The sequence below is a fragment of the Vanellus vanellus genome (genome assembly GCF_965231255.1).
Source record: "Vanellus vanellus genome assembly, chromosome: 1".
Taxonomy (NCBI): Eukaryota; Metazoa; Chordata; class Aves; order Charadriiformes; family Charadriidae; genus Vanellus; species Vanellus vanellus.
Window position 1 is genome coordinate 95,512,079 of NC_138905.1, and position 144,179 is coordinate 95,656,257.

Below are 144,179 nucleotides of genomic sequence, written 5' to 3' on the forward strand. Positions count from 1 at the left end.
TTCAGCAGAATTGGTAGTATTCATTAATTTAATAAGGGAACAGAAACATAGAGGATATTTTTGCTGAATTGTAGATTTTTACGGGGTTTGTGTTGTGCTGTTCACCTACGAGGTTTAAGATAATTTACTTGTGCAAAGAGCCTTCATCTTTCCTAGCTCTTATTCCTAAAGCTCAAATACAGCATATTAACATATTATATTGTTCCTATATGACTTTTGATTTTACTTGAAATGCTTTATTGCACCTTTTGCCCAAAAGAAACTTTTATATAAGAGCATGTGTACATGCACATGTGTACACTTGCATAAATAAAAGATTCAGTTTGACAAATCAAAGATGAAAATATCAGCTACTTAATTGTTCCCAGTGTGAAAGGTACTACATAAAAGATTCACTTTAACTACAGTCACTCCGCTAACTGAAGTACCTGCAGCTGCTTTGAATCAGTATCACAGGAGATGTAAAGCAGACCAGGTAAGCAATGTGAATGTCTCTTATGGTTAAGTAGCAAGACTGTAAGTTCTTTAAGGCAGAATTCACATAGCTCTATCCTTGGGCTCAGTGAGTATTGCTAAGCAGTCTTCAGCATGTCATTACTTCACAAACAGTAATCAGTTTATCATCCTAACTCCTATGTTAAGGAGTGTATCATCAGCGTGCTTTCACAAACAGGAATCGAGGCACACAAATAAAACTTGTACTCAGACTTACACAAGAGGTGGGTGGCCTGACTCCTGCTCAGTGGGAGTACTCAGTGGAAGATATGTGCCTGAATAATGTGGGTGCAAACCCTGCATCCATGTCCTGCGTTGAAATGTAGACCTTCTTGGGACACACAGTAACTTGTCCCCAGAAATGTCTTGTTTTATAAATTATTCAGTAAGTAAGATAGCTCAGTCTAAAAGTGAAATACCATCATTAACTTTCATTTAGAAGAAACAGTATTAAGAAATTACATCCATCTAAGTATCTACCTGTAAAGAAGGGTTCTTTCAGATCCAAGATATTACAATGACTTGTTTATGATAGACTTTTTCAAGGTTGCAATTAATGTCGAGAGCCAGTTACTTTCCCTAAACTCATAGAATTCCTAATCCCTTTGTGAATCTATTACGGAGAACCTGAGAAAGTCATCACAATGAGAAATAAACCTTTTAAAATGTCCATGACAGAATTCATGATGCTGTTAAGTAGTTTGAGAAAACAAGCATTCAGCTAGCTCCTGCTACAGCAAAACTAGTACGACACACTCAAAACAGCATTCAGCAATACACAATATGTTCTTAATCAAGACAAGTTTACTGTAAGCCAGGGGTTAATCAAAAAAAGGAGTAGGAAGCTTGCAGCTCTCTGATCTTGGGAAAACCTGCCCATCAATATCTGCATTCAACAGTTTTGTATATTGTAGCAACGCTCAAATGAAAAATCAGTCAAATTTTAATTTAGCCTGTAAACTTCTGTCCCATATGCCCTAAATTTTCATGATTCAATTATTTTGTATATTTTATACATTTTAAAATAACATTGTTTTAAATGGATGTAGCTGGGAAAAATAGGGTTTCTAGGACAAGGACTAAACTACTGAATAGTTGATAAAAACATGAAAGAAGTGCTAATTCATGTTTTAGACTCAGTATTAGTAAAGTCACACCTGAGAGCTGAATAGAGGAAATAAAATTGAGTTGGTTTCAACTTGGTTTAACATTTGTCTAAATCACAGAACTTTTTCTAAGAAATCTGGCTCAATTTTGTGCTTGAATATTTGAATAGTTCTTTCAGTTGGGAGGATTCTTCTTTTCAACTGGAAATATTTTCAGGTTTTTTTAAATTCCTACTACTTTTGTGTAGCAAAAATTTAACTATCCTAAGTACTTCAATAAGAAAAACACATCTCCATTTGACCTCTACGTAGAAAATTCTAAAAATCTATGCCTAGCCACCATAAAAATAAAGTGTTATTGGTTGAAGGGTGGTTTGTTGTTGTGTGTTTTTTTTTTTTTTTTTTTAAGTGATTATTAGTTTGAGTAACACATCTCTAAATGTGATGGAGGAGGGAGTGTTTCTTTTTTTAAAAATAAAAAAAAATGTCTTTAAGGCTAGCCTTACTCAGCTTGAAACAGCCTGGAGACTTCCACTTTGTGATATGCTTGAATCTCCAAGCATTTTGACAGTCTTTATGTGTTTTTTCCCTTCCCATGCAAAACCACAAATTTCCTATTGAGGATATGATTTCAAGTTCACTGAGCTGATAGACTTCATTTGAGTATAGATTCAAGCCCTTCAAAAAAGAATGGGTAGAGCCTTCCTCAAAATGTGCCTATGATTACTAAACCAAGGGGCCTGTTATGTATGCATATGAAATATTCAATAGAAATGAACTATTTCTCCAGCTCTGAAAAAAGACTGCAGAGGGAAACTTCGCCAGATGACACCAGGTCGTTAACTGCTTTGTGAGAAATGTCTTGGCCTATTCTAGTTACTGATGAAACTTGCTTTCCACTTCAGTGAGGCCAAAATTTCACAGTTGGATGATGCCCTAGAGATTATTAAGAACAGTAAGAAAAATTTCCCATCACCTCTGATTAATTACCCAGAGTAACAAGTGTTCCCCAGGGCAGCTTTATGTCTCAGCTATAGATAAGCACTGCTATGTGAATTTGAACGAAGTGCAAACTCTGCAACAGTAGGATAAATTCACCATTGCAACCATCTCACTTTATAGTCACTGCTACACAATAAAGCAGTTTAACAAAATCAGTTGAGACTCCAATTCACAATGAAGTTAACACAATGTTATCTAAAAAGTTAGTATTGGTTTGGGTTGTGTTGAATAAACATACAACTTAATGTTCACTGGTGGATTTGAGACGTAGTCCAATAGTACAGTCACAAGAAAAGGATAGGCATTAAAACTGATCACTTTTCATTATGGAAGAGCAGGTATATGTGTTAGTATATGCAAATCTATATAGTGTGGTCACAGCCTAGGTTTTCTCAGGTACTAATAACCAGTCCATGCCTACAGTGACCCCATAAGCTCAGGAAAAAATGGATATGTTTTCCCACAGTCAATGTGAAAAGCGTTCTCAGAGAAAGTTAGCTCATTACGTTGTAAAGAATTTAAACTTTTAGCACTATGTGTTCCTGTTGGCAGCCTGGTAACAAAGCTAGAACAATAGTCATTGCTCTTTAATACAGTAGTGCCAAACACTTGTAAGTTACTAATTCAAGGGGGTTTTTTGGGGTGGAGAGGATAAAAGGAGAGAAGAAACACCCTAAAAGGGCTTAAGTAGAAATTAAGTTCATGTATCAGAGTTATTTGTAGAGGAAGTCAGGGAACTATATTGGCAAGAGTGTGGAATTATCACTAAAAATTTTGCAATCCTTTCCATAGTACAAATACTGATTATTTTTTTTTAATGCTCCTATTTACATCTTCCTACCAGTTAATGCATTTAAAGTATTTACTGCTGTCAATGAGGATATATAGGCAATTATCAGGAACAGAGGTGTGTTTTTATTAAAAAAAAAAGTAGTACTCCTTTGTTATAATCATTATGTTACAACATGGAATTAACTCATGAATATCATGATCATATCATGTTAGTACATTGGAAATTATTCATAAAAGTTAGATCTATTGGTAGTTTGGGATACAAGTTGTTCTTCACTTGGTTAAACAAAACCATCGCCTTTACAACATACCTTGCCTCGCTTATCTTCTCACAACAGAAGAAAAAAATAAAAAGAATAGTATTTGTTTAAGTATGCACATGAAAACTCCTTTGGGACATATTTTTGTTTTGCTGATTCATGTTTTTCAGTGTCTTTCTTCTTCCCTCCTTTTCAGTTCTAAGCTGAAGAACTGCTTTTTTAAAATTGATGTGGAGGCTGTATATGTTTTGAACCTTTTGCTTTGTGTTATTTGTACAGAATGTGAGTTTGAGAGAGCTGGAATAATGGAGAGACAAGTGTCTTCCAAAAATCTGCATAATTTTAAAATTTTGTGTATAGTCTTGTCTATAATCCTCCAAGAAGTCCTCTGTCAGTAGAGAAGCATTTTTTGTCTCATTTTATAGACAGGTAAACATAGAAGTGGAAAAGCTACATAACTGTAAAAACAGACAGATTCTAATCTTTGACGTGAAAAAGGAGAAAAGGGGTGGGGAAATTTAAATTAAAAAAAAAAAAAAATTACCAGAAAACCTACCAGGATTACTACTGAGTTTATGCAGGGAAAAGTTTGGATGATTCACAAGTGGCTCTTGAGCTGCCAGTCTTTTCACTTTGCTTGCTGTGCATGTAGTGCTGCCCATCACCTGTTGTTAATTATAACATCCTATAAATCTAATGTTAGAAGACTAACAGTGAAACAAGGTGCCTGCACTGGCTTAATGGCCACTCTAGGAAAAAAATAATTTTTCAAGAGTTTATTCCTGGATGAGCTTCTATGGACCTGGCATTGTCATGAACTGATATTTCTATTAAGAAAAAACACTAGTGGATGCCTTCAAACAAATAAGGTCCTGGCTTTATACAACCATTGTGGTTTCAAGCACCATAGCAAAAAAACACTATGATGGGAAGCTATCATTTAATAAATCAAAATAGCTTGCTTGGTAATAAATATTTTTCTTAGAAACCACAATATTCTCTTTCCTACAGATCATATGACTTTCCAGTTCTTGCATTTTTTGACGTTACTGGAGTAACAAAGGAACGTGGGAAATAACTCAGCATGGTGAAATCATGCAGTTTAGCTCTACCTACACTGTGGTTAGAACAACTTAAAAATGTGTGATTTCAGGAACAGGCGATCAAATTCTTCTCTTTTTTAGGTAGCCACAATTTGGCTGAACTGCCCAGTGCTACCTTTCTGAGATAAGGAAAGTGTTTAGTTTTGACTAAATCACTTCAATTTCATTCCTCAGCTTTATATTCTACAAAGGGGTGTGCAATATTTCCATCTCACAGTATGGGAAGTAGTTTCTTGCCTATGTGGGTTCTGAGCATTAAAAAAAACCACAATAAACTGTAAAAAAAAAAGTTACATGAATCATTGCTCTTGACTCTGTGTTCTGTTGGCTGCTGTTCAGATAACTTCCACTCTTATTGATAAATTGGCCTTTGTAGTTATCAGTGAAAAGAAAGCCAGTATTTAAAAAAAAAAAGGCGATAAAATAGTTCAAAGAGAGGAAACGTACAAAGATTTATATTCTGCTGTCAGTCACAGCAGTCTAAATCCAGATTGGGTCTAGGTACGAGTCCTGTAAGGAAGCATGGACATAAATAATATCTATAAGAAATATACTATTGCATTTATACAGATGTATTCTGACATGCAGAATAACTTGCTGACATATGAAATTGACTGGGACCTATCTATTGGCATTACCAAAGGCTGGAAGTTGGTTCAAAATATTTACCAACAGACTTTGCTAAAAAAATATGTGCACTTGAATGTATTAGTATATGAAATCATAGATAAGTTTCATTTAAAGAATACGAGCAATAAATATTTCTCCTGTAAATAATACTGCTCTTTACAAAGTCCTTCAAGTTTTCTAACAATGTCCTTCATGTTTTCTAATGTCTGCTAAGGAAGTCATAAAAAGCTTACAAAAAGTCTGAAGATTCAGCTTGTTTTACTGGGATCCCTTTTCCGCTGCACTTCTCATGTTAAGATCAGTGTATTTGTCCATTTACTTGTTCCACAATTATTCAGTATTCCATAGCAAGAAGTTTTGTGTTCCTGGGTGCAAGATTCTTTTTATAATGAAGTGCAATGTGGATATGAATATATTTATATAGCTTCAGTGACTTACAGGCTCTGCTTGCTAGTAAAAATATGGTTTTGATTATCCTTCAGAATCCTGATTCAACCTACTTTGGGAAAGTTGAGCTATATTGTTTTTTACTGCTCACATGACATACTGTGCATTCTAGCTGAGATCCAAGGTACCCTACAGTGGACTTGCATCAAAAGAGAAACTGTTGCAGCAAACCTTGATTGGAAGCTGAAATGTAACTTAAGAATATTAATAACAGAAAGCTATTGAAAACAGAGTTCTGGTTTGAGGCAAAAAATTTCTCTGTGGTTCAAAATGATAGTTTAGGAGACAGATAGGACAAAAATTGCTGAAAGTATACAGGAAATATTATGAATCCTTGGAATAAAACTTCAAAAAATCAAGTAATGTTTGTTTAACAGGCAGGCTTTAAATGACCTCAAAGAATTATGTGCCACATTGGTTATTCTCTTGTGACAGAATTCCTTTACTTTGAAAGCAAATTTAGTGCCTGAGGCAGCTTTGTTAGATACACTAAGAATATATCTATCCTCTAGTTGATCTTCCTGTGCAGCTATTTGTGTATTGTTTTCTTTTCTTCTCGTCTGCAATGGTGATTATATGATAACCCACTTAAATCTTATCTAAAGCAATTAATTCTTTACACTGTGTTTTTCTGATTCAGCTGTATTGGTCTGTATTTCTAGAAGCTTTTGTTTTAATTGGATCAAAAAGGAAGCTATAAAGTAAAACTGCAGCTTCTTTAAGCTTCACGTTAATATACTGTGAAAGGTGTGCAATTCTATTAGGGCAGTGGACAGAAAACTGACAGTATCTTGATTATTGATATACCTGGAAAGAAGGGGTTACATTAAAGCCGTGTGAGGGTAGAAAATGTTTTTCTACGAACCTTAGTTCTGAAGTTAACTACTGCATCTCTGTAACCTTATGAGCCAGTGGCCAGCCTCAGAGCACCTGCTTTTTTTTTTTTTTTTTTTTGAACACAGTTCTGCAACTGACTGCCTTCCCGTCTGCATCCTCAGTTGCACGTTCCTCTTATAACATACTGTGACTACATCAAGCCTACACTGTGTGCAGCTCTTGAGGGAAAACATGGTGCTATTAACCAGTGACTGGTAGGCTTTCATAAATGCAGTTTTTCATGCTGAGTGAATAATATTTATGAAATAACACACTGTATGGATGCCCATCCCACTAAGTAGAAACTTATCTCAATGTGTGTCTGAAAAGTAGTTGATGTCCTCGGCAAAGCCTCCCTCTCTCAGAATAATACCCTGACATCTTCTGCTTTGTGAATGGAAAAGTTCTCTCCTCATCTTTGGCTTGGGGCTGGTATTTTCATGTAGTTTCTAGCTTTTGTCTGTTAAGATTTTTGACAAGACAGATCCTTTTCAGTGGCAATAATTTACCCCAGGAAACGAAACTTTGAAAGACTTGTTAATTGCATTGTTTCAGCATTAGACTTTTTCATTAATCATGCTCTCTGTCCTCAATGACTTTAGATCTTAATGGCAATGCAGCAAAGAATGCAGTCTCTGACATATCCGTGATGGCTGTATGGTAGTCTTTTAACAGGCCGTGAATCCAGGATGATGTATCTATCATGTAACTATTCCCTCAATGAAGGGAAAGGAGCTGACACTTGCAATTGCTTTCCAAACCCAAGTCAGTGTGGTCATCTTAAATAATGCATTGTTGCTAAATTTATATTAATAAATGGGGCATGAATCTCCCTGCCTGTTAGCAAAAGCATCGGTTCTCATGGCTTGCACATCAACTGATGCTATACTGTGCAGCATAATGTTCTTCCCAGCAATGTTTTTATTGGCAGGGAGGGAATAAGTGGATGGGAGGGCATCTTTTGTAATGCTTTAAACCATTAAATTGTTAGGAAGAAAATTACCTCAGCTTAATAGGAGAGTACTTCACTTTACCGGTTCTGATATCCAGACTCAACATCCAGTAATGAAGAGATCATGAGAGTGCTGAGTATCAAATTTGAAGGTTTCTGACAATCTGCGTTTTCTTCTCTTTCTAGAAAGAGAAGGGAAGAAAGCATGTATGTTAATACTCTTCAAGATATGCAGGATAGCAGAGAAATATTTTTTACTTGAATAAATAAGCTACAAAATGTTTATTTTATTTTCCTATTTTAATATTTTTTTGACGTAATCAAATGTTAATACATTAAATAAACATGAAACAGCACGGGAAAATTTTGTTTAAAACTGTTGCTCAGGTTACAAAGACACCATGAAGGGCTGACATTTTGGTTTGTTTTATTTTTATGAGTAATATTGTCTGCATTCCCACTTTATGCTTGTGTGTAGCTCTATAATTCACAGTAAACTGTGAGCTATTTTCTCTTTGGACTACTATGTATATTACAAAGGATCGTTATTTCTACTTGTACAAAACTCATTTTTCTCTCCTCAATGGGAGTCAGCTTCAAGCTTGTTCAGAGTTCTAAACAAGGAAAAGCTGGAAAAATGAGAGAGAAAATGGAAATGTTTCACTGTACAGTGTAAACTCTTTGGTTTATCACAAAATATCAGACAACAACAAATTGCATCAACCAAAGCCTAAAACCTAAGCAATGTCATCCCGTTCCCCCCCCTGCCTCCAAGCAAGTAACAGTCGACAGCTCTGGAATGTGCACTCCTCTCCCATGAAAACATTTTTCCGTTCTGCCTTTTCCAAAAAATCAAAAGTTCAAAGCTAAACTACTACATGTTATAAAAGAACAAATTTACCATGACACTTAAACAAAGACATGAGTCAGTGTATTCAGCTTTCTTGAGGGAGGAAGGAGTTATGTTTCTTGTTAAGGCAAGGTTTGCAGTAAAGAAATTATTTTTATAGTTTTATGTATCAACCTTATAATTATTTATCCACAAAGATGTTCTGTTTTACTGTACAGTTGAAACTGTAACTCATGCCCTTTTTGCCACTGATATATTAATTAAGATTTATAACATTCCTTCTCAGAAAGCAAAATATTAACATCCTCATTATACAAATGGGCAAATACAAACACAGACATTAAAAGACTTAGTTCAGTATTATTTAGGATACCCATGGCAGTCTGGGAACCTCAGCTGCCGCTCTTTACTCTGAAGAGTGCTACTTTGTTCTTGGGAATAGCACAAGCAAGGTGAGTAGCACATATATGGAGTACAGAGACAAAATGAGACGGCTTTGGACTGCTGTGGGTAAAACAACTTAGATCTGGAATAAAAAGCATGTGATTTTGTGTCCTCTTAAATGTGAGGTGTAGAATACAATATATTCAACAGCTGAATTGCTCTATGTAGTTTTTAAAGCTGTCTAGGAATCTTGGAACGCCATTTCCATTTATTTGGAACAAGTGGCTGACTCATTTGTCTGCCTTGAAAAACCTCTACTTCTGTTCCTGACTGAAATAAGATGGATATCCTGAAAGTCATTTCTCTTGTAAAACAGGAGAGAAGTGCAGAAAATCATGGAGCTCCTACTAATACTGAGCCTGGCCATCCCTGAATGTATCCTTGAGAAGTGCAGAAAATCATGGAGCTCCTACTAATACTGAGCCTGGCCATCCCTGAATGTATCCTTGATTTGGGATATGTTAAAGGATGCACACTGCTACTAGGTCCTGTAGTAGCTTTAATGTGTCCATTCTTTCAAGCAGATTGGTACTGCAATGTCTTGGTTTTTTGTGGATACAAATTTGGGGTAGCTAGATCAAAGGTCTGCTCTAGATTCAGACCTTTGACACTGAATGTTATATTCAGCAGGATGGAACCAAAATCAGATAATCCTTGAGCGTGGAGAAAGCTGACATCTGAAACTATACCCAACAGCCTAAGCACACCATCAGGATTCAGTTTCCCCATATCAATATGTAAAGATTTATTAGGTCATTCCATAAGAGCAGTGTTCAGCAACTGTAGAGACAATATGCTCAAACTGAGGGACAATTAATTTTTTTTTCCTTCAAACTAATTTTTTTAACAATATAGCTTAGACATGAGGTGTCATAATTTCTATAGCTGCCCCTCTCCTTCTGTTGTTTCTGTAAGGTGACATGTGAAAGGACCTTACTGGTAGTTATCTCTAGTCATAAGTTCTTTTTATGCTTTTTAAAATCCTGTTATATTTCACAGGGGAACACAAAGAGGGTGTAATGTTAATTAATACAAAGGGTTTTTTAAACTTAAATCCAAACCTTTCCATTTGAAAAGTTTTGATTTGCCTCTTTTAGAAGCCCTTAATTGATTGTTTTGTTGAATTTAATGCTGGTTATGAATGAGATTAGAGAAAATAAAGGGACACGGTCTGTGGGAAATACATTTCTAGTAAGGGTGAGCACCGCAATCAGTTTTGTTGGATGCAGGTGTATCACACTAGTGGCAATGGCTAGAAGGACCAGGTAACTAAAGAGGGGAACCTGCATTATGTGACCTGCTGGGTAGATGAATCATGTTTTGACAACCTCTGGAATAAGGACAAAAGTGAATTCTGCTTGATAGAGAAAAAAATCATTTAATTTTCAGTCATCATGCGTTAAACTATAAAAGTTACTAAGAAAGCCACACGAGGATATATATGTCATTGAGTAGCAGGGAGCAATTTGGTGGCAGTGCCTTGATAGAAAGCAAGCAGCTGATCAATAACAGCCAGCAAGTGTACCTACTCCTAGCCTATGTGTGAATAAGGGTGAGAAGGGGTTTGCTTCCCCCCTTCTCTGGAGGCAAGTATAGTCCTCGCCTATGTGCTGCTTTGTTTGGCTACACAGGCTATATAGGCTGTAATACTATATATGTTCTGAAACAGAACCACAGTTCAGCCAAATTAGGTACCAGCCACTGTAATAAGTATCACACAGGGCAAATATGTATTCCCCTGGCCTGTGCTTCCACCTCCTACATTATACAAGTCAGCAGGAAAAAGGCTCACCAGAGGTTAGGAAAACTGTGTGATTTATAACATTGGTGGTAGGTGGAACAGGGGAGACTGTGGGACCAAGAGAGCCAAGTATTTTAAGCATCTGTTATAGGCCTGTGCCAGATGCAGGATACCAGACAAGATGTGCCATTTGTCTGTTCTTGAATGGAATTTCCTATGTCCTTAATACCAAGCAAACTCTGTTTATTTATAATATAACTACTTCTGGTTTTGTAGAGATGATATACAGCACATTTCATCTTTTCACTCTCACAATGACATTTAAACACTTAAAGTGATTTATTTAGCTGTGTAAATTCAGTCAGCTTGGCAGGTGTTTTGCTTTGTCATGGGTGAATCTGTAAAGGCTGGAAAACTTCTCTGTTTAGGGACAATGAATTGTGTAGCTTCCAGAAGTAAAGTTTTCTCTAATGCTTATCTGGGTTAAGAATGAGACCCAAGTTCTTATAAGACAGTAGGCGGTGATTTCAAGTGACCGTTTTCACGGGCATAAAGAGAAGAATGATTTGGGAAACGCTGACTGTCCTCTCCTGAAAGTGGATTTTTTTTTTTTTTTTTTTTTACTTTTAAGTGATTACACTTAGTAAGTGATTCCAATTATTTCCGAAGAAATAAGCAGGAATTTCTCATCAAAACTTTTTTTCAGAAAAAGTCAATTCAAAATTACAGCTCTTTAGTGGAAACACATGCATTAGTTGTAAAAAGAAACATATCTCATTTCCTGGAGTGCATTTCTAGGCAAAATTAGAGAGAAACATAACCTTCCCATAGTAACAGTGTCTCATAATGAGACTGATTACCTGGGAGTTGAGTATCCCACCTTTAAGTTTCTGTGCTACCTTGCTAATACAAAAGACAAGCCCCAAACTGCGCTTAAGATCAGGTGGGAAAGATACTTCCAGGGTGTCTAGGCCTAGAAGGAAAATGCAACAGCCTCACAGTAGAAGACCTTGGTTCCGGAGTAAGCCAAATGCGCAGAAGGGTCGATCTTCTGCACATCAACCTTTATTAATGTCAGCACCCTTTCCTGCCAGTGCTGGAATGCCTGTTTGCTCTGTTTCAATGTCACTTCAGGTTGGACTGTCAAGCCTCCCAGCCTTTTTCACCGGCCCTTTCTGATACCTCTGCTCCAGCATCACATTTTCCGGTCCTTTACCAGCAGGCTGTGTCCTGATCACCTTGCTACTGTCCAAACTGTAACCTTTTTTGAACCGTTGCTAGTTTTTGAGTTCAGAGGAGATGACATGTAAGACAGACTTCTTGACCTGGGCCCCCAGTGGACACCAACTTTTCCACAGAAATGCCTTGGCTTCTTCCAAGGCATTAAAAATAACACAAATATGCAAGATGGATAAAGTGAAAAGTTGTAGTTGCAAATTTGCTAACAAAACCATGAAGGCACACAAAACTACTAATCATAATCTAAGTTTCTCCAGTGATATTCCCCATAACCTTTTAGGTCACAAGGTACTTTAAAACACATGCAATTAACTGTATGCATAAACAAGCTGCATGAGCTCGTCCCCTTTTGCCTCAGCTTTTCTGTTTGTAAAGCTGAGGCTGTAATATTGACTGGGGTATTGCTCTGATTGGAGTTATTACACTAATTACTGCAGCAGATGTCAGAATCGAGTGAATAGCATTCAACAATTAAAGCACAAACCACAGCCATCACTTTCCTTGTGTTATTGCAGGTATAGACCCAACAGAGCAGAAAGCAAATATTCACACTTGCTTCTAGGTGTATTCCTCTGTTAGGAGAGTTGTCTCTTCCCCAACTCCAATCAAAGGTTTTTCCAGTACACTTATCTGCTTCTAGCTGTAGCCAGAAATGATACAGCTGCATTTTTTGGCTTATTTAACTTGAGCTCAACTGTCAGCAACAGCTTAGTCTGAGCTCTTTTACAAAACTATTTTTCTGTAAACATTTTCATTCAATAGTTATCATGTCTTATCTATGCTCCCTTAAAACACACTAGTGGTGGGGTGCCTTATCTTCCTTCTACAGACAGGTCAGATACTGACTTGGGAGGTGGTCTGAAAGCTGGGGACAGAGGTGAGACAGAGAACACTTAAAGCTGGACTCTGAGACGGAGTCCTGTGATAGACAGTCTAACAAGATGATGCTGAGTGACACAGATGCTGAGTGACACAGAGAGCAGCATCTTGAGTGGCAGTTGAGCGGATATGGTGGGCTTGAAGAGGAATTTCTAAGCTTGCCTTGAGCTCATGGCTTTGGAAACTGTTGTTTGGACCTCACACAAACAGCATAAAATACAGGATCCAGGCTGGGCTTTGGGGCTTTTACATGAATTCACACTTTGGGGTACTCAGAATCTGGAGGCAGGTCCTTGCTTGGGGTTCCGGACAATCTCTAATGTAGCTAAATCATGCAGTCTACAGAGGCTGCTGCAAGGAGGCTGCTGCTTCCCACAGAGGTAAAGTCCGGCCAAGAATAGCATGTGTTTCCTCCTCTGCATCTAGCACAACTGCAGCTAAGTGGTTGCTTATGTTCAGAAATGAATGAAACATTCAATGAAAACAAGAATCTTCACTGACACGACCACTGCTTCTTAATCATTACACAAAATAGTGTTGTCTTGCCCAAGCGTGCCTGGCTCTCTAAGGATAATGGAGACAGTGCAGTGTTTGGATAGCTGCTGCCTTTTTTCTGAAGAGTGGGGAGGGTGTGCCTGTGTGAGGGCATGTTCACAAGAGTCTTAGCCCAGAAAGAAATAGGTACATCTGGAAAGAGCATAATTCAGGTTGCCAGACTCTGGCACTGCTACTAGAAATAATCCGTTCTCAGGAAAGTACCAAAGTGTGGCTGTCTGGTTTGCCCACAAGTATCCGGGCATTTTTCTTGGCAGGCGTGGGTACTGTCAGTTATTTGGCATTTTGATTCCTGCCTCAACTAGTGTCTATTCTCTCTTTGCTGAAGATGGAAGGATACGCCTGTGGTTAAATCACTGGCCTAGGGAGTTCTGCTCAGATTTTAGTCTGCATCCTTGGCCAGGTCACTTAAGCAAGAATTTTGAAAAGCGCTCAGCACCCACAAACAGGATCAGATTTTTTAAAAGCTCTCAGCTTCCACTGAGGCAGTGGCCAGATGATCAAAGGAACTTTTCAGAAAATTTGGCTGCAAGTGTCATTGTGAGAGCTACTGGGTGCTGAGCGCTCATGAAAATCTGGTTCTCGTTGAGGTGCCCGGATGGGAACCAAGCTCTCCAACTGGCCCCCATCGTGATGGGAAGACGCTTGAGAATCTGGCCAGCAGCAACCTCTTGAAATGCTACACCAGTGACTTTCTCCATGCCTCAATTTCCTCTAAAATGAGAGTGATGTTGCCAGGGTGCTTGTAAGGATAAATTCATTAATCTACTGTATGTGATGTTCTTGGATGCTTCTGCAGCCACGAGATGGAGGTGAAGCGTTTGTAGTATAATATCTTTCCAGACATACCAATGATCTGTGTAAGCAAGAGTGTGTTAAAGGGACTGGAGCAGGAGACCAGGAGTTGGCTTCGCTTTATGTACAGTTTGTAAGCCTTCAGGTTCAGGAGCTGCTGCTCTTTGTTTGTCTTAAATCCTTGATCATGAGTCAGGCCTCCGCCATGCTAGGGGATGTAACAAATAGATCAAAAAGACTCACCCTAAAAAACCTTTGTGCTAAACAAAGCGGTGTGGGGAGAATACATTGGAAAGAAATGATAAAGCTGTTCCGTTCAGCTGTTTGCCTTCTGAACTCCCAGCCTGTTGAGAACAGTAGCTTTATAATTTTCTTTTCCTCCTATAATATTTCTTTCCTCACATCCCATGAAAGCATTTGGTATTATTTGAGAGTTTGGGGGTTTTAGAATTTCAACTTTACAAGACTGGTTACTCTCCTTATACTAGATACCCATATAAAGTAGTATTTTCTACAGGTGGGTCTTTTGGTTTTAAGACCAAAGAACCTTAACTGCAAAATGGACGTTTTTTTTCTTTCCTTTTTTTTTTTTTTTTTTTTTTTTTAACTTACAGTGGCTTCAATTTTCCCTCCAGATGGGGAAATCTGAAAGGTCCTGAGCTTCCTGTGGTGCGTGCTGGAGCAGCCTTCCTTCTCTTTCCGAGCAGCCTCCCCTCACAGGATGCGACATTTTCTTTCCAGCTGAGAGTGGACCCCCCCCCCCCCTCTCATTTTTGGCCTTCCAGCACTGTCCGCATCTGTGCGAGCTAATGCTACCCAGATCCTTCTCAAAGGGGCACTGAGGGCTGGCATGCAGAAGTGAAGCCCCCAGGCTGTATCTCCGAAACCCAAGAAACCTCAAATGCATTGTGTTTCCATAAAAGCTCCTCAGCTGATGGGGCTGCGGGGAGTTTCTGCTCTCCTCAACCCTTGCCTCTCCTTTAGGAATGGGAGGCACAGGCTTTAAATCAATTTTCTGACTGCCTATGTGCAGAAATGGCGTTAACATTAGAGCAGGCCGGAACCGCAGAGCCACAACATGAGGCGGGAGGTGGTAAACCAACCTGAGGGGCCCGGCCTGACTGATGAGGGGCCCCTAAACTGCGGCTGCCCTGTGGCCTGGGCTGGCTCCAGCCCTGCCCGCAGCCTGGCAAGGGCGAGCTGTCACCACCCTGCCGGGAAATGGCGCCTTCTTTCAGGGCTGTGATGGCTCCTTCCTTCAGTGCTGTGGCGGGGACAGCATAGCCTGAGGGCCCCCTGAGGGGTTGCGGTGCGGCCTCTTCAGCAATTTAACTCAGTGCAGGCTTTGCTGGACACAGGTGTGTAACGGCCACTTCTGCTACCAGTTTTTTTAACAAAACTGCGGGTTTTGTCTTTTTGGGTTTTGTGTGGGTTTTTTTTGTTGTTGTTGTTTGGTTTGTTGTTTTGTTTTGTTTGGTTTGGTTTTGTTTTGTTTTAAGTCGAATACAACAAGGACAGGTTGGACAGGGCTTTAGGCAACCTGGTCTAGTGGGAGGTGTCCCTGCCCATGGCAGAGGGGTTGGAACGAGATGATCTTTAAGGTCCCTTCCAACCTAAACCATTCTGTGATTCTATGATTGTTACAATTAAATTGTCACTAAATTGATTCCGCTGAAACAAACCCCTGCTATCTTGACAGCTTTTGGGTGTCAGGTACAACATTTCATGTTTTCCCGAAGTCTGAAAGGCTTATAGGCAGTTGAGCAAGCAAAAATATTTCTCCTTGTCATCTTTGGTGATGGTGGGGGAGAAGCCGGGAAGGAAGGGCTGCTGCACCCTGGGCTGAGGTCTGCGGTGCCGACTGGCCCCAGGAAGGGACAAGCTCCTTCTTCAGTTGGCTTCAGCCTTGGTGGGAGTTGAGGGAGCAGCTCCCAGTCTCACAGATGTGGCCGTTATTTTGAAGGGTAAGGCTGTAAGCTGTGAGTGTCCATCAAGCTAAAATGCTGGCTCTCAAAATACACTTGATGAAAGGAGCATTGAAAATATAATAGGTTTCCCTTTGCTTACTTTTGTAATGCTTGTTTTCATGAGATGAACAGTTAGTGGAGAGTTGAAAGCACGTGTAGCAGAGACTATGCCTCTGAGCAGTCACAAATTGAATTTGTTTTGCTTGTGTTTCATAGACCTTTTGTATTGAGTTCTTGAGAGCATTCAGCATAGGAGAGACAGATGTGATGTTGAAAATAGGGTGTTCCAAAAGAATAATATAAAATATTCATTGCAAGTGAATTCTGAACTCAGTGAACGGCAGTTTTTGTGATTGAAATTTGAATCTAAGAACTATCTTGCCCTGACTGTGGAACAGAGATACACCACAAGAATCACTTGCCAAAACTAATTGGTAGGTTGGATTTTAGATACTATTTGCAACTAGTTGCTTAAGAGCAATCTAAAACCGAAATGCAATGAAGGTGACATTACAAAAGACAGCCGAGCTGAGTAGATTTCCTTGAAACTAAAACTTAAAAGCCATTTGATAATTTTATAGCAGTAAAAAAATAATAAAAAAATAAAATACTGCTGCCAGTGAATCTTTAATCAAGTATCAGGCTTGGATGTTAAACATAAAGTTTTCTTTATTTCCAGGACAGCATGAACAATGTTTTTAGCTCAGTCTAGTAATGCAAGCTTAGGAAACAATCCTAAAATGTTTTCCATGTTTCCTGACGTAATATGTTATGCCCAGATCTCCAAAAGATAATAATAGTCTGTAGGAGTTCCTGAGCATAAGAACTAAGAAAACACCCTTGCAGTGGCAACTTGGACTGTATTGCATAGACCTCCTAAACTGAGCTATGCTGGCTGGAACTGGAGAATAGAGGCAATTCCTGTAACAGGCACAAAACATCCAACTACTGCACCGCTTTCTTCTGTGGAAGACAGAAACTGCTGCTGCACCTGCACCTATATGCACATACAGCAAAACAGTTTGGAGATCTCACTGCCCAGACTTGCACGCGACTTATATGCAGAGTAGGAACTTGGTTCATCATGAGTGCCTTCACCAGAGCATATTTTTGGAGCTATTCATCCAGAAGGCTGGGATAGGATGGTACAGAATCCTCCCAGTTGTTGCCTTATTAATTCATGTAAGGAATTAGTACTTAATAAATAGGCAGGGTAGCTCTTGTGAACTGACATTCAGCCTGTGAATTCTGCATTATACAACTACTGAGTCTTATCCAGTAATCTACAGCAGCACATTACAAATTGTACCCACAACAAGTATTCCAGTCTCAGAATACATTCAAGAGGAGCCTAATAATGATTACAGCCGTTTTTGAAAGCACAGCTGGATTTTGCTAAGCTCTGCCCACCCTCAGCAAAAATCTTTCCATTCATTGGAGGGCTTGTGCTCAGTTTGAGAACTCTTTTTTTACCCTCTGAGTTAACCAGAACTTGGCTTTGGCCCTTTCAATACTCCTCCCTATCAGCTCAGCAACCACAGAGGCAGTTTATTACTGAAAAGAAATCTAAGAATCAGTTTTGGCCAGCATTGTCTTGGAAAGTTCATTTTATTAACATGGTTTTGGTTTTATTTCAAAAACACTTTGACAAGCACTGACATTTTTGGAACCAGTAAAGCACAAGAGACTTACTCCTAAAGGCCTAAGCTTTGCATTTTTCTGCAGCGAACAATGTGATATGCTACTATGGTAAATTCAATTCAAGCCACTGACTGAAAGGAAATAAGTACTGAGTGTTGTCTTTTTTCCTTCATTTTCTAAAATACATTTTGTGTGAATGCTAGTGCTTGTTGGATGTACTTGCTTAACTACTCTTCACTTACTTGCTTTTTTATCTATAGTACAGGTGACAGATATATCAATGCTGGCAACATAAACTTTCCTCACAAGCCTGCTTTTATTGGTCAACTTTGACCTAAAGTAACTACCTATTGACTTTTTGCTGCAATTTGCCAATGAGTCCCAGTTGTGTGTTTTATACTAATGTCCATCAACTGAGAGTTGGACCAAATCACATAATTCATTTACACAGAAATAATGGGAAATAGCTGAACACTTTATTTTCCTTTTCTTTTTTTTTTTTTTTTTTTTTAAGGCAAGGTGAAAGAGAAATTCTAATCTCTGAGCCACATGCAAGACCCTTGTTCTGATACTCTGCATTCACTGGAACTCCACACAGTGGGAAGAATGGAAGGGCAGAACAGAGGTAAGTTGTGTCCTGGCATAAGCAGACTTGATTGCTAGATTTCATCAATGGTAAATTGATTGTATTTGTTTTGAGTGTCCCTGGGGCTGTGCCATCTTCCATTCTGTCCCCTTGAAAATTATGTCGAGTAAATGAGAGGCAATGTAAGCATCTCCCTTTCAGCGACTGTAGTGTATTATATATATGTGTTGTTGCTTCACATTATAACATTGGGTTTTTTTAGAAACTTGTTTTGCTTTCTGGAATTTTCAATTGCAAAAATGGTCAAATGCTTTGCTTTAAGTTCCCTGTGCAAGACTACAGTGTGCTACTGTCCACTCCTTACTTTCCTTTCAGAGAGAAGAATGCAGCAGTATGTTGGTCTGGAAAGAGTGGTTGCTTTTTTAGTTAGCAGAAAACATATGCTGCACATGTTTCAAAAATCTAGCTTTTAGTATACCTTTGTTATCTAGTATGTCAAGCTGTTAGTTTTGACTCATTCTCCCTTTAATAGGATAGGTTATACATATCCTGTATGTTGCTGTGATAGATTCCTAGGAGTTGAAGTGAACTGGCATACCTGACCCAGGAGTTTGTGATTTTTAGTGCTATGGATATTTATTTAAAATAGAAACTCTGTCTTAAGTTTGCGGTATATTTTTTTCACCTCAACTTTATTTCAGAGTGTCTGCATAAATTGTATGACCTGTTTCTCCAGTTACATAACCAGATTATATAGGCCTTTCCCTACAAGAATGGAAAAGAACTAGTTAGGTTCTTTTTCTGTTTTGTTTTGATTTGGTTTGTGGGGGTTTTTTTTAGGTTGGAGTATTCTTGTTGGTACCATTCATTGCTTTTGTGCAAACGTGGAGTTCTCAGAAGCTGACATTCTGAAGTGTTACAATTTGGGATTGCCAAGAATACTTGTGATAACTGGCCAGATGTCTCTGAACTGAGTGTAATGAACACATGCACTTTTTTTGAAGAGGTGGAAAAAGCAAGGTGTGCATGTGATGCGCAACAGAAGGATGCTCAGCTGCATAGTATTATGAATGTCATAGCTGCTAGCATGCTTCTCAAATCCTAAGTGGAAAGTTTCTTACCTCCCAGGAACTCCATATTATTTTTGAGTGCCCTCATGTTGAACTCAGTGTAGTTGTTGATGAGACCCTATAAAGAATGATGTCCACATACGTGCACAGACACCACAGTCATCAGTTTACCACATGAACACAGCACTGGGAATAGAACTTAAGACCTTCGCCTCCGCAAACACAGCTGCTCATCTGGCTGTGGGCTTTGTAGCCAGCAGAGGGAACTGATAAACACTCTCATAGGGATGCTTTTTTTTTTTTTTCCTAACCAAGAAAGGGCACTGATTCTCACTCCCTTTTGAAAAGGGTCCATTACATATCACCCCTCAACAGTTTCACCTGCCATTCAAGAAGCAATAGACTTACATTCATCTTGCCTTTGCTATGAAATATGGACTTTTATAGAAGAAGTTTTAATCATCAAAAGATGTCCCTAGACTGCATAGTGATATTAATCCCCTGCAGTGCAATTATGAGACATTAAATTCGTTACACATCAAGACAATTACAGAAACACATCCAACATTTCAGGAGTACAGGGAGACCAAGCACAATTGTTTACTGATGTGTACAGAGAATAGGCACAGTTGTTGCACAAGACCCACAAAAGGCTTCAGAACCAGGACTCATCACTATCTTTTTAAACATACAGAGCTCCAGAATGTTTGCTGAAGGAGAATTCTGTTAGCACAAAGAATAGATCTCACTTTCTGGAGTGAAAGCCACAAAAAGGCATCATCCCTCACATAAAACTCTAGAAAGTGTAAGTGGAAAAAGTAAGAAACTTTTGTACAGTTAAATACAGATATTTGTTGTTAACGAGACAGAACAAGCCACCTCTAATGTTTTTGTCTTTTCTTGTTTCTCACTACAATAACTCCATTGAACCATTGCTCTTTTAGAAATACGACACTAAGTGAAAATTAAAAATTATCTCCCTCTAGAAGGAAAGAACCCACAGCTTGGAATAACTGGAAGGCCAAAAAAGTAAGGGGAAATATAGGGATAAAACTTAATCTTTCCTCCCCTGAGATATACAGGAAGACTAAGTGGGCAGAAAATTCTGCCTTGTAGATGTACTCATGGATATATGAAAATTGTCCTGCCTTCTATGGCAGGTAGTGACATGACCACTAATGGTTCTTTTTCTAGTCCTTATCACTCCTGCTAGTCCTCCAGTTACCTCTCACACTTTCACTATTTTATCTGTGAGCAATGCATACTTAGTGGTGATTTTCAACTTAATAAGAGACAAGGCCTCCATTGCTAGGGCAGTTATTCTAGAAATCAAGCATTGAAATGTGTTAATTTTTTGTTTTTTTACATGCAGTATTTGCAAGGCCACAGGAGCAATGAGGAGTCTGTACCCTCATAAATTAGCTCTAGGGTTAAAAACAAACGGGATAGGGCAAAGCTGGTGAGTTTTGGGGGTTGGTTGGTTTGGTTTTTTTAATGGGTATGAAATCATATTCTATACGTTTACAGAGGTAGCACATGATAGTGAATGTAGAAAAGAAAGGAAAAATGCATTCTATGTGCCGTGCAAGATCCACGTGAATAATTTTGCTTAAGCACCATGTGCTTCTCTTTGAGCTCTTTACTGCTACTGAGTTACCAAGGCTGAATTCTTACAGTCAGATGTTGCCCATGGCAAGTCTGGTCCATGGCAGTGGATCTCTGCTTGCTCATACTGCCAAGAGTGGGTCTCCTTGAACCACAGAGGGTAAGAAAGAGGTGATCATTTTGTTATTTATTTACCCCCTTCAAGAATGATTTGCAAATCTTGTTAAGGGGTTTGTAAATGGTTTCACAGGAAGTTCAGAAGTGTTAGGAGTAAATTACCTCTCTCAAGTTTTGTCACTGGAATTCTCCTTGCTGTTCAGCCTGAAGGAGTCATGCAAAGACAGATCAGCTGCAAAGGGGTGGACTTTATAAGGCTGAATAGAAAATGAAGCAAGGGATTAAAGTGCTGGACTGGAACCCAGAAGAGCTAAATCTGACTCTTTACCATGAATTTTCACTGTGACAATAAGCAAAACAGTCCATATATTTACCAGAGGAAAGCATATCTCTGCCTCACAGAGTGGCAGGTGAAAATAAATTCATGATCAGAATGTCTCACAAGCAGTGGTAGTGGCAGGCCTATGCATAGCTAAGCAGACAGTGATACGTTTATGCTGTGTTTCTAGGTTCTCCCACTGATTCACTTTTTTTTTTACTGCGGTTATAGCACTGTTTGAAAATGACAGTATTTTTGCCTTAATATCAGTATGCTTTGATCTTATAAAAAGGAGTTTCAGATCAGCACAGAAGTCAAATGCATTCCTAGACATCTAAGTTCTCTTGGAGACCTGCTGGGTGCAGTTTCCCTTCATCCCCTGCTGCAAAGTGATGCTAAACTGAATTATCTACTCGGCCTGCAAGAGAAATTGCTCAGAGGAGATTCTGATCTAAATTAGACGCATTCCTTTCAATAGAGTTTTCTTAATAAGTCCTGCAATCCATTTTTCAAATGCCAAAACATTACATTTCACAGGAGGCTTTAATAAAAGGTATTTTGCTATATACACATTTCCTGTGGCAAATGCTTTTTTTTTTTAATTTTTTTTTTTTCTTTAAAATTGCTCTGTTAGAAATTTTGATTAATCTGATAAGAGTAAAATTCTGTGTGAACAATGAGGCTTTACTGCCAGGTTGTAGACCTAAATTCTGTATGCATTGCACTTAAAATCACATATCTGTGTTTTACGAGAGGGGCGTTTTTGGAGAGGGGAGGGAGGTTTGCTATAAAAGTCAGATGTTAAGTAGGGAATAAAATTTTGTAGCTCAGAGCTAGAATGCCAGTTATGAGGAAAACCATTGGGTTCTATTCCCGTCTTCTAAGGGAAATTTATATGGATTACCTGGATGCAAAACTAATTTTACTGTAAGTCTGCTATAGAAAGCATTGTACTTTGTTTTTGAATAGTTCCATTTGTTTGGTTTTGGGTTTTTTTGTTTGTTTTTTTTTTTTTTTTTTTTTAAGATACTTATGTAATCTTCCAGGCAAATAGCTGAAGGCAGTGTTTTCTTTTCCCCATTAGTTACAATAGATAACATGCACAATACAGAAAAAATCTTAGATACAATATGCAGAAAACGGCCCTTTGAGCAGAGCGCTGCTGCTGTTATACAGTGCTATAGCTTAAAATGTTGCAGCTAATGTGAGTAGACTTATATGTGGACACAATTCTTTTTTAGAAAAGACTTGTTATTTGGGGAAAGAACAAAAAAGTCAATTTAGAAAGAGAATTGTTTGCCTATTAAGAAGAAAATATCACTCTTTAACTGCAGAATGTATTACATAGAGTACAAAAACAATTTCCAGACACCATTCACTGCTTGCTTTTGGTAGTTCATGCTTTCCCTCCTCTCTGAGCACTGGAGAGAGGCATTCTAGGATTAGGATTTCTATGATGGAATTTCATTAAACAGGTGACTGTGTGTTAAAAGTGCACTGACTCATACAACATGAGAAACTGGTACTAGTCACTAATAGATTAGTGTCTGACGATGGGTACATTAATATAGGGGAGTGCAAATATAGTTTTGAACCACTTTTTAATCTTTCAACTGTTCAGTAGCTGTCTCTGAGGCACTTAACCATTCCTTCCTCTATCATTAGAGATAACTACGTAGGCAAACTGTAGATAAAATATAATTTTCAAGCTGATCTAGAAATTTCATACAGGCACAAGGTCTGCTATTCCAAGAAACAGAACTTTGCTTGTGAAATGGGTACTTTAAGCATATTTGGTACCAGATAGTGAATTCCATCAGCCTTATTACTGTGCTTCTGTGAGGGCTTAAGTTCCATCACACATTTTTTAAAAGCAGTGAAGCCTGTGAAGATGCACTTCAGTTCCAAGATTGGCTTGATTTGGCTAGTAAGTAATAATAGTAATAATAGTAATAAAAAAACAGTTCCATCCTTAACTTAGCTCTAAGCATTTATTTTTTTTTTCCTCAAACAGAATTTAAGGAAGCTTTAGAGTGTAGGGTTGGGGTTTTTTTTTTTTGATAACTTTGGCTGGACTGAGAGGAAGACTACTAAGAGGGATAATAAATTGTTAGAATTGGTCTGGGTACGTCAATCTTTTCAAAATCAATCAGAAAGGGAGAGAAGACCTTTTCCCAGCCACACAGTGTTTCCCAGCAAGATCTGTTTTTATTTCATTGCAAAAACAACAGACTGTTACTAACTTAAATGTCAGATGACACTACATCTGAAAAAAAAAAGGGGGGGGGAGGGGGGGAGCCAGCACCACCCAGCAAGGCAGTGCTAGAGTTCACATTAAGACTTCCTCACAATAGCTGGTTAGAACAGAAACCTGAAGTAGCAGTAATCTTACCTTGAGTATACAAGATCCAAGGAGAGAAGATCACTGGCTCAAAACAGTGGAGGACTGAGAAAGTGCTCTGATCTGCTGCTGGTAGCATGCACTTGGCTTTTATGTGCAGGTGGGAGGAGCTGCTCCCTACGGTAGGTGGGCAGTGAGGATAGCAGGCAGACAGCCTTCAGAAGGCATTGTAGGGTAGATTTTTGCTCTTTGGGGACAGAGAGAGGGAGAAAAAGCAAGCTGGATGGCATTAACAGGAAAAACACTGTTGGATTTAGTTGTTTTTTCTTTAAATATTTACTTAAGTAACGATTTTCTACTGTATTTGTTTTTCTGAATCTGAATATCTGAATTATTCCAGTTACAGTTATAATGCTACTAGATCTCACGTTGTCTTTTGGAAGGATTTTAACAGCAGTGAGATGATAATGCAAAGTAGTTACCAGAAAGGCTGGTGTTCCCCTTTCTAAGAAGGGATAGCTATGAAGAAGCAGCCCCCTGATCCTTGAAGTTGTCTGTTTACTCAGGGATTGAACTTCCTTTATATTCCAAATGTCTACTAGATCTCGGCTCCGGAATCCTCCAAAGTTTCTGTTGTGCTGGGATACCCAGCTTTTCCTTGATGCAGCTGTAACATGTTCTGTCTACACACTGACATTATAGCAGTTTAGTTTAGAGCAGTTTTATTGTTCCCCATGTCTGAATTCTAAACAATTTTCCCAACTGGTATTCTCAAAAGGCAAATGTAGCCAAAAAGACAAACCAGTAGGAATACGCATTCCTGGTGGTTTCTGTGTAAAATTATTCATTGTTCATTTTAACTCATTCATTGCTTTCAGAGCACAGATGAGTGGATGGTGCAGAGTCCAGACACTGGCTCCTGCAGGTGAAACAGACAGTTGTACCCATCTGGAATACACTGATTCTGTATTTGCACGTGTCCCTGCATGAGGCACCTGGGCCTGTATTATTTACCATAATATACGAGTAAAACCTGTGTCACATTGGAACATTAGCGAGTGGAGAAAGCCAGAAAGATAGAACAGGAAGGGGAGGACAGTGGTGTGAAATCAAGGCAGTGGCTAGATGCACAGCCTGATTTAGAATCTGGGGATGACCAGACAGAAAAATTAATAAGAACCTGAGTTTACAGGGTCGAGATAAGCAAATTTGTAGTGAAGGTGATGGAGATGAGATATGATATATACTGCTTCTTAGACTAAAGGGCCAAACTGACCACTGGATAAGGAGGTGTAAGAGGCTTATGGTATCTGGGAACTTCTGTTGGTATCCTGAATTTGCTCTCAGTGTTAGACTCTTGTGTCTGTATTTTGAGATCTGAATATATATGCTATGATCAGTGTAAATAGGTCTCAGGTCCTAAGATACTTATGTTGGGAGTCCTTATTAAGTCTTAAGTTGGACTCAGAGTAACATTCCCTTCATTATCTTCTCCTTTTTTCTTTTCTATAATAAACCTTTTTTTTTTTTTAAGTAGTACTGAGTTGATCAGAATATATTTAGTTGCATGAAACTTTATTTGGTTTTGTCTTTTTAGAAAGAGGGTTACAAATCAATCACCCATCCACTTGGATGTCAGTGTTATGTGGCAGAAGTAGCTGTGTAACCTTGGTGGTGTAGTCTCTGAGATTTAGGACTGTCAAGCTGAGAAGGACTGGTTAAACTGCTAATATTTCTTACAGGTATCAGATTGCTGCTGAATAGGGCAATTTCTACATTATTGCTACTAATTGGGAAAAAAAAGTAAGGTTATCTTGTCATTTCTGCAGCACTCTATTTTTACAGTTCTCATTAAGAAATTAGTTTCTGCTCTGAAGGGTTTACAGTGTGCTTTTAGGAAGGCTACACGAAGTAATGATAACAAGGGAATAGGGAAAGCAAGGGTACAAGTTACTGCAATAAGTTTATGTAACTAGTTCAGTTATGGCACCTTGTAATGGTTCATTTGATTAAATGATGTACATAAACTTGAATTCTACTCAGCTAACATCTAAACAATTAGATGGCTTTGTACTTAGAGAAATCTAGGTCAAGGTTTTCAGAAATTTGAGAGTAAATAGGTACCCATGTCCTTATCTGATGATTAAACTGTTCTTATTGTCTAAAAATTGATGAACTTTCTGTAGGTCCCTTTTAAAATCAGTGGGTACTTCTATAAATTCAGTATCTTCTAAAGATCAAGCTCTTTTTTTCTTGGGAACAAAAGTTTAAATGTAAAGGACGAGCTGTATGTTGATTATTTATTTATTTATTTATTTTAGCTCTTGACCCTAAACTTCAGATGCTACGTGCCACTTCACTTCTTGGAAGTGAGTGAATACTCAAGCCAGCTCAGTGTAACTCCTTCATATTCCATTGGTTTTGTGCACTCTGTCCTAGTGGAGTGCAGACTGAAGGGTAGCCTTACCTTTGTATACTTCTAGAAAAGAAGAATTAAAGAAGTCTTTCTTTAGTATTTTCCTTCAGAGAATCTTAAAGCACTTTACAAGTGTTAAATAAACCCACCAACACATAAAAATAGAAAAAAAGTATTAGACCTATATTAATGATTATTAAAGCAGCACTATGATGCAATTATATGGAAAGTTACCTGATGAGACTAGAACATTAGGCACAGACCTGTGATTTTCTAGTTACTGCGTTATCTTCCTTAATGAGATGTTTAGTAGATCAAAAATTTACCAAAATATCCATGGGAAATTTGATTTAGGTCATCACATGATTGACTGGATATCGGGGTACACTGCCAGGCTGCACAGTAAATTCGATGTGGACACACAGCAGGAAGGCTTGTCATGTTCCTATAACTAGAAGTGATGTCCAACCTTTCAGTTTCCACCTGCCTTTTAAAAATGAAGTTATTTTTTCAAGAGACACTTCAGCACTCTATCCCTCTTCTCCATTTTTGCCCCAAAATGTCCAGATTGGTTTGCCACAAGCTTCCAAGAATTGTTTGAGGCAGCCTGTGCTTTCAGTCTGTGCTTTACTTGGTGGTAGTGCAGAATAGAACTGTTAGTAAGGGAATCAATTTCATGAAAGTACCTTAGGCTTGGATAGATCATTTTACCACACTTTTGGGAACCATGCACTTTTGCTCTTCAGTGAGTCTTCTATTAAATTGAATTTGTTCCAACATAGAAAGTGTATGTCAAAGAACAATTATTAGCAGAGGTGGCATCATCCTTAAAACGTAGGTTAAAACTATAGCTGTACAAATGACAGGCATTTCACTCGAGGTCTTTTAAAAGGAGATAAACCAAAATTCCTGCATTTGTTCCATAAAGGAATTAAATGATTACTCCTAGTTTGCCCTGAATGTAACCGAGCTAAAATAACGTTGCTGAATATGTTGGTGGAGGCAGAAAGAATCACCCTGAATAGATTGGGAGGTTGGACCTTTGCAAAAAAATAATGATTTATGTAGCTGTCGTGGTTTAGGCCAAATCCACCAGACGGGACTGACAGATGCTCCCCTCTACCCCTCTACAAAGAGAGAGGCAGAGGAGGAAAAAGAGACTTATGAGTTTAGAAGAAACTAAACTACTTTAATGAAATATTAATAATAAAATAAAAAGAAATAATGAAAAATATATACAAAACCGTATCAAGCTCCCGAGATGACAATCACGTCACCGGCTGGCGCTGGAGCAGTCCCAGGCTGGACTCAGTGACGGACGGGAACTGGATTCCGGATCTGGATTCAGGATCGGGATCACAGGCAGACAAACAGAGTCCTCCTCAGACGTTGGCCATTGAAGGAAGAGCCCGTGACCCTTTGATCCCTCAGCTTTTATACTGAGCATGAGGCAGATGGGATGGAATACCCTGTTGGTCAGTTTTGGGTCACCTGTCCTGTCCGCTCCTCCCTGCAGGTAGGACCCCACTATGCTTTTCCGCTTCCGACCCTCCAACGTGGCAAATAACAAAGTTGGTTGGCCTTGGGGGTTATAGCAATAAGTGTAAGCAGGAGCCCCTCTGCATACCATGCCTGGGCATCAGCTATAAACATTGGTCTTATCACTCTGAGAGAGTGAACATTATCTGCACAATATGCTGTTAATTTTAGTAGTTAGAAGAGGCCCAGCTAAGAAGCGAAGTTACTGAACAAAATTGGTTCTGTTTTACCTCAAACCAGGACAGTAGCATCGCAGCAACAGCTCAGGTAGGTGCCTACTTGCTATTCAGCGGTTTTATCAAAGGAGGACAGTCCCCAAAGAGATAGCATGGTAATGGCAGAAGATTAGCTATCAAGATGTCAAAATTTTTTTTAAACACGAACCAGACAGAATTAGAGGGAGACCTCCTAATGTAAAGCTGGGTAATACAGGTAATAGTAACGTTATAAAGTAACAGTTAACTCTGCCAAAGTTCAGCTGTAATTTTAAAAACACCATAATTAAAGAGGAATTTTAGAGTTTTGTTGTGATGTTTCTTGATGGTAAAATATTCTGCACAGCCTACAAGTTAATTTCTATTAACCTACACAACCATCATGTAAATATATTCTTCTTTTCATCTTATTTGACTGTAGAACCAAAGACACGAACAATTTCTCCATTTGACCAGTAGTACATTTTATTAACCTATGGTTTCAGGCAACATTCTGTCTTCTGTCATGCTTCCCATTATTGTAAGCTTTATCCAAAGTCTTTCCAGCAAATTTGCCTTTTAAAGAATTAAATGTGACAGTGTTGCCATTTTTATAGAGCATTGTTAGTTCAGTGGGTTTTGGTTTTGTTTTTTGGTTTTTTTTTTTCTTTTTTTTCTCCTTACAGTAAAGATTCACAAACCTAGAGGGGAGAGTAAGGGGAGAGAGTGAGCAGTTTTCAAAGTGCCAGCTCAATTAAATATGTTTTCTCTGCATGATACCAAGAATCTGTCTGATACTGCCTTTCAGATTCGCATCTGTAGATTAGGGCCAGTCAGATGGTCTGGCTACAAAACCACTGTATGCCAATCCAATGTAGGATACAAAATTAGGATAAATTTGAAAGTGCGGGTCTTGCATTCTAGATAAGCATAGACCAAGGCTTGAATGTGCGTGTGCAGGGAGCACATCTAGATACATGCCTACCTCAGACAATGTTTCCTCCTGTATGACAAGGTTCATTCTTTAGCACATAACCTGATAGAGGCAGAATTGAAAAAAAAAAAAAAGAATTAATACAGAAGATACTGTAGCCATCACTAGTACCATTTTGTGTGCATCTTGGCTGTGCTGATTGTTTAGTGTTGTGTCCACCAATGAAAAGGGAATGCAGTCCAAAGCAGCTAGTATTAGATAAATCAAGCCAGCCTACAGTTTCGTAATTTATCTCCTATATTTACTGAATTCCTATATCTGTGTGTCAGCTCTGGAACTTCCGCTGGCACTAGCTGATGTTGATGCTTACCATATCGAAACAGGAAAAAGATACATACTTTTTTTTAACAGAGTGACTCTTGGCAGTGTTAACTTAAAGACTGGCTGTTTTTCTAGAAGGTATATGATACAGCATAAGCCAAATTGAACATATAAAGGCTAGGAACTCACTGGCTGGGAAAGCAGTTCGGCTAAAAACAATGGGAGAGTCTTGATAGACAGCAAACTGAATGTGAGCCAGTAGTAGGCTGTGGCAGCAAAGGAGGACAACAGTATCTTGGGCTGAAATAATAGCAGCACAGCCAGTAGCTTGAGGATTGTGACTATCCCCTCTACTCAGCACTTATTAGGCCATATTTAGAAGACTACATCCAATGTTGAGCCTCCCAATGCAAAAAAAGATATCAGTGAACTGAAGCAAGTTCAGTGGAGGGCCACTGAGAGGCTGCAGCAATTGCACTTTGAGGGGAGGCTGCAGGAACTGGGCTTGTTCAGGCTGGACAACAGTTGGTTTTGGGGGGACCTAACAAACAGCAGCCTCGGGTACCTATGGAGAGGTTATTAAGAAGGTGGGGCCAGACTCTTCACAGTGGTGGGAGGACAACAGACAACAGGCCTAAGTTGAAAGAAGGGAGGTTGTGTCTGGGAATAAAGAAAAACTTTTCCCCTGCAAGAACAATCAGGCAGCGGAGCTGTTTGTCTGGTGAGGCTGTGAAGGCTCCATCCTTGCAGGCTTTCAAGAACTGAGTGGATAAAGCCCTGAGCAGCCTGTTCTAACCTGCTGGCTGACCCTCCTTCAGGCAGGGGATTGATTCGATTAGAGGTCTTTTGAGGTCCCTTATTATTCTGTGGTCCTATGTTATTGTACAAAAATACTGAGTAAGATTTCACTCAGGTGGTATTGTACAGGAGTTCAGATTAGCTGGGTTTCAGTTCATCTGCATTTAAGAGATTGGGTTGTTGGCCCAGGGGAGGATCAAAGTTGATAAAGTGTCCCTGTATTCAAAACTAAAGTGTTTGTGCATTTCTGAAAAATAACCAAGGTAACATGTGGAAGTCTTAACTTTTAATGTACGACTGAGGATTAAATAAGACTTGTCTTCAGTTCCACCAGAATGTGCTTGGTGGCAGTATTAGGCATTCTGTGTGTGCGTTTTGAGTATTTTTCTTTTAAATAAGTTTCCTGAAAGTTTATTTAATGAAGCCAAGTGGCACACATTTTGGCTGTCATATATATTCTTTTAAATCTCTCTGCCAAAAGATTATATTGTGTTTTTTTATTTTAGAAAGATAATTTGTGCTCTGTTTCAAATGAAATATAGCATCCTTGGGAAAATATATTTCTGATCAAAGGAAATATTTGGCCCAGTGACACTGAAGTTAAAAAGGGAGTGAAACAGAATTTGAATAAAAAAGTTCATGTTTTCTAATCTGTATCTACCATACAGGTCTCATGCCTTATTTCATAGATATTGCTCACTGTGTAACTACACAATTAATCAGTTTTGAAATAATACACATTTTTTGCTGCCTTGCTTACATCATTAATAAATTCTTTCCCCTTCTGCACAAAAAAGCCATTTAGAGACAGAATTAAATTGTTTATATTTATTAATGTTCAAACTGCTTAGTATTATGAGAAAATTGCTAAACCATAGGAATTTGATCCCAAACATCATAACAATTTTTTCTTCAGGACTGGGGAAAAAGTAGCTTTATTGCATATTTGGTCCTTGGCAAAATTATATTTATGGTCTAATGACTGAGATATTTTTTGAAACTCAAACTGTGCATAAATTGTTCTGGAAATGGACATGTGGAAACTTTGCAGAGAACACCTAAAACACATCTTGTAGTAACAACCCTCACTTTCTTCAAATTGCATCAAATTTTATTGCTGAGGGAGACACAATATTATTTATCCTAACTCCTGAGACTGCTGTGTAAAGGAAGCAAGCCAGCTTCTGCTCTCAGTTTTATCATGGCAAAATAGGAGTGTGAGCACAGATGTGACTGGCAATACTCACACAGATTTTAGGGGAGTTGTTTTAAATCCTTCTGCCTTTTTTCCGGCTTCTTACTTTGCTATAATAGATCAGAGCATGACCCATGGAGTGTTTAGCAAAGAGAGCCTGTCAGCTCAATGTTGTTTGCAAGTGTTTCATCAATTCCATCTTTTTTATTACATATTAAGTTGTAATCAGTCTTTTATTGATTTTGGTTCACAGTTTCCATTACTCTCATCTAGTGTAGAAATTAAACCATGCTAACTTGTTCCCTAGAACCATAGGCTAAGTTCAAGTAAGTTAAGAACTACCACAGTTACATCATAGACTGCTTTGGTTTTCTTTTCTTTCACACCACAACTTTTTTTTTTTTTTTTTTTTTTTCAAAGTACTATAATGAGCTTCTAGAACTCTGGAAAGAAGTCCATTGAGTTTGCATTTGTGTGGTGATTAAGAAGATATTTGAGTTATCTGTCCAGCCTGTGTCTCTGATCTTTCATAGAAAACCGCTGAAATCATTGCTACTGGGAAGCAGCTAGATCAAAAATAGTTCTGGTGTGGATGAAAAGTTTTTCTGACATTGCTGGTGAACAGGTATAACACTCAAGTAAATTTCAGTGATGTTAAGCTTTTTCAAAATATTGGTTTATTATTGAGTGAGAAGTTTGCTTGCCACCGTGTTCAACAGGAGGAGAAAAGGAATACAAAATGACACATCAGCATTTCTGTATGCATTCCCAAATTGAGACTTTGCCCTTTTTTTTTTCCATGGATTTTCATCAGAAAAAAGCTCTTTTCTTGTGAACGTTCAGAACACTACCTTGAAAGAATGAGCAGAAAATGATCATTTCTATGTATTATATTCTGGACAAAGGCCTTTTCCTAACTGTAGAAATTCAGTTGAGACAACTCTTTGAAGTTTATAATAATTTCTTTGGTTTTATTAACTTGTCTCATTTTGCATAATGGATACTTCTCAGGATGTCCCCCTGCTCGTGTTAAAACTGGAGGAATTAGATCAATGTTGAATTTTTTTTTGCTTGTTTTAAATTCTATCCCAAGCTTTAGGTAGCCTTCATTAATGCACTGTAACACATTCAGTAATGCTAGACAAACCAATGACAAGAGAATAAGTTTGCCATTTACTTAACCAAGACCTTTTGCATTTAAGATGATAATGGTAAGCTTGTTTTTCACTTGTGTTTGTCTCTTGGGGAGACTTCAGTAACGACCTACCAACCAACCTGCGGAAAGGATTTTCCTGTTTTCCTCATCTTTGTTCCCCCTTTAGCCTAGATATTAAGAGGAGCTTTTTTAAAAGAAAAGCATATGATTAATCAGAGAATTCTTCTCCTAGTGCAGACCAATTATATTATGTCAGGGGGATGAAGCATCCAGAACTGTCTTTGTAATAGCAGTGTGCTTCCACTGCTGGAGAAAGAGTAGAGAGCATCTAGTACAGACCCTACATTCTCCTATGGGAGATGTGTAGATTTATGCTGTAAATCACTAATCTAACAATGTGGCTTTCTTGCACCAGAATACTTTTAGACTGTTTATCAAGCTGCTTATAGTCCCATTTCCATGTCAGAACTCAGTGCTATAAATTTTTAAAATTATGGAGCTCTTGACATTGTTTTATTTCTATGACTGATCATTTCAGAGTTGTTTATTTTACAAAAGTACAAGAACTCTTCTAGCTAGGATCTGTCATTCACACAGTTGCAACCAGAAAAGGCAAGCTGAACTAAAGCTTCAACTCTCAGCATAGCATGTTATGTGAAAGCCTTTCTGCTCCATCCAAATGCAAAGGCGCTTCATATCTTAAAGCATTTCTTTCTATCTGTGTTGGACTGGATGTGTTACTTTTTCTCAAACAGTTCAATGTTTGTATGTTACTGTTAACATTTGAATAAGCGCTCAGCCAAAATCATTTTGTCCCACACACCTCAGATGAAATTCATGCGAATTAAAGAAGCTTCTTATTTGTTTGGGTTTGGTTGGGTTTTTTGTGTGTTGTGTTTTGTTTTGTTTTTCTAAATAATGGAATCAGCTCTCTGTAGCTCCATCAGGCTTCTTGTCAACAATTCTAGAGCAATTCTTCCCAGAGATGTTTAGAAATGAACTATCAGATGTACACAGTTGACTATGGAAGGAAGTAGACTGTTTGGCAGCTCAGCTGCCGTTTGGCAACTCCTACCTGCTTATTCTTACCATGCAGCAAAGGTGAAGTAACTCTAAACAGAGAACCATTTAGGGAAGAGGAATTTGGTCTAAAATGCTGACAAAGTTGTTATCCTGCATTTGTGTGTCTGTGCCATTGTTCATTACAATTTTGCCTGGTAAACCTCATCTAACCATTCTAGAGAAATTCTGGGGGTAAGTCCTTGTTCAATTTTTGGTTTGGATTGTCTGCTGAAGTCGGAGATACTTATTTATACCATCTGATTTAGGAACAATGGGAATAACTTTCTCACAGGATTCTCTGAACTTTTCTGGTGGTGGAGGAAATACCATGACTGCAGCCTTTCTCAGGCTTTTATGATGTGTGGTTTTGGATGAGGAGGACATTGTCACATGTACTTTGTTAATGATTTGGAACCATCAGCTGGTTTTCTCCATAATTTTGCTTTAAGAACATTTTCATATTGATTTGTTTGCTTAGTCTCGTGGAAGCACGAAAATTATGACAGAGTAGTCACATGCTGAGCTGTTCTGATATTTGCATCTCAGAAGATAAGCTGCATTGCGGGAAGACTATACAGACATTGTCATACTGTTCCCATGCAGGAGAATTAGGATATATTTTGAAATTACAGTCAGGCTGTCTGAAACAAACATATTTTTTTAGTTTTTCTGTAATTATGGTAGGCAAAAGAAGTGAAACTGCGACAAAGTTGCAGGCAACTTGAAGGTAATGCACTTTTTTTTTAAAGGGGTGTTTAGGTTTTGCACAATTTGCTTGATTGTTTTAAAATTTGTTACAGGTTTTGTTTGTTGTTTTGTTTTGTTTTGTTTTTTTTTTTTTGTCTTGCACTTTCTATTCCAATTCTTGGCCTTAAACTTATTTCCTCTGCCCAGCAAAAACATTTTAATTTTTCATCCCTCTATACTGCAGGTGGTGAAGTAGTACAGTAACAGCAATCACCACTGTGTGGTAACAGTTAGCAAGAAGTTATTTTATTTTGGTTTTTTCATGGTGTTCAGTTCAAGGCCTCATTGTGATAAGGACCAGTTTCCATCAGGCCTTTCCAACTATGTCTCTGTAGACCAGCTTTATGATTCTGGAACAGGAAATTTCAGGGTGAAGTTCATGAGAAATAGAGAAGTGGACTTGATCAAAGCTTCTGACAATGGAATACTCTAGATAGAGAAAAGGCAGTGCCAACATCAGATTGCACTCCAGAAATTTGCTGGTCCTATTATTTTTGTCATAACTTTTAAAAAAAGTTCACAGCTGTCCAAGATGGCAACTTGAGGTTTCAAATATGGCTGTGCTTCAGAGATGGCTGATTTTTTTTTTTTTTTTTTTTTTTTTTGGTAAATAAAGTTCCTAGAATGGGTCTTAGCCCGGATTCTGAAGTTGCTAAATGTTTTGTAAACTTTGCTAACCAATTTATGCCCCCCTCCCTTACATTAAATAAAAAACCCTAACAAACTAGTAAAAGGGCAAATCTTGGAGAGGCAGTGTGCAGTACCAATATATTCTCTACAAGTAAAACTGATCCTGTCAGAATTGCTGTATAATATTTAGATTCTGTAGTAATTCTGTCAAAAAACCCCTAACACCAGTATATCCATATAATGGTTCTTGTCAGTCAAAACAGAAGTCCTTATGTGTGAATCTGAGCTTGTGTTACTTCAGCCTATTGTTTTCCAGACTTGTGAGAAGCAGGGAATAGGAGGGTCCTCAAGAAATCTTTTTTGTTTGTTTGTTTGAGTGTACTATGGATCTTTAGGAAAGGTGTATCCTAAGTGTGACTGGATGGCAGAGGTACTTTCAGCATACACATTAATTTACTTACTTAAAAATGAGAGTTGGGACCCAGTCACGATCTGTAGATTGGTTAGTAAGTAAAATGGGAATGCAGTTATATTTAAACCTATCGTTTTAAAATAGATGCACTGCATACACTGGCTACAGTAGGTGGATCAAGGGCGTTTTCTGAACATAAACATTTAACTTCCTCAATGCTCCCAAATAACATTTCATGGCATAATATTTTCCACGTTCCTAAAGACAATTGGAATAAATTATAATATGTATGAGGAAAGAACCTGTGACTTTTTTTATAAGAATGAATATGAGGTTTTGAGTGTTTTTTCCATGTAGTTATTTGATTTAGCTTTGGGGGCTGTGCGTGTGTATTTTTATGTATGCACGTACATATGTAGCTGTACACTGGATTGATGCAGAATAGCTTAATAGTGAGTCATTAAAGAATTACATCCCCAAGTATTAAACACCCTGTTATTCTTTGGGTGGAGCATTTGAATTTTTGTTCAAGTCCTAATGAAACTGGCATTGACTGATGTGTGCGCAGTAGTTAAATGGGTTCAGTGCATTCCTTTTTATCAATTATTCATTAATTGCCATTCAATTTGTTCTTAAAAGTACAGGTTGAATAAAACAAAAGCATACATTATAGATATTCAGAAAACAGAAAATTATTTTCTTTAAACTGAAAGAACAATTCTGGCTTTCACCATCAGAATATTTGGGGTACCACCTTCTCTCTGTTCACATTTGTTTGTTCACATAACACATAGTACTTTTACAGCGTGACAATTTCTGCAAAAAGGTGTCCTCCTACTTACACAAATATTCATATTCTCCACAGTGCTGACAAGGGCCCATTTCAGGCACCCTGCTTCTTAAAAGATGAACCCTAATAGCAGAGAACTCAGGATGGAGCAAGAAGAATGATCAGAGATCTGTGACTTCTTACCTACAAGAAAATGTGGGAGAGCTCGGGTTGTTTAGTTGAAAGAGAAAATTAAGGGGGAACATTAACAGCCTTCAGAAGTCTGTAAAAAGGCACTGCAAACAGGAAGAGGCAAACAAAAAGTCAAAATTTGGATCAACAAAGAGCAGAGTTTGCTATCATATAAATTTTTATTTGTAGAAGGATCTCAATGAGTCTGTTTGTGTACATTGGAACATTTGTACAGCTAACTTTAAAGACTTCTGTGTTGCACTGGGAGTTATCCAGACAGTGTGAAAATCAGTATCAAACACTTCAGATGACTGATCGCATGCTTTGAATAGCAAGTACTTACGGCCATTGTGAGTATTAAAAAATTTATGTGCAGTCCTTAAAGTGTAATATGTTCATATAAAAAGTGACTTAAATAATTTTCAATGCTGGAAGTCTGTTAAGTGGTTGATTCTGAACTAAAAGGGTCTAAGTTAGTCCTACAAACTGTCCAGCCACACAGCATTTATTTTCACTTCTGAATCATTCTGGATTACTATTTCCAGATTTTCCCCTGTATTCAATCCTTATCTTTCAGATTATTTCCCCTACTAGTACTAGCTTGCATTAATTTTGTTAAAAATTATACAGTTATTTTATGCTGATGTTTCGTCTCTCATGTCTATTTATTTCTTGCTCCTTATTGGTAGACCTGTTAAAGTTACATGTTGTTTGGAAAAAGAAAATATATGCTAAAGATCTCTTCCAAATTACTTCTTAAGATATTTCAGAAATGTTGGCCCACTTAAAATTATCTTTGTGTCACAGAAATCAGCTAAATCCCAGAAAACGGGGAAGCAAATAAAATAATGTTGCAATATCTAAATTACTCTTTCCCCTACCTTTCAGTTTTCTTCCTCTTCCTAACGCAATTTCAACACCACTCCCCCTAAAATCTGATTAATATCCCTAGTAAATTAATAGAATAGAGGTTATGAGAGAAAATTACTAGACTTCTAGATAATAAGTTTGATTCTAACGACAACGCATTGCTGCTTTTAATATGACAAGAAAGCAGGCTTGGTGTATGAGTCCTGTGTCTTCCTAACTAATATGAAGACTTTCAGTAGATGAGTGGGATACTGCAAAACTAGGGTTTTCGTGTATGACATTAACACCCAAATTGTGAGAAATCCAGGTGTAAAATGGGGTTTCAGGATAAGTATCAGAAGGTAGTAAACAATTAAAAAAAAAAAATCACTGCATTTGTTTCTGAAACATTATCTAATACTCTCTCATTTTGTAGAAAAAAGTAAATTATAAACTGCCACAGCTCAGAGTTACTGTGTGCGCGTGTGTGACTGCCTCTAGAGATCTCTTAGTAGACCAATGTAAGTTAGCCAATTTTTTTGTTTAAATGAACTTCCTGACAGTTTATCTGTTGCTTGCTCAGTAGCAAGGTAATCAAACATTAGCAAGGGGAACATTTTTGAAAAAGTAAAACTTGTTGCACCTTTATTGATGTCATAAATATAGGCATGACTTGGGAATATGCATCTTAATCTGTGTTCAAACTTAGGGTGTTTGGAAGTATGTTTGAAGTTTCAATTGTATCTGCAATTCAATTTTCTATTGACTTATAACTGATTCTTTGGCGTTTTATTAGGGAGACGTGGTATCTACTTACAGGAAAATGTTTAGCGAATGAAATTAGTGTAAATACAGTTAAATAAGCAACAAAGAATCGTTGAAAAGAGAGATTTGGGCCACACGTGTTTTCTGTTTCCTCTCCATGGTGGTGGGGGAGAGTTGTTCTGTGCTGCAGGGGCTGAGAAGAACCACCTTGGGCTAAGGGAGGCACGTGGGCTATACAGAAGGGGCTGCATGTCAGCTTCAGAGACATTAACCCTGTTCCACAGCACCCAGACGATGCCTCTACAAAGGGAATAAATGGAGACAAAGGGAAGAACATTGCATGTAGACTTTTCAGGACCAACAATAGGCAACGTACAAATCTGGCTTATTACTGACTATGTGATGGAGACCATAACTGAAAGTCACAGTTCTAGGTAGTTTAAAAGACTAGAAGAGCAGTTAATTTCTTTAACAGTCCTTCCCAGGGTGGTAGAATTTTTCATACAAAATACAGGGAGATGGAGATGGGGAATAAACAAACATACAGAAATGGAAGCAACACAAAGTTTAGAATCTGTAGTTGAGAGAAATGAATAAATGTTAGGAAAAAGGCTGGCAATTCCAATGGTCCGTCCATCTATTTGGTTGAGGTTTTTTTCCCCTTGTTCTTTCTCTGTCTTCCTCCCTCCTCCTCTCTCTCCCTCTCCTCATTGTTGTTGTTGTCATTTTCTCTCTCACACCCATCACAAAGATACCTTGCGCTACCTAAGAACACAAACAAAATGTTGCCATTCCAACACAACCTACTTTGAAGTATTTTAAGAATGATTCCTTGCCTGTGACTGCAGTGAATGTTCAAAAGTTTTTGTTGTTTTTTTGCATTGTCTTTGAATTATTTGTGGACAACACTGGAGTACAATCTGAACTAACTTCCTAAAATGTCTGAAATAGTAGTTAAATGGGAGAAAATAGGGGAAAAAAAAAATCATCTCTTTAAAAAGCACTGTAGCCATGTGAGCCAGATCTGCTTGTACATGCCCAGGTGTACAAGGGGGCTTTAATTGCTGTGGAAACCCCCCAAAGACCTTACTGGACTACCTGCTCAGTCTGTCAATGAGCAAAACATCTGGGATCGGGGGGCTTGCTGGCTTCTTCAGTCGACTTGGTGCTTGCTCATCAGAATCTGATTATTTTTGTCCAACTATTTTCAAGACGTAAATTAGACAATAAGATTTTTTTTGCCATTCTTTTTTTTAACTGATCCCACATATGGCTATTGCAGTATGGCTGTCTTCCCGTGGCTTGCTCTCATAACTTTCTCATACATTTTTTTCCATGCTGTGCACAGTCTTCCTACCTGATTAGCCATTTTTAAACTCTTTCTTGAAAGTGAAGTTCTGTTTGCACCTGTTAGAGACTTGACTCTAGTTCTTTAATGCAATCTGTTGCTTGGAGTCCCACTTCTCCCCCTAAGTAAAAAAAAAAATGTAAGAAAGTATTTCTACAGTTATGACTAGAAGAACTGTACCAGTTTTCTCGACAGAGCTTCTAGTACATTGTGCGTGTATTTTGGAAACAGTTTTTAGTTTTCCCAAATGCTTTTAAATTTTCTTGATTACTGTCAGGGCCACCCAAGGAATTTGAAGGACAAATATGCCCCACAGTTCTTGTGTGGGAGAGACAATGAAGAGCAGTCACAATTTCCCTGTAACAGTCACGATTTTATGGACGGCTACTATACCCTCCCTCAGCTATCTTTTTTCTAGACAGACTCTGTGGGCCTCATCCAGTACCCACTGCTGTCTGGGTAAAATATCCTGTTCTGTGAACCAAAGCGCAGGGTACCTGGTTGCATCCATGACCGCAGGCTTGTGCAATGGCCTGTGCCGTGTATTCTGACTTCAACATGAAGTTTATGTTTGTAACCAGTGATGCATATAGAGGCCTGATTAAGGCAGGGTACTAGCTGACAAACTAAGCACTGAGTCAATTAATTCAGCCGGATATAATTTTGTGTGTTACTGAAAAGGCTGGTAGAGGAAAAAACTCCGTGCAGGACAGTCATTCCTGACCATCAGACAGTCAGAAAGAACGGTACACTGGAAAGTTTATTATAAAACCAAACATACACAAAAATACTCACATGCAAGCACTTAATGTAAGAAAATCCCTGGCAAGAATCTTAAAAATGTGTTTATGGAGTCGTTACAGTAATGAAAATGTCACTGAAAATATAGTTAAAACAATGAGTATTTATGAGAGAGAAAATTGCTTGGGCTTCTCTCTATTTGGGGCATTTGCAGAGCTTCTATCACAGCTGTAGTGCAGTTACACCTAGATATGGGTGCTCACTGTTGAGTCTGAACCACAAAATTGAGCATGTAAGGGAATGATATTTAGGGGCAAAATAATATGTTTGTAAGGGCGATGATGTAATCTTGTGGTACAGTTACAAAATAAACAGCACTTTACATTTCTCTGAGTGTACCCTGGCTTCTTACTGAGCTTTGCTCTGGACAGAACAGTGTGTCCCAATTGCTGGGGGACTGGGGATAACAGGGCAGGCGTTCCCTGCTTGTATCCCAGCTGTAGTGGCTCGTTCAGTTTGGCACCTGTGAGCCCCTTCACTGTGGGAGGATGTAGGCCTGTAACTAGGGAACCACCTCAGGGTTCTTGGAAATGGTCTTTGTTTTATCCATTTGACGTGTATATTTTATCCTTTTGCCATGTGTAGGGAAAAGGGTAGAATGAGTAAGATGCTCATATGCCTCTGCCTGTCTTGTACCTTCAGCTTTCCTTGCCTGCCCTGTACATGCCTTTCATGTCACAGATTATGGTGCTGGACATGCTCTTCCTGTATATTTAAATCTCTGAAAGCCCGATTCCCTCATCTACACTGAGCTGCAATTTCCAAGCCCCAGTACAACAAATTGCCTCAAATGGCTAGAAGGAAAAGATGACCTTTTTCTTGTATCTGATGCCAGAGGCGCCACCAAGAGAAGGTGCCAGGGTGATCCTTGTTGCAGAAAGACTTACTGGCCACGCTGTGTCTTTTAGGTAAGAAATACAAATATTCTGCATTTTTTTTCCTTTGTTGGTCTAAAATAGCCTACAATGGAAGATTTTCCAGGCACAGTGTTTATAAAACCCTGGAGAGGATTGGGTGACACTTAAATCTTTAGATGGTTCTTGAAAACTGATATCTTGCGCAGTCAAGGTAAATTTGAATTACACTGTATGTGACTGTAGCTGAAACTCTATGCTACGTATGCTAGGGGGAAAGATGTGATATAAGGCCTGTGTGTTTAGTCTGGGGAATGGCAAATACTTTTCAGGGACATGATTCCTCTTGCTCCCTTTTTTTAAATGGGTTGGACAGATTGTGGAACTTCTTTCTCTCGTGTGATAGAATTTCAATACAGTGATGGATGTGGAAGAGGTCTGTCTTCGGGCAGTTTCTGTCATCTTGATAGCTGGATACTAATGCAGGCTTTTCCCATGCATAGTAAACCCTCTGTGAGTGAAAACATCTGTGATCTTAATACCAAATTATATATACAGGAGGGACACAGTAGGTGCTAAGCTCTCCATGGTGGATAAGTTGTAGTCTGGATTGTTTGGTGATTATCTCCAAAAGTCATGCTTCATCTTATGAGAGAAAATCCTGTGCATTCTTATGTAATAAAAAAGGTAACTGTTAGAGTTTGTCTTCCAGCCCAGATTTTGAAGATATGCCTGTGTCCAAGAAAAAGGGGAGGGAAAGCAATCTTTTTTTCTGAAGTGACAAGTGACAACACCTCTTTTTTTTAGTCCAGTTTCCCAGGGATGTCTTGTCCAAGTGGCCTCACACTTTCCCAAAATAATTTCCTCTGGCTATAGCCCAAACACGAGAACTTCAGGCAAAAAATGTTTCTTTAAAAAAAGTCTGAAAGGGTATCTGTTGAGAGATGGAAAAGATTTTCAGGCTTATTGTGGTGAAAATGGAATTACATATAGTAATATTTATTTAGCACTTAGGGCTAATAATTATGTGTTAAAACCGAATTCTGATTTTTGTATGGCTGCTGTAGATTTTATTCTGTCTGGTTGTCCATATACATACAGTACATAGGGAACATTGGATAGAAAGACCACAGTGATATGTCAGACTTCTTCCCACCCAAATTCTGGCAGTGCTCTGTCCCCTCACCATTTGCAGAACTCCTTCCCAAGGTCTCTGGTGGAAGGAAGTGGCACTGTTCAGGGCTTGCTGGCCTCTTTGCTGTTACTCACATGGGAACAGCAGCTGGTCCAATAAACAGCATAGGGTGGTGTAACCCTTTCATTCCAGTGTTTTGGAATCACTACTTTGGCTGTCTGTCAAAAATGTTAAATTCAAAGCCCTCAGTGGGTGTAGATTGCAGCAATTGCTTATTCCAGAAGCTTCCACAATAGCTGCATCCTTAGAAAGGACACGTACCAGTGGTAAAGATGAGATTTATGTTTAGTTGGTTTTTTTTTTATATTTTTTTTTTTATTTTACGGTAATGCCTAGAGTCCTCAAGCTAGATCAAGTCTTCTTTGCTCTTTGTTTTGCACAAAAAAAATGTAATATGAAACAAGCCCTTGCCTGGGAAGCTTAAAATCTTGACAGATTTAGTAATCTTAATATGGAAGAGCACAGCAATTGCACTCTTCTCCTTTAGAGATTTGCTACTGAGTGAAATAAAGCACCCGCTTCCCAGCCACTATTTTCTTGCAGTTGGGGAAGGGTGAGTGGAAGGATCTCGTTAGACAGACAGACAAAGGAACTTGTGACAGGCAAAGGAATTTGTTGCTAGCTACTGATTGAAACAAGAAGAGAACCAGCATTTAGAGATTTCTTGTAATGAAATACTGAATGGTCGTCACCAGTTGCATGTTACTGGACTATGTGTAATCCCTGCATATCAGCCATGTTAGCCTTAAAAATAAGAACAAAACTATCCTTTGGGTCAGTTGCCAAATCTCATGTTGAAGCTTTGTTTTTGAAAGATCCAAAGGGTGAGCAGTGGACGCAAAGTTTCTTTGCTTGGATTCTCTTTGCCTTTTACGGCTTGATTTCCTAAGACCTGTAGCTTTGCAGGAATGGCATCTGTAGCCCTTTCCCACTCATGGAGGGAAAGACAGACACGTCTTGCTGTCTGTCAGAGCATGCTATTTTGAGAAACTGCACAAGTAAATATTCAGCAGCAACATTGCAGTGTCAGACTGTTGCATGTGTAAAGTGTAAAACATGGAAATGAATAATGTGGCCCTCATGCTTACACAACAGTTTTCTCACATATGTAAGCAATCAGTAGACTCAACTAATGAAAATGATAGTGCGAATGGGGCAGAGAGGACTTAAACCTGCTGATTACAAAGGAGATTGCATTATCTAAGAAGGGGTGTTCATACATTGTGACTTAGGGTAATTTATTCCATGTTTAAATTAGTGTTCTACTAAAATGTGTAACGTGTGTGTCTGTCTGAGCTCCTGCCAACAAAAATTATTACAAATCACTCATTTTCTGATAGACACATGCTACTTTCCACTTAAATTTCCCACAGATGTTATTGTCAGATTCAGCAATGTCCTAATTTGGGCATAAATATCTTTTCCCTTCTGCTAAACAGCCCAGAGGTGGGGTGGTTTTTTGCTCTGCCTGGGCCAGCCATATGATGTTGATAATTTGCAAGATGCATCAAAACCTCACAGAACATGGATGGCAAGTGATGCTAGTGGGATTAATTTCAAAGATTTTTTGTTTGTTTGTTTGTTTGTTTGTTTTTTAAGAGGTAATGATGTGGTTCAGGGCCTATCACTTACCTGAAAGCTGATTACAAACTGAAGCAGGCATGATGACATATTTCACAGATCCTGAGTATCTTCCCTGCAGAGCTTTCAGCAATTCTAAGACATCACTTTGGCATTAAGCAACAGGAGAACCAGCCTCAGCTGAAAGCAGCAGTAGGGCATTGGGGGTTTTCTGCCAGCAAAGAGGCAGACACTGGAAACAAATGCGCTCCGTACACATTCCCTCAATTGTGCAACAGCTTCTTCCAGGAAGGGAAAATGTTTGCAGCTCGTGCAATCCCTGCCATCTCTGGTGGGCTAATGTTGGTGGGTGTTGTGACGCAGGCATTTGTTCTCTTAGAACTGGAAGGAGACACATTTAAATGATATCTTTTGAACGTGTTATTCAAAAACTTTCAAATAAGTGTTCAGAATACCTATTCCAAAAGCAGCTTGCTTTCTTTAAAAATCTCTTGGGGCTTTTGTTCATTTGTTTTCTTCAATTCCCGCATCCCTCCCCCCTTCCCCCCCAAACTACTCTATAGCATAGCAGAAAAGTCATTCCAGGTGGAATTCTCCCCAAATGCCTTTTTGTCTAAATACCAGTGAAAGTCAATGGGGTTTGTGCTCCAAAAACAGTTAATTTATTTTAAAAATCCTACTAATGAAAACAAATTATCACTTCGGTTTTACTGGGTACCATTTACAGAGCCTGCACGTAAATTGTCTCTTCAGTGCAGGGAGAGGACAAAATCTTTTTAGAGATCTAGCTTGAAGTAGGGGTCATGTCAGTTACAGCAAAAGTAATTGGTATTTTTCACTTCAGTGTCTGTTGAATGAATGAAGCTGAAGATAAAGCAGTGGTGTATATTCGGCTAAATGTGGTAGTCATGGAGAGAAGCAGCAGCTAACTGAAACAGAAAAAAGTAATACACATGGGTCTTTTTTGTAGACAAACAGTTTTGTCCAAGAAAGTAAAAGGTGTGTGGTAAAAACACGTATAACTACATTTTGGTTTTGCTGTGAGATGGTTACAGTTACAAAATACCATGCAATTAACTATTTAATCCCCGTATTAGAAATGCAGCAGGGCACGGTGTGACTGAAGTAGTTTATTTAGATGCATAAATGACACATAAGAACCTAATTCTTGCTGTCTTTCAACATGTCTCCTCCAGCGTATGCTACCACCATGTAGGCTTTCTCTGGTAGCAGAGACTTTAAAACCTGCCAAAGGCATCTAACTACTCTGACAGCTTTCCACTTAGTCTGGTGCTGCAGATCCAAAGCACCTATTCAAACCCTGGGTGTGATGCAAGAGAGCAAATATTTGCCCCATTAAACAGAAGCTGGGAGAGGCAAATAACATGCCAAGTTATGGAGTGGAATCCTTTCATCTCAGCAGTCTTGAATGGCTTTTGGATGTAAATGTTGATGCTTTGATACTGCCTCTACAGAAAGGGGTAAGTGAAACTGAAACAGGACTGGACAAACATCTTGGTTAGAACTTGGCTCACAAAAACTGTGAAAGAAAACATTTCATAGATATATGCTAGTACAGGTGAAGTTTTCTGCTCAAAATAAATCCCCAAGGAAAAGTGACATACAAATGGTAGCCTCTTATTTCTGAAGTTTTGTAAATGAAACAGTTTGAAACAAAGCATTTCAGATAGAAAAAAACCCAAATAAATATTTCTGAGTGTGTTTTCAAAGCCATTGGAATGCAAAAAGCCCCTTTCGTTAGACTAAAACAAAACCAAAATTAAATACATCATCACTTTTGATTTGCTAAAAACTGAAGACATACATTGTTTAAGATTGTCATGCTGTAACTTTTGCAATTGTCAGCGATTGCAAAAGGTATCTGTACAGCCTTGATCAGCAGTTCTTAGATCAGTATGAGAGCTCACTGATACAATGATCTCTCTTTCAGGTCAATACCTCTATGATAGACAATGTTTTTATTACTGCAGTGATGCTGCCTACAGTTGCTGACTCTAGCTTAGCTGTTCATCTGTCTCTCTGAAGTTGAAGTTAATATGATGGTTAGATTATAAATGGGAAAGGAAATAGGATTTTGATTTTTTTTTCCCCATTTTTTTTAAATGAGGTAGACAGCTACTGAAACTTTCCCACAAACCCGTGCACCCTTTGAATTTTGCATAAGTCCTGTTTTCAGAGCGTTAAGTGGAATATGGGTTTTGCTGGTTGTTTTGCATGGAAGTCAGCTTTACCCTACGTTAATTATTTTATTGCATGCAGTACTCAGCTGTTTCTGGTAACTGACATTAACAAAATTATCCAACTAACAAATATTTTCAGTTTAATTATGAAAGGAAAGAAAAAGCCTGGCTTCCCATATTGAAACATAGTTTCTTCATTTTTTTCTCAAGACAGTGTTTGATTGCATCCTTCATTATTTCTGGCAATATTTAATTTCCTTTTTGCTTTACCCTGTGCCTACAAAAATAAAAGGAGCAAAGTAACTTTACAATAATATAGGCGGGACAACTGATTAAAAAAAAAAAATAAGGAAGGGGGTGCCAAACCAAAACACTGAATTCAAATGCACCCACAAAATGAGTTTTAAGAGGGTCTAGAACCAGACCTTGAATTTTGTGGCCCTGGTTGTGCTCCAGTTTGTCCATAACCCAGCATCAAATATCTGGGCTCACAATTACATGCAAAGTTTTAATAGGGTAAATGGGTTGATTGAAAATACTTTGTGAATAGGTTATGTGAAAAGACTTATCTAGTAAGTGTGGCCAAGATTTAAGCCATTATTTCAGATGTGAAGCATTTGGCAACAAGAGATCATTTTCATCAAAAAAGAAGCCTTAGTTCATTATTTTTGGGCTGGGAATAATTTGGGTTCTATTTAATGCTACCAGGAAGCAAAAATTATATAAATAGAATGAAACTGTTATTTTTTTTTCTTTAATCAAATAACATAGTCCCCTAAAGGAAAGAAATTAATAACATTATTTTACAACCATGTGAAGTGTGAGATATGATCTGTTAATATGCTGAATTCATGCACACTCCCCCATGCAAAATCAGCCTATTTATTTCTGAGTAGGAACTGGCACAATTGGCCCAAGTGACTATAAAACTAAGTGGCTTTGTTTGTTTATTATTGCGGTGCAGCATAGTTTTCACTGGATAGCTATGCTAAACTGATACTACTTTAATGCAGAGATGTATATACAAATGCATAGACCCACTGTGAGACTTACTTCCAAGTTTGTTAATCGAAGCTTATTCACTTATCTGAGCATCAAGCCCTCTCTTCTCCCTAGCGCACACCTCTAATCATCCTGTCATGCTAGGAAGTAGTTTGTTCCTCTTTCCCTCTTTCCTCTCTTCCGTCCCATAGTATAATTACTACAGACTCTCGATTCTTTTCACATGTTGTGGTATGTAGGTCTCCCTTCCTTGGCCAGTTCTTTTGGGAAGAGAATTGTTTCTTTCCTGGGCTCTGGTGCTTGCTTCAGGGTACCATGGAAATTCAGGGCTATGTTTTGGCCTCCCAGAGATTCAATTCTGTTCTGCTGGATCTGGAGGTTTGATTACAGTAAGAACCATGCCTGTGGAAAAGCAAGCAGACCTCAGAGGACATTTTAAAAGCAGGAGCACCTTTGGAACAGTAACACAAGCTCTGATAGGGTAAGTATAGAAGACGAGGAAAGAAGGGAGCCAGAAAGATCCATGACTAATGCAGCAGTAGTCCAGACAGATCTGGATCTCAGGAGAGATTTCAACTATGCCATGCACTGGCCTAACTCTGATCCCACTGAAATCAGACTTCAAGGAGGGGGAGAAGGCTTAGGCTACTACTGATTGCTTTTATACCATCCTGCCTTTCAGTCCAGTTTTGATCAAGCATTGGAGTGTATTCAATGTACTCACAAATTACATTTAGGGGTATCTTGCTGCTACTGCTGACGATAAATTAGTGAAGTAACATAGACTTCCTATGCCTTGTGCGTGCCAAGTTTGTGCATGTCTGCATTCTAATACGGATGAAAAATTAAATTTGTTTGGCTCGAACAGTTTTCACTGACAGCATAACTCAGTCCTCCTGAGTTTCTGGATAAGCCGTAGCTGAAACAGTTTGTTTTGCTTTTACTGCCCAGTGCCTGAAAGCTGGGGTTAGAGCTGGCTTGCTTTAAATCAAAGCTGTGCTGAGACACACCGACAGCCAGGACAAAGGCACTAGGCCACCTCTTTGCCAGTCCTCCCAATTCGGCCACACTTCAGAGAGAGTCTTTAGAGAAGGAATAGACTTAGTTGCAGATGATATTGGGCATTCCATATGACCTTCATTAATTACATTAAAATGGGTTTCTTTGTATTATTTTTTTAATTGTCTGATATTTGACAGTAGTCATATGTCTACTTATCCTTCTTTTTTCATGTTGGAAAACAAATACAAAATTGATGTCTTACAATATTGGTAATTGCAGTAAAAGCATATTATAAGATCAGAAGCTGTCAACCCCGCTTTGTTGAAAGCATGTCTATTTTATCTTGACAGCTAATTTACCTCAGCACTTTCCCAGGATCAAGACAGAGTCACTCCAGTTAAATGGAGACTCCCCCCAGCTGACAGAAATGTTAGTTAGCATTGGCAATTGCACCAATACCAAATACCATCTTGGGTTTAGAAAAAAGTGTGAAGCTTTTAATCCTGCCTATTGATTAGATAGGGTGACTGTCCAAGAAGGAAATGTGGGGATACTTCCAGGTTAAGAATCTGTCTTTAAAAAGTGTTCAAAGCTTCTGCAAGCATATCTAGTAAATACAGGACCATTTCTGATTTACAGTATGATTAGTGACATTACTCTGGAAGCATGAGCTGGCCATAAAAATGTTACAAATCAATCAAGTCCATTAAAAAAGAAAAATTCTCAAAAATGAGAATTCATCATTACCAACATTCTGTAGCTGGATTATTCTTTTACTGTTCTTGACTAGGAAATGATGTTTGATTAATATATGAAGGTATTTGCTTCTATATGAAGTTATTAAGCATGCTTACCAGCTTTTTCGGGTGTTGTTAGTGCTTTGAGATGCCTCAGTTTAGGACATGCTCCAAAGAACATAGTTTTCAGGAGAATCAGAAAGATACCATATGACTTTTGGGTGTATCAAGTTGGTATGAAGTATCAGCTGTCACTTCTGAAAGAGTGGGTAGTGTAGCAGATGGAGGAACAATTTTTAAATTCCAGAATTTGTACTATGATGTACTAAACCAGATTCTTTGCAGCCTCAAAACCTACATTTCCTATGCTTGATTATTTCCACAGAAAATACTTTTTTATGACTTGCTGCTTCCCGTGCACTGAATACAACCTTTATCTTTGATATTGCAAGTTTTCCAAAATACCAAAGTGATGTGAGAGAAACATCATCTGTATGTTTTGCCAAACAGATTGGCTTTGGCTACTCACATAAATTTTCTGGATCTTTTGATCAAGTCCTCCACCCTGTTGCAAATTTGGAGTTCATGCCAAATATAGCATCCAGCAGTGAGATAAATCTGAATTCTTTCATGTGAGCTACAGTGGGTTTTGTTATTCTTATTTGTGATAAGTCTTCTGTATATATTGTTATCAAAGCTGGTCAAATAATTTATTCCTCAAATAATTTGAAAACACTGTTATTGCTTTTTAATTCAACCAACTTAACATGCATTCTCAGAAAACTCTCTTACCAATACTGGTTACAAATACTACTGCTTTTAATTTCATAATTATTTGCAAATACATATAGCTATCTTTTGTTATTATCCACATTTTTAATATTTGGGAAAACGATATTTTTTACTGGAAAATGATGTCTGGATATTGGAAAACTGAAAGCACACAAGGCTCAGGCACTGAAATAGTGGGACTCTCCGAAATTTCCATTTAGTGAGTCTGACAGAAATGGGCTTAAATGCATCATGCTTCTTCAGTCAAGATATTTCCAAAAACATCGTTGAGGAATATACTGTTGCTGATGGTTTTCATCAGGAATACTGGGTACAGCCAGATTACCTGTTACTTAAGAAAGCTTAATTCAAAAAGAATCAGGTGTAAAAAAAGTGCTCAGATTGTCTGGGGTTGGAAGAACCCTATAAGGGAGAATAAGAAAGCTTAGCCAGCATTGTCAGGCAAAACAAAAAGAGGCATATGATTGTGTCTATAAATATATTAGAAAAAGAAGTGCTATTTAAGCTAAGGGAAATGCTGACATAAGAACAGATGGGTATAATCTAACTGTGTACAGTTATTCTGGATTTTAGAACATTTCTAATTCTAAAAGAAATAAGAATCTATGTCGACTTTCCACTAAGAGTACCAGGAGCAAAAAACACCAAAAAAACCCAACCCCCAAACCAAAAAACTCTAATTGATTATAAGCAGAGCCTGAGTGGCATATGAAAAAGATTATATGGCATGGTTGCCTGCAAAAACAAGTGACTGAACTCAATGACCCAAGAGTCCCTTCCAATCGGCTGTTCTTAATTAGATATATGAGTATCATGGGAGCTCTTCTAGCCTCCAGCCTGTTCCTGCAAGAGGATCCTTTTATTTATGTAACTTCCCACTGAAATCCCTGCAAATCTGCAGATCCCCGCTGACATGTAGGTGATATGGATTCTTGGACCAAATTCCAGGGAGGGTTCATGATCGTAGAAGAAAATTCTATACCTGGCTTCTGTTTTCCTTCTTGGTTTGGCATGCAACTTCTGTTTCAAGTCCCCAAACTCTCTTCCCTTCATTGTTTCATTTTCCTTGTGAAGATAACTTTTCATCTTGAAGAATGATTTAAATGCTAATAAATCATACATTTATAATTAAAATCCATATGGCTGGAAATACTTTACATCCAGAATACCTTTTGCCAAGGCCTGAGTGCCCTTGTCACTGAAATCAGTGCAAGTGGAGCATTCAGTGGTTTTCCTGTCCCTTGAACTAACATTATACCTGTTATCACAACAGGTCAGGTCTTGTGCTGTGAGACTTTAAACACATACTTCTCATCAGATCAGTGGGTAAATGTTAAGGTAGCCCAAGCTTCCAGTATCTGTGGGGGTTGGGAAATCGTAGTGGGACCCTCTGAAAGCAAAGTTCTCAATCTGGTAGCATCATAGACAATCACACAGATTTTTCATGCCCTTTATGGTGCTCCACAATGGAGAAATATTTGAGACTGGACCCTTATCTTACCACTTGTGATCAATTCAAAATACTCGCTAAAGTCTGTCCTTTACACAAGATAATCTGGCCATTTCTGCCTCTGTTGGATCACGTATAAATAAGTGCAGTGTGCTGAGGACTGAAAGGATTTGCAAGGGATGTCTGGAGTCTCTGATATAAAGTCCTACTTGTAAATTATTATGATAAAGATCTTTCCTAGAAATTAAAGATTGTGTTGGAAGCTCTTACTTGCTATGATGACAGATGGGAATGGAATGATTCCCACTTATTTGGGATGGCTGGTAACAAAGCCTGACAACTGGAGTTACTGCTTTCAGTTGTTCAGCGATTCTCTAACGTGCTGTTTTCCCAGGGAAGTTCACCAATGACAATAACCCCAGCAGTTCTTACTATTTACTGGCTTGCTTTATGAAAGTCATGACCTCCAAAACTTCTGAAGCAATCTCAGGACCGCTTGCTCATACTAGCAGCCATACCAGGTTTGACTGCTAGGCACACTGGGCTGAGAGGGAAGTACAGTACCAGGGCCTGAAACAAATACAAGCCAGCATCAAATTCTGAATAAAGATGACTGAAATTTTCTTGTCTCTTCATCTTGAGAGGAAAGGATTGGGTTCTGACATTTTCCTGTGGCAGTTTCATCTTTGACTTTGTACTAAAAATAGTGTATTTCTTATGTTCTGGACACTGTAATCAATAACCTTAGAATTTTGTTATGTTTTTAAAAATATGTTATTGAAGCAAACCTCTACCTTTGGCATGGTTTGTGCCGTTGCTAAATTCAACCCTGATTATTAAACCAATGAAAAATCTGTAATACCACTATTTGCACTGCAGAAGGTAGCTGGGTATCTTGTTTCTGGGGGTCTAAGGCACAACCACTAACCTGTGACAAGCACAGACTAAGAACAAGCTTGCAAGAAAAAAGCTGTGGATCTCATTGAGCACAGGCCATGAGGGTTTTTTTGGCCACAGGTTTGCAAACCTCTATGAACGCCTCTCTACTCAGAACCTTGTAGCCTGTGAATGGAAAAGAAAGTGAGAAATTTTATCCAAAGTGAGTCAGCCTGGGACTGCTGCTGCCCTTTTGCTGTAAAGTGGAAGCTGAAGTGTCTTTCATTATCATGTGGCACTTGACATGCTGCTTTTCTACTTAAACCTTTTTCCTCAATATTATTTGTACAAGTGACAACCTGCAACTTAGAAGCAACTGTACATTACAGGCAGCAGCAATTGCAAGTGACTTAAATTTAAGCAGTTAAATGTTTTAGAAATGCAAACTGTCTTCATTTTCTAGTAAGTTTAAAGAACTGAACTCCTAAATATCAGATCACCTTTGTTTATGCAGATGATGTGGGCAAAGGCCAAAGGCTTTCTACCTGTGAGAGGTGTCAGGACAGCCTCCTTGCTTTATTTTGTTCATGCTTTTATTTGCCATTTAAAAATGCTCTATAATCTGTACTGCTGTTTCTTTATCTTCGTGGGACTGCCAGGAGATTTAAGTACATAATCTTTTTTAACAGCATAGGGAAATGGAAAAATACAGTATATGCATTAAATACTGTCATTCAGTCTGGAGGATATTTCAGTGGGTATTTTGGGGAACTTGATTTTCTGTCATGTTGTCTTTATAGACATATACTAGCTCTGCCTTGGTCCCTTTGCCAGTGCAAGTAATTGTAAGTTTCACTGAACAATTTTCTGCTTTGTTTCCTCACATTTAAGGTAGCAAGTGTTTTGTGTCTGTAGGAGTCCTAGATTCCAAAATTTGCTGGCTTTTTTTCTCTTCCTTTTGACTTGCAGGATATATTCATTGAAATGAAATTTTGGAGGAATTCAAATCTGCCCATAGAAGGAAATGCATGCAGAGCCATGATGGAAACATATAAAGAGTAAAACTATTTGTCAAAGAAATCAAATCTGTTGTCTTGGAAGGCACCTTGAGTTTACTTCTTTTGGCCTTAGAGTTTACTTCTTGTAGAGGTCACAAAGCTTTATTATTTGACGGAATTGGGTGATTCTGAGATATTTTTATTTGGATTTGGACAATCTGAAATGAACAGTTAAAATCATAAGACGCACTTTCATTTCTTAGGTTGGCACCCTAAGTAGTCTTAGGTTGACATCTCTAGGGGATGAAATCACTACTCTGCTCCTTTTGCTTTCACTGTGTCATCTGGATTGTCATTGCATTGCTTGTAGGACATTCAACCTACTTAAAACACTTTGAGGTTAGTAACTTTGATTACAAAGTCCTCAGTGAAAAAGAAGTCAACTTTATCTCCACATCCTTACATTCTTACACAGGAGTTCAACATTATAGAGGTTAAAAGAGTCTGAACATCCATGTAGAACAATCTTGAGTCTCAAGTTGAAGGTAAAGGGGGGCAATCAGGGGTGTTCTCTGCCTGTATTATTTTTTGGGGGAAAAAGCCTATTCATTTAATCTGTGAGTTATTCAGGCCACTTGCAAACATATTAACAGTTCCTGAAGATCTTTGATTGCTACCGTTTCTCTAGAGCTGGGGCTGAATTTATTTGCCAATTAACATAAACTTTGATTTTATGAACAACCTTATGAATGGTACAAAATAAAGGGTGGGGCATTTAAAATTATTTCCTATAATTTGTACTGGTAGCATAATCTTCCGAGAATGTCACAAAATGTTAGAATCATAGAATGGTTTAGGTTGGAAGGGACCTTGAAGATCATCGAGTTCCAACCAATTCCAATTTAAGGTAGTAAGCTCATTAGGTAAAGATTGTTACCCATATTTCACTGCTATGGAAAACCACACCAAAGAGACCATGCCACTACCTGTTCAATCTGTTCAATTCCAAACTCTTCAGACTGATAATTGGAAGCACTGAAGAGTACATCTCCAGTTAAAGTTGCTATTAACAGTGATGAACACCTTATGCATACCAGTCCCAAAATTTCAGAATTACTTTCATTCTTGCTATCCCTATGTTTGGGTCTCAAACATTGCCTTGTAATTGAAAGGGCTGAGTGGTACTTTGTGGATCTTTGAGGATCCATGCTCCTTCTGTTGGTGATACTGAACACATAGACTAATATGTCTCAAAGTGGGACCCCCAGAATGAATGAACACATTTTGGGAAAAGGAAAGACATTAAATGACTTGCATCAGGGTACACTATAATTATAGTTAGAACTAAGACAGCAAATCAGGAAATTGTTACTCCTTATATTGTGATTACCATAATTCTTTTCCCTGCATGAATCTCTGCCAGCAAAGGCACGTATAGGTACATGTTTTGTATCTGAGGCTGACAGCATGTGTTTTAAGCAGGTCAGAAATATGTTGTCTGATCTGCTTTCTCTGTATGATCCAAAACATCCCAGCATTATTCTTCAGGTTAGGTACGTCAAAACAAATAATGATGCTGACCAAAACTAGAATTCTGTGCTTAAGAGTCAAATAAAAGGAAGCCAAAGATCCCACATAAGAATAGACTTTCAGCTGTTGATGAATTTTGCTTTGCAGCCATTATGCCATCCCTACTGGGAGACAAGGTAGGAAATGGTCTATCAAATAGTAGTTCCAGAAGAAGTCACAGGGATTTATAAGAATTACTGTTGCCTTATTTAGTATTTCTGTTGATGCATTCATAAGCAAAAATAGGTGATAGGTTTCTGTAGGAAATAATGGAGAAAGAATATTCTTTTTTTTAGATGGCTTGCTTTGTACTGTTCTGGGGTGGTTTGTTTTTTGGTTTTTTTTTATTTGTTTTTGTTTTTAGAGAAAAAAAAAACAAACCAAATTATGGCAGACAGCACCATTTTAGAAGGGTGTATGGATTTCAGACTGGGACTATCCAGCCTGTTCAGAGCACAAGCAGGATGATGTTGAATCAGTCTGCACCCACTGGGTTAGACATATTCTGTATGGTGTTTGTAAGTGTGTATATGTTTGTGTTACGTAAGGATGAAAGTCTTGGCAAATACTCTTGTATGCATCTTCCACTACGTAAATAATTTTGACAGCTTTGTTGAATAAATCAGGATTGACTTCATATATACAGTTCTTGAACACTTTTCTAATGTTTTCATCTAAATCTCTTCAATTTCACAACCTGTTTATGATGATCTTTTAGAAAGCCATTTGGCTCTAGTGAAAGCTTCACTTGGTGTCTGTAGACGTAATGCATCTCTTCAGTATTAGAGAACAGCAGTAAGACTTACCAGCAGCACTACTGCAGCTTGTGCAAATGAACAGTCACACAGTTACTAAGGATAAGGGTGCATCTTTTCTTCAAACAAGGAGAAAACTGGAAGAATTTGATTAAATAGATCTGTACAATGGAAATCTGCCTATGATTTATCAGATGCTTTACTGTGCGCGATTTTAAACTGAATGCCATTTTCCTGCATATGTGAGTTTGTTGCAGCTGTCATTTATAATTCTTTTATAGATGGAAAACTGCAGACAGCTGTACGTACCTTGGTTAAAGCATCTCTGCTGTAGTGTCATCTCATATGGCCTTGGATTTTCCCAAACTTCTGCTGTTTGTGGCTAGGTGGAGAAGGAAAACTTTTTCTTTTCTCTGCTTAGCTGTGAATCCATTTGATAAGGTTCGGCTCAAGTAACAAAATCACTTTTGAAAATGAAATAAAATAAATTTTCCATTATTAAAACAAAAGTTTGCAGTCTTTTTGAACCACTGTGCTGCTGAGGTGGCTGTGGGTAGAATGTTGAAGTGTGGTGGGAAAGTTGCCAGAAAGGGCTTTGTGCGTTTGAATGTGCTTAGAAAAAAATAGCTCTGAACTATTTTTTTTTTTTTTGGGTGGTGTGGTGGTGGCTAAAGAAGAATATTCTGAATAGGTAATTTTCCTCATAAGCTAAATGTTGTCACTTTGGCATGATTCAGGTCTGTGAACAGTGCAAAGCTAACCTGCCTTTGAGACAGGTTAGAGAACAGAGGTTGTTCTCTTTCTGCACTCATGATGCCTTCAGGAGGAGCCTAACACATGAAGACAACTCCACAGAAACTCTCCTTCACCCCATTGTTGCACACAGGACTTACACACAGTCGAAGAGCCTGCCCTCTGCCCCTTTTATGGTAGACCAAACTTCCATGAAAAGAATTAGGAAACTGCTGTTGTACTCTACTGAGTTTGGAGAGAAAAATGCTTTTTACCTTTTGGCCAAGCCCTAGGAGAGATGGTTCTTCTTAGTTCCTCCTCATCCTCATCCTACAGAATGAACAGGAATATAGAAACAAGGATTAATACTTCCTTCTGAGATTCTTCTTAGGATTTTATGACAATAATGCATGACTACAACATGTTACGGCATTAAATTTTTGCCTCTGCACCTCTATAGCACAGTGTACAAGCTATTGAACCTTTAATACATCTTCATGTAGCGTTTACCTATACTCTGTTGGCCTTCCCACCTGTCACCCATTGAGACTGACATTAAATCTTCCAGAGGGACATATATGGTCACGCTCCTCTGAGCTTTCTAGTAACTTGGGATAACAAAGACACTCCAAAGTTTGTGTGGGATGGCTGTTCAATACCAGTTATTTCTATTACATTTCACGCAAGTTAGAATTTGAGTTATGATACATAAACCAGTGAATTAATGTGTTTCTGGGTCCTTCTAGGGTAATTTTTTTTGAAGCCATACAATTATGTTTGGAAGATTGATTCTTTTGGACTCCAGAACTTTAATCTCAAGAGACATCTATATTAAAGTAATTCAATATCAGCGTCATAGGTCTTGTTTACATGGGGAAATTGACCAGCATTGCTACAGCAGAATAGCTTTACTTCAGTGTGACTCCCCCATGTGGACGTTTTGCTCTGGAATAAAACTGGCTTCATTTTGAAATAATTACTCTTACTAATTGTTCCAGAATAGAGTGTCCACAGGAGGGAGTTATGCAGAAATAGCTATAACAGAATAGTTACAGCTCAGATGAATAAATTCAGTGGGTTGGAGTGCCTTGTGCAAGGGTGGCACAAGATTTGCAAGGGTAAAAATGCAGTAGTTACAGTCAGCTTTACTCTTGTCTACAAACTGGTTTGCTGCTAGTGTTAGCTGTTTCTCCTGTACACAGATTTGTAGTTTCCACAGTGCTCTGGGAAACTGCAGCAATTTTGCTTTGACAGTCTTCCCCAAATAACTCAATAAATTGAATATAAAACACAGCTATGTCTCCTCTCGCCCTCCACCCCCTCCACCCTCAATTTCTTTTCACTTCTAAATTGAATTTACTTTTGAACACATAATTCTTGGGTGAAAAGCTTTTGGTTTTTTCTTACTATGTTCCCTGACCTGCTGGTATTTGTCAGTTCAGTGACCATTCATGCCTCTCACTACCTCTGAGTTAAAGAATACCTTCTTGAAAGATCTGTTCACCTTTGTCACCATATGGACAGCCTATATCTGTTTTGGGTTTTTGGTTTTTTTTGTTGTTTGTTGTTCCACCCCCACCCCCACCCCGTAAGGGCAAAGAGCTGTTTGCTGATACCATCTTCTTGCTATTTTCTAAAATATATTTCAGACATTGCTGATAGCTGCCTGAATTTCAAATGGCTGGGAAAAAAAAACAATGCAGAGATGCTAAATAAAAGTAAAATTGTCACTTCTCCCATAAAACCTGCAGTTACAAAGTATGTTTTGTAATTCTTCAGAAGTCTTAAGGAAGTGTGGTTTTGTGCAGTTTTGTGCAAGCTGTTCTGTAAAGGTGAAAGTTGTATGTTTTGGTCCTAGCTCTGCTACAGAATCAGTGGGTGGCCTTAGCGGAATCTTATGTGTCACCATTTTCTGTTTCTGTGCACATAGACATGCTATAAGACATGTCTTACAGTTGAAACCATCAGCTAACAGGTCCCATGCCACTGCAAGTGCTAAACATTACTTTTCATTGCTAAACTTGTAAGTTTTTAAAGCAATCATTCGGGACAGTGGCTTAAGAATGGGAGCAAAGCTGATGAAACTCTGATAGCCTCTCTGTGATATGTTGGGGGCAGCAATGAGCTTACTCTTCCAGTTCTTCGAGCCAGTTTAAAGTTAGGTGGTTGGATTGCCACAGAGATGAGTCTGAGTTAATATGCCTCATTTTCCAAGATGTAGCACTGTCCTAACATAGTCACTTATGGTGCACAGTAATTTGGCTACGTCTAGGAATGCTGGCATAGCAGGCTTTCAGCCAGCCAGAATATACAATGTAGACATTAAATACAAATAAAGATTCCTGGATGAGGATTGCAAGGGATTTGTAATAGTCACCCTCAGTGAACCTTTTAATTGGGTTTCCAACTTGCAGAAGAGTACTCCTAGCTAGTGTATTGGGAAGGAAGGAGTGAGTAGAGAAGAGGTCTGAAAGTGGAGGAAAAAGTTTAACTATAGTTAAAATCAAAGTTAACCCAGTAAAATGAGGTCAGCTGGCTCACTGTTCTGAGTATAGCAACATGGATGTTTCAAAATAGTGATGACTGCTAGTATAGAATGAAAGAACCTGCACTAAATCCAGTAGGAGTCTGTAATGAAGAGGACAGGACATGCCAAGGTTGAATGAAGTTCTCGTGGAATCACAGAAAACTAGCTAAACCAGATGGCTCCTTTCCTTTCCCTCAACAAATAGCCTGTCCCTCTACCTGTGCTATTTCCAATGAACAGAAAAATCAGTGGAATCCTCTCCACCCTGCAGCAGTCCTTTACATTTTGAAATATTGCTGTTCCTTCTCTGTTTGATTTTCTCTTCACTGGAGAAAACAGTTTCAGCTTACTCAATTTTTCCTCATAGGTCTTGCTGTGTAGATCTCCACTTGTTCTTGTTGCTCTCTTCCAGACTGTTTCCAGCAAGTTCACATCTCATTCATGCACTGCACTTGAAGCTTTACCTGTAGCTCACCTTGAGGCTGAAGGACTACTTCATGTATTCTAAGTAGTTTATATATTCTGGTATGTTTTTTATTTGCACTAGTTTTAATGTGAGGAAAGAGAAGTGAGTGCTTTTGCAAATAAACCAACTTATTCATTCCAATTCAGACTAAGACTCAAAGTGAAAGGGGGGAAATAGGCTAGACCTGATCTTAACAGGAGCTGGGAACAAGGAGCAACTTCCTCCCACAGAAGCAATGTCAGAGAACAAGGAAAATGACAAGAGAAGGAGCAACAAAGTGAAAGTTTGTCTCAGCTAAAGGCAACAGAAAGATCAAGCAGCTTTAGATTAAAACGGTTGTGCCTTGGTGTTAGAGCTGCAATCCAATTGTTTCATCCAATGTGACACCCATATACATCATACAACTGTTAATTCAAACGGGGTGTTTCTAACTTCGATTAGGAGGTAATAGAGGCATGCAGTCCCCATCTGTATCTAGAGAGTGACTGTATCATGACTGCTTGCATTCAGATCAGGCTAACTAGAGGCAATCTCTCTAAAGTATCATCATTTAACTGTTGTATGACTAATAAACTTTTTTTGGCTGGCTTGATGTGGAAAGAAGCAGAAAGTAGAGTGAGGATTGAAGAGGGAGCTGGAGAAGACCAAGGGAACCAAGTGGTCAAAAGGACTTCTTTTTCTTTTGTGTTGGGAAAGGTATGTTCACTTTGCTATGACTGAAGAGGGGGCCCTGTATTATCTATACTGCAACTTTAGCAAAGCTCTTCAAGTGTTACTCTACAGGGTCACTGTAGGTACTTTTGTCCAGCACAGTCTTTCCAAGGGTTTGCTGTGGCAGCATATATTGCTGCTTTCCTTCAAAACAGTGTCTCAGCAAATATGAAGAAAGTATTAAAAAATAAAAGCTATAGAAGGAGCTCAGGTAGAGTAGAGCAATCTCTTAATGTGGCCATGAAGTGCTGATCTGTAACAACTGGGGCTTTGAGCACTGAAAACTTTTAATGCCCTTACTTCTAATCTAGTGCAATGCCTCTCTCGGAAGTGAACTCTTAAATCTGCACTTAATTCTGACAAATTGTACTGAGGCATTGAAGAGTTTTTTGTAAAGCAGTATGTCAGACAGATCTGTTTCTTCTCCCTGGTTATTGAGTTACTGAATTCTGAAATTAGTTGTCTACGTGTCCAGTGAAATGATACTTTGCAGTCACTGGATAATTACCTCTGCAGAAAGAGCAGAGCAGAACATTATCCCTGTGCTCCTGAGTGTCCTCATTTCTCCGCAGACTTGCAGAAGACTCAAGCTGTTACCAGGAGTACAGGGAAGCCCACTGAAATGAGTCACCCATGGCACTGCTGACTGCCCTGTTTCCAACACGTGGCATTGTGGCAGTGTGAAGAATTCGCTGAGGGAAAATTTACTTGAGATTGATTAGTTGGTAACTGTAACTGTTAAACCAATGTGCATTTAACATTGCTCTTCATTAAACTGAGAGACAGGATGTTCATTAAAAAGAAGAATGTTTCTTCTAAATTAAAAGAAACTGTAAATCAGACCAACTGCTGGCCTGCTTGACTCCTACAGCTGCTGTACTGGAAGCGAGGGGCTTCAGTGGGAAAAGTTTTTGAATGGCACTCAGATGGTCAGAATAGTCTCCAAGGTCCTGTCCTGACGTACTGCACTGCAGTTGTTTCAGGATCAGCAACTCATGTTAAGAGGTGTCTGGATATTACGAAGAGGACAGTGGCACACCATTCATCTGTGTCACCCTGGACACAGATCCTGGCTGACATACGGAGGATCCCTGGGTTTTTTCCCCCCACTCTCTGTGCAACTCAAAAAGCAGTCAGCCCTGTGCTTCCTCAGGCTCGCCCCTCAGCTTGCGATCTTCCCTAAATATCCCAGTCCAACATGATAGCCTGGAACATCTGATTTGGTAGTTGTAAAGCAGTTTGCAACTGTGCCCAATTAAAAACTTCAATGTGAAGCTGTCCTCAAAGGGCTGCAAGATCTGATCAAGGGGGTAAAGATTGGGTTTCTATCCTCTTAGCTTGGCATGTGGAGCTGTTTCTTAAAGAATTTAAACTATGTAATTGAGGCTCTATGTTTTGTTTTGTTTTGTATTTTTCTTGAAACAGGACTAATATGGAAATTTAAAGATCTAAGTGGTCCCTTCTGAAAGTTCCTAACATTGCTATCAGTATCATTCCTTTTTATAAACAGAACTGTTACAGTTCTAAGAAATAAAGTATTCAAAGAATGCACTCATAAAAGATTACGCATACAATGGAATTTTTTAGCCTCAATGTGAACAGAAGGCTTTGTGAGAAGTGTTTGTGTGCAACGAACATAATGTTTAAATCAATTTTTAAGTCGTTGCTAATGAAACACCACCCTTTGAATAAGGGGCTACAAGGCATGCGTCTTACAGATGCACAATATATCAGTTCCTGCCCAGCATATCAAGGCCCTAGGGGGTTAGAGTGAGAAACAACTGTTCGAAAAGAACCATGCTAGAAGGGGAGGGGAGCAGGGAAACAGCCTTAAATGCAGCTTGGAGTGATGTGAGATTTATTCCCTTAGCTTGTGTTTTCTGTAGTTCCATCATATGATTTGGCAATTCTGCAGAGCTGGTGTTAAATACATCACATGGGAGTGTGACAGAGATAATTCTGAACCTTGGATGAGTGACAAACCTCCCAGAAAAGTACTTATGTGACAGTTCCTACCTGTTCCACTTTTGTAGTTCAGCATTTGTTTGTGCTGTGGTCTCCACTCTGTTTCTCCGATCATGTAACTAGGTTTCCTTTAGGGGGCTATGGCTGGTGACACTGCCCCTACTCAGATTTTTCAATGAATGGGGAGGTTGAGGGCATCCTTCAGCTGCATCCTTCCTTCACATACATTATCTGCTGCTTGAAGTCCTCCAGGCAGATACAATTCACAACTCAAGCCCAGCATTGCTCAAGCTTAGCAATACAGAAATACAGTTTAGGATAAATTGGTCATTCTGAAGTGTTCAGTGACTCGTTCAGATGAGTGTGGACCTTCCAGCTTATGAGCTGCTTCCAAACCATTTCCTCAGAGAGCTGTGAAAGTTTGTTTCTTGAGTCTGCTATAAGGTTCATTGCCAGATGATATGGGTTTTTCGTCTCAACTGGATACAAACCCTTGCCATTGCAAAAGTTCTCCTGCACACACATTTGTTCCTACGAACTTTCATGAATTACAAGCAAAAATGAGACACACATGAAAAAGCCACTAAGTTAAATTTAGTAGTTCTTTATTCAAGTGAACGTTTAGATCAACTGTTGCACAACAGTTGCCCAGAACTACACGGAGCTGAGTATGTCTGGTATGAATTTATCTCTGGAATTTCCACTGGTTAACAGAGTTTGTTACATACTCATTTCAGCAAGGATAACCCACTGGAAAATAAGCCACTGGGAAATACTTCATCTAGCTAGACCTTTCTTTGGTCTTTTTTTTTTTTTTTAGTGGTGTTTTTGTTGAACTATCACTGCATCTGGTGAGCACATTCAGACTGAGGAGACCAAAAAAAATAAAAGCATAGAGAGCAAGTGAGAAGTTCCTGGAATGTTACAAGCTGCTGTGTCACTGGGAATGGCAAGGCTGGCAGGCAGAAAGCTCCTCTCTCCAAAACTGACACTACAGTGGGAAAATTTGATACTTATTAGGTAGTGAAATAACTTTGAAGTAAACGTACAGTTGCAAACAAATACTGAATATCCTGCTCTTCTTAATTCATTTCTCTTGCCCTTAATTTGTGTACCCTATGCTTTGTAAGATACACTTACTGAACTGTATTCTTTGAACTCTTATGGTCCAGATAGCCTTATGTTTTGTAGACCTAAGGGCTGCTGTACATTTTAAAACTAATTCAGTTGTTTTTATTTTAAAGTGATGGTCCCACTTAGACAACAAAACAGATTATTGTTTTATTATTACAGTTTACAGATGCCACTTGGGATGAAGCAGAGATTATGTTGTATGCATTAAAAAGAGAGAAATTATGTCATTGTTCTATCATCAGCAAAGGTAGAGCTGTCCGTAATCCTCAGAGAAGGCAAAGCCTGGTTCCCATGCTGTTCTGTGCACCATGTTTCCCAAAGAATGCTGTGTTCTGGCACATACGGCTCCTTTAGCCTGCAAATGTATAAGCTGTTGTCTAAACCAAGAGGATGCATTGTCCTTAGAAAGAGCAGCAAAGCCTGAACCATGAGAAAGGAAACCTCTCCCTTCGTCTTTCACATGTGGACTTATGCCTTTATCAGGATTGCATAAGGAAAGTGCATCTTTTTCTAGTCTTCCTTTTCCTCGCCCTTAGAACTGTGCTGAGAGCTTTTCAAAAGGGGGAAACCCCAAAACTTAAGGGAGATGTTGACGGGGTCTAATTCGTATTGACCATTCCTAACCTTTCCTTACCCACCCCTCAAAGGCCTGACCAGGGCAAGAATTAGCCTTAAAATTTACTAATTTCTGGCTGGATTAATGGTTTAGGGCCTGATTCCCAGACCCACTGAAGTAAGCTGAAAAGCTTTCCTTAATTGATCCTCATAAATGAATTCATTAAAGAAGGCTACCTCTCCTGACAGTGTAGGTATTCTTAATAGGACTATGTTGCATGGTAAGCAACAATTTTTGCTTCATGACAGACAAAAGTAGTGTTTAAAAGATTAAAACATTACTCCTTCCAGTCAAAGTTGAACATGAGGAAAAAGAGAGGAGGTAAGCAAAGCAGTAATCCATGCAAACATACCTGAAGGTTTCTATAAAAATAGAACCTGGGGACCCATCCTCTTGTTGCGAGTGCAAACTGAACAGATCCAATGATGTCTGTAGAGTGTAAACAAGTGCAGTCACTTGGTCAACTGCTGTTCCTCATCCTCCCTCCACCCAAGCGCGAGTAGCTGTTTCAGTGACCAAAAGAAAAATATTCTGTTTTTAACCCAAATGGGCATTTTTTGCATAATGTCTTAAAAAAACACAAATGAGTGACAGTGTTTTTGGGGTGTATCTGCATAGTGATGGTAGCTCCACCCAAACTCCAGGCCACAGGGGCTGGTGACAATGCAGGCTGGCAGGCATTTTGATGCCGGTTGCTCAGGCAGCAATCCCGCCCTGGCACACTTGAGCAGCTCCTGGAGCCCGGCGCATCCTGGCATCCGGAAGCACAGGTGGAGCACACTCACACTGCTCTGCACCTGGGTGCCTGAGCATCCCCCCCTTTGGTCCTTTAATAGCCTCAAAATGTTACGCTTTCAGTGGAGCATGGCAGCCCCTCACGGAAAGTTTGCAGCTGCTTTTAGGGCGATCGAAGCACACTGACCTAATTTTCACTTCACATCAATGGCAGGCGGGCTCGCCAGCTTGTTGGCAGCGCTTGGATGTAAAAAAAGGAGCCTGTGGAGCCCTGAGTGACAGTGCCATGGAGCTGGCTGTTGCCTCTGAGCAGAAACCTTCCATTTCTGCAGATGTAGCAGTACAGCACCTCTTACCCTGCACCAACGCAACGTGGGGGAGCAGAGGAAGGCCTGGCTTGCCGAGAAAAAAACATTGGTGTGCCCATGGCTCACGAATCTCTGGTGCCACACAGCACCAGCCGGGTCACGGGTGGTGATCAGGGAGACTTTCACACCATGAGCAGTTTCCTGCCTGGTGGACAAGGGCCTGGGGGTGTTGGTTGACAGCCAGCTGCATATGAGCCAGCAGTGTGCCCAGGTGGCCAAGAACGCCAATGGCATCCTGGCGTGTATTAGGAATAGTGTGGCCAGCAGGACTAGGAAAGTGATCATCCCCCTGTACTCAGCCCTGGTAATGTCCCACTTCGAGTACTGTGTTCAGTTTTGGGCCCCTCACTACAGGAGGGACATTGAGATTCTCAAGAGTGTTCAGAGAAGGGCAACAAAGCTGGTGAGGGGTGTGGAGCACAAGTCTTCTGAGGAGTGGCTGAGGGAACTGGGGTTGTTTAGTCTGGAGAAAAGGAGGCTCAGTGGAGACCTTATCAGTCTCTACAACTACCTGAAAGGAGGCTGTAGAGAGGTGGGGGTCGGTCTCTTCTCCCAAGTAACAAGGACGAGAGGAAATGCCCTTGAGTTGCACCAGGGGAGGTTTAGGATGGTTATTAGGAAGAAGTTCTTCACAGAAAAGGTTGTTAAGCATTGGAACAGGCTGCCCAGGGAAGTAGTGGAAATATTAAAAAGATGTGTAAACGTGGTGCTTAGGGACATGGTTTAGTGGTGGTTTTGGCAGTGTTAGGTTGATGGTTGGACTTGATGATCTTAAGGTCCCTTCCAACCCAGAGAATTCTATGATTCTATGATTCACGCCTGTCCATTAGAACTGCACAGGCGGAAGAGGGGGATAGCGCGGGACTGTGTAAATGGGGCGGGTTTAATTTGTTCCTTCTATTCTTACGCAAATACATGGTCACACGGGAGAAGCGGCCTTTCCCACATACAGGCGGGGGGCACTTCGGTAAAGGAACGGGCCGGGCCGAAACGCGCGGCAGGAAGGCGCAAAGGGTGGAAGCACCTTCTTTATGCGAAAGGCAGTGAAACGGGGCCAAAGAATGCGGGGTGACATTCTGAGAGCTCCGCCGGTCGCCGCAGGGAGGGGGCGGGGGGGGGAGGTAAAACGGGGACGTGCCGGAGGCGGCGCGGGCCGCCCGGCCCCGGACATCCGCGCGCCGCGCCAGGTGCGCGCTCCCCCCCGCCACCTCCCCGCCCCGCCCCGCGCCGCACGTGCGCCCGCCGTGCCGCACGTGCGGCCTCCCGCGGCGCTCAGGCGGTCGAGCCGCCCCGCCAGGTGGCGCCCTCCCCCCTCCTGCAGGCGGCGCGGCCCGGCGCGGGGAGGCGGGAGGCGGCGGAGGGGTCTCGGCTGCCGCTGGCGGCCGCCTCCTTCCCCCGGCTGGGTCCGCGGGCGGTGGGGGCTCGCGGCGGGTTCGTGTGCCGGGGCGCTGGTACGAGCCCTTCCGAGAGCGTCGGCGACGTGCCGGCGGCGCATGGGCTGGGGGAGAAGCGCCCGGCGGGTGGCGGGGGAGCCGTGGGCCTCGCCTGCCGCGTCGCCTTCCCCGGGCCTGGGAGTCCGGCCCTGCGGGAGGAAGGGCCGAAGAGGATTATCTGCCTTGGGGAAAATTGTTCCGTGTCTAGACAAATTCATAATACGGGGGGGGAGATGGAGAAAATTACTAATCGTAAAGAGAAAAAAACAAAACGACGTGATCATTCCGCATGATTGCATCTAGTCTCCTAGCAGCACCCGTACAGGTTTAACGCCCTGGGGGACAATCGGAGGGGCTTGCAGAGTGACGGAAGGATGGGGTTGCATGGTTTTCGCTCCAGCTTGTCCTAGGAGGTAGTGGCTAGAGATGGAGAAAGAAGATTTTCAGCTCAACAAAATGTGGCCCAGCCACTCAGGAAGCGATTCGGCACAGAAATATGAATATTTCAACAAAGCTTTTCCCTGGGAAAGCTTTGGAGATGGGGGAAGAGTGACTTTAAACAAGGACCTGAGGGGTATGGGGGACCAGGTTCAGATCCTTCTTCTGTTGGTATTAAGTCTCTGCTCAGAACTGGAGCAGGAGCACAAAACTGAAATGCGAAATTACAATAAAATTTCAAATCCTATCAAAGTTTCAATAAGACATTTCAATAACTTCTGTTTTTGTGAAACATCACTTGGCTTTAATTATATCTGAAGCAGATTGTATTTTGGTAATCTAGAGGGCTACCATGAAATTGAGTCATTGTCCTTCTGTCAGCTTTCATGGCGATTGATTGCATTTTTTCCTAATCATGGTGAGAGGGCTCTGGTTTCTTATCAGGCTGCTATGTTTATGTATGTTCTATATCGGTTTTATTATTTGCTAGTTACCATAAAAACTGAAGTAAATAAAGCTTGACTGCTTGACAGTTGCTTACATGCAGATGGGATACACTTTTCATAATTTTTAACAACTATAGTAATATATGTATAAAACACAAGTTTCACTTTTCTCTTTGGGTCTGAGTCCCCGAGAGATACAAGCATTGCCGAATACTGCAGGCTCTTGTCTCACTTTGCACTAATTTTACAGTGACTGATAAGCACTCTATTGTATTTCTTAGAAAAATCTGAACTTCCCAGAAATGTCTGATGTATTACAGTGGCAAAACAACTCAGTTTTGCAGACTTTTGATGATTTTGAACTTGATGACAAACACAGATGCAAATGTGTAATGCAATGTCTAACATAGGCTCTCTTTAGTTTAGTTGATTCCTCTGGTATGTGTCTGCAAAACGCTCTTCATTGCTGGGATTATCTTTCCTGTAACCATTCATAGGTAGGAGTCTTGTTAGTACTTTGCACTATAAATACATGTTCTCGTTCATTTCTTCCAAGACTAGAGGCTTGAACAAATTCCTGGGGACCTGTCACAATGACTCCTCATAGGACTGTGAGGAAGTTGTTTCTCTGTGCCTGATAGTGGGCTTAGCTGTAAAATGGGAATCGTGGTATTTATCTCAGAGAGAGGTCAAGATTTGTAGGTGAAAAATGTGACCGTAAATTCAAACCTTTAGGAATATATGATTTGGCCTTATGCTGCCTAGAGAAATAGAATGAAAACCCCACCCTTTTGTGGTGACTGATCCTGTTTGTCTGAAGCCTTTTGGAATTGAACTGAAGTATTTCACATGTACAGAAATCTACACAAAGGCCATCCAAGCTTGTAAAGTGTCAGATGGGCCAAGCTCACTAAATACGTGCAAGATTCCAAAAGCACTTTGGAAAATTCTTATTTTCCTTCCACTGGCAACACTGAAATTTTTGTATCCCTGCATAAAAATGTTTATCATGCATTAAATTATTACCGTATGGCATTTACAAAAATTATTTCCTTCCTGTCACTACTCCAAAAAGAAAGATTACCTTAATCTATACACACTAATTTTTGCCATTGAAGCATTCTGTTTACACACTGAACATCCTCTAAACTAAATACCATGTAAGAACATACGTGTTCATGATCAAATTATTTTGCTAACAGTGATTTCTATAATGGTAGATCAAATAGCCTCTTGTTGTTTCCACGGGACTTTTATAACAAGAACAAGGGTTGGTGATGATGGTTTTCAGTTAAAAGTACAATTACTTTTGTAACTTACAAAGCTGCTTCTTTCAGATACTCATAACTTTCACAACTTTCAGGCAGAATTATTGTGTTCTTGCTTTTAGACAAGCAAAGATTTATCAGGAAACTTTCAACAGAACATACCCACCCTTTTAAAGTCGTACTGGTGCCAAGTATTAGAAACCGCAGCCACAGTGAAGAACGCTTTTACTGCTCCTACCAAAACATAAATGCGCATGTGCCTATCTTAACAGTAGTTTAGCTGTATATACTATAACTTGCCTTTTTTGTGGCTCTCACTGAGTCCCAAAACTTGGAAGAATAGGTTTTAAAGTTATGACTACTTGCCCAGATTTTTCAGTACCTTATTATTTGCTAATTGTGTCAAGGACACGAGGAAATACTGCACTTTAGCAGTGTCTCTGTACTTCTTTTACCTGGGCATGGTTGGCAAATTGTAGAAGTAAAGGAACAAATATAGCTCTTTTAAAATATATTCCACATCTCTCCTGTGTCTTGATGTTGGTCTTCTTTCTGTAATATCTAGCTCTGATTTTCAGTGTGCAGATAAATGCTTTTTTGCAGTTTAAAGGCTACGGGTTCTTTGAAACTCTGACATGTTTTCAAAAACACTTCAGGAAAGCTGTGAGTTTTTATGCTGCTGCTGATGTACTCAGTTAGGAAGCTTAGAAGAACAAGGCTTAGGATGAAGGCTCCCAAGTTCTGTTTCCCACTTGGCTATCACCTGGCCATACAAATAAGTCCATAACGCAAATAAATAGGCACCCCTTTGGGCTGGTTATTGCAACCATTTCGCAGGTGGGAGAACTGAAGTTCAGGAAAGGATGTAGGTTCACAGGCATATGGGTGAGGAAGAAACCGGCATCTGAAACAGCATGCGGCTCCACCATAAGCAGAGTTTTCACCCCCATGTGTCAGCTGTTTCTTTACCTCCAGGCAAATTACTTAGTTGGTTTCTGCTTTCTTACCTGAAAATGGAATGAAAAAAAGAAACAATTGAAAGACAATAACACTCAGGTGCCTAATATAAAATTCTTCCTTTGTTTATTATCCCTTGTATTTGTTGACTATATGAAGATGCCTAAGGAACACACCACGGTAAATAGTTAGTTAACACATTATATAATGCAAAGTTCAAGTGCAGTAAGTTTCATTATAGTCCGTGTATTTTTCATATGTGGCTCTGTCCTCAAGTTTCAAAGAAATACACATGCAAGCCAAATTTGAAGAAATTTTTTTTGGAGCTTTCACACTGAGAAACTTATTCAACCTTTCCAGCAGCTTAGAAAGCCATGCTTTTTGAAAGTTTTTATGTAGGTTCCACTTATATTGACATTATTAAAGTTGTTAATCATTACTTTTCCTTCTGGTCTGAATTAGAATGCTGCCCTCTCAGACCTTGCAGATTACTAACTGCTGAACTAGAAGGTGACTCTCTTGAACATTTATCCTATTTCTTTATTTTCCTTCTGCTGTCTCCCCAGTGTCTCAAAAAATATTTTTTAGTATACTGTCTCTGCAGGTCCACCTAGTTTGTCCATGGCCTGCAAAAGATGAAGCAGGAACACTGTAGTAAAAAACTTGTGTCTGGTCTGTCAATCTGCTGCTTGTGAATTTAGATACCTATTGAATATTTATATACCAATTTAGGAGCTCCATGAAAGATTTGGTATCACACGTATGCTAGGAGAGCTGTCATAGCCTGTCGCTCCCTCATTTTAGTTGTGCTGCATATGTAATTTCATAAATAAACATTTATTCACTGAGCATAAATTTGGCTGAATCATTCTGCATATGTGAATCATTTATTCTTGAACAGAGTAACATTCAGTATTCAGTAACTTAAATATTATATAACCACTTCAAAACTTGTCCGTTTGAAGGAAAAAAGAAAACACAATTTTCTTCTGGCCTCTTTCCTTCATTTCCGTAGAAACCTTTTCAATTGTGATTCCGCTTTGAAACACAAAAACATTAGCTCCATTTTATTCAACAGAGCTTTAACTTGTGTTTATCAAAGGCATAGTGGGAAAAAAATAACTTTTTACTGCCTTTCGCTTCTGTTACCGTTTAGAGCTAATACTGCTCTGAAAGAAGGGCTCAAGTGATGTTGTGTCACATGCAGCATCAAAGCTGTTTAGTAAATTTTTAGCGTTTACAATACAGGAGCAAACCCACTGCTAGAGGCATAGTAAGTGTCACTGAGTCACACTAGGAGTACTGGTTTGTGTGCCCAGCCTCTCTGGTACTGTCAGCCATATATGAGAAAGTAAATACTTCACATAATTTGCATAGCGTGGACTATGGTTGCACAGTCTATGAATGGTTATGTTTAATTGTGAGCCACTGAAGTAAGCAGGGAGCTTCATGGAGACACTGGGGTCCATTTTGCAAAACTAACTGCAGTGACTGCTGTTTGCAGATGAACGTATTTGTAATTGTACATTTGCACGCATGGAGATTTATATTAGGACAATAACAACCAGACAAAAAGCTGCCGTCCTAGATTGTGGACGGCCTGGTCTGATGTAAGACAGGAAAAGTTGGTAGTTCAGTAGCACAAGCATGATTCACTCACGCAAGCAACAGTGACCTCTGAAGACAGTTTGTAGGGTAACAGGGGGAGGGATTTAAGTATCTGAGTGTTTAAATATACGTTTCCCCATTAGTTCTTCTTACTTCTTGGAAGTAGTAGTTTGACCGTGTAACAAAAGTTTTGTTGAAGCATCAGCTTTCCTGTGCTGCCTACCTAGCTTGCCATCAGTTTACTCTGCTCTTACAGAGTATGAAAAGCTTGGTAAGTTCTTGCTGTTCCCTTCTGGATCTCTGCATGTACCCCCGTAGGCATGTACAGGGCCTCACGTCTTCATCTTTTTTTGAGTTTTTGCACAGAACAGCAACCTGTCAATCAGATGGGCTTACACAGGAGGCTCTCGTGTTTCTGGTAACTGTTCTTCTCTTGGACCAGCAAATTTGTGACAGAGTGTGAATAAAAGGCCAGTCTGTTTAAGCTAAACTGCTGTTTAATTCTAACAACAGGGGCAAAACATAACATTAGAGAAATAGGATATTAAAATCACACCAGATTTGTATGTAGTTCACCTTTCTAAGGACCTGACTTTCCTCTTCCCAGGGTTCCTAATAGATCAACCTTTCCCTAATTTCTCATATAGAAGAGTCTGATTTCTCAGTCTCAAAGCATAGTCTCTCTCACTTTCTTTCAAGTGTACTTCTTGAAAAATTCTTGAATCCCTGGATTCCTGCTCTCCCTGCAAAGACTGTTTATCTCATGGAAAAAAACCTTCCAGTTTGTCTATCACGGGTTCTGTTACAAAAAAAAAAAAAAAAGAAAGAAAAAAAGAGAAAAAGCTTTTGCCTTATGTCTCAGGTGTATGGTAAAGAGTCTTAATCTAGCTCCACCTTCATTTTCCAGCCTGACTGTCCTGCTATTTTATTAGTTCAGTGTCTGTATACAGTAAACAACACAGTAAGCCAGTACACAGGGTATGTGACTTATCATGGGCAGCTCCAAATCTGTTACAGAGGAGAGGCTGCTTCTTTGCTTTGAGTGAAAAAAAGTAAATGAAGAAAGCAAAATGAGGTATTATTGGCATTCACTCTCAAAAATAAATCAAAGTGGGGAAGGAGTAATTATGTAGAAACAGTTTGCTATTGCTTTGTCTGTGATCTGCCTCCCTGATATCTTTCAGGCTAAGCATAGAATTTAAAGTATCTAGGTGATTAAAGATCAAGCCTGTTTGAGACTTAAAGGTGTTTTGTGCATTTAAGTCCTCTCTGGACACTTTGGGCTATGCTGTCATGCTAATTTTTTCAGTCTGTAATGGTGAAAACTGGAATGTAACAGCTTCTGTGAGCTAAACTGTATGACTGCTATGGTACTGCTGGGCTCAGAAAAGCACAGTAGGCCAGATGCATGTCTAATGTGGCTAGGCTCAACGATCCTGAAAATAGGATGTGGTTTGTTCCAAAGTGAGAGATATTAGCTTAATTTTCCATCTGCAAAAGAGCTCCACTGCTCTGTTTACGTTACTTCTCTGAGCCTTCCTCAGCCTGAACGCTTGGTACAGTTCTTTGGAAGGGGGTAATTTACCCTCTCCCTTCACAGTATATTTCTCTGCAAACTCTCAGGTCTCCAGGAGCCCCCTCTGTTCCCTCTTACTTTACCTTTGCAGACCTTGGCACTTTGCTAACTATTCTTCCTGGCCAAAAAGTTCTGGACGTGGCTCCCAGTAGGGCCATTCAGTGCTGCTGTTCAGTCAGGCGAAGGGCTGAACACAAAACATGTGCTGCTCCTGCTCCTTGTTACACAAGCTATACTTCCTGCCTCCCCACTGCCCAGAAGGGCTTGCAGTGCAGCTCCTCTTTAATGAAAACATCTGACAAAAAAAAAATAAAAAATCTGTATTATCAACGTAGGACTCTCAAGATGCTCATTAAGCCATTCAGCTGTCCCAGAGTACAGTTTATTTGATCCTGTGCTGCTTCAGTAATATACCTTCTGTTTCTGGAGCATGATCCAGTTTTGTGTGATCAACCTTAGGCGGCAGGAGTAGGTAAGGAATTGGAAAATGTTTTTTGTTGTTTCACTAAGCAATTACCTATTATATTGTAATTTTCCAAAAATGGTGCAGTCTTTATTCCTGGAACAGAATGATAGAATATTATAATATGTACCATGTACACTGTTGTGCAAAATAGTGCTGAGAGCAGTATCCTACTTTTGAAAATGTAGCCTGCTACCCAGAAGAAACTCGATAGTTTTCAAAGGCAAACATTTGAAAAAATATCTTTATGTCTTTTTAAGCAAGGTGGTTTATATGTCTTAGAAGATAGGAAGAAACTCATCAAAGGCAAAAGAAATTTCCTAGGTCTTCACAGTTTGAGAGGGCAGAGGTTCATGACTGGTGGTATTCAGGATGGTGAAGAACTGAAGGCCTTCTGCAAGCGAGGCTGAGTACAATAATAAACCTTGAGCCCTCCACAGCAATCTGGAAGCAATCTCGGGAAGGGAGCGCTCCACCTGCTCAGCCCCGTGAAGGGACAAAGCTGCCACAAGCAGCCTCTGTGTAAGGAAAAGACAACAAAGTTGCAGTGAAGCTCAGGGAAAGGTCCAAAAGATAAAGTGAATGTGCTGAGGCTAGAAGGGGTAATGTAGAGTGGGTAGTGAGGGATGATGGTAACAGAGAAAAAAATACCGTGAGATTTTGAACCAAGCATATAAATGGCATTGATAGGAACTCTGCAGAGAAGGGGAGAGGGCTCTGTGCAAAATGCACAGCCGTGAAATCGAGAACACCTGACTTTTACTGCTGGCTGTCTGACCATGGCAGAATCTTCTCCTCATGTCTGAATTATTCAGCTATAATCTGGGAGCTTGTCTCATAGGGAGTATTCATATTATTTTGGTATTTGCTAGGTAAGAAGTAAGAAAGAAATACTTAGTGAAACTATATCTTCAGCAAAAGCCTCAGTGGATTTGAGAACTACACTGGCAGACACATAGGTACTATCCTGTCACTGACAATATATTTTTTCATGCAAAAGCAATTGATTTTACTTACTCTGTAGTGTTCTTTATCAATCTCAGTCATTTTAAAGGTTCATAACTCAGATTCTGTTAAATAATTTCTGAACTTTGCAGCGTTCTTCCTCTAAGCTCATAGGTACAAGGAAAATCCTTAATATTTTCCATTGTGTCAGGTGGGGTAGACACTCTTTAAAAATAAAAGCTTTCACCGTGCCATTTCTTCTGCCAACATCTCTGAATGCTGAATGAGCTAAATTTCATATTTAGGAGCCAAAATAAATATTTCTGCCACTTACTGCTCAGTGTTAGACTGATTCGACTCTAAGCTACAGTAAACGTGTTCCTGGAAAAAGAAATCATTGGCTGATGGTCATCTGTCGGAATTTATTAGAAAGCTAGATGTATTCTGATCATCAGGGATACAGGATTTAAGTGAAAATAGATCGAGAAGGTTTCTGTAATGTGTGTATGTAGATGCCAACATGCTGGGGGGTATTTCTTTCAGCTAATATGAGCTGTCTTACAATATGGACAATTAGTCTAGCTCCTTATATAGACTTTTTGTGTGGTCAGCAGAGGTTCAACAGTCCCAGAAGGCAATTATTCTACTTACCTTTGACATCTATGCTGGGATCTGGTGAATTTCCCAGAGGTGTCTGTCTCCCTTCATTGACTACAGAGGAAGCCTATACAATCAGCCAAGTCTAGACACCGAAGTGACTTAAGTGACTACAATTATCTATGATAAATCCACCTGGTACTGTAAGCATATGTACATACGTAGCACAGAAAACTTGGAGACCGCAGAGGATGCCAAGTGGTGTGATGTGGTGTGGCAGAGAGGATTTATTGTTATACACAGTACACAGACAACTTCCTGTCAACTGTGGCTTATCCCAGATTTGTTCTGCAGTCTAGAGCCTTGCCTCCCAAAGCAGAGGATAACTCTTTAATCACATATGCACCCTCATACATCAGTGACTGTTGTTTCATCTGCTGTGTGATGTAGAAAATTTGTAAGTGCGTATGCTCGGACATGACCAGTCATGCCCCAAACTCATGCTAAATTACTACTTGATCACACTGCATCTGTTTCAGAAAACATGTTCTCAGAATGTCACAAAGTTTTCCACAGACTGTTTTGGGTCATCTGCTGAAATGCTGGCTGCTTTTGCAGGTACAAAGTCAGTTGCACAGGATTCTGAGGTAGAGAAAAACTTTTGTCTGAAATAAAACCAAACCAAATGGATGAAAAATTAACCTTCTATCTATGAAATGTCACAGTCTGAATTTCTTGCATCTCTGACTTTCCTAGAACTAGAAAAAAGGGCTCGATTCCTCTCAAATGAGCTATGGTGACTGTGGCCCATAAGAACTTAGGTGGTGGCAAGCTTAGATAGAACAGGCTGTATCTGGCAGGCAGAGTGATTGCTACCAAAAAAAAAAAAGGTTACAGGTCTCTCTCTCTGCAATTTTCCTTGCAGATTTGTTTGATCTGCATTTATGCTGCAAGCCAAGGATTTTGCATAGGGCTGAATACAAATAAAGGCATATGTCGTACACTGTGGAGGACAGAAGAAAGAAAGGAAGAACAGGTGCAGAGAGGGAAAATGGGCTGTTTAGGTCTCCCGACGCCACAGGCTCCAGTATTTTTACCCCACTATTTCTTGCATTGTATGTCCAAAGCAATGTCCAAGCTATGCTATAGCTAATCCTAGCAATGTGAATATAGTCTAGTCCTCTAGATTCCTTTCACTGTATTTTGTACCCTCCCTCAAAATTTCTTCTAGATTAGCATCTTATTAGAAATAACTGCTAGTTAAAGGAATGGAGGAAAAACACTGGAGATGCAGGCAGCTTGTTTTTTTTTTTTTCACAGAACTGAGAGAAATGGCATCGAGTTATCCGGTATTTTTGTTCTCACTAGAGATGAAACAATATGACAGGTTTAGTAATGCCAATTTCATGCTTCAAAATGGCATCAGATCATGTTTGAAATAATGTCAGGGGCAGCAAGAGGTGCCAGCCCAAAGGGGGTGAAACAGTAGAGATCTGATATGACTCAATTTATGTAAAATAGGCACTTCCAGAGAAGGCTCAGGGGCGAGATTTAAAGCTAAAGGAAAAACAGTAACATTGGTCTAAGAAACCAACAAGGAATGTCTGAGTTCCCACAGTGCTCACAGCATGCCAAGCAGAGGGTAAGTGTCGTGGTTTTTGCTACCGGGCGAGTGACAGATACTCCCCCCTACCTCTCCAAAGAGAGAGGCAGAGGAGGGAAAAAGAGACTTACGAGTTTAGAAGGAACTAAACTACTTTAGTGAAATATTAATAATAAAATAAAAAGAAAATAATGAAATATATACAAAACTGTATCAAGCTCCCAGGATGACAGTCACGTCACTGGCTGGCACTAGGGAGGTCCCAGACTGGGCTCAGTGACGGACGGGAACTGGATTCCAGATCTGGATTCAGGATTGGGATCGAAGGCAGATGAACAGAGTCCTACTTGGACTTTGGCCATTGAAGGAAGAGAGCTGACCCTTTGATTCCTCAGCTTTTATACTGAGCATGAGGCAGATGGGATGGAATACCCCATTGGTCAGTTTTGGGTCACCTGTCCTGTCCACTTCTCCCTGCAGGTGGGACCCCTCTACTCTTTTCCGCTTCCGACCCTCCAACGGGGCAAATAACAAAGTTGGTTGGCCTTGGGGGTTGCAGCAATAAGTATAAGCAGGAGCCTCTTTGCATACTATGCCTGGGCATCAGCTGTAAATATAGGTCTTATCACTCTGAGAGTGAACACTGTCTGCACAATATGCAGTTAATTTCAGTAGTTAGAAGAGGCCCAGCTAAGAATTAAAGTTAGTGAACAAAATTGGTTCTGTTTTACCTCAGACCAGGACAGTAAGGCACTGCTTTGTTTGTGTATGGATAATGCTCTTCTCAGTGGCTGATTGTGGGGGCATCTGGTGAGTCTGTCCTCCGGATATAATCATCACCTCAGGGAGAGCAACCTATGGTAACTCATTTATAATCATCACCCATTTATAAATACAGGATCCAGGAGTTTGCTAAACAGTGGAGACTCAGCTGGAGCTCAGAAGAATAACCCAGGGTGTGAGTTCATTCTCACTGTGGCAGAGGGGAGGCAAATGTGGATTCATATGCAGTGAGAAGTTCTTAAAGTGCAGAAAATTGCCACACCTTAGTCTTCAGGTTTTGGGGGGACAACCTGTATGTGGCAATCTTCCCCCAGACCCCCTCACCCTCTGTCCCAGTTTATCCAGACAAGTACTGCTCATGACAGGCTACTCAAACGCCAAGTTTCATGTTTTGTTGTTTAGCCATGCTTGAATAGTTGTCCTGGAAAAACTTCCTAACAATGGGCAAAATGTTCAGTATGTTTCTTTCTCACACACATAACTCAGAAGTGTCTCAGTAGATTTTTTGTTTTGGTTTGATTTTTTTTCAAATATTCTCCAAAAAAATTGCCTTTGGTCAAATACCAAACATGGAAGACTTTGGCCAAAAAGACTAGTATTTTGCAAAGTTAAGGGATTATCATGGAAATTACTTGATAACCTGTGCTAAGATAGATATTAATGATGTCAACCATAGTGTCAGTGTCACAGGTGTGGTTGGTAGTGCTATCTGTGTGCCCTCACTCTTCACATAATAAAACTTTGCTTTTCCTTGCTTTGAAACTTTGTCAAACTTACACAGTTTGGGCTGAAAATTTCCATGTCAGGTGTCTGCCCAAGGCTGATTATTTTGGATAACTCAGTTCAGCCATTTCCAAAAATAAGACTAGAGGAAAATATGTTGGTTCTGACCATGTCTAAAAAGCTGTGGCAAACTTTTCCTAAGCTCTAGAACGCCGATGCCTTAAGGCACAGATGTAGCGTTTTCTGGGGTGAGGAGGCTGAAAGTGGAGAGGAAAGTCTTCGTGTCAGTGATATAATTTCCGTTGTTCCACAGTAGCAAAGCTCATATGGCCGAGTTATAGGCCTCTAAGAGAGCACATTTTGCATGGGCTCTGAAAAGACCTACTAGAAGATAACAGTTTAATATTCCCAAAATCTAGTTCTGTACAGGCCATTTTGCACTTTGGGGTTTGGCAAGACTTTCTTTGCAACTACAGATGTGTGCTATGTCTGATCGAGGTAAGGGCAAGGAAAACAGAGTTGAACCTGTATGGGGACAAAAGGAAAAGACTCAGAGCAAAGAGGGGAATAAAAGTAGGGCAGAGAGAACAGAACTGGTTGAGCTTGTCACTTGGACAAGGGCAGAAACAGGGAAGTGGACAGAGACCCAATATCTAACACTTAGATGAAATACAAAGGGAGCAATTAGCACTGGTGGAGAAAGAGACTGGAACAGAGAACTTCTGGGAATGAGGAGGCAGGTCTGGTAGTAAGATGTACTTTGAGGTATGAACGGGCATTGCTGGGAAAAAGAGACTGAATAAGGCTAATGGAGATGAAGGGGGAAAGAAAAACTAAAAGTGGGGCCCATGACAGGAGATGGGAGTTAGATAGGGAGCTGAACAAGGAAACAAATGTGATTGATAGTCAGATATAGAGCTGGCATGAAGGAATTATCCACGGCTAGTCAAGGAGACAGGAATAAGGAAAGAAGATCTAAAGGAATGAAACTGAATTCGTGAACCAGAACATGGGTGCTAGGTTTGGAGTCCTGAGGAATGGCTTTAGGGAATGTACAAGTGAAGGAAGAGAAACTGTGCAGTCCTGGCCCTATATATAAGCAAAATACTTAGAGAGCAAAGTCCATTTACTTTCTGCTTATTTTGCCTATGCCAAAATACTGAAAGGTTGACAGGCTTCTGAGGATGGTGAAGGAGGAGATAGGATATGCAAGGCAGCATGTGCTTCTCCTAAATCTTTAATCTCCCAGTTTCTGTAGGAGCTGGGTGTCCTACTCCTCAGCACTCGCTTTGGCAATTTGACATGGATCACACCTTTTCTTCCCAGGCCAGCCCTGAACAAGCACCAGCATTATCCCTAGGCTGGCAACAGGCAGATTTTGTCAGTGCCCTAGCCATGTCTTCCTCATTTCTGTGGATTTGTCTGCCTGTGCTCAGGATCTGTGGACACTGCAGTTTGCTAGTGCAGTGTCCACAGTTGGCCCTGAATCAAAGAGAAGCCTTGACGAGGTCTTGCTTGCCTTCCTCAGGAACTGCTTTTAAGCTGAGGGTTTTGCCTTTGGTTCTTTCCTGAGCTGTGTTGCAGCTATGCCCATGCCTGACCATGTCTCTTGCTCATCCAGACCTGCAAAATCGACATCCTGGCTTGACCTCAGACCTGCCTCATCACTATAGACTTGTCTGGCAGTCTGAGCTCTTGACAGACCCATCAGCAGAGCTGTTCTGCTCCTGTTTGGATGCTGTAAGACTGCGCCCTTTCTTGGTGAGGGCACTATGCCTGCTTGGCTTTCTGTCACTCCAGCTCCTGGCTCCCCTTCCCTTATGAAGCAGCACCACTCTTTTTGTTCTGGCTCACATACACATCACACTGACAACAGTCAAAGACATGAAAAACGTCCTTATCTGAAATACCTGCCATCTCCAGGTGGTCTTTGACCTTTACATTGTTAGTTATTTTTTGATAGGTCATACTGGGAGTCTGTCTTGAGAGGAATCAGAAGGGAAGGGGTTGGGGGATGTCTTTACAAATGAGATCACGATGCAGAACCATAAAACTACATGCTTTTAATTTCTGGGTTGATCTGACACTTCATTACTATAGTTTTACACCACTGTAGTCATGGCAGTAACAGTAGCAAAGAAGTGGAATTAAGCCTTGGCAGATCAGGAAAGAGTGTTCTGAATGTGGCTAAAATGAACTACATTTCTGAACATTTCTCCTACTATTTTAGGGGTAAAATAGTATGTTTTCTTAAAAATTTATCACGTTGACATTTCCTTTACCATTGAACCAGGTTTTTCAAGTCCTGATCAAGAATGTAAATGTCACTACTGTATGTGAGCATTCATAAACTTGATTTCGATAGAAATACAATACAGTGTTTATCGCAAATAAATAAGAGTGGAGTGCCCAAGGCATTAGCGTCTGGAGTGAATCCTAATATTGTACATTCATATTGTAGTGCATGCAAGTAATTTGTTTCTGGCTGTACTTTAGGTGACTATTTTATGCAATAACCCAGGTTTGACGTAAAAGGATAAAATCTTACTAATAAATCCAGAGTGCAGTTTGCATCAACAAGTGCATATCTGATTTAAAAGAAACCAACACATCTCAGCTCTATGCTATTTTCTTGATTAACCAGCATTGACAGTCAGATGGCCAGTGCTTTTCTGAGTACTGGCAAAATGACTGCTTAGGTGGGTAGGATGTATTTGACAGTGTCTCTGTAACTAAAAGAACAGTGGAGTTCAACAGTTTATAGCAGGTAGTGACTTGTAATGTAGGAAGAAGAGGACATGAAGTTGTGTGGTGTGGCATACACAGTTTATAAGTACAGACATGGAACATTTTGTCTAATGGGAACATCAGGAAAGAATTGCACAGCTAATCCCAAATGAGTGCCAGTGACACCTTTTTTCAAACTTGTGTTTAAAAATTTTATTTGCAACTTAAAATAAAAGATTAAGAAATAAATAGAATAGCAGGGACATTAAAATTCAGAATTAGATTGGAGTTGGTACTTAACCAGATTTTGAAGTATGTGGATTTGGACCACTCTATTTAGAGACAAAAAACATCAAACATGAAGCCCATACCCTCTGGGAAAATTCAAATCTATTTCCATAGTGTCTGGCTGAGGGCCAGGCCTATAGCACAGTATTTGCCTGCAAGCATGTACACGTAGGAGAGAAGGGTGAAAGGGAGATCCTGTTTTGTTACACCAGAGATAGCTGGGTTAATTCAAGTGGAGTAGGAAGAACCATGTATTTACAGCTGCATGACTAAGTGAACAATATGGTCCATGGTCTCCAGAGTGTTAAAAAAAAAATAATAACGAGGGCAGTCTCTTGAAAGTTCTCTCTGCTTTTATACTGTTGAAATTATATAACATTTAATAATCCCTTCTTTATTTTCAGACTTATTTGTTAGGTCCAGGAATTATTATTTCTTCTTGGCAACAGCAAATCCATCATTCTCTAATTTCCCCACCTTGGAAATTGCATTTTTTATTTTATAGTTGGCATCATCCTCAAAAGAAAACAAACAAGCTGCTAGTCAGTGAAAGAAAGGAAAAGAAACATTAAAGAAAGGAAAGGAAAAAAATCTTCAAATCATATTTAGCCCCCATCTGGCCCTAGAAAAACATGGAAATGGGTGATCGAGTACAGTTTCCAGGATGGGCTGCCTTTCAAGGGAAACAAAATCTGGATATTTCTATGTCTAGACCACAGAAGAAAAAATGCTTTGGTGCTAATTAACCCATCAAAGGCTTACAGACCCTGAGTGGTGCTCAGCAACGTATGTAGGGAAGTTAGCAGATTTAAGCTGCCAAAAGAAGTGTGGGAGGGTGCAGCCTGGGAGTCAGGAGATCTGGGTCCTACTGCTTACTCTGCCCCCGGCTTGCTCGTTGATTTTAGGTGCGTCAATAGCTCAGCTTATCTTTGCCTCACTTTTCCTCACTGTAAAAGGGTGTGACATTACTCTCCCTCTAAGAGCTCTCTGATACCGAGAGAGGAAAAATGCTAAGAAGCAAGTGCTGTCTTGCTCTCCTACGTGGTGTATAATGTATAATTAATATCAGAAAGATATTAATTATGCTTTAGGCTGATTTTTTGAATGACTAAAGCATGTGTACCATGAGCATTCCCTTAAAAAATGATTTCAATATGGATCGAAATGAAAAAGTAGAAACAGTATTTCACCCAGGCAGGTGCTGCCTTTGATTCTTCCTATGTCTCTCAGCCCACCCCGGAAACAACCTGCCATTCTTGTCCTGCTGCTTGTGGGCAGAGTGGAAATCATTCCCATACGACTACTTTTTGAGTTAAACAAATAGCCATTAGAAGACAGAAAAATCCACATTAGCTGCATCAAAGAGAAATAAAATCAAAATCCAGGCCTGCCTGGGTCTGGGAAGTAAAGCGGTCGTCTAGTATCTGAGTGTTTACCTCCTGCTCCCTTGTCAGCTCCCTCTAATGCTTTGGCAACCCTCCCACTCCTCTGTTAACCACAGCTGCCAGCTCAGGCCTAGCTGTGCTAGTTTCTCTGTCTGCATTACCCCCTTTCCCAGTTGGAAACACGTGTTCCTCATCTCTTTATGTGCCATCTTTCTCCTGGATTGGGCTGAGCTTTCATGAACTGGGGATTTCAGAAACTGCTAGGGAAGGAAGAGAAGGTTTCTTTGGCGATGACTAAGGGGAACTCTGTGCTAGAGCTTCAAAACTTAGATGAGTCTTCAGCAACACAATAAGGTAATTGCATACTCAGGGAAGGAACTTGGGAGGGAAGGGTCAGCACCTCTGTGCTGGGCAGAGAGCAGCTCTGTAGGATCAGAGTATTCCTGTCCCTGTGGATGGACTGTTGTTCCTACAGGACAGCACCAAGGTGGCAGTGCTACTTACTCGTCAGAGTTGGCAGGGAGAGGAGTAAGGGATGGGGAAATATGGGTTAGAACAGGTGGAAGCAAGAGCCAGAATATGTGCAGTCTTTTTTCAGACCTTATGCAGATCTCTCTACTTTCTGGAATTTGGCATTTCTTCCATGTTTCTAGACATTTCACACTAATAAATTAGTTCAGTGTGTTCCTTCGCATCTACCTAGCTGATGTTTGGGTTGTCACCCACTGATTGGTAGCTTGAGAAGTGCCCAACCAAAACTTTACAGTCCCACCAGGTTGAGATGCCAGTTCGGTGAAAACGCTGGCTTAGATGTTTAAAAAAGTATTGGTACCTTGAGTTTCTAGACTTGCCTGGTAGGTTCTCCTACCATGCTTCTCTCCACATTTTTCCTCTATATTGCCTCTCTTTTTCTCTCTCCAGCTTCCTGAAGTGTATTTTTATCCTTCATCCCGCATCGTTTAAATCTGTATTTTCATTCACTCTCATTCTGGATCTCATCTCTCCTTCCTTGCACCTGCATCCACTCCTACCCATCTTTGTCACTGAATCACAGAGTTGCACTGAGTAGCTAAGGTTGAATCTGTCTGGAGGTCTCTGGTTCAGTCTGCATGTTCAATGCAGGGTCAGCTAGAAGGGGCTGCTTAGGGCGGTGTCCAGTTGGATTTTGAACATACCCAAGGATGGAGACTCCGCAACCTCTCTGGGCACCTGTTCCAATGTCTGACCACCCTCGGAGTAAAAAAAGATTTTTCTTACATTTAAATGGAACTTTCTGTATTTCAGTTTGTGCCCGTTGTCTCTTGCTCTGTCAGTGCGTACCTCTGAGAAGAGCCTGGCTCCATCTTTTTTACTACCTCCCCTCAGGTATTTATACATATGGATAAGATCCCCCCTTTCCCTTGATAAGGACTTCCTCTTTCTTTTTTGTTCCCTCAGTTGGTTATCGTATCAAATGTTAGGCAGTGAGAGGGCCAGTGCAGTGACAAAGCCCTAAGAAGGACTGGCTGACTACAAGATAAGACTGCCTGGAGTCATAAGACTTGGGAGTCATAAGGCTTGGGAGACAAGTGCCCCAAGGCAGAGGGGTATTGTCAGGGGAGGAAGTAGGCTGAGTATGGGCAGAAGCTCTCTCTTGGACTTCTCTGACAGTGCTGACAGGGAGTTGAACTCAGTATTCAGCTCAGCATTGGCTTGAAGCTGGAGAAATGGAAACGATGCCAGAAGAAAGTCTCCTCAGGAGAAAAGGAGCTCTAGGCAGAAAGGCAAATAGCTTAAAGGGGAGTAAGGTCAGGCATCTTCTTACTTCTCGATTGAGAGAACAATGGGACGTGGGCTTTTGTTTACATAGAGCAGGTTACTGTGGCTATCTGGATAGTGGCAGGTATTTGAAGTTTATCTGGGGGACACAGGGACAATAGTATCCAGATCCTAGAAAATACTCCTATGCTGACAAAAAAAAAAAAAAACCAAAGGGCGCTTTGATAACAGCACTTTGATAAAAAGTGCAGAACACATTGGTGCAACAAGGGTGTAAAACACCAAGCTGCAAAATTCAGGTTTAGCGTTACATCCATTGCTATAGCATATTTCAGCATTTAATTTTCTCTCTTCAAGCTAGTCTCCAGTCTTAAGATATGAGAGTTATTTGCCCTTTCCAAAGACTTTGTAAGTTCATAGGAGTGAAACCTTTAAATCATATCCTGCTAATACTCATGCCAGGAGTGTGAACAAAGTGTGAACTCCAGAGGAGACAGTAATAAGGGAAGTCAAGTCAGCTGACTTTTTAAATCTGGTAAGCAGATTTTTAAAAACATGCTAAGATTTGATAATATGAAGGAAACTTGCTTGAATTTGGAGCTTTGTTATAATTTATTTTAACTCCTGAGTCAAATGCAGCATGCCAGCATACTAAACTAAACCTACATAAAGCCAGACTGTCAAATTAATGGTGATTTATAACCTGTGAGATTATAAAATTACAATTAAAGAAAATATAAACTTTGAACAGTCCAGCTGTGAGTTCAGCTTTGGTCACTCAGGAAACTAACTTTTGTCCTTATCATTCCAAAAGCATTTTCCTGTCTAAATGGGAAACATTTCTCTTAGATTAGGATTCAAGTGTATAACTTCATAGTTGAAAATGGAAATATTTTGTTATTCTTTGTAGATAGATGGTCTTTCTACTCATTCTGCTCACACTAAATATAGTGTGTATGCATTTGTAGTATGTATATATTCCCAATGTAAACCCTCACAAAGTTAGGTCTTCTGTCAAATAAAAATACTAACTTCAGTCCAGATTTCCTCCAGTGAGGATTGTGCTAACAACTGATTTTTGGTTCAATAACTGAATATTTAAGTCAGATCTAACTTGAATTTTCTATTCCTGCCCAATGTGAATAAATGACAGGTTTTTCGTAGGTCAAATTAACATTTTGGCGTTTAAAAAGAACAGATAAGTAGAGATGAATGACTAGACTTAAGGAATGTGGACAACACTGGTGAGGAGGCTTTGGGGCTCTGAGACAAAAAAATATTCTCCCTTTGGCTTTTTCTTTTCTTTTTGTACAGCTGTCGCAGAATGTGGCATTCAGTTAATGCTCAAATGAAATGTTCTGTGTGCAGGAACAGGTTTTCCTCTAAAGTAAAGAAAGTAAACAAAAGAAAAAATTGGTTCAGTCTAATATTTAAAAAAATTCCTGTCAAGTGAAAAGCAATTATTTGCTCATTCCTACTGACTATCTTTTTATAATTTGAATGGAATTAAGGTGATCTACCAAGCAACAGCAGTCAGTAGTAATTTCCCAACTATGTACAGAGACCTAATACTTGATTTTGGGTTAAGAAGCCCATCATTCCCATAAAATGCCCCATGTCCTATTAGCTTATTATTTCTTTTTTCTCTGAAAAAAAAAAGTTACACTATGCTATAGAATTACGCAGCATCATTCCTGTTAATGGTTTATATCATTAATATAGAACATGGTTCTATATTTTATAAGAATATATTTCCTCTTTTTCCCAAATACTTTAATATTAAGTAGTCACAGTGAAATTAAGCAGGCTATGTTAAAAAAAAGTGACGTTATTTCATATGATTTTGAAAAATACCGTGTTGTGCTCATGTGGCATCATTCTGTTAACTAAGTAAAAAAGTGAGCAATTTCTTTCACGTAGCAACTCCACTCATAAATCTGGTTTAGGGACATGTTTGTGTAGGTTTAGCATTTCCTGAAAGATGAAAGCACATTACAGAAGAATTTGGAAAAGACAGATTAGAGAGTGTTTAAATAGTTTGGTAAATGGAATTCAAATTTGGTGATTCCTACTAATTCCATTGGAACCAAATTTCATTAGAAGTAGAAATAGGCAGATTGTGTGCAAAAAATATTTTTAACGTCTGTTTAAACAAAATACAAAATTTTACACAGAAGTCATGATGGCCTCTATTAGTTTTCCACCACTGTTTGTACAAACCAAGAAACTTAGGGGGGACACTACTGAACAACGTCATGAATTGTGAACATATATGTGTATCAAAATTCTCACCAGAAATATTCAGACCCTACTTTCATATGTGGTTGTTTGGAAGAACTATCTGTTCAAGCAGTAAGGTGAAACCGTGCGACTCAGGCAACCGTCGTGGTAGGGTAGGAGGAATGAAAATGTAACGCAGTAGTTATTTCAAATAAGGTGTGACCAGGTTACAGGTCAACATTAGTTCACCTAACCTATTTCATGACATTGAAGGCCTCTACAACCTGTGTACAGAAAAAAAGTGCTAACTTAGTTGTATTCACAGTCCATTGTGAATAGTTAATACACCTGAATGGAGACCAGTGTTTGTCCTCGTGTGCAGGCTGATAAAATCATGCTGGAAACCATTGCCGCTTACTCACTGTTTATAAACTTTGGTCATTTGCGTGTAGTTCTGATTTTCCTCTCTCACACACCTCTCTAATGAGGCGTTGCAGTTACTTTGTGAACTACTGAAAACTGAGTAGACAATTTCTTAGCATTCCAGGACTATCTCATATTTATACTTCTCCCATGTTTTCCTGAGTGCTAATGCCTGGTTTTTAGTTTTATTTGCAGCGCATCATCATACTGTATAAGAGTCATTTAACTGTATAAGATACTGTATGAGTCACATTAACATCACTAACGGGGACCCCATTGAAATTGTCATTAACTTATTGAGTATCAAAACACTGCAAGGAGTGTGGTTTGTGTTTTTCACTTTTTTGGTTTATAATGTTATTAATTTCCTTTGTGATGTCTGGCAGAGGTTTAGAGCTTGATAGGACGTAGTCCTGTTGAAACGACTTTATGCCTTCCGTAGTGTGGTCCAGCCGTTTTTCATCTCACCATATGATGTCCAGCTGTTTCTTTCTCTTACCCTGCCACTCACATACACCATTCATTTTCACTTCACGATGTAATGGAGTGACATTTGTATGAGCAAAAAATTCTTTACATAGCCATGGCTATGTAAAATCACCGTGTTGCTGTAAAATGCTTCAGAAATGTGCAAATACTACAGTGGGATTTCACTGAACTAATTACTGTGCTGTTTGGGATCGTTGCCTTTCTGCTTGAATAGCAATCTCTGCCATTTTTTCTGGCTTTCTGAGGGTTAAGGAGGGAAAGACAGCATGCAGGAGGACTCAAAGGACTAAAGCAAAAAACGGCTTTTCCAGTCCTGATTCACTTGGAGTCTGTGAGGACACTCAGCTGATGTTACCACCACAGTTCCTGAAGCACTCCCAGTGCAGTGTTGTGGCATCATCTGTATTAAGATAGTTGTCTAGTTCTAAAGGAAATTTTAATTTTAATTTTCTGAATTTAGGTTTTGATTATAATATAAAAAAGTAAAAAATAATGTGCACTGCATGTAGAGAAATAAACACTGCAGAGCAAATTCCCAGATGGTTATTTATCACTCAGCATGCTGAGTTATACATCAGTGGCTTGCATGGGCATTTCTGCCTTTGAAACATTTGTTTTGGAAAATCTTGCCCCATTGTGAAGCACAGAACAGCACATATTCCTGTTCCTCATTATCGCATATCCTTTGGCATATTTATTGATATTGCTGGTGTGCCACAGTGTGGCTGGTGCCCTTCTGTCATCAGGGAAAATAGTGCTGGCTTCAAATGCTGTATCACATGTTTTCAGAGTGGTCAAACTACTCTTTCTCTCTCACTCTCTCTTTTGTATTTGTTGTTTGGGCTTTCTTTTTAGCCTCTCGGTAACACCGGTATTCTCTACAAAAACAAGGGTGAGGTCCAGGGCAGCTTGAAGCAGCTAGAAGTTTTGCTTAGATGTCAAAGAATGTGTGAAAGAGGATTTTTCCCCATAGGGAGAAGTCCTCATAAAGTGCAATTCTTTTTCTTCCTGTTATGACTGTAGGGTAAGATTCCTTCTGAGTCTCCTGTGGGACTGGGATAGTGCAACGGAAAAAGCAAAGAAGAATTATGGTGAGACTTTTTAAAAAAATTCTTGCTGTGTTAATGTTGAGGAGGCCAAAATAGGTATGTAGTGAACCTGAGGAGGTGGTTGCCTGAATTATCAAGGCTTGTGAAGAAAGTAAACTGAGGTCTGATACCTGCAGAGCACCTCGCAGAGACTGTGGGTCTGACAAAGACACGTGCAACATTTTGCTGCTCTTGTGATGGTGGCCTGTGACCTCTCATGTCTATTATATCTCTGCAGACTTTTTAGTAAGCTTAGTTATTAGAGATGCTAAGTTGGCTGTCTGTGAAGCTGACCTGGATCAGAAAGACATGGGTTTTCCTGAATTCTTTGTGGGGCATTACTGAGCTTTTCTGTGTAAAATCTGTAGGGTCTCTAACTCTAGGTCTGCTAGGGCTCCTGTGGAGTATTGTACCAAAACAGACCCCAGACACAAAATGTCTGTCACAGTTGGAATTTTCTTAAAAACTTGAAGGCTTTTTTTGTGTTTGTTTGTTTGTTTATTTTAATTTGTTTGGTTGGTTTTTTTTTTTTTTTTTTTTAGTTCTGGTCTTTATTAGAACTCCAGATAGGGTTTGTAGCTCTTATTTCCAAAATTCCAAACTGCACCCTGTAGTGATTATTTTGCAAGATAAAAGCCATATAAGATAATAACTATTAAAAAAAAAGGTATAATAAACATAATAAAATCCAAGTACTTTTAATTCTCTTTGAGTTATGACAATGTATAAAAAAGCACATAAATCTTTATGTAACTGTACTTAAATGTGGCAGATGTGCAGGGAGTGGTAATGGTATCTTGTCTGACTCTAACTAAACTGTTCACTTCATTTGGACATGGAATAGATGAAAACAGTTTTGGCCCAAGATGAAAACGGGTAGAGCACATCTGATCTGTTGCCTCTTCTGCAACAGGATGTTACTAATAAAAACCAACACTGAGAATTACTCAACATTGCAAATTCACAAATATGGGTTGGATAATCTTAGTTCCCATTAAAACGTGCCCTTGACATCATAACACATGCACTGGAATTCATTGGTAAATAAAACACTTCTAGGTGATTAAGCAAGCCTACAGGAATGTCAGTCTACCTTTCAGCATATTTTAGATTTTCTGTAATGACATTTTGGCAAGTAAACTTGATTTTTGTCTCCATAATAAATGCACTTTTGGATTATTAAAAGCATACCAAAATCTCTGGTGGGAGCAGTGAAACTTCTGTTTAACTGGCCAGCTCCACAACAGATTGAGGAGAACTCCCAGATCCAGGGTCTCTGTCTTCTGGTAGCGGCTCACAGCACAGGTCTTAACTGTCGTGGCTTATGCTCGCTTCTAGATTTTACTTTGGTGGCCATTTTGATGATATCCAATACTGAGCCTATATGACTGGTTTTATTCCCCTTTTCAGCAAAGTTTGCCAATCATAGCAAAGTAAACGTCTGACTGAAATTCAGAAAGGCCTGTAAGTCTTCCTAGGGGTTGTACATATATCACGGACACATGTTCCTGCAAGGAGTGGTGTATTCGGTCTCATCAGGAATGTCTGCTGTTGCAGCAGGACAAGGGAGAGGAATTGCAGAAAAGGGCTATTACTTGGGAGGCCAACAGCGGGGAAATTCGAGTGGGCAGACCAGCACCTGACATTAACCATGCAGAACTAGGTGAACAAAAGCAACCGAGCAATGCACTAAGAGAAGGATGCAGAGACACTTCATAAATCTGTAATTCAAAAAACAGTTCAGCACACATTCTAGGCTGCCATTCAGGCCAGCTTATTCTGTTCAAACCTTTCTCTCTCTCCTCATCCGTGCCTTTGTAGGGTTGTGGTCAGCAGCCACTGGTACAAACAAATGGTTAAGGTAATAAAATATCTTGGAGTAAGCTCATCCTGTAAAGGAAATGCTGATGCTTAGTCTGTGAGTGTTGAGAGAACAGAAAATTGGTGGGATGATGGGTTGGAGGAAGACACAGGATGCCTGTTGAGTATATTGCTTCCTATTCAAGTTCTCAGCTGGATGCCATATCAGGAATGTACTTTTTCATTTGGCCAGGAGAGTCAGTCCTTTTTTCTTCTGCAAGTGGTTGTTGGCATATGAACCTGAAGTTGAAAGAAATAAAATGGAAGAAGCCAAGTACTTCATGTAAGATTCAAAAAATAGTGTTAGAGACACGTACAGCATTATACAGTTACGATATTTTTGCAGTATACTTATAATACAATAGAGAAAAATAACTGGCCCACACAGTTACCAGCTCTATATCTGTTGTTGGGATTTGGTGGAAGAAGTGCAGTTATCCATCAGCAACCTGATTCTGCTTCCATTGAGGTCATATGGAGTTTTGCCAATGGCTTTAGTAGGTGGAGCAGAATCTGGGAGGTTATAGAAGAGGAAAAGCCAGCACTTGAAAAGTTTTCTCAGCGTGTTATTGGGTAAGTGCCACTGTCTAAAGGGCAGTGGGTGGCCCAGAGAGGAGGAGTTTCAGAGAAAAGAGATAGAAAGTAGATTCAAATAATTTGGGGAATAAGGTCTTGTATAAGAGGAAAGAGGTCGTCTTTTGTTCTTTTGAAGGACATGGTATGTCTGATCTTTCCATTGACTAGTGGTAGTGGAAGGGGCCACTGTGTCAAAAAAAAAATCAGTAACGCAGTCTAGGTTTGAGTTTTTAAGCATGTTGTTTCACAAAGTGTTGGTATCAGAGAGAAGCACCAAACATGAAAATGTATTTGGATGGCCGATGGATGTTCATAACTGTCAGCCCAAAGGAGCCAGACCTGAAGTGAGGGTGTAGAAAGATAGGTGCCTTGAAGACAGGAAAAGGACTTTTGTTCATATTTTCTTGTTTTAGAAAAAATAACCTTCAATCCTTGTAGACTGTTAAGTCAGGTGACATTGTCTCCTTGGTCTCTTATTAAATTCTTCCAGTAGGACTACACATCAGTACTCTGCGTAGCCCTAGCTTCTGTCTCAGTATTGACAAATCACCAAATCAGTTTCCTTGTTGCCATTCCCAGGACCGTTTACAAGACCTGTTGCAAGCATTTGGGAAATTGGCATTTTATCATCCTCCCTGCTCAGTGGAAAGCGTTGCTGTAGTTATCATCCTGAGGAAGGGGCACGGTCAGGGAACGGGGTATGTGAGAACAGTCCACACCTAAACTAGGAACAAAATGGAATAATGAGCTTGACTGTTCAACCATTTTCATTGATTTCTATTGGGAGGCCTGCTGAGAACATCAAGAATAGTGGCATATCAATTCAGGATGTGTTTTTTTCCCCTTGCAAATGAGAATTGCGAAAAAGGATCTATAGCTTAGGAATTTATCAAGGCCACATTAAATTTTTCTTGTCTGTGATCTATAAAGACGTCAGGAAGATGCCTGCTGGATACGCAGACGATCTATAGTTTCACTAGTCTCCGCATGGTCGTCAAGACACTATAGATAAGGACAGAGAGACCTGAACAAGTCCGGTCTTTGCAGCGCTGCTGTGACCATAAAAAGTAAACCCCAAAACACTAAATTAACTTCAGATCCTGTAGGAGAAATCATGGATAGACTGTATGCATGCAGTTTGTATATCGTAACTGCTATTGCCTTCTTACCTTGATAAAAATGGACAATTGACTACAAGTCATGGGCATGGCTATAGGTGTGTAGGACAACGTGCACAGAGAGAGACTGACTCCTGGAGTACCAGCATTAGGCATATGGAAAGAGACCTGAAGGTGCTAAGTGTAACAGTGGCAGCCTTTGAGAAAGGAGAAAGACCGAGGTACCTGTATAGTCTAGGAGCATTATATTGGCAGCAAGCAAAACTGACAGATTCCAAGTCCAGCTCTGCCGTTCTCCTCTCTGAATGCTTGGACACACTATTTTACCCTTACATCTCGTTTTGTAGAAAACACAAAAATATCTGTTTTTTCTGCAGCCTTTTGTATTTCTGATTTGGGAATCCTGAGAAAAGTGGATACAAGTTAATATGCTTCAGTTTGAAGTGGGTCTGAAACCGCTGTTTTAACATTCAATCCCCTTAAAAAATACCAAACCCAAAACCAACAGCTCATCCACGCTGAGCTTCAAACAGCTTCAGACATGCAGTGAATTAGAGTGCAGAGGCCGATATCATAGCTTAAATCCTTTATGGTTTCAACCAGGATTCAGATGGCAAGACCAAGATCTGAAACCTAAATGCCCTGCTTTTCTGATGTTTTCCCTTATTTCTTTCCATATGTTTGATTGTTTTCACATTATGTATGTCCACTGGCAAGGATTCAAGAGAAGATAATCAAAAGACAGAACAGGCACTGCTACTGCATTATCCTTCCCAGATTAAACTACTTGGAAATAGCAATGTGAATTATCACTTGCGACAGGAGAGGTCAGAGCACAGGACACAAACTACACTCTTTACAGAAATACTATATAAGGTCACAGAGCTATGTGCTAACAGCAGAATCTCCCAATTCACCGTTTATATCCCTTTTCAGCATTCACAGAGAGGGATACAGTGGAGATTTATGTACCAGATGAGCTAAATTAAGTGACAATCTGACGTCTCTGAATGACCTCATGCCTTTCATTAAAATGGTGGATCATCAAAGACCTTTCTGTATATCATCCCATTATATTTGTCTGCCAAGAAACTTGGCTAATATATTCATCAGCTTTATAGTGGAAAATCAGTTTGTGTATGGTAAGGAACTTGCGTTTTCTTGTTAACAAATTTTTAATACTTACAATGAAAAGGTATGCATCTCATCTACAAGCTAGGGATCAACCACTGTTGGGTAGATGAGCATAAGAAAAAAATTGGAAGGAAGGGAGACTTCTGTTCCACTGCTGTCTCCTTTTGGGATCCTTCCAGCAAACACATATTTAAGCACTTCTATAAACCTACTGTCTCAGAAGAAATATCAACACCAAGCGCATTTCAGCCTTTTTTACAACCTGATAATTGTATGTGCTTTTTTAGGAACTTATGAAGCTCTATTTCAGATTGTAGTCACTGTTTTATATTGCTTAATGGCTTTTCCAATTTGCCCTGGTTAAATCTGATATGAGTGCTGTATATGAAGTGCAAATGGGGATATACAGATTTCATACTGTGTGTGCAGCTCGTTAAGGAGCACCCGCTTGCAATACTTGTTACAGTGTTGGAAAACTCCTGTCTTACACCAAAGAATATGGGAAATGTTTTTGCTATGAAGTCTCTTAGCTGTCTAGGTTTAGATACACTGTTAAGGCAACACTGAGCATGAGGAATGTTTTTTGTTCTTTACAAACATACCTCCTTCTGGAAAGCTGTTTGCTTCGTGGAAGGTAAGAGGGCTTTTGCGATTTTGCCCACCAGTTTACCATACTACTTCAGAGCTGCAATGGCAGCCAGAGGAGTAAGTCCACTAAACTTACTGATTTGCAGGTATACACGCTGGTCAGGGAGAAGTGCAAAGAGAGTGAAGGCTCCATCCTCTGCTCTTGGTGATGTCCTGTACTGAGCACGTACTCTGTTCAACTGGCACAGAAGTGGCTGCACAGATACACAGCGCACATCATCAGACCGGAACTGTGTTCACTTCTGCAAAGAGACCAAAATTAGCACCCTAATCCTGATTTGGTCAGATTGTATGAATGATTTCAGGCTTCTCGCAGTTTAGTTCTTTTGCTTTCTCTAAAAGGTTCAGCAATATAAGCTGGAGTGAAGCAGAAATAAAGCAGAGTCCAGAGCTTTCATTTGTTTCCAGAAGCAAATTAAGTGCTTTTGAATTCTGATGCGACACCAGGTGTCCTGTGAATGGTCCAGAGGGCTATGCTAGTGTGGGAATCACTGACAACTGCTCTCTTGTTAATATCTTTTCTGTATATCTACCAGTGAGGAACTGTGCTATAAACAGCATACGGAGTAATTCTCTTTACCAACTGTGCAGAACACACCTTTATACACATGCAGCTTCACACACACAACTCGAGGTGGATTAAACAAATGTTCAGAATATTACTTAAAAAAATATATTATTATTGCCAAAAATTGCTAATTAAGGCCATCTAGACTAATCATTGTCATCTATGGTAGAATAAGAGAATACTTTTAAAATTTGAAATAAAAAGGTTAATATTCTTTTAACTCAAAGTGACAACATATTTGGATATATCATTTAAGGATTTTAGAGGCATGCATCTATACATTTCCAGTGGAGATCCACACGAACACAGTATCCAACTGCACATACACATTCTTTAGTTCATGTATAAAGCATACACGGTTGGATTCATTGTTTTTGTTGCCTGGGCAACTTCCATATGCATTTTGTTCTGTGAGGTCTGAGTGGAGGAGCTGCTGAGGGAAACTAGAGGTGATACAGTGTAAATGTGTCTTATAAAGTCATATTGCAAAAAAATTATGTGGGCCATACGGCAAATTCCTTGAAACCATGCTTAGCTTTAAGCACATTAATAGTTATTCATACAAAGTGACGAATGCCTGGTCCTACATGAGAGGGAAAAAAAAAAAGATGGACCCCAAATTAGTAGCTACATTTTGCTTTTTAGCCTAGAATACTTCCTCAGATGCCAAGCCTACTAATTGTACCCCACCTTCAGTATTCGGCTGAGAACACTGTGAATAGGAAGTTTTATGCCAAGCAAGCCAGCCACAGCTTAAGTAAAAAGGAACTTTAGAATGGGATAAGTGAAAACAGTTAATACTGTTTCAGTCTCAGCTTCAGAGCCGTGTGGTTCTCCAGGAACTGTATGAAAGACACTATATATGACCTTTATATAAACTATATATGAGTTTCTGAGAAGACCCAGTCACAATGCCCAATATGCAGGGGGTGTTCCAGTCCTAAGAGGGAAGAGCATCTTCCCCGGTGATTTAATTCCCCAGTACTAATTACTTCATGTATTGGGTTTGTGTGGCAAGGTTGTGGTAGCAGCAAGGGCTACAGGGGCAGCTTAGGCTATGTGCTGGGTACTGGAATGGAGGCTGTGTGAGAAACAGAATAGATTTTTTCTGGGGTATTCCTGTAACACAGGAGTTTTCTTAAAGTGTGTCACCATTCTCTGTGTCTCCCAGGACACTCACTAGACTTCTTTTATGTCAGTAAGTCCCGTTTGGTTTTCCTCTTCAACTGATGTGTGATGGAGGGACTCTTCGGGTTGGTCCCTTTTGGATGATCCTTCAGCTGTGTTCAGCTTTAGGTTTCCCATGGCACATGTTCTGGGCTCATACTTCTGTCTGCTCTAAAAAATTTTATCTTCTTTTGTGCATAAACAAAAAGATAAGGAAACATTTAGCTCTGACGGGTACTGGAATCTGTTGCAAATGCATTCCACTTAATACCTAATGCATTTCTAAGTGAAATGCATTTCTAAGTGATTTGCCTGTGAAGCTTTTTAGTTGTGTCTCTGAAGATTTCAAGGTTACATGTTCATCTGTTAAGATGGAAATAACATTTGAGCTGGAGAGTTCTACTTCTAGGTTTTCAATGACAAAAAATGCGCTTCTAAGATGACAAACACAGCTGATGCATTGCCAGTTTGTGGCATTATTTTCTTCTAGACTGAAATTCTTACTTGTGCAGATTACTGCCAGCAATTAAAAACTGACTCGCTCCTTGAATTCCTTTGCTTTTTAAAGTAATGGTTGGCTTGGGATTTCCAAGGTTTTCATCAGATTTGTCTTTATTTTGTCATTACTAACCTGTTTTTTTCTAAGTCTGGACGATCTTTTATTTCTTACTTACATATAAATTGAGCTTAGAAATGCCATACCATCCACAAAAATTGCATAACACATTGCTGTGATGGTTGTTATGTAGAGTCAGTATACTGTTTTTTATGTAGAGTCAGTATACTGTTTTTTATATAGTCTTTTTATTACATGCAAAGCTGTTAAAAGCCCCCCTCTTAAATTCAAGGTTTCCTAAGAGATCTCTTTATAAGGCTCTATTTTCATTTGAATTAACTTTGCCAAAATTGAACTGTTTATACTGATATTTTCCATGTCTGTCTTAGCCTGAATTTTTTGTTTTAATGTTTCAGATTAAATGGTACAGATGTTTCCAAGAACAAGATTAGGGAAAACGGCATTGTTTTTCTCCATTGTTGATTTTTTTCATAAGTCCATCAGGAACCTCTAGAGTCTTTCATTCTCTGGAGCAAAGATTTGAAGCATTAGGATAAGAGGAAAGCCATGAGGAGGAGGTGTGAGAAGAAACGAGATGGAAACAAGCCCTTAAGGGATTGAACGGTCTAGCTAAAAAATGCTCTCCTCCTGAATGTTGTTTTGAACCCGTGAGTCCCAAGTGTTTCTTTTCCTTTGCTCTCAGCAATTAGTTTTGAGATGTTTTGGAAAATGATTATAAACCTCTTTTAGGGGCGTGCTGATGTCACTAGGGCAGTCTTCATTCTGGCATTTCTGGTTTGTTGTTGTTTTTTTAATGCTTTGGATTGTAACTAACATGATTTTTACCATTTTTCCTTTCCTATGGGTATGCATGTAGTATGTTATGAGGGTATTCCAAATACAGTTAATGCAATGCAAACTTGAGGAAAGAAATGCACTTCCATAGAGAGCTCATATTGTAGTGCAAGGGCTGATGCAACATAGGAAGAATAGTAGTGCAGAAGGTGACAAGGGCAATACAAAGCTGAACAAAGGAGGTATATAAAATAATTGTTAGATTTTTTTATTTTAAAGCTATTGCATAGCTATAGACTCTGTCTAGGGAAAATGGAAGACTGAATATAGGGCTCATATGGGGACTTGTTTTCAGATGGCTCTTACCAGCATAAGAGATCATAATGTCATGTGTAAATAAAACTTTCTAATTCCTGCATCCATCTCTGGTAAAAAACTCTTCAATTTATTTTTTAAGCTTTGACTTATGCTAAGATAACAAACCTCAGTGTGCATTATTTTCATAGGGGACATTTTCTTACATTGAGTTTTCAGTCTTTACAGAACACAGAGTCATTATTCCTTTGCAGGCAGAGACTTTGTATGTTGCAGCATATCACACATTCTAGTCTACAGAATACTGCTGGGTCTGTAGAGCTTGGTATTTTTCCCTGCAAGCTTTGAGCGACACACATGGTTCAGTCTTGCACCCATCACTAATTACAGTCTTCTTCCAAAATAAATGTCAAAGCATTAGCCAGGAAAAAAATAAGATGCTGCATATAGGGGAAAAACCCTGTTCTGTAGCTCAATTTTTAGGACAAATGATGTAATGGAAAATAAATTTGTCAATAAAAATTGCTTCACAGATGTAAACAGATCAATAATACAAAGACAACTGTGGGTATATATTTTTTTTTGAAGGCCAAGAACTTTGTTGTTGTTGTACACCTCTGCTAACACTTTCTGCATCCTTGGCTCACATAGTCCCACATGACAGCAGGGAAGAAAACTGGTGCTTAGAAAATATTTCCCCTTCATGTAGTCCAACATATTTCACAGATCTGCATTGCCACAAAGCATAGCCAAAGATCAGGAAAACTTATATTTCTTGCAAGGAAGACCTCTGAGCCTGGAAAAACTTCAGGAACACATGGAGGCCAGAGTTCACATCCATTGAACACAATTTACTAAGTCAGATACAGAGACAGGATCTGCAGATGCCTCAACAGCATCACACCGCTACCCAAACCAGTCGTGTCCCACAGTGGCAGTAAAGCAGCCATTCTCAAAGTTGGTATTTCCCCATTTTTGGGTGTTTGACTCTATTACTCGTTTTAATTTATTTTTTTTTTTTAATTTGGAACTATACACACATGTATAGAATGAATCAAACTTTCAATAGAGTGGTGCATGCAAGTCATATCTGTAATATGCATTTTCAAATGGAAGATTTGAATGGTCATAAAGTGGCAGAGTTGGAAGACTGTGATTTGTTGTGATTTCAGCAGGAATGTATCTTTTTTTGTACATCAACATTTTCTTCCCCATGTTCTGCAGAAGGACAAAATAGGCTGAAGATACGTTAAAAGAACCTTCTAGTGTGGCAAGCAGGAAAGGTTTCTGAGCAGAAGGGTTAGGTATAACTCGCCACACGAAAGAGAACGTACCTGGGTAAAAAGCACAGTGGGGATATTTTGGAAGTGAAGGAGAAGACAACCTATTAGGGCCATGCTGTTTGATGCGTCTGTCTTGTACATCTGGCATGGAACATGGTTCATTTCAAGTCTCAAATTACCAAGTAAGACGCAGACATATCCTGTGAAGCTGCCTTGCGTAACCTGCTGTTGCGCTGCTCTCACTCTGGTTGAGTAACTGAGAAAAGGCAGAGAGGTAAGGAGTGTTCCTGCTAATCTGCAGATCAGTTCTCTTGCCTATTTTTGTACTGGTTTAGCTAGCTAGCTAGATAGGCTGAGAATTTAACTCCTCAAAATCATAGGGCAGTTTTTGCTTTTCAATCAAATTTTATCTATTCTGCACAGAATGCTATCTATCTGTTACAAGGATCAAGATGAAGTGCAAGCCCATTCCTTCCTCCCGTTTCCTTCTGCCTCTTTTCTTTCTCTCTGAGACTTGCTAAAACGAATACCAGACACTATCCTTTGACAAACAGGTAGAGCTTCCTGCAGGTCGTTTCAGAAGCAGTTCTCAAGTTCTCATGGGAAAATCAAATTGCACATGAGCAACGGTCCACATAGAGTCTGGTGTTTAAATAAATTCTTATCCTTTTGTCTTAACATTAGCATCTGTCAAATGCAATTAGTTGTTAAAACAATGTGAAGAATTTGAGACTGAAATAATTTCTTTATAAGGAATGATTTTTGTTTTGATTTGTCGTAGCGTGCAGGTACTATTAGTGAGTGAATGAAAACTGGAATTTGTGAAGGGAGAGGGTGCCAAATACCCATTTTGGCGAGATTTGAATACCTGAAACTCAATTTGAAATTCCCAGCCACAGTTCTTAAATATGTTGTATTAGTCTATAAAAGTTAAGAGATACTCCAGAGTTTTAAAGAAAGATGTATTCTTCTAAAGTCATAAAAGATCTCGGTGTAGGATAGGAACATGAGTTCCGTTCAGATGTTTGTACATCAGCACGCAGGAGAACAGGGCTGTCTAAGCCCCAGATTCTTCCCCCCTCCAATCCAAGCAATCCCTGCTCCCTTCTTCCAGATGAATATACAAGACTTCACATCCAGGCTTTTTTGCCGTCCATCAACTCATGACAGACAGTCTAGAAAATAGTGCACCCTAAATGTCATGTAAATGTTAGTCTTAATCGGGCAGCCAAATACAATATTGTGCTACAGCTAAAAATGAATTAAAGAACCTGCCACACACACTTTTAAAAATTTCCCTAGAAAGGAAGGTTTAGGGAGAGTTCAAATGCATAGAATAAGTACAACGTAGTCATAACAGCATATGCCTATTGTTAGCTGAAAAAAGTGTCAGCATCCAAGAGAAATTATACCTGTTTAAAATGTTATGGTAGAGGGGAATCCATTGATACTGGGTGAGAAGGCCTACCTGTCTGTTCTCCCTGGGGAACATGGAAATGAGAGAAACAAAAAAACCCCAAACCATCTCCACAGCACAATATGGGAAACTAAGATGGCTCGACATCTCGAGGCACTGCGAAAAAAGAAAAGAAGCAGCAGGGAAAGCTGTTTCCTTTATTCCACTTCCACGTTCTCAATAACTCTGTTTCACAAAAATTGGCCACAACCACCTTTCCTTTATCCTCTGTCCTTTGGCACCGTGTTAGTGATGAGCGGTTGCCCCCTTTTATAGTAGAGCTACCGCTGTAGCAATTACAGCATTGTCTGTTTCTTAATGGTCTATACGGAACTTTACAAACCTCTAAGAAAGCTATCCTATAAATAATTACACTATATTCGGAGCAACCCAACAGTTATCTGAAGGGGCAGGATTTCTTTAGCTTAGCGATTCCCAGTTTCTGCTCCAAAAAGTGACAGCAGAAATGACACTGAGGGTCTTTTATTGTGTCTCATTAATTTTCAGGTCAAAGCTCTGACTAACCAGTTACTAAATATGTTCTTTGCTTTGTTCCCCATAGTCGGTTCCAAATACTTGCTTTGTGTGGCATGCTTGACACTTTACCCTTACTGTGACTTGCTAGTCATGTGGTGTGATACCTTTCACTTGTGTTCCTGTTAAATCTACTGGCTTGTTACTATGTTCTCACTTTATTTCCTCCTGGTGCGTTGATAATTAGGTGACGCTCAGTATGTTTGCTAACAGCTTTTACTAGCTCTGTGGATATCACTGTTCTTTGCAAACTGTTTTGGCGGTGGAGTTCAACAGCCTTTGATTATAATCTGAAGCTTTTTGAGGAGGCTTGTCATTTTTGTCATTTTTTGTCATTTTTTCTATGTTCATACAGACTGCAATATATTATACTGTTAGCTGTCTGAATTCGTACCCCCTTTTTAATGTAGGCATTTAACTAAATAGCGAACCATATCGTCTTACAATTAGTTTCTTGTAGGGAAAATGAGAATTAACAAAGTGATTTCCTTTTGTAAGGCAAGTTGATATCCCTTTTAAAGTGCCAGCAATTAGGCAATACAAAGTTCTTACATGTTATTTTCATTTGAAAAAAACAACCTGATGATGGCAGGGTACACATTTGATGCAGTCCTGCTTATGCGTAAAGGCTGTACACAAATCATGTTCATCTGACCGTATTTGAACAAAAGCATGCACTTGGCCTGTGGCTCCATGCCTGTCCTTCTGGCAAGCTGCAGTCTAAAAAGCTGGTGCTCTGCCATGCTGTTTGTCTCCTTCTTTCTGTTTTTCTCCTTGGTGTTTACAGCTCACACCTAGGGCCAAATCCATCGCCAAATCCTGATGGTTTCTTTTGTTTTCTTGCTTAATAGAAGGCCGATAACCTTCTCTGCTTTTGCCTAAGTGGCCTCTTCCAGTTGATTAATTACAGAGAAGTTTGTGATTTCCTTTAAATTACAGACTTATCAAGCAGTGTCTAATCAACCACTGGTATTCTGGGCAATTATGAAAGGTCTTGCCCGTCAGTTTCTCTCTGAAGCTCAGACTGAAAAGTGTTTTAGATTTTCTAAATGATTGAGTTGACTTCCCACATAATGTAAAGAATTTTACCACTTCTAATATCTCTTCAGTATCATGTAATTCCAGGAGGAAAATTAGATTCCAAGCCAGGATCCCTTCCAAATAATTTGTTGCCTTACGGTCAAAGAGTTGTTTGGGGATTTCAGCAGTCAAAGGAACTAATCTCTCACCTTACATAGCCTGGGAATAAACTCACCCTCACTTTTTCTCTGCCTGGCTTTAATGGTGTCAGAGATGCAATGGCAAAAAGCAAGTTTATTTCCAGGTCCTTTGAACAGGAATCGTTGGTACAAAAGGCTATAGCTCTGGCAATGCTTCAGTGCATCACATTTGTAGTATATTGGCAAATGACTCCTATCAAACTACTAGAACTATATTTGCTTCATTCAAGCTGTGATAAACTCCACTGTAGTGTAGTCCTCGCAAGCAAGAACTGATAGAACAAGTCTTTGTAAAGTTCAAAGCACCTATTTTTTACTGAAAAGTACCAATTTTTTACTGAAAAGTACCAATTTTTTACTGATATTGGCATTAAAAATACTTATTTTTCACTTGATTCAAGTTCCGCAATGTAAGTAACATTGACATTAGGTTGAGAATGTATTGCTGTTTTTAGAGGAGAGGTGGGAAAGAGGTAAGGAAGCTCACCAGGTATTAATTTGGCAATTCATATTTGCAGTCTGGATATAAATATTGACTGCCTCCTGTTCCTTGCTACCTATGCTTCACCTCTGAATAAGAAGTACACGTATCTGAATTTTTTTTATGCGATGCATACAATCATGCATAATCATAACTTTCCTCTACATATTTTGTGAATATTTTTACTGTTTATAATACAAACCTAAACCTCTTGCTTCTTTCAGCTGTTATATTCAGAGGTTTGCCTTTTGCCGTGGATGTATGATGTAGAAGCAAAATTTAGCTTCATCCACCATCTTGCCGGGCACTAGGTTGTTCAGTCTATTTTGTCCAATAGTCCTGCCAGTAGTGATCATGGGCCTTCCGTGCCCTCCTAAGAAGGTTTCAAAAACCAATACTCTAGAAGCAATTCAGAGCCACTATGGGCCTAATTCCTAGTTTATATAGGGGGACTTTATTCTTCTTTGGTAGAGTGAAGGGCCACGGAGAATTGATGTACGTTAAATTCACTTTAAGGTGTCTTCATATTGCCTAAGCATCATCAAAAGATGATTCTTACATGCCTCGTAGCTCTTAGGAGTCAAGTAACTTGTCTGCTTTCTTTGCTTGAGGAGAAAGATGGTGCAGCTGTGTAGACTAAAGATATACCAGAATGCTTTTTGTAGCAGAGTATGAGAACTTGCGTTTACATGTGGGTCTGCAGCTGGCTGCAGTCAGCCACACACCTCCCACTTCTGACCCTGGTATCTAATTGGCACTGTTTTGTAGTTATAAATACAGAAGACACTCCGTAAGGTGAAGCAATGACTCCTGAGTCTGGCCAGTTTTTCCCTGGTCCTCTTTTTCTTCTTTCTTACCTCTCTGCTATAGGTCCTGCTCAGCTAGCATGATCTTGAGCCAGGCCTTCCTACCTTGTACGATAATCCCCGCACTGCGGTATAATAACTGTTTTTGTCCTCACTAGGGAGGACAAAGCATAAGGGGTTTGCCTTACGCTAAACTCCACTTACCTCTGATTCCCTTGTTCTTGGCTTCTGACTGGTCATGGGCCACAATACTTGACTCTACCTGTAGACCTAAACTCTCCGTGCCTTGCGGCATGGTGGAGCTGTCAGCATTTGCCTGTCCTGTGGTTGTTCCATTACATCAGCCACAAAGTTATGCAATATCTGTGAAGATGAAGACATATCAAAGAAAAAAATCTCCTTGGAGCTCTGCATGGGTGTCTTGTCTAGACACCAAAACAATCTACAGAAGAGAATAACACCCATTAACTGCTGTCAGTGAAGCAGTGTGAGGGACTGTGAAAACTACAGCAGTGCTTTCCTTGCACTTTGAAGAGACCCCAGTATGCTTGTGAAGTTCAGTTCGAGGTACAGCATTTATTATAGAGGCCTGTTTCTGATGGCACGAGCACATACTATGAGTCCTATTGAGTGGGCCAAAGATCATCTGTAATAATCTCTTAAGAACTGATAGCTAGATGAAAATTACAGTTTCGAAAACAGAAAGGTCTTGCTGTTATTTAATACACTTTTAACACAGAGAGGTATTTGTTACATATGAGTCTTTGGCAGTAACTTCTTAACCGCCTTTTCCTGAACCTCTCGCAGTTAAGAGTTGCTTTCTCAGACTAAGGCTAAATTACTTATGAACACACAAACATAGTTATTTTGTTAATCTTTGGATATTAGTGTGAATTATACCATGGCCCTAAGCAAATTTCTCTTTGGGTTTTAGACTTGTGAAGGAACAATAAGACCAGTGATTTAAAAAGGGGTTATTTATTGTAATTCTTATGTTGTGTCTTTGCAGAGCTTGTTATTTTTACCAACTAAAACGCAGGGAAATTCTCAAAAGCAGTTTAAAATAATAAACTTGTCTTAAGTCAAGAACAAATCCCGTCAACCAATTGGCTTCCACTTCTGTTTTGAAAGGAGCACTGCTGTACCAGCAGCCATTCTTCTGGTATGAGTTTCCCATGGGTTTTCATTGTGGGCAATCTGTAAGTTTTGACCAGATCTTAGACAGTGACATTATTGGAATTAACAGCTTCTGAAGGAGTCCTGTGGAACAACATTTACATGCTTTACACCTTGTATGACAGATTAGCATGAAATCTTGATCTCCTAACACTTGCTGTTTTCCTCATCGCAGCAGAAGTCACTGAGAAAGGGAGGAGAAGTTTAAAAAAAAAAATTAAAAAATCCCCATTTCAGACTGTTATTTTTTTCTAAGAAGTTACATGGTCTGTAAGAACTTGGGTAATGCATGTACATGGTTTCTTGACTTTATAGTGAGAATTTATGTAGGATGGAAATCAAAACACACAGCATCTGTGTGAAGAATGTATGCATGTCCTGGAGAGCTCTGACACAGGAAAAACTTGCAGCAGTGTGTGACATGGTACCTGCGGGCTCACCCTGCGGTGTGTGCTTCCCCAGAGGGCCGTTAGCTTACTGTTCCTTGGACTCTGTTGTCTTGGACCATAACAGCTTTACCACAAACAAGCCTGACAATAAAGTAAGCCGTTTGGATGTATAGGTGCCCCAAGCTCGAGGGCCGCCAAACAGCTTAACAAAAATGGTTTGCATACAGAATGGTAAACAAATCCCAGAAATGTAATCATGAAGGATGGTCTCTCAACAAGGTTTGTTGCAGGTCCATGCAGGGAGGTCCACGTGCAGCTGAAGCACGTGGAAGATTCCTGGATCTAACCTGTCAGTTACTGCCTTGTTGCATCCCTGTCAGCAACAGGGAGCAGCACATGGCGACTACAGGAATCTCAGCAACATACTACCCAGAAAGTGGGATGTCATCTAGAAAGTGGGATGTCATCTCTACTGCCAAAAAAACCTGCCTCCACCTTCTTCCTGCCTGGAACAAATGGCTTCCTATCACAACTGACTCACTGTTCCACTCCAGTACAGCTCTCTAGAGGACGGTGGTCAAAATGGCTTGAAGATTTTACTTTGTGTCAGTGGTGCTACATCAGACTTCATACAGAAAGATTGCTGTCCCTAACTACTAGAGATGCAGATTTAGCTCAGGCTTCCAGCCTGGCTTTGGAATCCGTTTGTTTCCGTCTCCACTATTAGCGGGGCTCCAGGCTGAACTGTGCCCTCTCAGGCACGTGCCAACTCTTTTTTGCTTCATCAGGTTGCAAACAGGTTGAAGGTGCCTGGTTTAGGGAATTACTCACAGAATGATATATGAAAAAGAAAGAAACCACAGAAAAATATGGGTGTGCACATGGCAAATCTGCTTAGAAATGGGAGATCCGTCAAAAACATAAAATCACACAGTGACAACTTCTAAGCCATTTTTCAGCACAGACCTACAGTACCCATTCCCCTTGTTCATTCTGAGATTAGGCCAGGTGTGGTGACCAGAGCAGTCTGTCTGGTGGTATGGATTCATCGGTTCTTTTCCAGAGCTGTAGTCAATCTTCTGGATCCTTTTTAAGGCAACAGCAACGGCCATGTATTTGAACAGAATATTTGGATTAGATCCCAAATGAGCTCAGCCAAGCCAATTAGCATTTTTGCTATGCCTCATCTGTATTTGGTTCAGTAATACCTTTTATACATGGCATCTGAGAGCAGTGATTAACCATCAGAATGTGTTTTTTAAATTCTTGAATGAAAGCGGCTACATCAGTACAATGTCTAAATATTTTAATGAGTTTGTCATTTTTTCTCTCAGTGCCAATACTTTGTACATTATAAACTCTTCAGCACAGCATGTAACTCCAATCCCATTAAATTTTATTGAGCAACTTAATAAAAATGAGTTAAGTTCCAAAAAGAAAACAAACTTACATATGAGCACAAAGAACAGTTTTGTAAGCCCTGTTGTGGGTCCATGCAAGGATGCCTGGGTGTGTGTGGAGCCCTCCTTGCTTTGTTGGTGCAGGCTACCCCTTCTTGACACGTGTTAGTCACAAAGAAATAACTGCAGGAGATCGTCTTATTTCTTGTGCAATTTGTATTAAAACAGCTGTTTGTGTTTGCACAGACAAACCTGCATAAGAAAGCACTCTGTGTGCCCAAACCTGACTTGCAAAGGGAGAAATCAAAGGCAAGGAATACTAAGCAACTTTCTGGGTTCACTGCTGAGGTTGCTAGAGGAATGGTCATCATTCCCAATATGTTAATGGCTTTTCCCATGGGAATGTTTTGTGGCAGGGAATTGGCCTAAGTCTGCTGAGTCCACATTAAGGCATCTGGTAGTAAGCTGAGCAAGTTCAATCAATTTGGGGCCAGTAACGTAGAGACAAATAGAAGTAGTGTTCCAAATTCAAGTGCAATATTTACCTTTAGGAAGACTCTGTATCTCCTTACATACTTCTAAAATAATGCTGAGCATGTAACGAAAAGGTGTTTCATAGGTATCAGCCTTTCCTAATTGGATTTCATCTATTTTTAATATTTAAACAATCTTTCCTCATTGTTGCTTCTCCTAACCTGTAAGGTTGCAGAACTCATGGGCTTCTTTGCTCATAACAACATCCCATCATACTTAGAGAGAGGCAGAAACAGCTAAAAATAGTGAAACTCTCCTCTACTCAGCCCCCTAGGAAAATATTTTTATAAGCCCAGGCAGCAAGCAGGAAGGCTTGAAAAGGAAAGTAAGACATACCTCTCTGAATCTGAACAAACCTTAGGAAAGCATGGCTTAAGAAATAGACTACATGTAGGCTTTTATTTTATATGAATCAATTTGCCTATCCAATGTAAAACACATGTCATAATCCATTCAGGTAATAGGAACAAGGAAAAATCTTTCTGTGATCTTGCTGCTTTCTCTGCACCCAGATGTGACCCTGGCAAATGATCAGACACTTGCTTTACATTTGGTTGGTCAGCAGTATACATCAGTAAGGCTGCCAGGGAGCTACTGTTTTTTCTCCTTGCATTTCCACACCGAGACAGAATTATCTGGACCATGGGGTGTCCACAAAACAACAACAAATACCGATTTTATAGGGAGTGTTTATAGGTGGCAAGAAAGAATACACTGTGGCCCAGGTTATCCAGATACTCATGATTTTTGGGTGCCATACCCTTATGATAAGCAATATGATAAGACTAAGGAGGAGGAAGGGGTTAGAAACTAGGGAGCTAATTTTCTGGGAGTATGCGCTATTTCAAGTTGTATTTCAAAGATATTAACACCATCTGACTTCAGTATCTAGTTTAACTGCTGTGCCCACTGGAAATTTGGAGCCTACAACGCGGTAAAAACTGTCTGTGAATTTCTGATCACTTCTCCAAACCCTGTCCCACAGTTTTTGGTGTAGTAGCAAAGGTGAGAGAGGACCTTTGCTTTGCAGCCCTTTGTATGTTTCGTGACAAGAGCCCAATAACTATTTTTGTACTTTGGTCATTTTAGGTGGCATTTTATTAGCAAATTCTCTTTTTGTAAATTTAGGACAACTTCCAGTGTTACAGGTGAAAGCCTGCCTTTAAAAAATCATGGCTAAATACATGCATGTCAGTTATGTGAATCACAGGGTTTTTTTTCCCATGGTTTATACAGTGCTTATCAAAAAAAAAGCCACCACAAACCCAAGCTATTTCTCAGAATGATTCACCACCATGAGTACAGCGAGCGAGAGCACATCTGCAAGTTAGTGCCCTCATCTTTCAGGCCTTCCTTGAGAAAACTTACTGTTGTATAACTCAGGGCAAAGCTGGATAACATGTTACCCATCAGGAAAACATAAAAGATCATATGCTTCAGTGAAGTTTTGGAAAGCTCCCCTTTCCTATGTGCTTTATGTTCTGTTCGCCGAGGAGCTCTTGTAACCAGACATCATGCCATGCCCTGGAATCTGACTCTACTACTGTAGCAAGCAAATGGCTGTCCAAGTGCAGGCACTGTGTTCAAAACGTTAAAACACAACCAAAAACCCCAACCAAATAAAAAACAACGGCCCGAACTCTTGACTTCTATTCTGTGACTTCTATCCCAGTATTCAAAGGACATTTTTCAAGAGAGAACTGGAACACATATAAAAACCCCAAGTCAGTATATTTTGGTGAAGGCTGAAGTGAACTTTGATATTTTCCCTTGACCCTGACACTGGCCCCTTTCACTGACTTCAATTGCATTCTGGTTTCTTCTTATCTGTTAAATGTGAAGCATACTTTTAAGGGGGTCACTCTAACACGTAGCGGTTTTTTAAGGACAAAATATAAATGCTGAGTATTGCATATTTAATAGGAAATTGAATCACGCAGTGGTCTTAAAATACTTTTGACTGCATAGAAATAGCTAAGAATTCCCACTAGGAGAGTATTCCTTAGGTCATGGTTCTTATTTTGATCGTGGTACATATGGAAAACTCATCATCGTGTATTCACAAATGCAGTAGTTTACTGGAGCAATTGTACTGGGCTGGTACATTCTGTGTTTGGTCAGACAGCTCATCTAGTATTACATACCTGTTCTATAGCCTAAGTTGGTATGGAGGAAGCATGCTTAACGGGCTGGTCAAAGTGAGGCTCGCACATGAGATTGCTCAGAAAAACCAGCATGTACTTCCTAGCATGTTCAGAAAAGGCCTGGCGTAGAAAAAGCAGAGCTGTAGCCTACCTTTCCAAGATTTTTTAATGTCAAGTGAAGCCTGGAGCTAGAAAAACATTTTAATACCAGCCAGCCTGTTATACACATAAAGCTGGTATTTTACAGGGCATTAAATATTTTTGCCATATTTGTAGTCATTTTCTCTAGTTGGTGCCAATTCAAATACATGTTTCATTTTCTGATCTGTTACTTACTCCTGACTAGCTCCCTGTTGATAGCTTTCCTTCCCCCAGCCTGCAGTTCTCAGGGGCATCTCATTTTTTACTTATTTTTCCTCTTGATATTTCACTGATTTGTTTTCCATAGCATTTAGATCCTTTTAAAGTTATTAATTTCATCTGTTCTTTCTTTTTGTTCTCTTTCTTTCTGGTCTGCAGTGACTTTTCATCACTTCCATTCATTTATTACGTTTTTTCTTATCAACTTGGTTTCTATTTTTGCCTTGTGGAATCTGTATTTATGCCCTAACCTCTCTCATTTAGAATTTTTTTACTCTGTCTAAGGAAAATACAGTCACGAGATAAAAGGGCACTTCTGTCTCATACATTCCTTTCCCAGGAGACCAGGATTGTTCCCAGCAATGCAGGACCTGACTTGTTCCTTGCTGAGGTCAATTACATACCAAATTTTCAAGCCCAGTTTTCAATCCTTGAATCAGAAGGAACAAATCTCATCTCAAGTGGGATTTTTTTGGTAATGATCTAAAAATTAGTTTGAGATGGTCATCTCGGATAATTAGTTGGATAGTGATTGATTAAGGTGGGTAAAGGAAAATGACTGGAAACTAAGGCATGATCTAGAGGAATAATAGCCAAGAAGACTGTTGCCAATTTGCTGTTATTTCCCTGGTGTCCACATGGACACTCGCCTTCTAATGTCGTTAAGTTTTGGATAGAAACTATGTTGCTGCTGTGAAGATTTTGAAGCTGCGGTGCGAGTGGATTTTTGTTTTAACTTACTGAAATGGATAGCTTTGTGTCCCTAATGTTGTCCCTCAGAAGGGTGAAAACATTTAAATTTTTGCGAGTTTAGCAAACTTCATCCCTACAGATGTACTGAAACAAGTGTACCTGAACACACTCGGTGACTTCCGTTATTTCTGTAAATTTAAGTGCACAAACCTGAAACGTTCAGCCAAAAAGCTCAATACTAACATTAAGAAACCCCCTTGGGTTTTCATCCCTTCTCTTAGCCAATGTGCTACAAATTCTTCTGTCCTATAGGCAGAAGCGAAGTCTATAAGGACTTCCTCTGCAAAACTATGCAGAAGGCAGGTGCAGCAGCACACTCAGCGTCTCCCGTCTCAGGCACTTTAAAGGTCAGCCCTCTCATTGCAGGCTGCGGATAAGCACAGCCCAGCCATCACCTCTTGTTGTATAAGGTTATAAGGGCAGAAAGCAAAGAACTGTTCCCATTCCCTGACAGAGTGGATGGGAAGAGGGGACTCCTTGCAATACCCAGTAATAGCAAGCCTGGAAGTACTGCCCCCGTTGCAATTGTTTTTCCTCAGTGCTTCACTAACTAACCATAGGGCTGACAGTCACATGGGAGTGTTAGCACAAAATATAAAGGGCTTGGAGCCCTTATGAAAAGTCCTTGCCAAGAATCGTCTGTAACTTCCAACCTTCATACATACAGCAACGCCTTGTTACACAGAGAAAAAAGTATATATGAAAATTCCATGTCTCGCCCTTAAAAAATTTGTTTTAAAAAGGAATATGGAGTATTTGAGAAGAGCTCAGCCAGGACTGCTGAGCACAACATCTCACAGGTGAGCTCCCCTTCTGTTCACACCTCCTGACTGGGAGCCAGCACACACATGCAGATCCTTTGCTATAAAGGCACACAGAAGCCTCCAGCATGGTTACTCCAGCTGAAGCTGCAGTCAGCCTGCCCTCCCTACCTCCCTTTCTGTTGGATCGGCAAGGGCATTCTGCATCCTTGCATGTTTGGAGGAACCTTGTTACAAATGAATTGGAAGTTGCAGTTACAGCTATCTGAAATGATAAGATAGAATTTTTGTTATTTTTCCCCTTTCTGGTAAATGTTTTCTTTAATTTATTACTTGAAAAATTATACTGATAGCTCTATATAACCATGGGAACAGGCTGTAGCGATAACTCCGTCTGCTGCATTTGAGTGTCACTTACCCAGAGCCTTACACTGCCCCAGAACGGTAAAGCTTGCATGTGCAAGCCAATAAGAGCAAACTCCTGTAGCTTTATCTCCGAGAAATGGTCTTGTAATTACTAGCAGAGTGAACGTTATGCTGATAACAAAACCCTCAGTATTTAAGGTGTCCTTAGGATACTTATACAGAAATAGCTACATTGGCAGATGTGTCACATCAGGTCCTCTGTACAGCAGACATTGCACTTCTGAAAATACAGAATATGGGGTGAGGAAGCATTCAGGCTGGATGAGAAAATGGAACAAACTCTGGAGTTTGAATAGCAAATAATATGGTACAGGAATAACATCTAGCCCAAGTTAAACTTAGGAGACGCTTTTCAGAAGGCTGTTGCAATTGCAACCTTGCTGAATTTTCTGTGTATTTTCTGTGTATTTGAGCAATAAGAGGATTTATTAATCACATCTATATTTAAGTTGATGGTGTTTGGGGTTATTTTTAGGTGTGAGCACCTATGCTTATATTAGTGAGCTACATGTCGCATGCATATTTAATGTCTGAGATTTTCTTAGAAGTATGGAAAAATATTTTCAAAAGGCAATAATTAATGTTTTGTTTCAGGAAAGACTTGGAAAGAGTATACTGTTTCTCTTTCTTATAGGATAAAAGTCCTGTGATTGGCTTTATTTTTTTCATAGAAAAAGCAAAATATAATAGCTGAGATTTTGTTAAGAATAGAACACAACTGCCAAAATCCAGTTCTGATAAATCTAGAATCAGCTAGATAACTATGTATATGTAATTTAGAACTGTTAACAAAAAACTCAGAGAATTGAGGTTCTGAAATTTATCCGGTTGCCCAATGCTCATAATGATGATGACTGAGGATACTAATATCTCCCTTTTGTATATCAGCATATTATTCAATTGTCAATAATCATCCAACTGTCTTTCTTGTAATTCTGATTATCTGAAAACATGAAATAACACTGAAAGAATTCAGAATGATAGTGATTCCCCCTCCATTCCACATGGCCTAGGAAACAGATTTATCATCACCAATGTTATAAGGAGAGGGAAGGAAATTGCATTAAAAGTATGTAAGGGAGAACGTACATGAAAAGGGATAATGTTGCCTATGTTTAGAAAGAATGAAAAATCTACTGTACATCTCTGTGTAGTCATTACTGCAGTTTCAGTAATACACAAAACATTTTCAGAAATGCAAGGATTGGAGTTTTATTGGCACAACTGCAAATGCACATACAAGGACTTGTAAATGTCAGTGTCTTTTCTGGGAAATAACCTACATCTGCAGATATTTTAAAGAGCGCTGACAGAAGAAGGTTGTTGCTTAAAACTTCATCTATAATATGGAAGTGCCAGATCCTGAAATAAGTGCAACAGTAGACAGAATGTTCTAATTCATGCTGGTCTTCCTCTCTTGTTGAATTCACGGGGACATGAACATACAACTCTAAGGTGAACCCTGGAATAGAGTTTATGGGGAGGGAAAAAATGCATTTCTCTCTGATTTGGTCAGACTTTGTGGCAAGACAGATTAAGATGTTAATGGACATAGAGGACAAAATTCATAGGTAATTAAAAGAATCCTGTTGCTTCTGGTTCTGGCTGTAGGCACACATAGAAGCTTTCTGATCAAACATCTCCCAAAATATGTTTTCTAAAGTATAACCTAAGACTGTGTTTGTGTTGACAGAGGTACTGTCCTTGAGAGGTGCTGAAAGCCCCTTGGACTTGAAGAATATCCTGAATTTCCACTATCCTCAGTAAGAGAAGAAAATGCTCAGCACCAGGTAGGAAGTAAGAGACCTGATTTACTGTACAAAAAAATGAGAAATCTTGAGATGTAGCAAAGGGGCTTGTATTCCAAAGTCTTGCAAATCCTTATGAATTCAAAATGAGGTTTCATTGTTCCTTAGGTGAAAGCTCTTAGAAATATGCCTGTCATCAAGCCCTGAATTAAATATATCTTATGATAATCTGATTGTATCCATATTCGACTACTCTCTTGGCCTTACATGTGTTCATGATGGTGCCAATTATTCCTTTTAATTCCCCCGCATATTTTAATTTAATAGCCTATGTTAGCAGAAGTGCAATAATTGGTGTATAGAGACCTAGAATTACTGAATTTTACCCTTTCTACTCTTTTTACCTTGTGTGTGCGCGATACAGCTAGTATCTCTGGTGATATTTATAGTAGTTATGGCATATTGCTCCAGATATCAGAACATCTCCAGTGGGGAAGCTTGCTGCATATCTGATCTTATTCCTAGTAAAGGATGTGGAATTGCACCAACATAAATACTGATACAAGTTCTCTCAAATAAGAGCGTCTGACAGACAGCAAATATTTCTTTTGCTTGTGGACAGAAGTAAAGCTCAAGAAGGTGTCAGGATTTCTGAATCTAGGTTTGGCTGTGTGTCTTCAAGAATCATCTCTCACAAAGTATGAATTATGCACCAGGTATAAAGAGTTGCACCGTGTTTTAGGAGCTTGGAAGGAAATAACATAAAACATATTTAAAGCACTGGTAATTAGTCAGCTAATGACAAAACACATTTAGGTGTTAACGAAAACCCTTTGGTGGTGGCCTAGCTAGGATGCAGTTAATCCACCAGTAGTTCTGTGCTTTGTCTTTACTGTGGAACCAAGTCGCTGGGATCCCAAAGCAGAAATGGATTTTCAGAAAGGCAGTTACATGTATTTGAAACCACAATGTGGTAAAGAGTTAGCTGGACCAAAAAGCCCAGCAATCTTGTGCTGGTGTGAGAAATAAATAAATAACCTAACTACCTAACAAGTGGAAAATTGTGTTGTTTAAATTATTAATCTGTATGTATCAGAGAGATGTGGTAGCGTGGTAGCTCTTTAGTAGAGGATGGGACTGGAGGTCTCGGATGGTCTTGATGGACCCCTTAAATTCTGCAAGCCAAGCTGGAAGTCCATGTATCAGGTCAGCTCTTGCAATGAGGTGGGAGGGCAGAGCATGAGGAGAGGACACAGCAGAACTGAATGAGGGTGTATCAAAAGCTGAAGTCAGACTCAGAGAGAGTGGAGCAAGCAGCTGTCTGGCACTGAGAGAACTGGCACTGAGAGAAGTCAGTGTTGGAGTGTTGGCTTGCTTTTTTTTTTTTTTTTTTTGCCTGCTAGCGTGAACACCAAATGACAAAGACCGTGAATGTACGAGATGTTGTCTATGGCCACTCCCATGTTCCTGAATGTACAAGTAAATATTAATTAATTATAAATGCCGAAGAACTGAAAGTGAACTAGTGATTCTTTAGTTTGTAGGGATTCTTTGGTAAGTAGCTGATACTTTGCCTCTTCACAGTAAAGACAGTGGAGGAAATGTTGCTGTCTGTCCTGCAATTTGGCCTCTTCATATTCCTTCCAAACAGTCTGTGAGAACAAAAGGCCAGGCCTGTAAACAGAAAAGCTGCTTTGCATATCATCACTACTTAATAAAAATAAAGTAAGCCTGTTCCCACTTCATTCCTGACGCAAAAGGATTACACGTATTTTCCATATGACAGTTTATAGTGCGTGTACATAAAAACTTAGCACCTGATTTTTGAAATGCAGGTAGCAAGAAACAAGTTTGCTCGTCTGTGACCATAAGTCTCTAAGACACTTCATAAAGAGTCTCCAATGAGATGATTCACAGTAGCATAACAGAAACTGTCCTTTGAGTCCCTCAGGGAATTCAAAACTGTGCTGACAGTAATGATTTTTGTCGCTTCCTATGGGTTGTCACTTCTTCCTTAGAGATCACCGTCTCTGGGGACTTTTCTCCAGGTTTTCCAGGCAAGCCATCTTCCATGCAATATGTGGTTACTGAAAGCTGTCCTCAGATGGTCTGCAGGATTTCCCAGGCAGGCATTCCTGAAACTGAACTGGGATTACAGAATAGCTAATTTGAGAGCCTAGCTACAGTTTAAAATAAATTTAGTTCTGTCCTCGATGATTCCAATTTTAACTTTTACACTCAAGTGGTATAAATTATTGTATCAGAGCTTACCAGTTGAGCCTGTTGTCCATGCACCTTTCTGGCACTTAAAAAAATAAAATAAAAAGGTAGAGCCATCACAGAACAGCAGGAAACTGTGTTTCCCAGATCTCCACAGTGTCTAGGTGCGGGAGTGCAACATACCCTGTCCTGCCCAGCCAGCAACAGATGCCAGCTGATGAAGAATGTGTCCTTGGCATTGGGTCTAAGCTGCTGTTTTAAATGTAATGGTAAGACTAAGACTACAGCTCTGACCAGCTTGGAAGTTGCAGAGCAAAAGCAGTGAGTTAGAGGTCTGAATAAGGTGGATCAAGTCACCTCTTTGGTTAAAAGAGAAGGTGGGTCAGTGTAGCTCTGTGTTGGAGACTGTGTTATGAAGTGACGAACCTCTACATTGCCTGAATGATAAGGGAGCAACTTGGGTTTATCTATGTTTGCACCTGATTATTCCACAGGGCAAAATGCAGGACAGGCCTGTTTCACACCCTCACCCCTTGCCAACACTCCTCAAAGGTCAGACCTTTGCTCCATGCGGGATGCATCTGGAGGGGAACCAAAGAGAGCTGGAGCTCTGGTGTTCTGCTGTCCTGGTTCTGCAGCGGACCAGTAGGGATGTAAACAAGGGTGGGGAAGGGGAGAGCTTCTTTCAGCTGCCAATCTACTCAGGAAGGTGGGAAGCCTGAGAACTGAAAACATTACAGCATTGTCTTTTGGAATTGACTGAACATGTGCAAAATTATTGTCCTAATGATAAACACTGTAATAAATATTGGCAGGACATGAATCCAGCCTCTGCAAAAGCTTCTTTTTTTTTTTTTTTTTCAATAATTATAAAAGCAGCACAAATCACATTTTTCTTTATCACATCTTTGAAGTTTGTTATCCTGCACCCCTCTCTGGATTGCTGTATGGTGAAAGAAGTGGCTCTTAGAACTATTTTCTGTAGAACTGTAGTAGACATGAATACCAAACAACTTCACAAAACCACTAAATATTTGGCAACCTTCTAGTCTACTGTAATTTTTAAAAAATGCTCAAGACAAATGTTTATGTTGAAGGGGGAAAAAATCCCCAGGACAAAGCTGTCAATTAATGGATAATTTCAGCTTTCCTATATAACCCTGTTCTATAAGCCATACTTCATAAAGAGTGAATACTCTTCTAATTAAACTTTTCTAAAACCTTAAAAAACATTTGAATTGTGAGTGGATGCTGCTTTGGCTTTTCTGGCATGTTACTTACAGGACGTCTGGCCAATTCTCCAGTCTTCTCTCAGATATGTTACCGATCCAAAATATTTTCACCAGACACCCTGAAGTAGAATCACAAGTTTGCCAGTTTCCATTTCATGTATCTTCCTTAGAAAACTGAAAATTACAGTTCGTGAGCACTGGCAATTTGATTGCTCAATGTTCAAACTTAACTCACTGGAACAAAATAACAACAAAGAAGCAGAAGATGATGCCTGGCCTCTATGAGACCAAATTGCTTCCAAAAAAAAAAAAAAAAAAAAAGAGTTACGTTATTTCCAACTCAGAAGTTAGGCCTGGGGGGATTGGTGCTCTTAAACCACTGATGAAGTACAGATCAACAGTTACCAGTAGACCTTCATCGGCAAAGTTATTGGATTATTACACTGACATTTCCCTGAACCTGCCCAGGTCTCCAAAGCAAAAAAGCAATTCTCGGTGTCTTTACACTGTGTAATTTTCAATTTTCTCAATTCTCTGAGCTCCAAGTCAGCACTTTTTTGAGAAACATATATATATCAGAAGAAAAGTTCTCAACAAAGGTCTCATATTTTGATTTCCTTGGACTTTACAGCAAGATTTCAAATGCTGTTGAAACTGCCAAAAAAGAAAAATGTGTGTTATAGTATTACAGATGATAACATAGTCCAGTCTGGGTTTTTTCTTTCTAACCGGTGCTGTGAGAGCTTAAGCAATGTTATTTCACTAGGCCAGGAAGTCTAGGCAGAACTTCATTAAAATACAGCTGAATGACCTGTTACATGAACCAGGCTCCTCAAGGGACTATTTGGGATTTTTGGCAATGTAGTGGTCCCACAAGTTGGTTCGTTGTTCACTAAAGCTGTAGCCTATGGCTTGAACATGTCTTGTCCTCTGGAAAGGGATAATCTTACCTAGATGCCAAATAAGGTGTCTGGTCCTCATATTGAAAAGCTCTGGTCTGGGTCAAGTAAAAGGCTTAAACTCCTTACCTATCATCCTTCCCCCTCACCAGTTTATTCAAGACAAGTGCTGATCCACCACACCAGTCCATGCTACCTGAGGAGTTTGTCCTTGCTGGATCCAAGCTGGGGCTACGTGCAGGCCATCTCTTCTCCCTCCAGAAAATGTTCTGGTTGGAAAATGGAAGACAGCTGTGGTTCTAGCAGTGAATCTCACAGGATATATGATGCTGTGGTAGTCTGACTCTGGAGGGTAAAGATCCAGTTGATGTTGCTAGAAATCCTCCAGGAAGCTGGTAAAGTTTATAACTAGGCCAGGTCCAGTACTCCAAGTAGGATTGCTCAAAATTACAGGATATTTAGAGCTGAAGCCCAAGGAGGGGACCGTTTTAGGAACAAGTTCAGATTTGTAGAACTGGGGAGTGAAGTGATAGCTGTTTGGAAGAATACCACAATGTAATCAAAGCCCAGAAGTTCCCTAAGTTCAGACTTTGGCTGAGATATTTTGTCCAAACTCACACTTTGACTTTGAAGGTGCTGCAAATCCCATGTAACTATAGTCAGTGAGAGTTTCAGGAGCTGGATCTTCTAGGGAAATCCCTGCTAGGCAGACTAGCCACAATTTGTGGGAAGTGATACAAGAAGATGAAATACTTATAGAGCTGAAAGGTTTATTAGGTCAGGAGTGCACTCTCTGGGTTTGTGTATGGTAGCATCCCGGCTACGTCTGACATTCCTGAGCTCTTGCACCAACCCAGTTCTCCTTGAAGCCTGAAAACTTTTTCTGAATCTTTGCTCAGTGTAATGTAACCGCCCCACCAAGAAGCCCAGGCAGGAATTGGTAGGGAGTATACGGGTGATTTCCAGTGAATTATATCCAAACATGCTCTGAATGGTAGGCTTTACATAGTGAATATTGTACTTGAAGAGGAAAAATATGATGGCTAGTGAGGGAGGGACTGCAAGCCCACGGGCAGTCATCCAGACTTGTAAAGGAAGGCTATTTTTTATAGTACTGTATATCAGTTTATAAATACCATCAAAAGGTTAAAGTAACTGCTTACAGACAGGTCATAAAAATAAGGGAATCCTGAGGGGTTCCAGGAGCAGTGGTGGGAACACAGTATTTTTGTTTGCAATTGGATACAGTCTACATTAGTAGAGCAGCCTCTTCATTTTGTGCAGTATGAAATGGGAGGGGACAGTGTCACTTCTGGTGGTGTCATCCCAGCAAGTGCTCTGTGTTCAATAAAGGCCTTCAGTCCTAAAGACTACCAGCTTAGCACATTTCACTGAGAGAAAAAAAAAAAAAAAAGATATTACTTTAAAATTTTAAAAGCAGTTATTGCCAAAACATGATCTGGAGAACAGTAACATGCTCTGTGTTCAGGGCAAATGCAAGACGGATATACCGTGTCCAGCCATCATGAATTTCTGCAAGGTGAGTGGATGCAAAATTATGGTAGTAAAGTATGGGCAAATTTTTTATCCAGGTGGCATAGCTCTTTTCCAGCCAGTGTTCATTCAGGCTGGTTCTTTGGCCCTGCTACTCTGAGCTGACAGACTGTAACCCTCTTTGCACAGCTATTGGTGCCTACGCAGCAGTGGAGGCAGTGGAGGGTCTTGCTATGCTCCTGTCCTGGCCAGCCTCTGGGACTGAGCCTCAGTCTCCTCACTTAACTGGTGCACACAGGCAGGATCAGGTCGCCCAGTAAAAAAATAAATTGTATGGGGGATCATTGCAGAGTACCCAGCTGGAGGTTTGCAGCTGCTAGTAAGCATTACTGTGTCTCCGGAAGCTTGCGTTGCCTTTACAAAGGTATTTTATTTAATAAATAACAGGGATTATTTAATCCAAATTGTATTATTCCTCCCCCGAATTGCATAACAGGCAGATCTTCCTTTCTATCTCCTGGGTTGCCCCTCCACCTTCCCGGGTCCTGCCTTCCCCAGCCTCCCCCTGGGTTGTCTGCACTTTGTCTGTCCGGGTACTCTGCTGCTTGTTAGCCATCAAGGCGGAAATTGCACATTATGTGAAGGCCAGATGAGAGTTGGTGACCCTAAATCACCAAGCAAAGCATTTTTAAAGGGGTTTTTAAAGCCAGAGCTTTCAAGTGCACAGCCTGAAGTTAAACATTTAAATCCATATTTAGGCATCAAAATAAACAGGGGTCTGATTTTTAAGAGGTGTGGAACAACTCGGGTTTTCCACCCAATTCCCTAGAGTCTGTAAATTTTTTCATTTCCTCTAAAAATCTGGCAGCCTCTGTAGATCTTTAGGAACGGAGTTGCAGTCCTGGCAATCCAGGGAAGCCTGAGAGCATCCCTCAAAATTTTGCTGAGTGAGGAACTGAGGGCTGAAATCTAGAAAAAAACTGAGGCCCCTAGTCTGAAACATAGCAGGAATCTGGATGCCTGTGTTCAGGAGCAAGACAAAAACAAGCAATCAAAAACATTAGAATAAAATCCCAGGTCCTCTCTATTTGTTCACCTTCTGGCACTGTCAGTCTTGTATGAATTTCCTCAGAACTGCAGTTTCCACATCACACCTAGATCCCTGGGGGTGAGAGTGCTACCATGAGAGAGGAGAGAAGTAGGCTCAACCCCCCCTGGACCTGTGGGGCTTCTCCTTTCTGAGCCTCTGAGCCTGCGTTCCACTCCTTGTGCTTCGATAAGAAACAAAGCACTGTTCTTCTGTCCATCTTCTTTTTTTTTTTTTTTTTTCTTAAAGAAAACAATACCAGTAACCCAAGTTGCTAAAATGGACTAATCATGCAGCTAAAGCCATGAGATTTCTGCTGTTCTCACATAATTGTAAGTCGCAGGACTGTTGCTGCTTCACTCTTTGGATCATTCCTGTTCATCTGACTTAGGCAGCTCTTGCTCAGCACAGTTTTTTCTTACTTGTATTGCTGTGTGCTTCACTTTTCACCATTCCCTGAGTAAAGAACTCACTTGGGGCTGTGAATTGCTGCCCTGAAAACTCGGTGCCTAAAAATCATGGCAGCAACTACATTCCCCTGTAGAACAGATCCTGTGACTGGGATTCCTAACACCTAATCGTTGCCATCTGAAAGGCAGATGCATAGTGTAAAAGGCTTCCCTAGACCCTCGCTGAGATCTGTTGAGAGAGGTAGAGGCCCCTGCTAAAGGGCAATGCCGGGCAGTTATCTCAGATACCATTCTGTCGGAAAGGATAAATTGACCTCAGTTCATCAGTCCCACCACTGACAGTAGAGGAAACCTAGATGACTAAGTTGGATTAGATACCTAATTGCTGGGTGGTTTAAAGTGGTTTAAAGTGAAGCGCTATAATTCCATCCCCAGGGTCTGATAGGAATTTCCACTTTAAGCAAGAAGCCCATTGTTTCAGAACATCTAAGGAGGGCAGGCCTGCCAGCTTGAAGCTGGCTGTCAGTTGTCACAGTGAGAGTCATTAAAAAAGTGATGTGTGGATGAAGATAGGACAAGCATTTCCAATCAACACAGCATCTCTCCTTGCATGCCATTGCACAAGGCAGTAGTGAAGAGTTCAAGTCATCTACACTTCAGGAAGATGAATTCAGACTGGAAGACATGTAGAGGAGAGTTGGTAAGTAAAATGGGAATTGAGAAACTTGTTTTAGAAGGGAAGATTAGAAGAATTGGGTTAGTTTGGCTTAGCGAGTTTAATTTTGAGAGTTTTCACATACAGAACATTATGGAAGGGGACGAGATGTTTAAGTTAAATTAAGAACATTGGTAGAAGGACAAATTGGTATGAAGAAATCACTAATAAATGCAAGGGTTTTCTAAAACTTGCTTTGTCCCACATTAAATTTAGCATATCTTTTCACAGTATTTGCGCTGCAGCAATTAGGGAAAGACAACCCTTGCTAGGATATGTTGTAACGCTCTCCCTGTCTGATTTCCTCTCCCTCCTTCCATCTCTCCTCAGCATGAATACCAATTTAAAAGGGTTGTATAATCAATAAGCCTGAAAGAAAACCAACATCCAAATATATTGGCTACAAGTCTTCTTTTGGAGAGATGACTATTCTTACCATTTAAAGAAAAAAATAGTCTCGTGATAGCCTTTGGAGTCATCGGTATTGACCCTAGTGACTGATATATCTGGTATTAGCAATCTTGGTCCAGCTGGAATGCACGCTTGTTTTCTTATTGGCTATCCAAGTCTTGAATGAGCAAAAGGTGATATTTTCTTGATAAAATTTCCCCAGCTTAAAGGCAGTTGTAGGATCAGAACCCCTGGGAGGGACCCCATCTAGTACCTCCTTTGCTCACTAGATTGATCAAGTTCATTACTGATATTCCCATGGAATCACTGATATTCCCTTGGATATTTTTGTGTTAGACAAAATGTGATGATTTGCCAAGGAAAGCTAGGTCACTTCTTAAATTCCCAGTGCATACTACTGAGCTGTTGAACAATTGTTTTTTTTTTTTCTTATCAAATACTCTTAAAGATCTCAGTTGATAAGACTTTATTGTCAAAACTAAATTACAGCCTATTACAGATGATGCCTCCATTTGTTATTTATCGATTTGGTGTTGTAGATGGTGTTTCATTCCTCCTTTTAATTGTTAGTAACCCAGAAAGGCAGCCATTACATATACTTCATCTCTCCATGCCCTATGTCAGAGCCAAACTGAGAGATGTAGAGGAATGCTGGTACAATCCCCTTATTTCTGGAAAGGGGATATGACAAAATCAAGGTTGACAAAATTTACATATCAATGTGACAGAAAATGAAGGTGAAAGAGCATTATCCATTCCTATTAGCTACCAACATCTCTTTCTTGATACATTTCACCTGTTGTGTCTGTCTAATGGGTTATACTCAAAAGATGTGTGTAGATGAGAAGAGCTGCACAAAGAAGAATGTTTGCAAGACTTCAAGAAATGAAATTGGAACTAAATTTCTGCAAGGCGGGCAGATGAGGCCAGGAAAAGGCATAAATCACATTGACCTAAATTCTCCTTTCTGGGAGTCGGGGGGGGAGGGGGGGGAATGAAAATATGCCTTTCTTCTCTTTTTCTAAACTAAAAGTTGCTTAGAGCTATACTGCTGTGCAACATTCTCCTGTGTGCTGCCCCCATGTTAATCTGGAGGAACTACAGTTAAATTGGTGGAGTTATTCTGGCCTCCTGCCAAAGGGAGAGTTTGACTCCGGTAAGCATAATTTCAGCAGAGCAGTCAAGGAAGAACAGCATGATAGCAGGTGGTGGAACATGTGCTAATTGAACCCACCACTCAGTAAATTTTTTATACTTAAAGGTATGACTTCAAGGCGGGAGTCAGTGCTGCAGATTGTGCAAACGATGGGATTGGGATCTAGGAATGGTGGGTGGGCAAGCGCCCCATGGTGGTGATGGCTGAGGCCTGTAGATGTGTTGGACCTGGTTCCCTGCAGGCATAGAGAAAGCTGCCCACTGCCTGAGCAGAAATAGCATGAGAGCTAGGCTGGCAGCTGTCTGCAGAGAAACCAAGGCAGAGAAAGACCTTTATAAATGCTGCTGACAGCAGCACCAAACCTGCTAAATGGTGGCTTATTTGTACCACTGCAGAAGATAAAGGGGTTATATAGTGTTCCTCTAATTTTGCAGCATTTTGGGCTTGGGATCCACTTGCTCTGTTGAGACACGAGTGAAACTTCAAGCAGCGGGAGCATCAGAGTTGGACCTTTACTCCACAGCAGATTCACAAGCCTTGCATGATGAACATGGAAAGATGAAGATGCAATAATAAAAATGTATCAGCCGTGGAAATCTTTTGAAAATCTTATTAGTTTGGGTAATAGGTGTCAGATACTGAAAATATGTAAATATAGTATTTACATACGTCCATCAAAAAAAAAAGTAGTTGTACTTTAATAATCCTTTTACAAAAATGCAGTGAATAAAGGAGATATGACAGACTATCTTACATTTAGGTTATACATGCAGAATACCCTACCATTATATTGTATGGTATATTAGTATTAAGTGTATGAGATAGATAGATAGATATATAACACAATTCCCCATATACCATAGTATGCCAGGCATAAAAGGTGCCGACCTCATGTTCTTAACAGGGCATTTTGGTCTTAAGTTGAACCTCCATGCAAGACGAGACGGTGAAATTAGGTTATTTCTACCTTATCTTCCTAGGTGTCTTAGAACAGTTTCCCCTTGGCAAGCCCCTAGAATTGTCTCTCTTCTGATCACCTTTCTTATTCTAGTCTTTCTGACTGAAACCTTCTTCTAGGTGTCTCCAGCCTCCTGGTATCAGCTTTTTCTCTTATTAGACAACTAGTTAAACCACTGTTGCAACTCCAGTTTACTTTTGGTCTCCATGCCTGGTCTGTCTTAGAGCCATGCCAAATATCACTGATGGATTTAGCCACTAACTTATTCTTAAGCCATTTCATAATGGGCCCAGTAGGGCCCCAGTAGTTGAACCTTCCCTTCCCACAGTTGCTCTTCCATCTCTGGTGCCACCCCATCCACTTCAGGTCTCAGGCAGGCGGTAAGGGAAGGTGCTGATACAATGAGCATAGATATAAAGATACTGTATCCTCATGGCCCCTGCCGTGGAGAGCATCTCTTGGATAGTGTTCCCAGTCAAGAAAGAGATCGCTAATCCTTGCTGGGCTTAGCACTGAAGTGGCTGTAGTTTCTGGACACTAACTGTTAGCTGGATGTGCTTCCATTCTCTGCTTTCCTTTCTGCATCATCTGTGTCCAGGGTTATTGGGCGCTGCACTAAGTCTAGTACCGTGGCTTTAACTATTCCCCAAAACTGCAATAAAAATGAAACAATACAGCCAATACTTTGATGTTTCTTTCTTACTAAATCTATGAAAACATGGCTCTTACCAGCACTGGAAATTTTCCAAACAGCCTTCCTCATAAAATACAATATTTAGTTGACTAACAATGTCAGCATTTTAAAAACGCTTTTCAGAAAAATGTGAGAAAGTGGAATGTATTTTCCCATCAGAAAAATTAATTTCCAGGTGCCCAGAGATGACCTTTGTATGCACAAAGCAGGGTCATGAATAGACACCTAAGGAAATGGGGAGTTCATGCGTTTATTGATCAGAATATAAAAAACAAGCACTTTTTTCCAGTGGGCCAAAAAAGGCTTGAGAGGCAGACAAAGCAAATAATTCCACTCATTCCTTCAAGACAAAATATAGATCAGTGCAGACATTTTGCTGAACATAAAGTTCTCCAGAAATATTTCAGGTTAATGGTTTTGCAGCATTCTCTCCAGTACAGGCTCCCCAATGCTTGTTGACTTAATGTTTTAGATTGACACTGTGAATTATTGATCTTTGCAAATTTTATTCTCTTTAAGATGCTGCACCAAATTTCTAGGATGTCCCACAGCCCAAAGTTTGGCCATGTATTTCTTTCAGCCATGAAAAAGAAAGGGTAACAGCTCTGAGAAGCTGTACTCTAACAGCCACAACACACACACCACAAAGACTTTTTGCTGCAACAGCTGGCGACACTGAACTGTGCTGTGTCGATCCATTTGTAGAATCTATCCCAAGACATGGAGACAGCAGACACAGCTCAAGAAATGAGGGTACATGCTCAGGACAAGGTATAATAGACAACGGCCACTTTTAGGAACCTTACTTGTAATAGATTGCCCAAAAAACTATGAAACCATCTCTCCCACAATAAAAATACCTATGTCAGAGAAGGAAAAGAGGAAGGTTATTCTACAGAGAGAGGTAAGCCCTAGCCCTTCAAGGGTTTTCATCTAGAAAAAATCTTGACAAAGTCAGCCTGAAAGGCCATGCCAAAACAAGAGTAAAATCCAGATCTTAGAATCCCAATGCCAACATTGTACCTCCCATATTTTACTTCTTATGCATTTTTAGCAGGTGGCTTCTGACTATTACCTCGCTGATAACCTGGTACTTGAAAAATCAGTAGAGAGAAGGTGGTCAGGGAACCACTGCTCCAAACATATTATGAGAGTGTCTGTGCTAAGAGTAAGAGATCTTGTTAAAAGATGTGAAACTGATGACAAAGTTGATGTCTTACTTGATTCTTTCTGGAAGAATCCTCCCTTGGCAATTACTTTCTTCTTGCTACTTTCAAGCACAGCAGTTCTCCATTGGTCTCTGAAAGCCCTCCGCAAAAAGTTTTCATCTTGCAGTTTAATTGTCATTTCAGTTGTCACTTTTTCAAGAGTACACGAATAAGTGTCTTCTGAATGCGAGAATGTGTTGGTTGATGAGAAGCTCAACATGAGCTGGCAATGTGTGCTCACAGCTCAGAAGACCAACCATATCCTGGGCTGCGTCAAAAGAAATGTGGCTAGCAGGTCAAGGGAGGGGATTCTGCCCCTCTACTCAACTCTCATGAGACCCCACCTGGAGTACTGCATCCAGTTCTGGGGCCACCAACATAAGAAGGACATGGACCTGTTGGAGCAGTCCAGAGGAGGGTCACAAAGATGATCAGAGGGCTGGAGCATCTCTTCTATGAAGACAGGCTGAGACAGTTGGGGTTGTTCAGCCTGGAGAAGAGAAGGCTCCGGGGAGACCTTATAGCAGCCTTTGAGTACCTGAAGGGGGCCTAGAGGAAAGATGGGGAGGGACACATTATCAGGGAGTGCAGTGATAGGATGAGGGGTAACGGTTTTAAACTGAGAGAGGGTAGATTTACATTAGATATTAGGAAGGAATTCTTTGCTGTGAAGGTGGTGAGACACTGGAACAGAGAAGTTGTGGATGCCCCAACCCTGAAGGTGTTCAAGGCCAGGTTGGATGGGGCTTTAAACAACCTGTTCTTGTGGAAGGTGTCCCTGCCCATGGCAGGGGGGTTGGAACACAATGATCTTTAAGGTCCCTTCCAACCCAAGCTATTCTATGATTCTATGAATCATAGAATACCAGGTTGGAAGGCACCTCAAGGATCATCTGGTCCAGCCCTTCTTGCCAAAAGCATGGTCTAGACAAGATGGCCCAGCACCCTGTCCAGCTGAATCTTAAAATTGTCCAATGATGGGAATCCACCACTCCCCTGGGAAGATTATTCCAATGGCTGATTGTTCTCATTGGGAAAAATTTTCCTCTCGTGTCCAATCAGAATCTCCCCAGGAGTAACTTGTACCCATTACCCCTCGTCTTTTCCATGTGATACCTTGAATAAAGGGTCTCCATCTTCTTTGTAGCCACCCTTTAAATACTGGAACGTGGTGATAAGGTGTCCCCTAAGCTTTCTTTTCTCAAGGCTAAACAAAACCAATTCTCTCCGCCTTTCCTCATATGTCAGGCTTCCCACTCCTTTGATCATCTTGGTGGCTCTTCTCTGTACCCTCTCCAGCCTGTCCACATCTTTTTTGCATAGCAGGGACCAAAACTGAACATAGTACTCCAGATGTGTCCTGACAAACACTGAGTAGAGTGGATAATGACTTCTTTATCTCTGCTGGTGATGCTCTTGTTGATGCAGCCCAGCATCCTGCTGGCTTTCTTTGCCACAGCAGCACACTGTTTGCTCCTATTGAGCTTGTTGTTCACCAGGACCCTCAGGTCCTTTTCCACAGAGCTGCTTCCCAGCCGGGTAGATCCCAATCTGTGCTGCACTCCTGGATTATGTTTGGCCAGGTGCAAGACCTTACACTTGTCCTTGTTGAACTTCATAAGGCTCTTGTTAGCCCACTCTTCCAGCCTATCCAGGTCTTCCTGCAGGGTAGTTCTCCCTTCCAAAGTGTCCACTTCCCCAGTCATCAGCAAACTTCATCAGTGTACACTTGATTCCATCATTGAGATCACTTACAAATATATTAAACAGCATTGGGCCCAATAGTGATCCCTGGGGGACCCCACTTGTGACAGGTTGCCAGTTTGAAAAGGAGCTATTTACCACCAGCCTCTGAGTGCAGCCTGTCGGCCAGTTCCCCACCCGCCACACAGACCACTTGTCCAGACCATAACGCCTCAGTTTCTCTACGAGGAGGCTGTGGGGAACCATATTGAAAGCCTTGGAGAAATCCAGGTAGACAGTGTCCACCACTCCACCCTCATCAACTGAGCAGGTTACTATGTCATAGGCAAAATTCTCAACGGGTATTCATCCACTTTTTCATCTCTGGTATGCTTCTCCTTTGGTTTTGAGCAGACTCAGAACCTTGTAGTTAAGCCAAGGCAATCTCTTGCTCCCCCTACTTCCCTTACCTTTAAAGGGGATGAACTATTTTTGTGGTTCCAGGAGAGTGTTCTTGAAAAACTCCCAGCACTTGCTAACTCCTCTATCCTCCATGGAATCTTCCCACGGAATGCCTCCCAGCTGAGCTCTGAGCAAGCTGAATTTTGCTCTTCCAAAATCTAAAACCTTTGTCTTAGTACTAATCTTCAGTGTGCTCAGCAGGATCCCAAACTCCACAATATTGTGATCACTGCAGCCAAGGCTATCACTAACCAAGATATTACAAAGCAGGTTTTCTTGGTTTGTGAGTAGCAAGTCCAGCAGTGCCTCATTCCTGGTCGGCACATCTAACATTTGTATGAGAAAGCAGTCCTCTATGCATTCCATTATCTTGATGGATGACATGTGAGCTGCAGTATTGTTCTTCCAACAAATGTCTGGGTAGTTTAAGTCATCCATAAGAACAGGGTTCTAATGACCCGAAGCTTGCTTAAGTGACCCAAATATTACTTTGTTGGCCTTACTATCTTAGTTTGGAGGTGGTAGCAGATGCCCACTGTAAGATCACCCTTGGAGATGACCCCTTTGATCTTAACCCAGAGGCATTTGATAGACCTTCCAAAATAGCCATAGTTGACTTCTATACATTCAAAGTTCTCCTCAGAATGCTCCATAGAGCGCAACTCCTCCTCTTCTTCCCTGGCTGTCTTTATGAAACAGCTTCTAGCCATCCATCACAATCCTCTAGTCATGTGCCTTGTCCCACCATGTTTCAGTTAATCCTGTGATATCATAACTTTCTGACTGTGCACAGAGCTCCAGTTCCTCCTGTTTGTTCCTCAGGCTGCATGCATTGGTATACATATACTTGAGGTGATTGGTTTTCCAGTTCACACGTTGGGAGGCAGCTAAGGAACATTTGTTTTTTTGCTGGTCTAGTTGGCCTGGCTTATTCCCCAGTTGGCTGCAATGCTATGACCACTGCCACTTTGGACCCCAGCCCGAGTCCTTCAGTTTAAAGCTTGCCTCACCAAGTTGGCCAGCCTGCTGCCAAAGATTCTCTTCCCTCTTCTAGACAGGTGGGTCCCATCCCTCCCTAGCACGCTGTAGTTGTTTGAGAATGTCCCGTTGACATAAAAGCTAAAATAGAGCCAATATATATATATGATGTTAAAACTATAGCTAACATCAGTGGAACTACTGTTTCTATTGATGCTACTAAGAAGGTGTGTTAGAATCCATTGATCAAAAAAGCCATACCTGCCTATAGCCAATGCTATAAAGGCCAGCTATCAAAAATCGCTGTCCTTGAAATCCAGCTTTGCTGAAGGGGAGGCAGACAGCAATGCTGTTTCCAGAGGAGCTCCTGTCACCTGCATAGGCCCCCTTTTTTTTTTTCCTAAGTTTTTATTATACAGCCAGCATTTTTTATGTGACTTTCATGTGACAGATGTCAGATAACATGATGGTAACATCTTAATAGTTTTATATCAGCTAAGCAAGAGGGTTATGGGCAGAACTTGTGGCTTGAAGCCATTACACACAAAATCCAGAATATGGCTAAAATTCTGTATTTTCCTGCACTAGCTTTAGTTGCTTCTATCAATCATTAATGGATTCTCCATAAAACCTTTCTGTTTGTTTTCTTTGTCCTCTAGCTTTATATTAAGGGATTAACAATACATAGCTTGTGTATAGTGCTTTAATCGGCAGGCCTTGCGGTCCTTTGCTGAGAGATCAATGTCATTTGCTCTGAAAAATTGAGGTATTCTAGGAGTGAGGCAGTTGCGCATCAGAAGACAGCAATTCAGTATTTTGTTTTAATAAAGTTGGCACCCTCCTTTCGTCCATCAGAAGGTGACAGAGTTTCTGTGTGGAAAATATAATAGATGACCTATGACTAAAGGTAGCAGTAGAATGCATGCATGCAGGAGGGCTGCGTTTGTGTTGATCAAGCAGCACTTAATTCTGACATTCCCTCACGTTTTAGTGCTTGATTTTGTTGTCCTAAGAGCATTGTTTCTGGATATTTTCTTTAATCAAAAGTTCTACATACATACTGTGCTATGTTTTCCTAGTTTAAATCCACTGAAGTGAATTATAACAGCATAAAACCAGAGCAACAGGCCGAGACTGTATAAACAAATCTTTGTTTTGATGTTCGTGAGTGATAAACCAGGACTTAGACTAAGTTTCAAAATATCATTTGGTCACTAGTGCAAAGTACCACTGATAACTAACTAGAGACTTCTGAACATTTTCATAGTATGTAGCATCTCTTGATAGAAACTCCAGTTCAGGAAAATGTTACAGCATGTTCTTAAGTCCCACAGAAAACAAAGCACATCCTTTTCTGAACCAGGGCCAAAGAGACTGTCTCATTCCCTCTTGCCCTCCCATTCACAATCACATAATGTCTCTGTACCAACTCAAAACATTGTATACATGGAAAAATGTGTGTGTTCCATTACAGGCAGTTATGGATAAGCGGTTCTGTCCATTCTGAAATAAATTAATCATCCTGTCTACATTTTTTCTTTGTTTCATCTGCTTCTCCCATCTGCTCTCTTTCTCTCTTCCAGCTCCCTCTGTTTTAGCAGAGTTTCTCAGTTCAGCTGAGATCAGATGTTGGCCCAGCATGTGTTTGCAACTTTTATTGTATGTGTCTTAACATGTTTTTGTTCAGGGGTTTGGTTTTTTCTTTTTTAAATCTCTTTCTCTAAAAATGGATGCAAGTCCCAGGCCTTATGGTCTCCTTTTTATGGGAAGTCATAACATTTTCCTCTGTGGGTGGTCAAGTGAGGAAGGCGGTTTTAAGAGAAACTTGACTGATGGAGCCTCTCTGGGCTCAATCCATTCAGCTTCCAGTTTTGTGGGCAAGACCTACTCAATAGCCATCCACATTTAGGGAGCAGCACGTGGGCTCTTTGTGAGGCAGGGCTTGGAGGCCTTGTGCCCCTCTCAGCTCCTACTCTAGCACTCCAGCCCAGAGTGAACTTTGCACCACATCAAGTGCTTTGTATATATGCTTGAGAGTATGGCCAGATCTGGCAGTTTTATTTGTTTTACTTAGGTATACATACCCCATTCATGTAGCTCTGAATACAAACACTCATCAAAGTAGATTAAGTAGACTAATTCCATCCATAATGGAACAAAGCTTCTAAGTCAGATTTTTCATGTCATTTCTAATTCAAATATTTCTATATGGCTTAACCCGTACAATAAGCAACTGATTTGCTTCTTTTCTTCATCTATGATGAAGGCATCTTCAACATAAAGAAAAATGTATCAAACCAAATATGTCATGATTTACTTGGAACATCAAAGTTTCTGAAGGGTCATGCATTTCTGCCCTGCTTGACTGTTCTTGCTAAAAAAAAACCCTAGTTTTCTGCACATGCATGACATTTGAGAATTGTTGTAGGTTTGTAGAACAACTTAATGCATTCCAGAACCGAGCACGCTCATAACAGTCATATGCAAAGCCATAACTCTTACTGGTGCATTTGGAAAGCAGAATGTTTTCCAGTGCAACTGAAGGATCCGATTCTGCTCTTCATACTGCTGCTGAAAAGTGAGAGTAACTCCACTTGAAATCAGTGAAATTGTTACACTGGAGTAATGTAAAAATCAGACATCAGTTTCTAGACAAAGTTTTTCAGTTTTAACAGTAAAGCCATGAAAAAAACCCTTGAAGGCTGCAACCCTTTGGTTTCTTGCCTGATCCCACTGACCCTCCCTTCAGCCAGTTGGCTCTCAATTCATTCAGCCTCTCGCAGGCACCCAGTACTGGTTTCATTCTGTCATTAGATTCATTGCTCTGAACTATTCCTTTTTATCCCTTACTGTCCAGCACATATACCTTCTTAATGTTCTTCAGTGGGTTTCCTCTTCCATGCTGTTGATTATTGGCAGTCGTGTTATTAACAGAGAGAGAAAGGAGCTCTCTGCTTTAAGTTCCTATACATAGTCTAGAATAATTTTGAGTTGCCATTACTGTCCTGACCCTAGTAACCCTAACCTGGCTTGGCAGCACAGCCCAGCTAGTAATCACTGGGAGCTGGTAGCAGTCTGACCATGCTCTGTGGGACAAGAGCCCTCAGAGATCATAGCTACTGGAAAACCAAGGGGTTTACTAAGTATGTGGGAAATGCATTTTTGAAAAAAGCTTTCACAAAGACAGCAAAAAGGACTCCTGGCAGGAGTGCCCCCTCCCCTGCCAAATTTTATATACATGCTTTAAAGCATTAAACAAATTAAATGCAAGAAATGGTCTCAATTTTTTATATGTGGGCAAAGCTTATTTTTCCCTAACTTACTTCTCAGAAGCAACTAAACCATGACTCTTGAAACTTAAAAACACATGAATAACAACAGCCTGGAGCAAACACCAGGCATGGAAAATTTCAACTGAACTTGTAAAAGTTTAACTAAGTTATAACAGCATCTTATAACATGAAATGTCAAAAACTGTCTTAATAACAATGGAATAATGGTGAAGCAAATCCAGTATTTCTATGGAGGGTGGATTAGGGAATCACAGGAGGAATAAATGGAAGCAAATGAATGGTGGGTAGTAATAGGTAGCACACACAAGCTATAGAAGTTGTAGAAAAGTTTAGAAAGCACTTCAGAGTCTGCTTTTCTGAATATAGTCTTTTCTAATAAGAAGAAATGTTAGTGGCAGATTTAATAACCTTTAATCTCATCTTTCCTACAGTAAGAAAATATAAAACACACTGGAACATTGCAAAGTGATGATAAAGTGAAGAGTGCTTTCAAACATCCAACCCTTTTCATGGATGAGGAATAATATCTTGGGTGATCTTTTGACTTTGTCATTCCAGTCTGATATTTTTGTAAACCAGGCTAATGTATGGCAGTTAACTCTGTGACAGCCACTCCTATTGCAGTGGTATAAGATCCCATTCCTCCCATCCACGGCAAAGAAAACTCTCCATTGCAGAAAATAGAAGTACCTGTAAATCAGCTTTTCCAATGCATTGTAATGTATGGTTTGTGAGATATGGATGACACTACTAGTGTACATCTGGGCCATGGCACAGATGAAGCTTTCTGAAACCCTCTCTTGCACTTGGTTTTCCCATGTATTTCACCCACAGTGTATGCGTCCCCTTTTCTGTTGCTGAAATGTGAAGAACGGATTCCCTTCCTTTTCTTTCCAAAAAGAGTTTTGCATCAGAGCAAAAAATAACTAGTAATTCACAAAGATGAACAGGCTCCAGCTGAAGTTCTTTGTCTAGCAGTTTACAGGTAGTCTTTCCTTCTGAGGAGCAAAGTGTGTTAGCAACAAAGATGGGGTAACCATTTGCTGTCATGGGCTATACTATACCCACACTGTGGCTCATGAATGGTCATCAGTTCCTGGGCTGTCAGTCCAGAACCTACCAAAACCACTGAATTTCCCTGTTTCTTGGTACCTGCTCTTGTCTAGGATTCAGGAGTAACTCTTTACACAGATTCTTGGTCCCTCTTGTTACGTGTCTGCAGTGCAGATTATTCATATGGATGTGCATCCATATGAATGAGACACTTTGTCCTTCTCTTTAGACAGTTCTTAGGCAGAATAAAATAACCTGGGACAGCTGTACACCTTCTTTCTCATCTATTCTTGGAAGAGCTATTTTTGTCTTTAGGGCAGTATCAGCTCAGGCCGGTGCCTTCCAACCAGTCTTTTCCGTCAGCCAAATTTGTTGCCTTATCATATACTATGTGTTTTCCTCCAGATCCTAGAGACTGATTTTAATAGACAAAAGAAAGCAGTTGACCCAAGACTCTGTGCAAGCAGCTGTAAATCCATCTGGACCTCAGAAGAGACACTGGTGCAAATTTCAGTGTTTTCAGCAGTAATAAGTTAGAAATACAACAATAGAAAAAATATATTTTCTTCTGTTGAAATAGAAAGGAATAAGTCCCAGTCCACACAGGGTACAGTCCTTTAGGCAACATTGCCTGTCTGAAAGTCTTTATGAAAACTGGAGTTTTGTGGTATGCCAAATGCAGAACATTCTGACAAAAGAGTAGAAAAGCATATTCCAAAGAAAAGAACGTAGTTATATTTAATTCCCTGAGAATATTTCTCTAGGTTTGGGCTTAATTTGTCCTCCAATATAGTTTTCCCAAAAGGCTTAATTTAATTTCATACTGTCTCTTTAACATGATACAGTGGAATGCATCATAATATTTTCCTACTTGCCAAGATTTGGTTTTCCAAATATGTGCATTTATTGAATGAGGTAAAACCAGATTGCTTTCTAGTTGGGCAGCAGACATGGCAGCTATGTCTTTAGAAACTCCCTGGTAAATGGCTTGGACCCTCTGAATCCTGCATGGTCTAGCATCCCCGATGTTGCTGGGAGAGACAATGATACTCTAATGAGTACTTACCAACGGAGAGAACTTTCCAAAAAATGGGTTAGTTTTCACCACGTCGATGTGCTACTGACCTAGCCAGACATGACACAATACATTTCAACTGGTCTTCCAGCCAAGACATGTTAATTATCTGCTGAATTATTTATACACTGTTTATTATTTTTTTGCAATTGGACATGTTCTCACAAAAGACTATGTGTACTACATATCAGTCAGTGTCGTTTTTTTCCACCATCAACTAGAAAGCTGCATTTTCTGTGAAATATGTTAGTGTCATTTTCAACCTGATCTAATTTTGATGGCAGAGGGACAGTAACCTTTTTATTGTTTTGTGTTGTATAGCAAAAAAAATTACAAGGAACATCAGGTGACCTACATAGTAATGGCGGCACACAGTCATTATTAGTGATTACTACCATTTCAGGAGCTGATATCCCTAAGGACTATGCTCTATTTCACCCAAAGTAAAAAGTCACAGGAAAGGACTTGTGGCCATTACTTAAAAACAAAACAAAACAAAACAAAACAAAACAAAAAAACAAAAACAAAAAAAAAAACACCAAACCACACAAACGCCCACACAGTAAATTTAGTATAAGCAAAAATTATCATCCTGATTTCTTGCACTGGTTGGTCAAATTATGAATCTTTGTGCTTGTTTCTGCCTAAGGAAAAAATGGCTTCTTGTAGTAGAGTTTCTTTGTATATGCTCCTTCTCTTTCAAATCCTTTTAAAGCCTGAGACCTTGCTTTTGGTTTCACTTACGTTTGGGTTTTACTCTAGCAGGCTAATTTAAAGAAATATACATCTGCTGTTAATGGGTCACATTCACCTCTGCGCACCAGGAACAGCAAGCAGCCATTAATCTAGGATAACTTGTTATTTAACCCAGATTTACAGCTGCATATTGTCAGTGGACTTCCCCTCTCAGCTTGGTTGTGCTGCAGCAGTGTTTTTCAAAGTGAAGGTCATGGTCCCCTTGAGGGCTGTGGAAAGGATCAAAGAGTGGGTTGGAAGTTGCAGGAGAAGTGGTGTTAATCGCTAGCAGCCCCAGCTGCGGTTCCACCGGTTTTGCTTTGACTGCGGCGATGGTGCGAGCAGTCATCCTGTCCTTCCTCTCGCCTGTCAGCTCCTCTCCTGCACACCAGCCTCTGGGTGGCTCCAGTAGGCGTCTGTGGAGCCACACCACCGTGAACCAGATCAAGGGGGCGACCTGGCTGATGAAATGCTCAGCCAAGCAAACATGCGGTCTGTCACACTCAGATCTGTTTCCAAGTCCAGTTCACCATGCAGCCACGAAATACGAAAGTGTCTGTTTGGCTTCATGCAGACTGCAGCACAGGGTAAGGACAAGCGGCTCTGCAGTGAGGAGTACACAAGCTGTGGAGTCCAGTTTAAGCAACATAGCCACCAACTGTGAGCAGGTAGTGTCAGATCATTCAGGTTGGGGGAAAGAGGAGGCTGTAACTACTTGCTGCAGTTTTTAGACTAGCCAGGAAACTACTACTAATTGATTTAATTGCAGACCGTTTGTCTGCACGGAAGATGTGAGCATTTAACTAATGCAATCTATAAAAGCAGCCATTCTGGGTCAGACCAATGTTCTTATTAGCATTGTAACCTGCTTGCAACACGAGCCAAGAGGTGTACAAAGAGAGCAGGCATACATAGTACTTTCCCCAAATACCTTCCCTCCTGCCAGCCACTTGCAGCTTAGGGGCTTTCTGAACTACATATGGTTGAATTTAGCAATCCTCAGTGGATTTCTCTTCTATGCATTTCTATTTCCCCTTTCACCCATGTAAAATGTTACTATCTACAGTGTCCAAAGACAGTTTATGACTTCATGTAGTAATTGCAAAACATCCTTGCTTCTCTGCCCTGGAGGAAATGAGCTGCAGCTCACTCATGGAGTCACACCAAGACAGATGAGCCAAAAGGAGTGGATGGGATTGCCACAGTTCCAAAAGGTTAAAGACGACTCTTTTTATTCAAAAGAAGTAACTCGACCAACGTGTACATGAGTAGTCTCTTCAAGAACTTAAGAAACTGGATCCTTTAGCTGGTGAGCATGGGTTTATCTTTGCAGACTTCAACAGCAGCAAATTGCAATTGAGTTTAGCTTTGTTAGTGGCCATCTGCTGGCTTGTAGCAACATCTGCTTTTGCTACTCAGGGTGTTCTGGGGGAGGGAACTGAACAGCAATGAATAATAATTCACTCCATGCATAATCATCACAAAATCAGAAAATTAATGGCTTAGATTGGCATACGATGAGACTTTTCTTAGGAAAACAGTGGTAGAGCTCTCTGGTCATTGATCAAATATTTAAATATCCAGAATTCAGTGTTTGATTTCTGCTCAATGGATCAAAGCCCAGCCAACTTAATTTCTGCCAAGGATCAACCAAACTTTTGTGCTGACCACATGTTGCAAACAAGCTGCACGAATTCTTCACGCGGATGCATTTGCCTCTTTCTAACAATAACTATTACCCGGATAGGTATACAGTACCAGCATAAAACCTGTCCCACTTAGCTTCCAGTTTCTGTAGGCTGTTGATTTGATTTACCAGATATTGATTGAGGTACATCTTCAGCAGAATATGTATGAGCTTTCCTCTTGGTAAATTCACATCACAGCCTTCTATTCCTATCTCACAGTGGCAAAAATGTGCCCTTCAAAGGCTCATTTGTTTTTTCTTACAGTGTGTATCTAAGGCTGTGAAAAGCAGCAGTAACCTTCATGTCACCCTTGAGGACAGAAGGTGAGAGAGCTCAGAAATACCAAGCTGATGATTTATAAGTGCATCTGAGCTGTATCATGATAGATGTGCACATACAGTGAGTATCAGAGAGAAAACATGTACTGTAATACGCATGTTAGAAGGTGGTGTGGGTTAGCCCTGGTGGGCAGCTCAGCCCCACGCAGACACCCGCTCACTCCCCTCAGTGGGATGAGGGAGAGAATTGGGAGCGCAACAGTGAGAAAACTTGTGGGTTGAGATAAAGACAGTTTAATAATAAAGACAGTTGTGTGCGCAAGCAAAGCAAATGACGGAATTCATTCACTACTTCCCATGGCAGGCAGTCGTTCAGCCATCTCCAGGAAAGCAGGGCTCCATCACAGGTAATGGTGACTTGGGAAGACAAATGCCATAACTCCAAACATCTCCCTTTCCTCCTTCTTCCCTCAGCTTTTATTGCTGAGTATGGCATCATGTGGTATGGAATATCCTTTTGGTCATTTGGGGTCAGCTGTCCCAGCTGTGTGCTCTCCCAACCTCTTGTGCACCCTCAGCCTACTCACTGGCAGGTCAGGGTGAGAAACAGAAAAGGCCTTGATGCTGCAGAAGCACTGTTCAGCAACAGCTAGAACATTCCTATGTTCTCAACACTGTTTTCATCACAAATCCAAAACATAGCACCACAGGAGCTGCTATGAAGAAAATTAACCCTATCCCAGCCAAAACCAGTACAAGAAGTCTGTATTTTCTCTGTACACTGGGCTGGGAATGCATTGATTTGCACATTGTCACTTAACAGTTGTAGCAGTTGACCACTGGGAGGTCAGTACATATCCTAAACATTAAAAAGAAAATAAAACAAAAAAGTCAGTAGCTAGTGTTGGGTAGAAGCCATAGAAGTATTAAGATGTCATCTTCACCACTTACATTTTATCTAAGTTAACTAGCTGGTTCCTTAGTTTCACCAATACCTCCTGTCAGTACTCAGAGAAAGGCTTCTAAAGGGATTGATCCAGAGCACCGATGTTCTGAGTTGCTTTTGGAAGAGCTGCTCTGTCTGCTCTCATCAGAGGGAGAACCTAGGAAGGCCTTTGGCCTGCTATTTTAGTTACATAGAATTGGGTGTTTTTTTCCTCCCTTTTTAAGGGGTCTGTGACTGAAAATCAGAGAAATTCAGTCTCTATATTCATTTAAACATTTTCAAAATTGTATGTGTGTTTCCAATATGGTATTTTTGAATTTAATACATGTTGTACTTCTGTATTTAATGGCTCTTCAGTCTCTTCATGTCATAGAATCATAGAATCATAGAATGGTTTAGGTTGGAAAGGACCTTGAAGATCATAGAGTTCCAACCCCCCTGCCATAGGCAGGGACACCTCCCACTAGACCAGGTTGCCCAAGGCCACGTCCAGCCTGGCCTTGAACACCTCCAGGGATGGGGCCTCAGCAACCTCTCTGGGCAACCTGTTCCAGTGCCTTACCATCCTCAAAGTGAAAAACTTCTTCCTAATGTTTAATCTGAACCTGCCCTCTTCCAGTTTAAAGCCATTAATATACCTCAGAGTCCTGTAGTAGTGCTCTTAATCTACATAATGGTAAGGCTGACAGTGGACTACGGCACTGGATTAGAACTAAAAAGATACAGGTTCTCTTTCCACCTCTGCTGCTAACCTACTAGGGGTATATCAGGAGTGTAGCAGTCCTCCCAGTGTCACTTTGTCTTTCTTGTCCATAGAATTGGGATAAGAAGAGTCTAACCATAACCCTTAGTGAAATGTATTGGAGGAAAATTGAGATAATAAATTTTACTGTAAGGTTTAGCATTGTGGACTGTTTGCGTAGGCTCTCTCTCATCAATCAGATCTAGGATACCTTCTCAGCTCGGTGCTCCAGGTACCTACTGTGGCTGCATCCTGACTCCCAGGGATACACACTGTCAATCCTCCTTGTTAGAAATGCAGGGAACCGTAGGTGCAAGAGGATCAGAGCCAGGTCACCAGGCTGAGCAGTCAAGGTACCAGGACTGTGAAGAATCCCACAGAACATACCTAATACAGGTATTGACTGCTGCGAGCATGCACGCGTTCATACATATACACACTCAGTGTATACACATATTAACACCTTGCTTCTCTTAGCTAGTTGGGTCAAGAGATCAAGACCTCTGCATTTTACCCACTGCCTTTATTAGGGGATGCAAACAAGAGATGCAATTAAATCATTGGCAGCTGTAGTGGCACATTGTTACTGTTGAAGTATACCCATGGCACAGAGAATGTGTTCGGGAAATACCTGACATACTGACTTTAGGGCAACAGCGCCTGAGGTCAGATTAAAATCTTGCAGATATGAATGATATAGCTATGGCATATCTGCTGTGAACAGCCCTTTGCCTGTTGGGTTGCGCACAGAAAATGCCAGCATCCCCTGCCGTAGTAAACAGCTGTCCTTTTGGTAAGGATCACATAATAGGAGGAAGTTCTTATAACCTCTGCGATCTTGGTCATTCAGATTGTGGACTCTGAAGAGCAGTGCACTTGAAAGAGCACAAAGGTAACAAACCTTTTGGATGTTGAAAAATAATGTCTATATACTGAAGGTAAATGTCGCTACTGCCCCTGGTCCTCTCAGTCTCCTTCAAGGACCACATCTAACTTCTAAAACCTGAAGAACTTTCAAAATTATCTTTTAATCATAGACCTTTTCTGTCAGTCATACCAAGCCAGGGTATTTCCCATGTGTTCACTTGCTCTAAACTGCATTGACCTGAGGTGTAAGATAGGCAATAAGCAGGTCTGAACTAATGGTAGATTTCAAATCCAGTGTCTCACCAGAGCTAGACGTGGAAGCTTCCCAACTCTCTATGAGATATTTGATGGCACTCTGAAATTTCTAAGAACTTAAAGAAGGAGTTTATGAAAGAAGAAATGCTTTCTTGAATTTTTTTTAGAACTTTCTAAACCGTGTTAACTGTGGATTCTATCTCTGAGATCCATAGTAGCTATAGGTAGGAGAATAAGAAAATTTAAAATCCTCAGCACACTTCCAGTATATTTTCCTTTAAAATGCACCATAATCTCTGTTCAAACATACAGAATACTTGATGGTTGGCCTGATAAGTTGTAGATTTTAGCTGTACCCATTTAAGATAATTCAGATAACTCACATAAGTTTTGAGAACTTATAAATACAGTTGGGAGAATAATGGGTTTTTTACTCTGTACCTGAGTGGAAAAAGTTGAAGAAATATTTAGATACAATTTGGAGGGCTCAGGAAAATAGAAACAACAGACAGGTGGGTTTTCATCACTCCAAATGTTTTATTTACTCTGAAATAAAATATTTGGATTCACTTGTTTTGTGACAAGCTTTTTGCCCTTCCTGACTCATAAGGTAGGTCTTTCTAATGGAAAAAGGACATTTTAAAACCAGAAGTAAAAATGCCAAAGCAGACCACTCTGGCTTTCTCTAGACTAATATTTCATACAAAGAGAACTGGGGAGATAACCTTTTAGTCTTCGAAATTCTTTCAGTTGATCTTGGCACAAATTTTGGACGGTTTCACTGCCTCCAGAGCTCCATTTCTTCTATCACATCTACCGCTCACCCAAAAAAAAAAACAAGCCCAACTCCATTAAAAAAACATTCCCAGTCCAAATTCATGCCAGGAGAACCCTTTTGCCTTAGCACTATGTTCTGAAAACCTGCTCATACAGGTACTATACGCTGTAATGATGTAGATTCATTACAGCAGTTGTTTAAATTGCCTCATTTTGGTCTGCACTCCTGGCTACCTTTGAGCAAATCTGCAGCACTTCTGCACAGACAGAGGACCTGCTCCATGTGATGACCCAAAGGATCTAGCCAGCTTCTCTGAAACGGCAGAAGTGTTTGTGCGGGAGTGGGCAGTTGCTGCCTTCCACACAGGGTCCACAAAGGAGCTTAGCCAGAGCTTTGCATCATGGCTGATAGCATCAGCTAGTCTGATCCAACACCTACCTATCCTCTGAAGTCAATGATTTTGAATTAAGTGTAGTGAAGGGAAGCACAGTGGGACAATAACATGCTCCAAAGGAAGCCAGCGTTGGACTAAGGGCAACGGTGAATGTTTTGCATGAGGAATACAGCAGCACTTCTGAGAAGATCCATTCCACAGGAAAATTCAAGGCAACTGGCTCATTAGGATCACAGTGTGTCTGAAAGAGGTCAGGCAACAGCCCGTACAACTAGCTATTACTGCTGAAATAAACCAGTTTGTTGTGATCACTAAATATGGTACTATGAATGTTTCTTAAGTTGTGTCCTTACAGGTGCAGTTCCTAAAATTGCCCGATGTCTTCAGCTACTTTTTGTGGGCAGCAGGAAGTGCTGGCTAGACTTGCCATATTCATGCTCTCCCACTTGAAGAGGTTGTTCCATGTATGTAGAAGGGAGGAAGTGGATAGGAAAGACGGGGAGTTCTAGAATACTTACTGCTTTCTTGAGCCCTTATTAAGTATGTGCACATGGTGCATCTCCTTCATCTCTTGCCCTGAGATGTGGGATTTACGCATCATTTACAATCATTAACAAACCCACGGAGAATCAAAAAAGCAGACGTGCAGAAAAGAACTGGGAAACAATAATACAATAAGTCTGATTATCTTCATTTTACTTGCATAATGAAATGAGAAAACAAGTTTTCAAATGGAATTATTTGGAATCAGGCTAGATGCAAGATGTGTCATTCATCTGAGATGTAGAAACTTCTGGACTTATTTAGGAAAACATTGCTTTAAAGGGAGTTCCTCAGAAGAAAGCAATTAAATGTCATTTAGAAAAAAAATGCGTATTGCAGCCTAAATGATGAAATACGATTGCAAAATGTATAGCTTTCTCTCCTGGATTTATTTTTTCTGGTTGGACCTTCTCCACAAACCTGGACGTATCCTGAACAGCAACAGCTAATCTTACTGAAATGTGGGAAAGATTTTAGTGGTTTTGGGTGTGGGAAAATACCTACCAAAAGGACAACTTCTTGCAACTCAAATCAGACTTAAAAAGTTCTGATCTGACTCAAATTCCCAAGGGTGAAAAACAAGTGCATCGGAAGCCCATAAAAATCAATGTCAGTCTTTCTTTTTACTTCACTGACCTTTAAAAATGACTTTGAGGTTGAAATCCTGCCCTCGCTAACTTCAGCGGTCCTTGGATGACATCCACATAAAAGCGTTTACTACCTCTGGAGCATTTCTTCAAAACATGGGGAGCTTTTCTGTATTTGCCACGTTCCAACCCCATTGGCAAAGTAGAACAAGAAATCAGAAAACTATACATTGGATCAAATGTATTTATTGATTAAAGTACTCTGTGCGATCCTGGTGAATGCCTGCATCCCTCCTACCAAAATCTTGCAGATGCTGAGGACTTTTTTTCCTTATGTTTGATTATGCCTAAGGAATTTCTGCCCTCCTCCTCCACAGTGCTCTGTGCAGGCGCAGCAATCCCACGGCTCCCTGGTCCTCACAGGGTCAGGGCTCCTGGCTGTGGGTTGGAAAGGTATCATGATGTTTTAAAAGGTGCTACACTACCCTGTGGCCTGTTTTTTCTCCTTTACGGGTGGGAGTAAAAACCTGGATACTTTTTGTAACAGCCAATTATCTTATAGGAAACAGAGAGACTGAAGACTACATTTTCTCCCTTAGGTTTAAATAAAGTACTGTCTACCCATAAACAACTACAGTGGCAAACAGAAAAAAAATATCTGTGCATACGCATTTGTGAGGTTGATTCCTTACCACTTTTGTGGCTACTACAGAGACTTATTTTTCTGGTTTCAGTATTGAAGCTGTACTTCAAAAATGTATTAAGGTACTAAATATAAAACCAGAAATGTTTCAGCCTCAGCCCTCCATTCATTTGATCCCCACTAGCTGGGACAGCGGTTCATGTGCTTCAAGTGGTTGTGGTTAAAAATGCCTTTGTTTCTATCTAAAGTTACCACCAATAACACAGGGCCCTCTACCGGCACTGTTGCAGGGTACAAGCTCTTGGAAGCCATAATAGCAGGACTGTTTCTCTGCCTGCTTGTGTGATCATCTTAACCTTAATTATATCTGTTCATTTATTAAAATAAATAACTGAGGAATATAATAAGTTTTGAATTCCAGCTGTTCAAACAGTCTTTTTATTTTCTTTGTGTGCATGGTTTGGTGGGCAATTTATTGTATCCATTTTCCTTTTTCTCATTTTTTACTAAGAAATGTGCAGTATATTTTCCAGATATGCTTGGAAACTATGTATGGAGCCACCACTGGTCCAACACAAGGCCATAACAAAAAATGAACTTTGTCCCTTTTTTAAGAGCACACGTGACCTATGATGTTCATTGATTTCTGATTCAGTTAATGATTGACAAAGTATGCTTGAGACTGCCACTGTACAGTTTAATATTCCACCTGTCCCTATGCGCTTCCATTTGTGAATTACCTGCTTACCCCTTTTCCCTGAACTTGGCTTGAATGCTTATGAGTGTCCTCTGTGCCTTGTCCCAAATGGATACTACTATTTGTCCTTGAGATAAACACCACAATCCATTTAACAGCCTCCTTTGAGCTAAGAAGCTCTATTTCCTACATCAGACAGCGTACAGTGGATGGGGTGGGTGTAGGTTCAAGGCCAATCCCTCCCCATCCTCCTCCAGTGAAGCCAAAGGAGGGCTTCCTCACTTCCATCCTCTAAAGGAAGAGGCAAGAGGGCAGAGGGGGTCTGGCCTCGACCTTTCCTCCCACTCTCTCTCAGTCCCGAGGAGACTCAGGGAAGGGGAGGCATCTTGCAGCAGCAGAGAGATTCAGCAGTGTTGGTTGGCATCCAGGTATGATTCAGAGCACAAGTTACAAAAACGTGCTTAGGAGTTGTTTATGATTTTAAACCTTTTTTATACATTATTAACTCAGACTGGAAGGACAATAGGATCACTGAATCCAAATGGGGTCTTGAAAAAGGAATTGTCTGTCTTTTGCAGTTGTGTGTTCTGTCTTGTTATCACACCATCTCACACATCAAACCAAGCTAATGGCTTTCTTGCGTTCAGTGCTGCAAAACATAACGAAGCACAGTCCCAGCTGTAAGAAGATAAGAGGCAAAGGAAACAGTATTTTGCATCTACTAGGGAAACGGGACACAGAAATATGAATGCCTTGATTTTCATTAACATTTAAAGTTGGCAGTACATTTGTCTGGTCTTAAAGTGGATATAGATCACTTTAAAACCCCACTTTAGTACTGGCATAGTGTAAAATGTCCTTGTAAATCAAACTAAGGACAGGGTCTTCTGACCATTTATCTTCTGACCACAGACATAGTAAAACTCTAATGTGGTCAAGAAAGCCTGCAGCTTTTCTGAAGGTGGACAGTTTTAAATAATCAGGGAGACTGCATATAAGGTCTGCTTCAGCTAGCTTATAGATGTGAATGCCAGTTGCCCAATTATGACATATAAAAGCTTCCTATATCCTAAAAATGTTAAAGCCTATATAATTCACCCCAAATCACCCTGGAATTCTGAATCCAGTTTGTGACAGGAGCCAATGAGTTCTGCTTCAGGGTTTTAAAAATCAGATGCGTTTACTTTCAAAAGCAAAAAGAAAATCTTTGTGAAGGTGTGGTTGCTCACACCCTCTCACCCTCTGGCTCCTGATTTTCTCTGTGTGAGGTTCTCCTTCGCACGGACTAATTGTGAGCATATTCTGAGCATGCCATCCAGCTTCCAGCATACTATAAGATGCTCATAGAGGAAAACATGCCATTATTATGAAAGATAATGTGCTGTCCCACGGGAGATACTTGGCAGAGGGAAGAAGGAAATAAGTTGGTCTGAAACTATAGCTGAACATTTGCAGGCTCTTTTACAGAGCCTGCAAAACAGGAGAAATCCCAGCATGTTTCAGTTATATTGGCTGTCCTATGTTATGCACCCTGTGATCTAGACAGGTCTGATCCACAGTTCACGAGGAGTCATACTGGGAGAGAATAGATTAAAGGCAAAGAACAAAAGGAAGCAAAGGGAAGAGAAGAAGCTTTCCTAGCTTTTGATGAGGAATGTCTAATATGAATCGTAAAAGCTGGCCTGTCTTCAGAAATGTTTACTTGAAGTTCCAAATCCTCATAAAGCTTCAGGAAAAATATTTTAAGCCTTCAATTTATAGGCAGTTGTGTGTGTGTATGTTGTACGGTCTGCATTTTAGTTCTTCACCTTGGAAAAGAAGTTCTTTTTTCTGCTTATGAAGAACTACTCATATGGTAACGCTACTGGTGTTATAAGCAATGTACCGAAATGCTTGTAAACAAAAATAGAAGCTAAAATGTCCAGATATCAAGACAGGCAGAGGGCTTGTCTGGAAAAATGTAAAAAGTTGCTCTCAATAATGACTAACAAAAGATCTCCTGTCCACTGAGACAGTAAATAAATTAGAAGGAAAATAACTGCTGTTCACAGGTATGGCAAAAATAACTGATTCTTGTGACAACCATGAACAGATGCATGAGGAAACCTTCTTCCCAGAGTTTACAAAGCACTGCTTTAGGGCATCAAAAAGCTTTGCAGCCCAGACTGATTGCTGATGTTCTACTGAATACCACACACATGCTACCAACCACCAGGGAAATCAGAGATAAAGTGATTTTGTCTCCATCCCTTCCCCTCACTGCTTTGCGCACATCAGCACGCAACCAATCCCATGCAGAACTTTCCAAATTGCAATCACACATTGTGCTTCCCCTGAAATGTGCAAGCCATCTGCCACAACTCTGT